Source organism: Passer domesticus, chromosome 18, assembly GCF_036417665.1.
Source record: "Passer domesticus isolate bPasDom1 chromosome 18, bPasDom1.hap1, whole genome shotgun sequence".
NCBI lineage: Eukaryota > Metazoa > Chordata > Aves > Passeriformes > Passeridae > Passer > Passer domesticus.
The window spans coordinates 6,848,295-6,990,092 of record NC_087491.1 but is presented as its reverse complement, the minus strand read 5'-3'; the positions used below and the strand labels follow the sequence as shown (position 1 = coordinate 6,990,092).

The window sequence follows — 141,798 nt, the reverse complement described above, 5'->3', positions numbered from 1 at the left end:
GCATCATCACCATGGATATTCCCTGCAAAGAGAAATCAGGCATCCTGGGGAATGCACTTTATATAACTCTCTGGCTGAGGGAAGAGGTCCCAAGTTTATGTTGCAGCCACTGAACAAATCTCTTGGCTGCACAGAAGCATCCCTGGAGTACAAAGCTGAGGAGGGGAAGGCCAGACCCTGCTCAGGGAGCACAGGGAGCCAAGCTGCAGCCAAAATATGGTTCTGAGCTTCCAAAACATTCTGGTGCTGCCAGGCTGGAATCTCCTGTTTGCTGTCTGGCAGCAGCAGGCAGTTTGCAAGGCCACTGCTAAGTGCCAAGCTGCTGCTTGCAGGATTCAAGCAGGTCAGGCCCGTGGAAGCTCTGGGAGAGGGAGCCTTGCAGGACTGACAATCCCAGGATTTGCTTTCCTGCCATCTTGCCCATCGTGCAGCTGCTGCTGAGGCTCTGGGGTGATGTAGGCCCTGGATGCTTGTGCTGGGGGGCTCTCCCAGCACCTCCATGGCTCTGCCTCAGCCCCTGGCTCAGCAGTGCAGCCCTACACGCTCATCCTTTCCTGCTGCTCATACTTGTGGTGTGAGTAATGTGCCCCAGAGCCTCCCTCGTGGGTCACGGAGCCTCCTGGGCTGACCAGAACAGGGTCATGAATTTCTGCTGCTTTCACAGCTCCAGCTTGATGGCTCCCTGTAGGGTTCAGGCTGGAGTGAGCCAGGGTTTGGCCTGTCATCTCCCTGGAGCACAGCAGTGTTTTGTGGATACTGCTCTAGCGAATGGTTTTGAAATAAAAAAGTGTTGATTAACCCTGTTCAGCAGTGTCTGTGTGACTCAGAGTGTGATGGGTAACAGGACACTCTCAGGCCATGTCCATGCCAGCTGCTGGACTTCCTCTGCAGCAAATGATGCTGTGCTACAAGCTCTAATCTAAATAATAAATCTTTTCATATGCACTAAACTTGCACATGAAAAACCCCCAATGATATTTAGCTGGTAGCTCCTGGTGATTCCCCTCAATTCCCAGTGGTGTCCCTTTGGGGCAGGTGTTAGGGAAATGCTATTTCTGAGAGTTTTGACAAATAAATCCTCTGGACCTCATTGTAAGGCTGGAAAGTCTCTCACCTCTCCATTTCTGGAGGGCAGGAAATGAAGCACAGACAAACATTGCTGATCTGGAGGATGGCCTCTCTTCCAGAGCCCAGCATTGAAACTTCTGAATGGAGAGGGAAGTGCCTCACATCACTCCTGGTGAAACACCTGGACAAGATTTTCTGCCTGATTGGAGGACTCGGGCATGAAGCCAACAAGACTGCAGCCTTTGAATTCAACACCTCCCTCTCCTCCAAAGTCAACAAGAGCTTTGTTCACCTCTGGACAGCTGAATTTCCACTTTATAAATCCAGCCCCCTTCTAACCTGGCATGGGGTGCCATCAAAACTGTTATTGCATTAAATGAGAGTAAAATTATTATCTATTGTTTCCTTTTTCTTGACACCACAGGTCCACCCTGGCACCAGTGTGGTTAATCCCAGATGTGATTCTGCAGGTGTGAAGCCTGTGAGTTCCCAGAACAAAGTGTTTCCTCCAGTGGCCACAGCACTTTTCACCTTTTCCCTCACACCTTTTAGCAGATATTTCTTTGAGGTGATGGATACATGTTAGCAAGGCAATGGAAAATCCAGGCTCCATATTGCAGATTTCTTCTCCAGCAGGACTGGGAGGGAATGGGGGAGGAGTCAAGAGCATTCTTATTGAATTTATTATCGATTTCATTATTACTGAATGCAATGTTATTTAATTCACTACCACTGAATTCACAGGGAGCTCCATGAGAGGTGGGGAGGGCTGAGCTCCCCACACTGCTGACCCTGGCAGAAATTATTCCCCACAAGCCCTGGCACTGCCATTCCATGGGTGGCACCAGTGACGCAGCACACAGCACAGTGCCAGGGAATGAGGGCAGTGTCCAGAGCACAGCATCACTCTGCCTTTCACTCTGCACCTGGCCCCTGTGGGCACCAGCAGTGGGAATGGCAGCTCATCCCTTGTGCTTGCAGCCGTGCCAGTGCTGGGCTGGGGTTTGAGGGGTGCTGTGTGCTGCTGGGGGCTCGGAAGGGGATGAGGGGTGTTCCTGCTGCAGCCACAGCCCGCAGGTACCTGCTGGCCAGACACCTCTTCCTGCCCGGGGGTGCAATTCTGAGCCCGGAGCCCTCAGGAGGAGCTGCGAGCGTTTATCCCATCGTGCCACTCAAGGAGGTGTCCCTCTGTCCGGAATTTGCTGTCCCCAGAGCCCCGTTCCTGCGAGCCCACGCTGCTGCGGGTGCCAGCGCAGATGTTGCACAGCTGGACGGGCTGCGTGGAGCAACACTGACATGCAGCGGTCGGCAGCTGCATCTCTGCCTGCCCCTGCCCACCCGAGCCCAGCCTCACCAGGGATGGCCCCAGGCCAAGCCCCGCCTTGCTTCCCAAAAATTTAGCTACTTCCCTGTGGAAAAACCCCGTCCCGGCTGGTGACCTTCCTCCCACAGAAGCGCTGGTGGCCACAGAGAAATCACCTGCTGGTTAAAGAGGGGAGAATCCCTAGCAGAAGATTTTTTTTTTTCTTTTTTTTCCAGCGTGCTATTTAAATTCCTGTAAAACTGCCCCATAACAGTGCTTGTAAGTGACCGTGCTGCACCCCAGAGGGTGCTGACAGGCAGCTGCTCCCAGATGGAAAAGGAGCTGCAATGCTGACCCAGGGAAGGAAAAGGCTGGGAGGGGAATGATCTCAGATGTCTGAGCTCTCAGGAGCTCTGGGTGTGATGTTGGCAGCTACGTTGCTCAGCAAGGTTTGGCCACTCCAGGTGCCTGTGCAGAAATTCTGTCCCTTTTATCAGTGCTGAAGTGTTTTGAAGCCTGGCCAGGGAAATGGGACGGGGCTGGGGCTACCCTGGCTGCCAGCCCTGCTCCCCAGAGCTGCCACATGGTCATTGTGTCACTCATGTGGCACCTGGGTGTGAGCCAGCTGTGGCCAGCTGGGCCCATCCTCTGCTCTGCAAGGCTCCTCACACTTAAGCCCACTGTGGATGGATGTCTGAAGCACCAAAACCCAGGAGTGGTGATGACAGGGAGCAGGCAAAAAGAGAAAACAGGGAAATTATAACATCTGGTGCAAGGAAAATCTCCCTTTTCCCAGGTTCAGTGTCCAGTGTTTAGCAAACCAGGCATTTACAGTAAAAGTCCAAAAATGCTGTTGAGGCATAAGAAATCGGAGCAGTTCAGGGAGGAACACTTAGGAAGGAAGAAGGAGCTCCAGTTTTAGCAGAGGGGCTTATTTGGCTGGTTTGGTTCTGTTTAAGGGGTCTAGCCAGGGCTGCAGTGGAGCAGCAGCTCAGTGGAAGCTTCCTGGCAATGTATGGTGTTTTAGGCAAAAGACTGAATCAGATTCTTGAATGTGTGAGAGGGGAAACAGTGAGTAGGTGCTGGGAGAGGATTTTACCTTTGTGTGGGGCTGGAGAGACTGATTCAGGAATTTTGCATCCACTTCAGGTGTCTGCATTTAAGAGAGGGTGTTGGAGAGTGTTGAAAAGAGCTACAAAAATGATTGAAAGACTGGAGAAACAGCTTTACAGGGGAGAGAACTTAAAGACCTCCATCTGTTTTCATTATTAAAAAAAGAGGTTGAGAGGTGACTTGATGACAGTGTATAAATACCTTCAGAGGAGAAAAGACTGGGCATTGCAGGATCTGTAATTTAGCAGGGGAAAAACCACGGATGGCTGGAAGCAAGAGCCAGATGAAATCAAACTGGAAATTAATCACCTTCATTGTTTAAAAAAACCCCAACAGGTCCAACATTTTGGAACAAATTCAAAGGAAAAGGTTGGTTTTTTTCAGTCTCAGTGTAGGAAAACGAAGTCTGAGAGCTTTTCTCAAAGACCTGTGTTAGCTAAGGCACAAGTTAGCACAGACGGGCTGGAGCTTAATGTGGAGATTATTGGGTTGAAATGATTGTGTGGATACACTCAGATTGGAGTGGCATCCCAAAAGATGCACTAGCACATATCTTTGGGCTTATCCACCAGGTTCCTGAGCAGGACTCATGAAGAATGTTAACTCAGGAGCAAGGACGAAGTGAAGAAAAGAAAAAAAAATCCATCATGGGGTTGATTTTACTTACTGGCTTTTAAGCAAAAAAATAAATCAGAGGAAAGGAAGAGCAACCCCCTCGACCCAGCTACCTGCAGGTGTGGAGCAGCTGGCCAGGTGCGGTCAGTCAGAAGAACCCTCTGGAAGGAGGAGGATGAGTTGCTGTCCTGAATTAATGGCATGAGTTCCAGAAGAGGTTTTGCTGTGCTGGTGTAGAACCCACTCCTAATGACAGCCTTGAGGCCCTTCTGAGTGCAAGCAGCAGATCTGGCTGTGGGAGGGTGGGATTTTCCCTCCCCTGGGTGCACATCTGGTCCTTTGTTCAGGACAATGGGAATGCCCCTCCTCTGTGCTCCTGCCCCTGCTGCTGCTCCTGGCCCTGTTCCCATGGCTCTGCCTCCTCTCAGGCTGCTCACCCCACCCCGCTCCCAGCAGCTGGGAGCAGTTGGGTTTTGGGATGTGGTGGTGCCAGGTTGTGGGGTCTCATGGCAGCAAGGAAGATCAGGCTCGAGCACTTGGTGGAGAAGCAGAAATAAAAGGTTTTGCTTTGTTGGCTGATGGGTTGTGTGGTGTTAGAGCCCAAATGTCCTCTCAGTGTTCCACCTGCACCCCTGGGAATACCAAGGACCTTGTGTCCTGCATTCTCACTGACACTTTCCTAAATTATTCAGGGGTTACAGGGTTTGGCACTGAAAAGGTCAAACACTGACAGGCGTGTTGTCCCCAACATTGTCCTTGGCTGGGCTCTATTTCCCAGCTCCAGCCGTGTCCTCCAGCCCTGCTGCTCCTGTGGTGCTCCAGCACTGGTCACTGCCAGGAGTCAGGATGAGCCCCAGCCTCGCTGGAGCCTCCTGGGGAATCATTAGAACAAAACTGTGGAAAGAATCAAACACCTGGAGTGTTTTAGGAGGGAGCTTGGGCCCTGAGGGCAGCACCTGGCTCGGTGTGGTCAGTCCCCTGCCCTAGGCAGTGCGGGAATAGCTGACAGCCTGTCTAATTTGGACAGGCCCCTCCATCCCTAATCCCCTTCCTCCTCAGGTTCCAGGTAATAGCATGCTTTCAGTGAAAAAAAACAGTGAAAGTGAGTGAAAGGTGAAGTGTCTGTCTGTGGCAGGAAGTGAGAGATTGAAAGTGTTAACAGAGCTTTAGGGTGGGTAATAGCAGGAGATTTGTGAAAAGGATCTGGAAGAAAAGCCCTTTTTCAAAGGAATTGTATAATCTCTGGTAGCTCAGTGTTTCACGCTCAAGGATTGCCTTCAGGATCTGCCATCAGAGGAGAGGATTTGCTGCTCTCTTCTGTAGATGAGCACTACAGGAACCCTCCCCACACCGCTATTCTAAATCTTCTTTGAAGGGATGCTCCTCTCCTCCTAGCGAGTGGCAGGGCTGTGCCTGCTTTGTGACACACATTTGCAGAAAAAATCAGGAATAAAAAGAGGAGCAGAAAGCACCTGCCATGGAGGGATGCCCCTCGAAATCCCAGTGTCCCCAGAGCCAGGGGCTGGGGAGAGGGATCCAGAATGATGCTGGGAGAGGAAACATGCCCCACTTGTAGATCTGTGGGGTGCTCAGCTGCAGGCACAGCTCTTTTGGCAGCAGGAAGGATAGAAAGGGTTTCAGTGGAAATGATCTTTATTGGCAAGCACAGCTTAGCTGAAATCAACCCATTTTGTGGGAACACGTAGGAAACTATTGATGGGAAGAAAAATCAGAACCATTCATTTTGACCTTCAGAGGATAATTTTTTCTTCCAAAGCATTTAATTTCAACAAATTGTTCAGTTTAGTTTTGACATTACCACTCAAATTGATGTCATTTTAATCTTCCATGCATGTGAGCTGCTGGTTCCTGGCTGTACCTTGGCAGTGCTGGGCACCCACAGCACCTTTCCATGGCACAAAAAAGGGAATTATTTCCCATTGATGCTTCTGAAAACCTTCTCCAGCAAATTTGGGATGAACAAGAGGATTTGGAGATGAAAACACATCTGAAAGCACCACAATTTCCTGTGGAAGAGAAATTGTACTTTCCAAGCACTCTGAGTCAGCAGTGCAGAGAGAGCCTGACCCTCCCTGCTCAGCCTTTCTGATCCAGCCTCTCAGAAACAGCAATAAATATATACATTAGGCAATTTATTCCGTGTTTTGCATTTGTAGGACACTTTTGACGTGAAAAAGAGCTTAGCTTTAAATTTGTGTGACCTTGACATGCCTAAAGTTAAGCTGCTCTTTAAATCTGGGTAGAATTGGGACCTGTTAGTGGTCCACACACCCCCACCGTGTCCTGCTGATGTTCCCCTGGCAGGAGAGGGTGGTCTGGCAGCTGACTGCACTGATCTGAGGTGGCAGCAGACCTGTGCCAATGTAGAGTGGTGGTGGCTGCAGCACACAGCACTTGCAGCCTTGCTCACCAGGGCTGGGACTTCTGCTGCTGTCTGGAAGTTGCAGCAAGGACAACAACTGTTCCCTGTTTCATCCCTGCAGTGCTTTGTGCAGATGAAAAGGTGTGTGAGGCTGCAGAGGCTGCAGAGGCTGCAAAGGCGTGCTCCTTCTCACCCACACCCAGATCCAAGGCTCCTCCTGGGTGGATTTGCAGGGAGCTGGAGGGAGGGATGCTCAGGGCTCACTGCAGTGACAGGGCTCTCCTGGGCTCACCTTTAAAGCAACATCTTTATTTCAGAGACATGTACAAGGGCAAATTCCCCGTGAGCACAGTGTGTGAGCGAGCTGGACCCAGTGAAGGAGGACTTTGTCACCTTTGGGTGATGCTGTGGATGCTCCTCCTGCACACTGAGGTGAGGATCCAGGCCTCTGCTCACCCAGCCCTGCCACCAGCAGCTGTAGGCCTGCAGAGACAACTCCCCAGGCTCCCTTTTTAACTCACTTGCTTTCATTTATATTCAAATCAGAGGATAAATGTAGGCAATGCGTGCACTCAGCTCAGGCAAGGCTGCTGCTCCAAAGCAACCACAGAGAAGGTGTTTTATTTTTAAAACAGATAAAGCAAGAGATGAAGACAGGGAGTTCTGCACTCTAACTATCACCTTCTTGTTGCTAATGTTCGCCTGGTCATGAAAACAGAAAGATTTGTAAAAATTATTTGTTTTCCACCACACTTGGTGTTTACTTGGCTCCAGCAGGGAAAATAAAGCCAAGGCTTCTGCTGTTGCTTTAAGTCAGTTCCTGTGTCTCATGACCAGGTTTGTAGAGGTGCTCCTGGGGATTTCAACTTCCAATCAGTCTTTATTTGATGATTTAAATAAATGATAAATATGCATATGGAACAATGAAAATATTCATGGAAGAAGCGCAGCCTAAAGGATATATTGATCTCCCTTGAATCAGAGCAGTGCCTGACTGGGCTCTGCTAAGGGAGTGGAGGGCACCCTGCTCAGGGGCAAGCCCTGCAAAAACCCACTGAGCCAGGCTCTTAAATGAAAGTGGAAAGTTGCCAGCACTGTGTGTGGCTCAGTCTCACAGGCTGTGTGCTCTGATAAGGCACATGGGAGCTCACTAACAACCCTCTGTGTTTAGAGCAGAATTTTGCCCTAAAAGATGATCCTGACGTTGTTAAAAGTGACGGTGCCCTTTTGCAGGGTGCTTTAAGCACATGTGTGCTGACACCTCCATGTGTTGGCCAGGCTGGACTCAGCCTTGTGCCTCAGTCCCCACGGCAGAGTTGTGCTGCCTTGTCTTTTCTGGGCTGTGCCCACCCCAGAGCACACAGAACTGTCAAAACCTACTTAATACACATTGACTTAATGGGAGTTGTGCAGCACAATGCTGCTGGGTGCTTGGAAGGCAAAGTCTGTGCAGAGAATTCATTACTCCTGGATTGCAATTAATGATAATTAAAAAAAAAAAGAGAGAGAGAGAGAGAGAAGGTTTTGTATTGAGAGTTATGCTGGATGTCAGAATTAACATCTCATTGAATTATCAAAGCTTTCAAGTAGTGGGTGGTGGAGAGTGGCTTGGGGCTTGCAAATAGGTCAGAGAAAGAGCTGGTTGCTAAATATCTGATAGAAACTTTCCACTGGGGAAGAAAATCTTGCTGATTTGATGGAATAGGAACAATTCTTGGGAGATTATCTATTCCCTTAAAACTTATGGAAAAAGCAGGCATGGAGGCTGGGCTGCCTGCATGCGACCTGGGCTCCGTGGATTGCTCCCTGGGGACCCCTCCTGCTCACATATGCATTACTCCCCTTCTCATTGCAAAATGAAAACACAAAAAGAAGGGAAGCGTGAACATTTTGGTGGCGTGGTGCCAGCCCAGGTCTGCTCTGTGCCTTTGGCAGATCCAGCTGAACGCCCTTGAAAGCAGCCGCTGGTTTTTTGGGTGCTTGTGTTTTTGGGTTCAGCCAGGGATGGTTTGGGTCTGGGCTGTGGAGCACTTGCAACTCTGTGTGACATCAACAGGGGGAGCGGCTGGTCCTGTGGAAGTGTCCCTGCTCCGGGCATGGGACGAGCCATCCTCCACCAGCATCCTCCATCCCCTTCACCCGGCATCCTCCATCCCCTTCATCCAGCATCCCCCAACCCTGTCACCTGGCATCCTCTATCCCCTTCATCCAGGATCCTCCATCCCCTTCATCCAGGATCCTCCATCCCCTTTGCCCAGTGTCTTCTGGCAGCCTTCTCCTGGCAGCTTGAGGGGCTGGCAGTGGTTTTCACCTAGGTGGGAATTCATGCCTCAGGTTTTCACCTAGGTGGGAATTCATTTTCCACCCCTGCTGCCACTGGGATGTGGCATTACCTGGAAGGCTCTGTGTTGTGAGTACCCACAACAGAGACAGTACATTTTGTTGCTGTGGTTCTTTGTACTGATTCTCATAATAAGTCAGCACTGAAATCAGCCAGCTGGGCAGGTGGAGTCTCTGTTTTTGCATGTGATCCCACCTCCAAGAGGTGGCCAGTCCTTTTTCATGGGTCCTGCTGGGTTAAAGATGCCCAAGAACCTCTGATGCTGCCAGGATATTCCTGTCTCCCTCCTTTGTTGGAGTGACAGCAGATGATAAAGAGATGAAGGACTGACATGCTTAATCTGCTCCTCCCAAGCAGAGGTGAGAATGTAATATTTTGGGAACCAGATGAGCAGATCTGGCAGCCTGTGCTATGCTGGCCCTTGTGGGGAGCAGCCCTGAGCTGAGAGGTGAGCACAGGATCCATTATTTGGCTCCTGAGGCTGTGCAACCCCTATTTCAAACTAAGGAATCTCTTTGTTCCAGGCAACTCGTCCCTTAATCTTTCCTCTGCTTGGTTTCTTCATCCTGTTCCCATAGACAACAACCTTGTGTGAACTGCTGGAGGAGACAGTGGCTCAGCAAACCCTCCTGCCTCCCTGCCAGCTGTGTTCCCCCGATCACAGGGACCCTCTGCTCCCGTGGGGAGTGACAGGCTGGCAGCGATTATGGAAAGCAGATCTCAGAAGGGTTTGTCTCTGTGGGGGAAACGGCGCAGCAGAGCTGCTGGGGAATAATAATTGTATTATTATGCAGGAATAAAGTCCTGTTTATTTCTGAGAAGGGGATGGGTGTGGGGGAAGAGCAGTGAGCGACTGCAGAACAATTATCCCATAGCAGCTATGCTGGGCAGCGTTTCCCTTGAAGGCAACTCCTAAATATTGTGCTAGAGAAGGACCGGCAGCCTGGACCATGCGGTGGGAGAAGGTGGGGCTGTCCCATCCCAAAGGACACTCCTCAGCATCCATTGGCTCCCGAGGGAACAAGAGATGATGCAAACACTCACCTGGGAGTGCCACACACCTGCGGGCAGGGCCGGGCAGCCGAGAGCCACCAAGCTCCTGGTGCTTGGCACCTTCCCGCAGTGGGATGAGCAGGGCTGAGCAGAGATGTGTGGGGATGTGTGGGGATGTGTGGAGATGTGCAGGGATGTGTAGGGATGTGTGGAGATGTGCAGAGATGTGTGGGGATGTGCAAGGATGTGCAGGGATGTGCAGGGATGTGTGGAGATGTGTAGGGATGTAGAGGGATGTGCTGGGATGTGCAGGGATGCTGCTGCTGCTGCCCTGCGGCTCTGCCCAGCCCGCCCAGCTCCTCCAGCACATCCCAGCCTTGCTTCCACGTGCCTTTGTGTTGATCAGAGCGGCGTTTTCCCCCAGCGCCGGGCTGGCAGCGCATTCCTGCCTCGCTCCACCACGCGTGAGCCGGCGATCACCCACTCGGGCTCCGTGAACAATTAATACCCGTGTCACTGTGCTTCCTCTGCCCCGCTGCCGATCGCTCCTCAGGGACCGGGGCTCCGCCAAGGTCCCAGCCGGGGCGGCCCGGCAGCCTGGGGGCCGCAGGTGTCATTGTCCCTGCGGAGGAGCCGCACAAAGGGAGCGGCCCGGCCGCGGGCCCGGCGCTGGGCGAGGCGGGCCGGGGTGCAGGTGGCTGCGGGGGGATCGTGCCGCGGGGCGGGGACACCCCCGGCCTGCCGAGCCCTGCAAGGAGCGGCGCTCCCTCCTCAGAGCCGCTTTGTGTCCCCATGCCGCTCACCGGCGCCTTCCTCGTTGCTTCCCAAAACTGAGGCCGGGGAGGATGGGGGAAAATTTGATTTTTTTAATGAAAATTTTAAACATAACAAAAAGTGAAAGCCTTTAAAACCCTGTTTTCTCACAAATCGAGCGCACACGCTCCCCTAAGAAAGGCAGGCGAGCGCCCGCCCGCCGCCGCTGCCGGGGGCACGGCAGCTCCGGCCCGGCGCCCCTCACGCCCGCACAATGCCGCCCCCTCCCCGCCGCGCGCCGCCCCTCGGCCCGCCCCCGCGCGGCGCTGATTGGCTGCGCCGCGCCGTCAGGTAGGGCGGGCGCGGCTCTGATTGGGCGCGGCGGCGCGGGGCGGGCGCGGCGCTGTCAGCCGGGGCGCGGCGCGGCGGGAGCCGCCGGAGGGGCGCAGGGCGCGGGCGCGGCATGGCTGGCTGAGGCGGCGGGAGGAGCCGCCGCCGCCCGGCGCCGCTCCCGGCCGCGCTCGGTGCGAGTGCGAGCGCCCGCGTCAATGAGCGAGTGCATGGCGGAGCCCCGCGCCGCACCATGAGGCGCCGGCCGAGCACCGCGCTCGCCCTGCTGTGCCTCGCCGCCCTCCTGGCCGCCGCCACCGCCGCGCTGCCCGCCAGCGCCGCGCCGCCCGCCGAGCCCGGCAGCGGCAGCGGCGGCCCCGCTGAGAGCAGCCTGGGCACGGTGCCGCCCGCACGGCCCCGCGGCACCGCCGCGCCCGCGCGGGGCAGCCCGGCGCCGCCGCCGCCGCCGGAGGAGGAGGAGGAGGAGGCGGTGGCGGAGGAGGAGGAAGAGGAGCAGCAGCAGCAGCAGCAGGAGGAGGAGGAGGCTGCGGACAGCGGCCCCGCAGGTGAGCGGCCCGCGCGGGTCCGCGGCGAGGCGGTGTCAGCGGGGCCACCGGCGGGGAGCGGGACGGGGCTGCGCCCCATCCTCCGCTGGGCGGACAAAGGGGCGGCGGCTGCCCGGGCCCCTCCGGCTGCGGGGACCCCCGTGCGGGGCGGGCGAAGGGAGCTCCGCGCTGCGGGACCCCCCGCGCATCGCCCGGCCCGGCCCGGCCTCCCCGCGGGGCCCGGGATGCGGTCTGGAGGGGCAGCCGTGCCTAGCCCGTGCCTGTTACCGGGGCTTTTGGGGAGCACGGGGCAGGTGCTGGTCCAGGCTTCCCGGAGCGTCCTTCAGGCAGTGGTCCCTGGCGTGCGCTGTGATCCCGGTGGAGGAGATGCAGACAGGTCCTTCCCATCACCTTCCATCCAGGCAGCGTCCAGCAGGGTGGGTGCTGGCCTCGGCATCCCCCGATGGGACTTTGGAGGTCGAGTTGCTCCACAGCCATCAAGCATCCTGGTGTCCTACCTCGACGTGCTGGCAGCAGAGAGAGAGCAGGGTTAGGGATGACTTGGGATCACCAGAGCCTGTGATCTCCCTGGTGTCAGGAGGTGTATTTGCAGCTCAGTGGGTGCTGGGGTGCTCACATAGCATCTGATGGGTGGCAAGGGCAGAAATGAGCCCCAGCTCCATCTGTGCTGGGAATGATGTCTCAGTGCAGCCTGTGCGAGGCCTCATCCTGCCCCCGTGGTGGTCGGGGCTTGCACAGAGCTGAGGAAGATGCTATGGCAACAGGAGTGAGTGGAATTATCAGTGTAGGGTGTGAGGAGCAGAGGGGTGAAGGGTGTGTGGGAGGTGCTCTCGGGTGAAGCTCAATCTGGGTGTAGCACACACTGACAGCACTGGTCACTCACTGGGGGTGAAACACTGATGCTCTTCAAAGCTGAGACTTCACTTTACTTACAGACTAAATAGGCAAAACTGCTGGACTCCAAGGATGGAGCTTTGTCCACTTATTTACTAGAGAACTTGGCTTCACTCTGCAGCTCTGAAGCTATATCTTCAGACACATGCAAATACTATAGCACTGATTCTTTCTGTTTTATATTTATTTTTCCTCTTTGCCTGGAAGATGTTTAGCTTAAGTACGTTGAGCTTCCTCTGATGTGAAAGGGATGCAGTCTGTTCTGGTAGTGTTAGCAGTCTGAACAAGGGGATTAATCAACTTTTTTTTCATTTGGTTAGAAATAAAATCGACTGAAGATCTGGAGTCAATTGTTTTCCAGACTTTAATTTGCTTTTTTCTGTTGAGTTTTCTCTCTTTGCTTTTTCTGGAAGAAACAGAATGGCTTAAGATTGGGAATTGCTGATAAAAGTAGGATGAGTTGAGTGTTCTTAAAGCAAAAGCAATTGTTTCTCTTGTGCCTGATGAGATAGAATGGACTGAGCAACTCAGTGCAGCACAGTGTGACCCTCTGAGTGCCAACCAGGGGATCCACATACACATCCCAAGCTTCCTCCAGCACATTTCCCCCTCTGACCCCTGTGTTGTGTTTGTTTCCATTGGTATCCATTGGCTCTGGGTCTCCTAGCCTGAGCTCCAATGGCTTCACCAAGAGCTCCTGCAGGCAGAGTGACAAGTGCATGAGGTGGCTGGTTTAGCAGTGGCTTTGGGATGCTCCCAGATGGAGGATGCTTACATAACATCCTCTGTCTTCTGCCATTGGAGCTGTCAGGGATGGAAGTCTGGGGAATTTTGTGTCTAATCCCTGTGCTCCCATGGGCTGCCCTCACCCCTGTGCTTCGTTTTTCCCTTGGGAGAAGGGAGCATTGAGGATGAGCACTCCCCATGCCACCCCTGCGTGTGCTGAGTCTGTATTCTGGAGGCCAGCAGCACCCTTTGAAGTTTTAACGTGCTAATTATTAATGGCTACAGCCACTTAATCACAAAATTGCTCTCTGGTGCCTTTCCACTGTGGTGGTGATGGCCAGGGCAGGAGCACACGGGCAGATCATGTCTTCTGCAAGAAGGAGGTTGTCAGTCCTGAGCGTGACAGGTGGAGATTAGTCCTGGCTGAGGGGGGATTGCTGGTGTGCTGGGTGGGTTTAGGGCACTTGAGGGTGGGTCAGACAGCATCAGGAGCAGATGCTGGGCTTGGCAGCACGCCCTGTGTGATGGGGGAGCCCGGGCTGGTGTTGGGGGTGGATGATACAGCTGTGCTCTGTGTGGGAGCTGCTCTCTGTGGGTTTTGTGGGGTTTTCTGTGCTGCCCCATCTGCTGTGAGTTGTGCAGAGGTTTGCTCTCAAAGGCTGTTAAGCACCAAAGCCACAGCAAAGCCAGTGGACATAATGGGCTTAGCTGAAACCCTCCGTTTGCTTTAACTCAAGCATGTTTTCAACATCACTTTTCCAACTCAGTAGGTAATTAATGCATTATGTGCTCTGTTGCATTAATCAAATGGGCCTTTTCTCATGCACATTATTAGAAAGGCTTCTCTTAATGTTCATAGCATTATCACTGATAAGAGGTTGGTGTGAGAGGCCTCAGGGCCAGTGGTGTTCAGAGCTACCAAGATTTCAATTCTGACTTTGGTGCATTTCTCATTCTGATTTAGGAAGCACTTCAGTTTTCCTCGAGCTGCCTGCTTGCTCTGTTCTTGTCCTCCTCCTTTTCCCAGTTTCATGATGTTTATTTTTCTTTCCAAGCCTGTGATCATGTTAAAATCCTGGATTTTGTTTCTAAGGGAAGTAAATTGCTAATCCTTATGTTTGTGGAGACAAGCTTAACGTGTCCCCCGCCTTATCACCAAAGCCTTCAGCACCCACCACAGAGACTCTGCCTCTTCCTTTTATCCCCAGCAGTCTCATTTTAAGCAGGAGCTGGAGCTTTGCTGGGGAATCTGGCTTGGGAATTGCTGCTGCTCGGGTGGATGCTTGTGTTGGAGCAGAGATGCAGCTGCTGTGGCCAGCATGGTCCTGGTTGGACTTTCCCTGCCTACAGAACAAAAATGCTCATTTCCACATGGTTCTTAGGGCAGTGTTGAGTAACATGGGCGTCTTTGAAGGACATTTTGTTCTGACTCTCCTCCAGCCCCATGCAGAGCAGGTGGGTGGGCTGAAAAACCCAATATCCTCTCACAGCCTTGCTGTGCTGGGTCAGCAGGGGAGCTGCACCCAAACCCGGGTCTGGTGTCTTTACTTCTCTCCTCTGCAGTGCTCTGTCATGCCTCAGCTGCCTTCCTGGGTCACCAGCTCCCAGAGGTGACTTTGGGTCTGACTCCTCACCTCTGCACCACGCAGGAAGGGACAAGGAGCAATTTCTGCTGCAGCCACAGGGCCGGAAATGCAGGTGGCTTGGAGCATTAACCACGGAAGGTGTCACACAGAAATGTGTGAAAGCTGAGTCAGTGGCTGATGGGTCCCCAGCCGACAGCGTGGGGCCACCTCGGGCTGGGGTGCTGCTGCTCGAGGGAGGAGATGCAGCCAGAGCCCCTCCATGGGGGTGGCTGCAGCTTTGTGTGGGATTAGCTGATGGGTTTAGCTTGTGAAGAGGAGCCTGGCAAATCCCTGGGGGCGTTGGGATGACCTGGGTGATGGCTGGGCACAGGGGAGGTGACAGGTTGGGGAGGGGACTGGTGAGTGCTGGCTTCATCCAGCTGGAGAGGTGGAGGGTTTTGCTTTTGAGCAGGGCATGTGGAGAAAGGTCTGTACATCCCTTTCTGGCAGAAGATGTGGTGAGGACAGGTTTGGGGGGTCCCCACAGCACTTAGAGTGTTGTAGAGGAAAAACTGGTCCAGGCCATGGAGCCATCAGCAGCCAGACCCTGCCACACTGGGGCTGTGCCCCTCGAGGGGTTGGGAGCTCTCAAATCCTGCTAGGACAGAAACAGCCGAGCTGTTGAAGGTAGTTTCAGGATCTTCTGCCATCATTCCTTTTGTAGCTCTGGGTGACTCCTCCTCTCCTCTCATGCAGCCATTAGATCCTTTGGAAGAAGTCTTCCCAACTGTGTATGGGTCCCCCTGCTCTGCCTCTGACCCTGTGGGGGACAAGCAGGAGCAGCCAGGGAGGGTGAGCTTTCCTCCTGCTCATTACTTGGGAAGGCAGCTTAAGCCTTGCTTGTTTGAGGGCTCAGGATTGTGTTCCATGTGGTTACAGAGATAACTTGTGTTCAAGGTGCTAGCAGGATTTAAATTTATTTAAAGAAATGGAAATGAAGGCATGGATGTGAAAGCTGAGGATAAGGAGGATGGTCTTGTTCCTCAGGATCAGCACGGGAGCAGCCAGAGCAGAGAGTGCCTTTTTTTTTCAATGAAATAATAAGTTTGTATCTTTGAGCTTTAAATAAAGACATGTTACCCAGAGCAGAAAATGTCACTCCCTTGCCTTCCTGCCTGCCTCCACGTTCCCATCTGAATCATTCTTGAATCAGATGCATCCAACTGTCCTGACTCAAGATTGAGATTCTGGGACTTAGCAATGCTCATGAAAATCAGGATATTTCTTGGAGGATCTGTAGAGAATTGAGGGTTTGTTAGCTTCTTTCTGCTGGGATTTTGCTTTTTGTTTTTATTTTAAACAGTAGCTAAGATTCAGACATATCACCACTGAGGTGCCACTTGGAAAATGGCACCACCTCTGTGAGGTGATGTTATTTACCTGGCTGCTGTTGGTCATACCCAAACACCAGCCTGTGGGGAGGCAAAGGTGCTGGGGCACTGAAACAAGTGGTTTGTCTGAGGCTGTGTGGTGGCAGTGTCCCAGTCCCTTTGCTCCAGGCCCTGCGAGGGTGGCTGGGACAGGTGGGACAGTGCTGGAGTGTCACCAGAAAAACTCTTGTGACACAGACTAGCATTTGCCCAGGGTACAAAGGTTGTGCCTGTCCAGACAGCTGGGAAATGTGTGGGTAAGTGTGGGATGGGCTTCCTGGACAGTGGCTGGTTCTGCCCTTGGAGCACCTTCCTGGTGGTGATGCCTGCTACCCCTGGGGCACCCTGACCCTGCCTGGCTCTGCCACAGGGACAGGACTGCTGTGGTCAAGGAGTGATGGTGTCAAGGGCTGCACCGAGGTGTGACCCCATCCCCGAGGGGACTGTGGTCCTTGTGCCACTCCAGTGTGGCCCTGCAGGTGGCTGGGATCCTGGGGTCTGCCCACCTGGGTGGCACTGATGGGCATTGAGCCTATGGCAGTGATGGTGGGCAGTGTGAGGACAGGGACATCCAACACATCCCATGCCCCACAGCTGTGGGCACAGGAGCACAGAACAAGCTGTTCCTGAGGAGCTGAGGTGCTGGATGCAAAGTTCTGCTGAAGTCAGGGGAAAGACTCCAGAGGGTTTTGACGAGAGCCCTATGAATACCCAGGGCTGAGGCTCTGCGAGCTGGTGACATTTGTGGAGCTAATGCCAGCTGACTGTCAGGGAGTGCTGCTGATCTGAGGTGCTGCCTGGTGCTTCCAAGAAGCAGCAGAGCTCTTCATGGTGGTGTGATGCATCTGCCAGCTTTGGGAATAAACCTGTGCCAAGGCCGGGTGCTGAAGGCTGGGATCCTTTTACAGCCGTCTGGCTGGAAGGGAAGGCTCCTTCTGCTTTACCGCTGACGAGCACTTAAAAAAATCAAACAAAAAAATGTTGGGGAGCTGGATTTTTGTACAGCACCTTGACTGCACCTGAGACTTCACTGAGCTCTTGGATGAGGATGGAGCAAGGGCTCGGACTTGCTTTCGAAGTCCTGGAAAGCCACAGGCTGTGTTGCCCTGGCAGGTGCTGCATGTCTGAGCTCAACAGGGCTGCCTTGTGCAGAGAGGCATTGCTGGGTGGGAGTGGGCCCGGAGGGGCAGAGTCTGGCACTTTATAATTGGTTGGGGATATTAATATATTTTATGAGCTAAAGGCTAGATTGCAATCCAGCCATCTGCCCTGCCTTGGGGAGTCGTGTGTCTCCAGCACCCCAGGAGAACAGAACCACTTGCAATTGAGTCTCATTAAACTGGCTACAACCCAGATTTCTGGTTCACAGGAAATTATTTGCTTTTTTAAAAATTTGTTTTGACTTTTGGGTTGTATCGGACTGAAATGGAATGGTTGTTCTTGCTTTGCTTCTGCTCAAGCTTCCAGTGAGCTCAGTGAGTGTCCTGTGCCTTGAGGCTGCCCTGTAAAATTGTTGTGCCTGGGGCTAAATCCATCCCCAGTGAGGGGTTGGGGGCTGCTGGGTCCCTGCCAGGGGGAAATGCTCCCAAAATCACAGCAGGGCTTGTCTGGAAGGGTCTTTTATTGGATTAAAGCTTGTCAGTCTGGAAGCATTTCCAACAAGACATTCTAGACTTGGAATAATTGAACCTCATTTGTCTGGCAGAGCATTTTCCCCCCTGTTCAATAGGAAACTTCCCGGTGGTGCTGGGGCTGGCTCGGTGCAGCTGCCACTCCTGGAGGAGCCGGGCAGGCTGTCCCTGTCCTGCCAGGGTCACTGACTCCCATCCCTGCTGGAGGGATGCAGGGAGCATGGTCCAGCTTCTGCATCCCAGCTGCCTGCTGTCCTGGCAGCAGCTTGGCTGTCTCCTCTTGTTTTCTCTTGATTCCATGAAGGCAGGGAGCAGGGAGGGGGCTGCTGGGTCCGCCTGGTTTCCCGGGATTTTCCCTTGCTGCCTGTGAAGAACAGACCCTCCAAACGCTGCTGAGCTGCCCAAAGCGGCTCTTTTGTTGGAGGCTGAGTTCCTCCTCTGCCTGCTGCTCATCTGGATCCTCCCATGCACAATTCCCCTCGCCCTGTGTCCCCAAGGTGCAGCAGGGTCGGGGTGCCAGCCCCCGGGTTTGGCAGAGCTCTGCTCCAGCCCTTCGGGGCTTTCTCCCCTGCCCCGGCTCTGGAAGTGATTTTGGAGGTCTCTGCTCCTCATTCACACACACGGGTCCTGTTTCAGTGAATGAGGAGCTTCCCCGGAGCTGCATGAACTAATGCAAAGCCTCGGTTTGGTCTTGTGCTGCTTAAAGGAGGATTTTTCTTTTTTTTTTTTAATGTATTTCTGAACACCTGCTGTATGAATTAAAATTTGCCTTGTAAATGTAACCGATTCAGAGTCTGAGCATGAGCGATGGGCGTTTGCTTTTTGCCTGGAAAAAGAAAAAAGCAAAAAGCCTTGAAGGTTTTTTTTTTTTTCTTCTGGCAACTTGGCTTTAAAGCAGAGAAGCCAAGACACTTCTTTTTTAACCATTTTAAATTCAGTTGCCCCCTGTTCTTATAAATAAGCCCCCAGAAACATGACGAGGCAAGCATCCCTGCTATTTATAGCTCTGCTCCACATGCCTGTTTTAAAAATCGGGCAGCTAAATGGCTCTGCAGCCTTTCAGCAAAAGGCCTAATGACACAGGCATTTTCTATGCATGGATGGGTGGGTGTTTAAAGGCTCTTGGTGCTGAGCCCTCACCCTGAGCAGGCAGGATGCTTTTTGCAGCAGGGAGTTTTTCTCCTGGGCAAAGGGAGCCCCTTGGCACTGCCCCAAGCCTGGAGAAGGGGCTCTGGTGGGCTGCACCCCATGGCTCACCCCTGCTCCAGCATCCGGGGATGCTCCCAGCAGGGTCAGCCCTCCCACCTCTCCCCCACACCTTGGCCCTTCTAGGGGTTACCACTAGACATTGATACTCCCCAAGTGGTTTGGGTATTTTTTAAATAATTTGTTGAGGCTGCATTAACCTTTCATTCTTTTTTTTTTTATTTTTTTCTCCTTTGTGGCATCACCTCCCTCTAATGACAAGGCTCCTGGTAACCTTTACCCGTTTAACTGGTCATGCCACTTCTCAGATGAATCTGCTTTATTCCTGGCAAATTACACAGCCACAGTTTTCAGGCAGCTTTACTCTATTTTGACTGACTGGCTGACTATATTAACTGATAGTGCTGCTTGGGCTGCTTTGATCCTGTATTATTTATGGAAATGATGGCACATAACTCTGTGTAGCTGATTAATGCTGCGTGTATTTTTAATATGCTAGTGCTCCTGTTTGATCTGTGCTAAATGATTATTCTCTGATGTGTTCCTGGGTTCATTTTGGCTCTTTATGAAAAGGAGATTGAAATGGACTGTTTGTTTTGTTGCCTTTTTTTTTTCCTCCCAGTGGTCTCATCGTGGGCTGCTTTTTCAGCTTTCACAGGTCGTTTTCCCCAGCAGGGCTCTGCCTGCCACATGGAGCACTTACACTTCATTGCTATTAATTTGAGCACTTTGTTGGTGACATTACTCTAAATTCATCCCTGTGTGCACAGTTGTGGGAAATTTTGAGAAGATACAAGGTGGAAAAGCAACCTTTTAGGTGATGCTCAATCCTTTTGTACAATTGCTGAATGAGACTGTGACTGTCACCGAATGGAACTCGGGTCCAGCAACACCTGAATGAGAAGAACACCAGTCTGAAATGTCAGGGATGTAATGAATATTTTCTGTGCCTTGTCACAGGATGGCTGGGACTGGTTGATATTAAGAAGATGACTTTAATTGCCAGGGATGTGTGTGCTCAACCCACAGCTTCCTCTCCTGCAGTGCGAGATGTGGTCGTGGCTGGGGAGGGATCTGTGGGCAAAGCTGGTGTTCCATCCCAGGAAATACCCACTGCCTCCTGTGGCATGTGCAGTGGTGCTGACGTGCAGGAGGGAGGCTGGTGCCCTTCATGCCTCCTCCAAAATCCACCCCCAGCACTAGATGTGGCTGGCGGGTGGAAACCAGGAGCTTGTTCCAGGAGAACCATCTGTGAGCTGGAGGATCAGCATTTCCCCTTCCCAGGGGCCTAGTGGAAGGGAAGGAAGTTGATGATTTTTTTAATAGATATTTTTTTTCTCCTACCTTTTGTAATAACTGCTCATTTTCATGGCATAGCCAAGGGTTGTCTCCAAAGCCCTGCCCTCACCCTGCACGTGGTCAGACCTGCCTTCTCCCTGGGCACGCTGTGTTCCAGCAATAACAGGTTTGTGAGGATGCTTTCATGAGCAGTGCTGTAAAGGTGCAAAAGCAATGCTCAAAACCTTCAAATGAAAGCTGTCCTTCCCCTCCTCTGAACAGTCCTTTTTGTCAAAATCAGCAAAACATATATCTTTCTGCAAAAGTTTCCTTTTCCTTTAATGGGCTTTCATTGAAAGCAGTTTAAACTTGATGTTCTGTTCCTTCCCTCCAAATTTTTCAAAGCTCCTTGGGCTATGAAAACTTCAATGATTCCATTTACATTCACTCTATTAAAAAAAAAAGTATAGGTATATGTGTATATATATATTTCTGCTAGCTAAAGCTCTTGCCTTTTATCCCAAAGCAAACATTATAGACTGGGTTTTAGGGTGTTCTTTCTCTGCCCCAAAATAGACATGCTCTCTTGAGCAGTCATGTGGGGGAAAAAAAACCAGGATGAATGCACCATGCTGGGCTCTGAGGGCACATGCAGGAATTTGGGATTTTTTCCCTACAAAGCCAGCTGCCTCCCCAAAACCCATCTCGGTGGCAGAGGGGTGACTAATGGGGCAGAGGCACCCACACCTTCACAGTGCCAGAGGCTGGGAGCATTCCTGGCTGGGGAAGGGACAGGGAGCTTGCACAGTGCCCCAGCTGGCAGTGCCTGTGGGGTGGGAGGAGGGATTGCCATGCAGCCCTTCCCACCCCAAACTGCAGCCTGGCCTGTGGGGAGCTGGGCTGGGTGCAACAGGAACCCCAGGAGAGCCCAGGGAGGATGTGCTCCAGTGCTTTGTCCAAGCTGGAAGGTGGTTGGAGTTGAAATGGAGCACGCTGACCTGTTGGCTCCTGCCAGGGCTGGGTGTTTGCTCACTTGCTGCCAGCACAGGTGATGTCTCTGCTGGAGCCTCCCCAGCTTTGTGCTCTGCCCTTCCCTGCCATGGCCAGTGGGTTTTTTCCCCAGTCCCAGTACTTGAGGAAGGATCTGGGGGGGAATTTGCCATGTTTTCCAGCTCCCAGCACTCCCTCCCTCCCTGTGCACATCCATGTCACGTTGAGATCTGCCCTGTGGGGTTTTCCAGCAGTGCCCCCCCGTTCCCAGCAGGGCTGGGGTGCCCCACTTTGGGTCTGGGGGGCTGTTGGGCTGCGTGGCTGGCTCAGCATCCCCTGGGCCACAGGGCCAGCTGGCACAGGGAGCAGATGGGGAGGTGGAGCTGGGTGCTTGGCCAGGTTTCAGGCTATGATAAAGCAAGGTGACGTAGAAAACTAAATACCTGTTATTGGAGAAAGGCAAACAGAGCCTTCACCTGCCCCCAGCCTTGCTGCCTTCAAGGGCAGGCTGCACGCCTGGCATGGAGCTCCCTGGAGAAGATGTTCTCTTATTAATGTGCTTGCTTTGTCTTGTTGAGAAATCCAAGTTTGACTCCAGATAATGAATGGCAAACATTTATCTGGTCTTAACTGTTTTATTCTGAGCGTTTTCTTCCTCCTGGAAGTTTACAGTGAGTTGTTGACAGCGTGCCCTTTGACGTGGATTAGTGCTGACACCTGGCAGTTGGATCTTCCCATCCTTTTCACATCTTGCTTGTTCCTTTTTAAGGGAGGCTTTTGTACATGTCTAATCCATTTAAAATGAAAGATAAACAACAAATGGACCAGTCTCTGAAGGGACAGTTGCAGGGGTGGTACTGACTTCCCTGCGGAAGGCAGCGAGCTGTGTTTGGGATGGATAGAATGACAGGAGAGAGCCTTCCCCCCCAGCAGCTCAGTTTGGTGTCAGGGGATTCCTGGAGCAGTGGCTCTCCCTGATTTTTGGTTTATAGACCCCTTACAAGCTTTCCAGGGGGTGTGTGGATGTGTGAACTTGAGTTCAAGTTCAGGGACTGGGGAATGTATGCTCTCCTCTCTGCTTCACCACCCATGGTTTTGTGGTCCCTCTGAGAGGATCCCCTGTGCCCACTGTCAGGATGTACATGAGCTTTGTACATGAACTTTGCCTCAGAGCTGGCATTTCTCCCGCCTGTATATCTGTAATTCCAGGTGATACATTTATATTTTCATTGGATGCACTATTGGCCCTGTCAGAGTAGAACCTTAGGGCTGTGGCAGCTCCCTGGTTTGATAGGATTTTGGATGCCTCTTTGCAGGTGGGACTCAGATCCTCCTTTCACCTTGTTTCTTTCTGACAGCAGAGATGGTGGAAGAGGAGACACTGCCCCTCCTCCTGCAATACCAAAACAGTCATTATGAAGCCCTCAAAAATGAGGAAATGGTCAAGATAGAAATGTCAACAAACCTCTCCTAGCTGACCCATTGGCTGCAGAGGAAGCTCTGTGGTTTTGAGCATTTCTTTGGCTTGGGATCAGGCTTGGTTTTGCCAGCCCCAGACTGAGTGTGCTGCTGTTGCTGAGGGTAATTCCCCCCTGGTGATGCTGGAGGGCTCAGCCCTGGCTCTGCAAATCACTACTTTGCTTTCAGCATCTTGGCTCAGACTTGGTCTCAGCTCGGTGCCTGAGCTGTGGGTGAGATGGGCAGTGCTGCACAGGGAGCCTGAAACCCTTGTGCCTGGCTGCCTCCATCCTTCCCGTCACACTTTTAAGGGTTTTGCCTATTTACAGAGGGTTTGGGTGTTCTGTGGGATAGGGCTATTGTCTGTTGTACTTCCCTGAGTGACCTGCTATTTGTTGTGGAGGTTTCAGACAATTGGCTTAAGCTTTAAGTTACTGTTTGTGGTTGCTGGACTTGTGCTGTTTAATGGAAACATTTCCTTTGGTAGGAGAGCTATTGCTGGAAATAAATACAGGTAACAAATAGCTCGTGGCCGAGGCAGGAGCTGGGACAGGATGGAGCTGCAGTGTCCATCCACAGTGACTAAGGAGAGGGGAGTGAAAAGCTGATGTTCTGCCCTGACTGCAGGGCTTGGGGCTCCAAGCAGAGCTGAGGGGGAGGCAGGGGCTGGCAGCTGCCCTCAAAGCAGGTGGGCTCTGCCCCTGCTCTTTAAATTCATGCCATGGCTGCAGTTGCTGGAGGAAGTTTTGGAGTACAGCTGAGCTGCACCATGCTGGCTGCTCCCCTCAGCAGATGATACTGGATCTGCTGCAGTCCCTGTTTCCAGTGATAAGTGATGACTTTCTCCATCCAGGTGTCTTTTTCCGTGACGTGTCCTGACCCATATCAGTTCCCTCTTTGAAAGCTTGGCTTCTCTTCCATGGATTTGCCAGCAAATTTTGTCTGGCTACAGTATCTAGGACCCAGTTTGGCAGGTGCTGGGTGAGAACAAAGGTGTGAAACAAGTTCTGAATGTGGGAATTTAAGTCACTCATTGTGAGCTGGAGGTAAGGGCATCACTGTGTCCTGTGCAAAGTATAGCAGGGCAAGTGCAAGGCTGCATTATAAAATAAGAGAATAAAATGTAAGGAGCAGGAAACTTCTCTTCCCAGCTCAGATGCATTTTCCTTGCTCTGTCCCAGCAGCTCTCCCTGCTTGCAGCAGATTGTAAGTTACAACTCCTTGTCTGGCAGGAGTTATGGTAACTCCAAACCAGCCCATAGCACTATGTCATCATAACCTTGAAACAGGACCCAAATGGCAAAACCTGCCCGAAACCAGTTGTGATTACTCATGCTCTGTGCTATCCCTTTCCCCCGCTGGGCTTTCTGCTATGGTAATTCCACTTATTAAGCAAGGAGACAAAACACCTTTATTAAACTTGGAACCAAGCTCGGGAGCAGTGAGAGGAGCGGGACTCACTGGCTGCATGCTGTCAAAGAGTTTTCTTCTCTTGTCTCCCTTCCTCTGCATGGCCTTTAAAGTGAGGGAGAGAGGAACAAAGATACTTTGCTGTTTGTGATGAATAAAAGTCTGCATTTAAATATGTTTGTTTAGAGTAGAGGAGAATTAGGAATGTGTATTGGGAATGAATCCTGGGATTTGTTGGGGCTTTGCTTCATCGCCAAGCTTGAAAATGCAAAGAGCTGAGACAAACTGGGGTCGTAGCTCAGGCTCTGGAAAGCTTCTTTTTATTAACACTTTCAGTTAGTGTTTATTAACACTGTGGATAAAAGGCTCCTTTGTTAAGGGTCTGTCCCTTTGCTGCTCGACTGGAGGAGTTGAATCTTGAAAGGAACTGCCCTGGGCACCTGCTGGAGTTACTGATGAAAGTTTTCATTCCAGATTTTCACCACAGGCTTAGACATAAAATAGCCTGAAACCTTCTAAAGCAAGTCTTCCTTTTCTTTCTCATTAAAAAAAAGGTTAAAAAAATTGTAAAAATGCCTCTTGCTGTCTGTGTGCCAAGCCATGAACGTTGGGCCCCTTCCCTGTGTGGAGAGCATTTCATCTCACAGCACTGTGAGCCCTCCTTGGTCCATCTCCCACCTCTTGTGGGTGCCCAGAGTCTCCTTTTCAGTGCATCTCTCGGCCTGGGCAATGATTAGAGCAGTTCAAAAATCAGTCCTGTATGCTTGGAGAGAAACCTGCGCCTGATGCTTGTGCTGCCCCTCCAGGTGAAGACCATCCCCAGAGGCTGTGTGTGCCCAGGGCAGGCTGGGGGGCTGTGGCAGCCACCCAGGAGCAGCTGCTGCTTCCAGGAGATGCTGAGCAGTCCTCTGCTTCTGCTGGGGGAGGATGCACTTCCAAGTATTTTTATATTGAATTATGGGTTGTGCTGTTGCTGTTGGCATCTCCTTGCTTTTGTTCTGTCTTCCCTCCCGGTGTAAGAGTGCTGTAAATGAGGGAGAAAGGAAGGATGACTTCTTGCCACATTCATCCCAGGTTGGGCTGAGCTTTGGTAGCTCTGCCCAAGGTCAGTGAGGCCAAGCTGCAGCTCCCTCCATACACCAGTGAGGACCTGCTTACACTGTGGCTACACCTGGTGTAAAGAAATTGAGTTATGACTTCACAACAAACAAATTGCTGCATTTTACAGTGCGTGTATGTGACACCTCCCTGGGAAACCTCCCAAGGGACCCCAGCCCTGCAGCTTGTACATGATGTACCTGCCTGGGGGAGGGAGGCTGTCACCGTCCTCACCACTCCCATCCCCTCAGCAGCTGATGGCACTGAACAGACGTGTCACCACCTACTCTGTGTACTCAGCATAAAATGGCTTTCCAGCAGCCTGGACTTGGCCATTCCCTTCTCTTCTCCCAGGCAGTGTGAGCCATGGCTGGGATGACAAACCCTGCTCAGCAGCACCCACGGAGCTCTCGGGTTGGGTATTCCATGGGAGCTCAGCCCCAGGCTGGCTCTGGAAGGAGGGGTTGGAGGTCACATCCATCCCTGTCCCTGAAGCTGACACTGGGAGCATCAGGAGTTGATTGCAGGGACTCGGGAGAGGAGGATCTGTTGTGTCTGCAGGCAAGGTCTGGAGGGGAGAAGGCTCTGGAAGGCTGCATGCCTTGCAGCAATGGATTTTGGTTTGGAGTAGCTTCATTGTAGACAAATGTGCAGCTCCTGTCTCTGGGCACATCCGTTCCTTGCAGGCTGGACAAAGTCCCTGCTCTGCTGCATCCCTGGGAGTGTGGGGTGGCCAGGAACCTGGGCTGTGCTGCTGCACCTGCTCCTGCCTGGGATCTGCCAGCAGCAGCAAAACAGAAAGTTTTGCTTCTCAGCAATGAGCAGGAGCAGCAAACCCAGCAGTGACTCAAACAAAAGGCTTGACCCTGTTGTCCCTGGTCTTGCCCAGAGGAGTCTCTGGGGCCCTGCTGAGAAGGGTAGGAGTGATCAAGAGTTGTCACCCGAGCTCATCCCCCAGCTCATCTCTGTTTTCTTGCTGGTTATTCACGCAGCACAACTTTACAGCCCAAACACAAACAGTTGGAGGGATGGTTCCTGCTCAGGGTTTTCTCTGACGAGCCTTAAATCTCCCATAAATTAACGTGTTCATTCATTAGTTGCAACTCCCCAAAGCACCGAGCAAAGTTTGTGAGTTTAATTACTTTTTGCAGGAATCAGAGCACGCAGAGCCTTCAGCAGATGATTATAGTTCATATTATTCATGCAGCTCTTCATAATCCCTTTCTCTGCTGGGCCATGGTCGATAGAGACTAAAATTGGAATCTGCTCATAAATTCCCAGCCCCATCCTGTGTGAGGTGTCTTGATCTTCCAGTGAAAGCATTTTGCTGACAAAACAATTCAGTTTCCTGAGAGGTGCCACGCAAGTGTATCTGTCAGGAGGGTTTGAGCTGCCAGGGTTCTGTGTGCTGGTGGGGAGGTGTTTGCCAAAGTTAGTTTTCACCCTGTTTATCTCTAAACCCAGAGTTGGGCTGGCTGTGTCACACACTGGGTGGTAAAAAATACAGAGATTTTCAAACAGAAACATGGAATATTTATATGGTTGTAGACGTTTGTGGAAATATTAGTGCTGAAAATTTAGTCAACTCAAGAAGAACGCCAACAAAACTATTTTAAAATTAATTAAAAGGCTTGGATTCTTTTTTTTTTTAAACTGTGGAGGTTTTAATCCTCAAGTATGTATTTGGTCTGTTTGAAGTTACTGTAGTTTCTTGTATCATAAACATTTTAGGGCCACATTCCTCTTTGTGCACAGTCTGCTTCGTAAGAGACCCCGGAGGGTTTGTCTGCCTGTGGAAACTTATTGTTATATAGGAATGAATAATTCCTCAGCTGCAGCTGTGTAATCCCCCCTGCACAGCTTTTCTGCCCTGTTACCTGGATCTTAATGACTCCAGGACCCCTCCTGCTTCTCCTGACATCTCCTTGTCCCATCCATGGGAGCCCCTCAGGTGCTGTGCTCCAGCAGAGCTGTGAGCTGGGGATCTCCCAGTGCAGGAGGATTACTGAGTTAATCAGAATCCATATTTTTCTTTTTTTTTTCCCCCTGATGTTTACAGGCCTTATCCTTTAGTCTCCCAAGACAGCTTTACACCTGTGAGTCTGACTTTTGATGCAGGTTTACTGGGGAACGAGCAGGTTCAAAGCTCTCTGCACAGGTTGCTGACTTGTTTAGCATCAAAAAGGAGGAAAAAAGCAACAAAATTGCTCTGTGTGCAGGAGCTTTCAGGAACTCCTCAGAAACCACACACCTGCAGGTTGCATTGCAGGTGCAGAGAAGGAATAAAAATAAGCAGTCGCAGGGAGGGAGCAGCCTCTGCCTTTGGGGAGGCTCTCAGGGAGCTGGTTTGCTCATGGCTGGGGGGCAGGAGGGCTGTGAGCTCTGGTGGGGAGTGATCTCCATCCCTTTGGGAAGGCAGGGGCTGACACAGTTGAGGCTGAGCTGGAGTTTGGCTGAAGCCCCAAACCTGCCTGCTTCAGGCTGATCAAAAGTGCTTGTGCAGCTGCTGGTGACCCCAAAGTTGGGACCTTGGCTTTGTGCTGATTTCCAAGTGATAAGTGAGAGATTTGATCTGCTACAATATTCCTCAACAGATGGGTTTAATCTTCTAATGACATTACAAGTGATGTATATGAATTGAGAAATTGTTGTCCTTTCCCCCTTGTTGACCTGTAAAAGCCTTTTATGGAACAACACAAGTAACTAACACTCTTAACAGCATTAATGTGAATGAAGTTCTCTTCACCATCAGCACCTGAGTCTGCAGAGCCTGGAGCTTGATGGAGGCTGTGAGTGCCCAGAATGTGGTGCACTCAGTAAAAAAGTGAATGCTAAAAACAGAAGAGACTCCTATGTGTATATAAATTTTTTTGGGGGATAGGCAGAGATACTCTTCCTACCACTTTGGCTTTGCATTGTAGCCTCAAGTGAGAGTAAATTACAGGTCTGAGCACTCCAGTGCACCTTGGTGACGCAAGAGTTGACTCTTACTTTGTGCTGAGTGCTGTCTGGGTGGGGATGAGCCCTGGGACTTGGCAGAACTGCTCTCTTTGGGAAGCTGCAGTGCATCAGCTCCTCTCTGGCCTGCTCTTGCAGGAGCTCTTAGCCCATGGCAGATGTTCCCCAGCTCAGCCAGGCTGTGCCCTCTCACATCTGCTGCAGCTGTGGGGAAAGGTTGGAGGCCAAAGCATCCTTGCACTGGGATAACAACTCCTGCACTCAGAGCATCAGTGGAGTTGCATCCAAGTGAGGAGAGATGGAGCTGAACCCCAATTCCAGTCCAGGGCTAGACTGGAGCACACTGACGTGGTGCATCAGAGATGTGGAAGAGATGGGCTGGAGCTCAGGGAATTGTTTGACAGGAGCTGGGTAGGATGGAACCTTCCCTTTCAACAGCTGGCTCATGCCTACTGCCACTGTGCCATGCTGGAACAGCACTGTCCTGACCCTCATCCCACTGCTGGGGAGGTTTGGCACACCAGTGCATGAAATGTCTTCTCAGGAGGAAGGGAAAGAGCCTGTTGAGAGGCAAGGGCAAAGACAGAGCAGTGGTGCAGCACAGCTGTGCCTTTGGCTGTAATGAGGAGAAATTCCCAGTGCAAAGAGCAGTGCCTGACTCTTTAAGGGGGATTGGTGTGTTTGGGGGAAGAGCTGGAGCTGCTGCCATCTCTGAGCAGTGCAAACGAGGAGAAAATAGAACTGCCAGGCTGACTCAGAGCAAAGCTTCACCCACCCAAGAAAGGCCAGAAGATGCCAAGAGGACACATGATCCTGACTTTTCTGGACAGAGTTCCAGGCCTTTCCCATCAGGATGCTTCCTCCAGATCCCTGTGTTTAACAGCCACCAGTGGACCTGTCCTCTGTGAGCTTTTCCAGTCCTGCTTTGAAGCCCTAGGTATTTCTGGCAGCCAGAACATCCCCTGACAATGAGTTCTACAATTTAATTACAAGGGGAAAGGAAATGACTTTGGATAGATTTTTAAACCTGCTGCCTGATCCCTTTATTCCTGTCTTGTCAGGACTGGTGCCTGCAGAGGGATTGAGAAGGGGAAATGGAAGAGAAAGTAGGGCTTGAATTTGGAAATGAAGTCTGGGGAAGAGGGAAAACTGCTAAATTAATATAAAAACAAAGCCTTTCCAGGGACAGGATGCTGTTGAGTGCAGTGGTTTAAATCCTTTGGGATACCTGGGGAATATTTGGGAGGTGAGGTTCTTACTGGGCTGTGTTGGCTTCAGAGCTGCAGGTGCCAAACTGGGGCTGAACCTCTGGCTCCCAAAAACCCAACAGTACCTCCAGGTTAGAAATATTTTTGGTTTTTTTCCTCTTCATCTAGTCTGGAGAATAGAAAATGTCTATCTCCTTGGGGATGCTTTTGCAGCAGGACAATAAATAGCACCTGTAGGCCTCCACAGCTTGTTCTTCCAGCTGCATGTGCTTATAACCAAAAATGTGCACCTTGGGTTTTTCAGGCTGGCTCCCGGGTGAGTTCATTCAGGACCTGCACTGGTTCAGGATGTCCCCAGCTAATGTGGTTTCACAGAGACCTTCGTGCCTTTCACAGTGTTGGCTTCTTTACCCTTTGTAAATATTTCACCTGTTTTCTAAATTATTCATTCATTAAGTGGTTTGGAAGGGAGGAGGAATCACGCTTATAGAATGTGTGAAAACTTAAAACACTGCAAAGCTGAAAGGATGTGAAAAAAATAATTAGAGGAAGGATTTTTACATCAGAGCAAACCCTGTTTAAGTACTAGGAGGAGATGGGAGATGAAGGGATGTGGGGTCTTGATGGATCTGGCACAGGCTGGGATGTTGCTGGGATTTGCAGAGTTGGGGTTTGCATTAGGATGGGATTTGGAGGCTGAGATCTTTATTAGGGGTGGACAGGGGAGCTGGCACAGAGTTTGAGGTGACCACACTGAGGGGTCACAGGGCACCCTCAGACCTGGAGGTTCTTGGTTGTCTCAGTGCTATCTACAGCCATGGTGTGGATCCAATACAACATAAAACAGCTATTCTCCAGTTTATTGGTAACTTAGGGCTTTTGCACACTAAAAATGAATTGATTTTAGGTTGGGGCTAACTGAAATTGGATGTTAAATCTGTCTCCACACAGCAGCATGCCCCTTGCTTCCCAAATGAGGAACCTTTCCTTCCACTCCACCTTCCTCTAAGTAACAACCAGTGAAGGTGAAATATTGTTCCTGAATGGAAACATGTTTGGTTTTTTTATGGTGCCTCTATTCTTGGACCTCAGAACATCCTTATGCTGTTAATTAATTAAAGCCTGTCAGTCCCTTCACGGGCAAAGGTGGTGGGTTTTATCTGTGATAAACATGGAGCTTTGTGGGGAAGGAAGGGAACCTTGATGGTTTAGCAATGGGGAACAAGCAGAGACGAGCAGGGCTTGGAGGCCCTGGGGGCAGGGGAACACCCTGAGATGGGGAAACTGAGGCAGAGCAAGGATGAGTCAGGACAGCAAACTGAGAAGAGTCAGAGCTTGGAGCAGTGCCTCATCCCTGAGAGTCTTTGCCCTTGGCTCCCTTGCTGATGGTGTTATCCCAGCCTCAACACAACCCTCCAACCATGACTGTGCAGTCTGGAGTGGCACAGCCCTGGGTTCATCCACCCTCTTCATTCCTTTGCCTTCACAAAAGCTCTCAGCGAGGTATTTTTGAAGGTTATCTTCAAAAGCAAAACATCGGCCTGAAAAAACTGAATAAAGGCTCCTAAACCCAGGCTCTGGCCAGAAGCCAGGACAGTGTTCCCTCATTTTCTTCTCTCGGGCTCGTCCTCTCTGCTGTGTTCCAGGGCCAGGGCAGATGTTCGTTATCAGTTCCTGTTCTGGCTGAGGACCGTTCGTGCCTTCTGCCACCCGGCTGCGGTGGGGACAACAAAGTGTCCTTTGTGTTAGCCCTCAGGTTTTCCTGGCCTGGTACATCCTTGGGTAGCCCTTGATCTTGATGGAGTTCAGATTCCAGTGCTGCTGTCTGAGTCTCCTCCACTGCCCAGCCAAACAGCTCCAGGGTGTTTTGGGGCTGCATCCATGTGTGAGCAGGGCTGGATGCGTTTTGGGTGGGCAGGGACCATGTGGGATGCTGTTCCTCTACCTGGGACCACCATCCCTTCCCAAAGGTCTCTGGGGTGGTTGGGGGAGGTTGGGTCTTCAAGGAATCGACCTTTTTGGGACACAACTTCTGGATCTGTTGAGTTGTGCCTTACCACACACTTGGGGTGATTTCACAGCAGACAGGCTCAGCTGCTGTCCCCATCACTAGCAGAACCAGGCTCCACCAGCCTCCCAAGCAAAAAGTGTTTTGCCAGTGTTATTTTGGATTATTGCAGCATTTCTCACTCTCCTGGGGCACTGACATTGCAGTGGTGTCTGCATTGCTGTTGAATTTGTCAGCTAAGGCAGAGCCTGACCTGAACTGGCGCAATTTTGATGCACAGGAGCGTTGGATGGAAAGCAATGGGTGCTACAAGGTCAGATTCAAGTTCAAAGTGCTGCCGTCCTGCTGGAGCACAAGTGATGGGGCAGTGCTGATGGGGACTGCCTGAAGCACTGCCCCACTCCTGCCCTCTCCATCCAGCCATCCATCTGGAGTGTCAGGAGGTGGCTCTGGCTTCAATGCTCCTGGAGCACAGGGGTGGTCTCCACATGGAGCTGCTCGTCCCCCTGTGTGGGACCTGCCCTGTCAGTGCCTCCCATGCCATTAGAATGGACACAATGCTTGTTTTCTTTCCTTGATCAAGTCTGGCAGGTCCAATGGCACCACATGTTGAGTTCTGAAAGGGAAATTTGCTTTGATGCATGTTTGACAAACTCCAGAGGGTTTTTGCTCAACGAGCTTTCGTGGTTTCTGCTCTGGTGGAAGGGAGAAACCCAAGTGCCCAAATCAATATGGTTCTGCTTGGATAATTGAGCTGGGAATTTAGTTCATTATGTGAAGTGGCTGTTGAAGTGGATAATTGCGGATCTTGAGGTGTTTGTCCTATCTGATAGTTTGGATTGAAGAAAATTTGGGTGTTATTTCACAGGTGTATAGGGACAACATGGATTCTGTGGGTATCCTATGGTAGAGTAATAAAACTAAATAACTCACATTTCTTTGTATGTTAGAAGAACACGGATGACAAGGAAAAGAGCTTTAAGTCAAGTTTTCTTGGGATGGGGACCTGGCCTCTCCCCTCTCCCTAAAGTGCCCTGAATACTGGCTCTTCTCAGGCAATAACAAACACCAGCAGTTGTGTAAAGCCCCTGATGCTTTATGCACTATTTCTGCAAATAATCCTTGTTTATAATTCAGTCTTGGCAGAAGAAGACTTTAAATTATTAAGGCACTAAATATTTTGCTGTGAAAGAACAGAGATAAAGCTCTTGGCAGAAACAAATTGCCAGGGAGAAGTTGTTCTCTTCAGTGCTTTTGGGGCTTTAAAGTATTACAAGAAATAATGTGTGGAGAGACTGGGAATTCATCACTTGATCAAAAGATTTGCTTCTCTCCTAAAAAAGCAGCTGTTCAGTGCATGCTTTCCAGCACCCCTGGAAATACAGTGTCCCCAAAGACCATGTTGGGGTCCCCAGAGCCATCCCCTCTCACCACAGCACTGAGGGTGGTCTGTTTTAGGTGGTGGAGGTCTCTGTCCTGCCTCCAGCTCTACCAGAGCTTTTAAAGCACAGTTTTCATGCACTTGGTGCTCCCCTGAGGGCAGATTTTCAGGGGATTCTGTATCCCTTCCTCAGAAGTGGGAGATACTGAGTTTGTCATGTCAGTCTATGTTCTGTGGTACCAGGGCTGTTCCAGTGCTGTGGAGTGGAGGCTCTTAGAATTTATGACTTTGCAACCTGTTACTGATTTTATCCTGATATTACACACTTATTGCTTGTCAGAAGTGGAGTCAGAGGCTGGATAGGTGTGTGTATATACATAAAGACATTGTGCACAGCTACATATTTTAGGTAGTTATACCCATAATCTTGTAGCTCTTCATTGGAGAGATTTCAAGCATGAGCTGTGGTGGTGTTTCAAACCCCAGGCTGCTCCCATTGTGGTTTTTGTCCATCATCTCAACATTTTAAAGCAAAAATCATCCTTAAAGTGATGATGGGGGTATGCAGAGGGAGTGGTGATGCCCTGGCACAGGGTGCCCAGAGGAGCTGTGGTTGCCGCATCCCTGGAAGTGTCCAAGGCCAGGTTGGACGTGTCTTGGAGCAGCCTGGAAGCTGCCCCAGCCCACAGCAGGGGAGCTGGAATGAGATAGGCTTTACAGCCCCTTCCAACCCAAAGCATTCTGCAGTTCTGAGGTTCCATGCCTCTGTTTCTCTTCCCTTGCAGGAGACCTGTGCAACTGCAGCTCGGTGGGCAGCGCCGGATGCAACCGCACGACGGGGCAGTGCCTGTGCCTGGCTGGCTACGCGGGGCCGCGCTGCCACAGCTGTGCCCACGGCTTCTTCCCCCAGCAGGGTGGCCAGCAGTGCCAGCCCTGCAGCTGCAGCCCTGCTGGAGCCACCAGTGAGCAGTGTGACCAGTGAGTAGCGCCGCGTGCCACGCGGGTTCTGCGCGCAAGGCGTCGGGATTCGGTGTGGTTTGGGTTTTGGGTAAGAGTGGGTCTTGTTGTCTGTGCTGGGAAAAAAAATAAGCAGGAGGGAAGCTGGTCTTATAAAAATTAATGAATATTATTCTTCCTCTTTCAAGAGCTGAATTATAAAAATACCCGTGGTTGTGGCAAAAGCCCTGGCAGCCCCCAGGGGAGCTGACTTGTGTCTGGGACTCGCATGGAGGCAGAACCTCTCCTAATGCCTTGTGCATCTCTGAGTCCCTGTTGGGCAGGGCTGCCCTCGCTCCTGAGCTGGGAGGGGAGCAGAGGCTGGGGTGGAGCACGGGGGCTTTGGAGGGGTTTGTTTTCCAAAGGGATGGGTTTTATGCCAGGGGCAGGCAAAGCTTTGTGCTCTGCCCTCGCTGAGCACTGCGGTGGAAGCGGCGGCCCAACAGCAGAGTCAGCTCCTGCCTTGCCTGGTGTTTACAGGCACCAGAGCTGATGCTTGGAGCTCTTGTATAATGAATGTGTTCCTCTTCATTTCACCTCACCCACCCTCACATCTTGCCTTGTGAAAGCTGGCACGCAATGATTTTCCAAGCAGTGATCTGTCAGCCATTAGAGACAGTGGCTGAGCCGAGGGGATCTCTGTTCCTGCAGGATCAGATGAGCAGCAGCCTGACCCCCTGGCTCTCCACCTTGTGCTCATGGGGCCTGCAAGTTTCAAAGTCTCTCCTTGGAGGAGACCCCAGCAACCACCCTGCAGCAACTTCCAGCCTTCCCAGGCTCCTGCTGCCTTATTGTCTTCTAGGGCTGGGTCTGGGCTCAGCGTGTGTGGAACACCTGCAGTTCCCTGCCAGGACAGGAGCTGAGTCAGAGTGAAAATGCTCTGCAGGGACATGCTGCCTGTAATTATTTTATAGATTATCTTCTCCCAAACGCCCAAACCCTCTGTTGATGTCCTTCCTTTTTGTTTCAGTGCTGCATTTTTCTGCTTGCATAAGCTCTGAAATTCGGAACCTAAAAGTAGCTCTCCAGTTGAGGAGAGCGACCTTCTTACTAAAAGAGGTGATTCTTGAGGGTGGAAAGTATGAAGTTTTATCACTTTTTTTTTTTGGTGGCTGTTCTAGGTATAGGAAGATGTGCCTGGAAGCATCAGGGTTTGCCACAGAATTGAAAGTGGGATTTTGGTCAGATTTATTGGAATAATGAATTGGGCAGAAAGAGAGATGGGCACATCTTATCTTTGGGAACTGAGAGAGGAGAGAAAGTGCTGCTAGAGCAACTGGGTTAACTGGAGGGGAACATTGTTGCTCCAGCTCTGAGTTACTGGGCAGTGGGTGAAGCACAGACATGTCTGGTGTCTCCCCATGTCTCACTGCATGGGGCGAGCCGAGGAACGCCCTTGGGAGCTTCGGGTGAGATGCTCTGAGTTGTGAAGGAGAATGAGGTGGAGTTGGGGCCATCTGCGTGGAGCCAGAAACAGCAGGGACCTCCCCAGCCTCTCCTCAGCACCATTTCACAGCCTGCAGGGATGGGGGAGATGCTCATTCTCAGCCATTCACAAGAGACAGCACAGGGCAAGACGTGGAGGGAGATTTGGGGAGGGGGGATGTTGCTAACAGAGATCACTCTGTTTCCCTTCCCGGCTCAGAGGGGTTTGCTGCAGACAGAGATGACCTCTGGGTGTTTAAAAAGAGAAAAATAGGTCAGTTGTCTGTGTTACAGGGCTGGGGGCATCAGAAGGGCTGGGAGATGGGCAGCCTGGCGTGGTGCTGAGTGTGGGAAAATGGAGTGGGACACAAAGGCCAGCAGGGCAGGTGCTCCCCTTGCTCTGTTGTGTCACAGTGGGCACCAGGGCTGGGCACAGCTCCTGCCTGTCTGCAGCTGGCACAGCTGGGGCAGGCACCAGGGCTGTGGGGCATCCCTGCAGTGGGGTCTGGCCTGATGGGTGGGAGGGCCCATTGCAGGGAAGTGGGTGTGAATGCAGCAAGGGATTTCTGGCTCCCATGCTGGGAGCCCTGGGTGGCTGTGAGCAGTCCCTGCAGGAGCAGTAGTGTCCCTCAGGCAATCTGTGCTCAGGGATGAGGCACGCAGGCATTGCCCAATACCAGCAACCAGCTACTGTTTTGTTGACATGGAAAATCCTGTAAGTTGTACAATTTATTTATTTAATAAAGCACCAGCCCAGTTCGACTTGCACAAGCGAATTCCTGTGTGAGGCTTCAGAGGAGAGCCATGGCTGTTCCAGTGGGGCTCTGGGCGAAACAGCAGCAGAGATTTTGGACTCTGACCCTTTTTGAGGGTGGCTGATTGGAGGGGCAGAGTGCCCAAAGGCCGAGCCCTCAGGGCACACTAAGATCCCTCTTAGGTTTCAGTCAGCTCACCCAGGCTTTTGTAAAAGTGCCTTTTAAAGCAGCACCATATGATGATTATTGGTATTATTTCTCAGCATGCTCTTGGGCTGGCCAGATGGCAACCCAAGTCCCCTGTTTGTTAACTAGACCTCAAATGCAGACCATCAAACAAAAATTAAAAAAAACCCCTTTCCTGAGGCACAGAGTTGATTTTGGGAGTGAACATTGACCTGACATGCTGTCGCTATGAATGGGCTCCATGGCTGCTAATCAAAGGTCTGTTTTGGTGGTGGTTTAAATTTGATTATCTAGGAAGATCCACACAGATCCCCCTGTGGGATGGCAGAGAATTTCTGTGCTCTGGTTTGGGTGGTTTTTTTGTTAGATGAAAAGCTGTGTGTGGCTCAGGCTGGAGCTTGCTGAGGTGCTGGATGGAGTCTTGGGCTGCTCAGAGAGGGCTGACACATCTTGGGGAGGGGAGGGAATGGTCCCTGCTGTGGTTAACGCCTAGAAACCTCAGAAAAAAGCACATTTCTTTGGGCTGGATGCGGTGCAGATGCTTGCTAAAGATAGCTGTGGCCTGGAAGTGTTCACAGTCCATGGAGGAAGGGTGGAGAAAGAAGCTGAAGTTTCAAGGGCCATGGTCAAGGTCAGAGTGGTGCAGAACGAGGACGGTGACTCATGTGGGTGCAGGGGCTGGGCTGGAAGGGCTGTGTTCCTGCTCTGGGGACAGTGACACGTGGGGACAGTGCCTGGCAGTGGCCTCAGCCCATGGGGATGTAGCCCCAGCCCAGCACCAGCTGCATCTCTCGCCATCTTTTGGAGCTGTGGAGTTGGAGGCTGTGCTGTGTCCTCTGAGGAAAGCAGAACCTCCCAGCCTGGTGGGGAGTGAGTGATCAGTGCTGCTGGAGAAGGGCAGGCTGGCCAGCCCACACCTCTCCTGTGCAATTCTTTTCCCGTTTTTCCTTCATGTGAGCAGCAGTCCTGTGCCTGAACTCTCACCTCTGGCTCCCTAAGGCTGGGCAGGGAGCCAAGGCAGAGGCAGCAGGAGTGGGCTGGGGTTGGTGGTCTCCAGTCCCAGGGCAGGGACAGTGGGAGCAGAGGGGCTCCTCACGGTGTTTCTGGCCCTCTGGACCTTGTGCAGCTTTGCCCAAAGTGCCACCTGTGTCCCCAGCTGAGCCAGGGCAGTGTGAGCCAGCACACAGCCCTGGGATCAGCAGGCTGAGGGAAGGAGTTCTGTTTGAGGAAGCCTTGAGCTCTGCAGCCCTCGTGCCCTGGTGTGAGGAGCTGTGCAGGCTCAGCTCTTTAAACACACACTGAGAGAATTCTCCATGTAAACCTGGCCTCTGGCTGTGGGGTGTGAAGGACCAGGGCTGCAGCAGCACCAGCCTGGACGAGGCAGCATCCCCCTCCTGGGGACAGGAGATGGCAGATGACTCTGCAGTTTTGGTTTGTTTATTTTTACCTTGCTGGCAGCTCTGCCCGTCCCCACGTGGCACTGCAGACACTGGCCCAGGGCAGCCCAGTGTGACCCAGCTCATCTGCAGGAGGGCTGACCTGGATTTACCTCCTTTGAGGTGTTTATCCCAACTTTTCCTGGCCCAGCACTTGGGTGTGTGTGGCTCTTCCTTTCCTGAAGCTGTGGGGGCAGCATGTTTAGCCCACGAGCAGCTGGCCCTGCTTGGGAGCTGCTGTGGGTTTGGGATGTGAACAGGGACTGGAGCTGTGAAGCAGAGATGCTGCTAGGAGATGCTGCTGTCTGGAGAAGGGTCCAGCCCTCAATTCCCTGTTTCCCTGGGAGGTTTTGTTTTTTAAACTTGTCCTGGTTCTAGGGAAGAAAAGTGATGCAGCAGTACCTGTGCCAGGGAGCAAGAGGAGAGCTGTGGCTGCTGGGGGTTTTAAGGATCACAGAATCACAGAATATTCTGAGCTGGAAGGGACCCATAAGGATCACCCAGTCCAGCTGCTCACCCTGCACAGACATCCCAACAATCCCACCCTGTGCCTGAGAGTGTTGCCCAAACATTCCTGGAGCTCTGGCAGTCTTGGGGCTGGGACCATTCCCTGGGGAGCCTTTTCCCTGGGGAGCTCAACATCCTCTGGGGAGGGACCTTTTCCTGGTATTCAGCCTAAACCCCCTGACACAACTTTCCCACATGGTTTACCTGAACCCAGGTTAACCATCTAAACTGGGTTAGGTTTTTCCAGTTGCCTTAAAAAGCTCTAAACTAATCGTACACATATGCTGCCACTAGAGGAAACAGATGCCTGTTAAAGTGGGGTCTGTGGATCAATCTAAGTTGCTCCCTCTGCCTGTGCCTCAGTTTTCCCACAAGTAGAAGGGCAGTGGGAAGCAGAAGCGCCAGCAGACAGCTTGAAGGTGATGTCTCGTCTCCTTTGGTTGCTGTGGGCTGAAACCCCATGCCCAAGGGTACAGTGTTCTGCTTCTTTGCTGATCCAGCAGCCTTTCCTTCTTGCTGGCTGCAGCCAGCCCTGTGATCCTGATTCCTGCACGGCTTGTGCTGCAGGCTTGGCATAAGTCATGTGAGAGAGAGCTCCTGTCACTCATTTCCAGTGAAAAAAAGAGGGGGGAAAAAAAGATAAATACATATAAATGATCAGGTGTTAACTCAGAGATGCTTTGCCCCCTCACGGGCACCTCAGGCTTTGTGTTCATGTTAAAGGAGTGAAGGCAGAGTGTCCCTGGGAGTGTCTGGACATGGCTGTCCCCTGGAGCAGGGATGCTGCCAGGCCAGGCAGGGAGGGCAGTGGCCATCCCTGTGTGCTGCCTTTGTGGTGGGATTCTGTGTGGAGAGGCTGATCTTGTGACCCCAGCTCGTGGGGATTTGCAAGAGCCTGGCTGCTGAGGGTAAGGTCAGCAGTGCTGGACAAAGTGCTGTGTTGAATGAGGGCTGAGGGTTCTGAGGGACCTCGGGCAGCTGGGCAGGGACAGCCACACACTGGGATTGGGGAGCTGGTGGGATGTGGGGAGGTGCAAAGAGACTGTGGGGGGCAGCCTGGTGTGGACACTCCTTGAACCTCATGTGAGGCAGGGTTTGGTGGGGTTTTTTTGGGTCAGGAAATGCAGGTCCATTGAAATTCAAGGTTTTTGTGGAGCTTCACCAGCCTGCAGGGCTGCTGGCCATCCCAGACCCTGGAGGTTATTTGGGAGAAGTGATTTGGGAGTTCTTGTTTTGCATAGATAAAGTCTTCATTTTCTGTCTGCAGAGTGTCATCACACTTCTGAAATGTCTCTCTTTTGCGTGGGATCCGTCTTTCCATTCTGCTGTATTTTAGCAGTCCAGTAAACACATCAGGCACTGCTCCCCTTTGGAGATGTGACCTCGGGAGCTGAAATCCACAAGGACTTGTGCTTTAAAGCCCCCCCAAAACCAGACAAACCCCCTTTTTCTCTTCAAAAAGACTGCTCTCCCTTTTATAGATCGGATGAGCACAACTGGTGGCTCATTATCTCCCAGTAATGCCTTGTCAGCATCACTGTGCAGAGAACAGATCTTGTTTTGTAGCGGAAATTATTACATGTGGACGTCAGAAAAGCAGAAGAATACCCTGTTAAAGCCTATTTTTCTGCATGGTTTAATTATCTAAATCTCTCCTCTATTCCAGCCTCTCACATCCTTTACATCTGATTAGCTCTCCTCCTCCTCTCTCCCCCACAGGAAGGTAAAGGCACCTGAACCCATTTTTATTCAGTTGCAGGCAGGAATGGGAAATGAATGAGTGACTGGACACAGCAGCAGGGAAAGGTGGATTGTTATCATCTCCCCTCTGGTAATTATGGCTTCTCAGAAATCCTGTTATTTTGTGGATTTTCGAGCAGGCTTTGCCATTCCTGTCTTGTCTGTTGCCAACTTTGCTGCTCTGGCAAACACTGACTGCCCTCAAAAAGAAATATGGGCTGAACTGTTTAAGCTTTTGTGGCTAAATTCTGGTTGGGGGGTGGTGCCCAGCCTGTACTTCAGGCACTGCTTGTACCCTGAGTCTTCCTCTGCTGTCTGAGCAGAGCTCTGGGGGATGGAGGAACCCTTTGGGACAGTGGATGTGTTCAGTGGAGACCAGCCCCATCTCCCTGGCACCCCCACTGATGTGTCCTTCTCTGCACTGAGGGTCCCTGGCCATCCCTGCACATGATCCCCAGAGGTTACTCTGGGAAACCAGCACCCCCCAGCTGAGGCTGAGACTTTGTGTGAGTGAGGAACTCGTGGAACTGTGCAGGAGACCCCAGCCAGCCTCCCTCTCCAGGGTCAGACTTTCCATTGCCTCCTTCCCCTCCTTCAAGGGCACCTCACCTGGAAGGAACAGCCCTGCTTGGAGATTCCTGGCTTTCCACAGCCCTGCCTGGAGATTCCTGGCTGTCCAGAACTCTGCCTGGAGATTCCCAGCTTTCCACAGCCCTGCTGGAGATGCCCAGCTTTCCAGAGCCCAGCTTGGAGATTCCTGGCTTTCCAGAGCCCAGCCTGGAGATTCCTGGCTTTCCCTGGCTCCTGGGGGAGCTGGGGCTGCGGAGGCGGCGGTGGCCAGACAAGGTGGCCCTTTGACATTTACAGAGTGGCCTTTCAGAGCTGTGAAGTGTCCCTGCTGCTGCCCTACAAAACAGCTGCCGTGCCCCAGCACGGAGCAGGAATGTGGCACACAATGGGCCAGTGTTGGCCCCCATAAAGCTCTGCTTCTTGTGCCCTCCACAAAGGGGCTCAGAGCCCGTGCAGGGCTTGGCCCTGACCCCACTGACTCTCCCACCTCTGCCACCAGCAGCTTTGGGCTGAGCTGAGGGAGTGGGGAGGAGAAACCCAGTGTGGGGCTTTTTCCTGCTCTCCTCTCTCATGTGCTGATATTCAATAACTGACTGACAGAAAAGGCAGCACGTGGGCTGGGAGGGTTCTTGGTATCCTCAGGAGGAGAGGATGTAGCCTCAAGCTGCACCAGGTTGGACATCAGGAAGAATTTTGTCATGGAAAGGGTTTTGAAGCATTGGAAGGGGCTGCCCAGGGAGGTGGTGGGGTCCCCATCCCTGAAGGGGTTCAGCAGACTGGACATGGCACTCAGTGCTCTGGTGATCATCAGTCAAAGGTTGGACTCAGTGATTGTGGAGGCCTTTTCCACCTGAGTGATTCTGTGATTCTGAGTGTTAACAGCATTGCTTTCCCACCAAAGTGTCTTGGAGCATTTGGCTTTCAAATGTGAACTTTTCCACGTTGCCCAGGAAGGTGTAGGAGAGATTTCTGCCCTGGCTGCTGTCAGAAACCACAGAAAATCAGCACTAAAGGAGCCCAGCTCCCTGGAGGAACACACCATTTTTGGAGACATCTCTTCTGAATCCTCCTAATCTTGTACAGAATCCTTTTGTCTTATCCCATCAAAGTGTGACAAAGCCTTTTCATGGGGATTGTTTTAAAGATGCTCGTGGTTCAACACGATTTCCCTTGTTCCCATGGAGTGCTGTGAATTGTGGCTGTGAAGTGTGGCTGTTCCAGGGACACCCATGCCCTGCTGGGACAGCTGATGGGCACTGCTGTCACTGGGGCTTCCCAAGGGGACAGGTGACGCTGGAGATGTCCAGGGCAGGACTGGTGTAGCTCTCACTTTGCTCTTTCTTAGGGCAATGTGTGGGTGTGTGCTCTGTGCTTCAAGGGGAAAACAGTAAATGGATTTGGGAAAACTCTTGTTGTAGGTTTTGTATGGCTCATCTGCAGGGCATGCCCTGATTTGAGACCCATGGAAGCTCCCTCCTTCTCTGCCTCAAAATCTTGCCAATCTCATATGTTTTGAAAATAAAGGCACAGGAGCTTGGTGCTGTGCTGTTCTGGCTGGGTTTGACATGGCCAGGGAGTCCCTGGGCTCTGACTGGGGCATCCAAGCTTTTCTGGTGTCTGGGAATATATTCAAAATTAATTTCTCCATTCTTCCTCCTTGGGGGAAAAAAAAAAAAAAAGGAAGAATAGGAATGATTGGAGCTTGCTGAGGGTTTTCTGTTAGACCATTAACTGTGCACAGCTTGTCTCCCAACAGCCCCTAAGGCCATGGTCCTTCATCCTCCCATCCATCTTGTGCCTGTCATGTCCCTGCTAAAATCAAGATGTTTCCGTGGAGGGGGAGTGGAGACCCCTTGCAGATGTGGCTGCACATTGTGGTCTGTCTCAATCACAGATACTTTCATGCTTTTTTCCCCTTGTGATGAGGCCTTGAGTTGCTGTGCAGTCTGTGCAAAGTGAGGGCATTGCCCGAGCTCCCAAGCCCAGTCCCTCACTGTGTCCTCCCCCAGGCACCAGACCTGGCAGGAAATCATCTGCAGGATGCTCTGGGCTTCAGGGGTGCTCCATTCTCTGTGCCCTGCTCCTGAGACACTCCCAGGTGGGGTCAAAACTGGCTGCAGTCCTCCTCTTTGCCAGTATCCAAGGGAGGGCTGGGGTGTCTCTGCTGTGTCCCCTTGACTTCTGTACCCGTAAAGCTGCAGTGCTGTGTAAAATCCCAACCAGAGGGCATTTGGTTGCCACCAGTGGCACAAATCTCTTGGCAAGTGACAGGATCCTGTGGCTCTTCCCCCTTGAGAGGAGTGGAAGGGAGCTGTGGGGACTGGAAATAAAACCGGGCAGGCTTTTTGCAGACATAATTTTGGGTGTAGGCTGTTCCCTACCCCAATATTTTATTTACACTGCTGTGCCCATGGCTGTGGGAATGCTGCTGCCTGGGGTGGCTGTGTCCTGAGGCAGAGCAGGGACCCTGATGGATGAACCAGCTCCTGCCCTGGGGGGTTCCCAAACCTGCTGTGTTGCCCTCATCCCCAGGGGGGTCACACCATTCCATGCTGGATCCAAGCCTTGGATGTGGCTGTGCCCTGACCAGCAATCCCTGCCTGCTCCTTTTGCCAGTGCCTCGTGTGCTGGTGATGGTTTTAATCAGTAGGAAACATCTGTAAGGTTGATGGATGATGTGATGGTGATACACACCACCTACACGGTCTCCAGAGTGAGTGTATTCATAAAAACCTGGTGGAAACCAGTGCTGGCAGGAGATTTTGATTACTGGAAGTCTGGTTCTATCCCAACACATATTTGTATAAATTCTTTGTGAGAGCTGAACGTTGGCTGGCTTCAGAGGGGTTAATCATCATCTGAAGTGGAGTTGAGTAATTGATGTTGCTGCATCAAAACGTTTCCCTCTTCCCATCCCCCTCATTCTCCCCACTTCCCCCAAAAAGAAATTCTTGGCTGATACTCAGAATCCAGTTCAGTTCTCACTGTGTAAGTATTAAACTGTGGGTCTTTTCTTTCAAATTTCTGGATTTTTATGGGCACAATTGGTCTGTTAACAGGATTTTTTTTTTGTGGTTTCAATGCATTTATATCATTGACCTTTGCTTTAAAAAGTGTCTGACAGACTTTGCTGGGCTGGAGCTATAAAAAGGAGTGTTGTAAGGGGGCTTTATTCTGTGGAAGCAATGACCACAGGCAAAGCTTTATATTTGCTGAGTGATTTAATTCTTGCACATGCAGGACTTGGCTCTGTGCCATGTGTAACATGTTGAGAAAAGGTCTGTTCAAGAGCCATTCAAACCAAACTTTCCAAACAGTCCTTTTTTTTTTTCCTTTCTTTTTTAAGCTTTCTTTCCTGTTATTTCTAAACTAACGAGTAAAATCAAGGAACTGTGCCCCAAAATGCTGAATTGAGCTCCAGCAGGGTCACTGGGGAAATAAACCTCCTTGAAAGAAATGAAATGGGAGTCTGTGTGGAAGCAGGGAGGAAGAGGAGGGTGTCATTGAGAAAAAGGCTGGAGCAGGGACACGAGGGAGTCAAGCAGAGCTCTCAGAACTCCAGGGTGAAGATGATGCAGCTCAAATGCTTGATCCTACAAAACCCTGCTCACATGCTGCATGCCCAAAAGATGTGTTTTCAGGCTAAACATCACATTTTCCTCCCCGTAGCACATGCTTTTCCCTGCCTGTCCCTGCCCTCTTACAAGAATAGCAGTAGCAGTCAGGAGCAAATAATAAAAAGCTGCTTTTTGTTTGCGCTTATTTTAAACACTGTGACAACGTTTGGATTAATGTTGGGTCTTGTGAAAAGCTCTTTAAAAGTCAAACATTCTGAGCTGCTTACCAGCCAAACATACTGAGCTGCTTACCAGCATGCCTTTGAATTCTGCATCTGCCCGCTGCACTTCCAGATAATGGCCTGGAGAGCAAGGAAACATCATATTTCTTTCTTCTTCTTGTAATCAGGCAATTAAATATGCTTGAGATTTCAGATTCTGCAGGTATTTAATTGTGTAGCCCCTTGGGCTGAGGGCTGTATTTTGGTGAGTAGTTCCTTTTCCTTTGGTAAGCAAACAAACAGAAATACTGAATTATGCTAATTTCTAACAGAAGCAATGTCTTGTCCAAAACATCACAATCTACTGCGTTTTAGTTAAAAACAACACATCAACAGTGCATCAAACATCTATTAGTTTTAATCAGCAGATTTTTCTGGAGGCTTTTAGGAGCAAATTGTGCCTTGCTCAGTCTTTCCAGGAGGAGAGAGGGAACAATGGATGAGCTTTGTGCAGGCACAGTGAGCCCTGAAATGCTGATTTGAAAAGGCATTTCAAAGGTGTTTAAAAGGTGTTTGAACAGGGTGGAGGTCACACAGGGGAGAGCTCAGAGGGTGATGCAGCATGGAAGGGCTGTCTGTGGCTCTGTCTGTATCACCCCCAGTGCAGGTAAATCCATCACCTGGAGGGCACCAGTGCTGTTTATTTGGGTTGCTGTCCTGGTTCCTGCAGGTCCCCCAGGGCTGTCAGGATGTGCAGAGGCACTGGGTGCTCTCTGTGCCTTGGCTTGGCTGTCCCAGTGTGCAGGTGGGATGAGCCACCTCCAGCAGTGGCTGTGCCCAGGCTGGATGGGAAGGAGCATTTATCCATTCCTGTGATTCCTCTGGGAGTTGAGCTAAATGCTGCCAGTGTATGAAGTCTGTTATGAAAGCAAAGCGTTGGAAGCCTCTGTGTGGAGAGAGTGGCACAGAAAACCAAAGGAATGAGGGTAACCTTTGCTTTTTATAGCTCCTGGTATTTGTTTGCTCATGGCAGCCACCAGCAATGCCCTCTGTGTTCACAGTGCAGAGCTCCACCCTCCCTGCAGTCACACTGTGCCCAAGTAAACAGCTCCTGTCTGGGTCAGCTGGAGTGGAAGCCTCTGCTGGGGACAGGAAAACCCTCTCTTGTCTCCCTGCCTTTGCTGGGTAGAATTCAGCTGGAGAGAGGGGCCTTGCCCAGGTGTCCATGGAGATGGGGAAGGGATAAATGGGATCATGGAGGAGAAGAGGAGGGAGTGCAGGTGGCTGACACCTGCCCTGGCTGGAGCCAAGCAGGACACATGAGCTGCTGCCCCAGCTCCCAGGGGAGCCAGCAGAGCAGGTGGTGAGCAGGGAATTGTCTGCTCACACAAAAATCTGGGAGGTGCTGCTCAGCACTATGTGGAGGGGAGAGGGTGACCCACGTGGGTGCTCTGGGATGGTTCAGGCACAGACCATGGGTGTGCCAGTGTCCTGCAGGACCCAGGGCTGGTGCAGGTGGAGCAGGGACTCCAGAGGGGCTGTGGGAGCATCTGCTGGGGCTGATGCAAGGGAATGGCTCTGGGCCAAGGCTTTCTGGAATGAGCAATGATTTCTGGTGCCCAGCTGAAATTGCTGTCAGGGCAACTGGCTTGGCAGACACTCATCCTTTCTTGAAGTGCCCATCACTTTTTGGGAATGGTCGCCCCTGGGTTTCATGTCCTGCTTCCAGCAGAAAGGACAAAAGGGAGTCCCAAGCCCTGCCTGCAGGTTTGTACCTTGGATGCCTCCCAGCAGAGCCTGATCTCACTGTTTGTTTTTCCCTCTGCAGCTCTGGGCAGTGCCAGTGCAAAGCTGGTGTCACGGGCCTGAAGTGTGACCGGTGCAGCGAGGGCTACTTCAGGTTCAACGAGACCACGTGTGAGCCCTGCCAGTGCAACAACCTCTCCCACACCTGCGACAGCTCCACAGGTGATGATGTCCTCTTGTCACCATGGGGGTGCTCACTTCACCTGCCCCCTCTGTCTCTGGTTTCTCTGTTCTCATTTAACACACTTTGCTCTTATCCCCTTCATCTACATCTTTTTGCCTTGTGTACCCAAAATCTTTGTCTTAAAGCTGAAATGGAAATGCAAGGTTGGCATTGGTCTCCTTTGAAGGAGGGCAATGAAGGCTGTGTGCTTTAGCCCAGGCTGCAGTGCAGAGCCCTAACTCAGCAGCCTGTATCAAAAACTGGGGCTCTATTGTTCTCTGCACTTACACAAACACACAACATGGGCTTTTAAAGACCTTTTGTTTAGCTGCTGTTTACCTGGAAACATACCCTGTGCTGGCACTGACGTAAGGGGACTTGCTGCCACAGATAACAGGATTAGAGCTGCTAAAAACTGCCAGCATCTAATTAATACTGCCCACTTCTTATAAATCGGCCTTGTTAATTTTCCTTGATTATTTCTTTGACTCTCTCTCACATGGATGTTGATGGAATGCAAATGTTGAGGCACCTGTGCTTGAACAGCTTATGGGAGAGCAGGGAGAGCCTAATTGCTTTGCCATCTCACCTGGAAGGAGGGATCCTGGAGGAGCACTGTTCTGGGGCTGCCTGCACAACCCCCACTTCAGCCACAGCACTCACTTCAGATTCCAAATTCTCCTCAAAACTTCAGGCTGAAAGGTAGTTCTGTAATATTCATCCAGGAGCTTTGAAAGGGGTGATAATTAAAAGTAGTGTTGCAGAATTTGTTGGTGGAGAGGCAGAGCTCATGAAATCAGGTATTTCTGGGCAGTTTGTGCCCGTGTGTTCCCTCAAGGGCTGTGTGTTTGCAGCAGAGGAATGCCCTGGTCCGTGGGCACTGGCTCTGCGTTCCTTGGGGGTGAATTCCTGCGTTCCCTTGAGGATGAATTACTGCATTCACTCCCATGCTGGATTCTGTGTGCTTATGTCCTAGCAGCACTGAGGGATACAAGGCTGACACTAAAGCTGTGCACACATCAGCTGTCTGACTGATTTGGAGCTGGGTGTGTGGGTTTTGTGAAGGAGGAGGATAATCTGCTCTTCCTTTTTTCCCTTCAGTGTTCCTCCTGCTCTCAGTTTATCAAAGAAAACCCAGCACAGACCTTGCTCCTGGGATGGGGCTGCTCTTCCTGCTGGGATTGCCCACTGCTGCCCACAGCATTGCAATGAAAACCCCTCATTTTGCTTAATGACCTGTTGTTGATTTGACAGAAACTTTATGCTGCTGTGGCTGAGGGAACCAAACAAAACCAGAACAGAGAAGTTGATTAAGAATTAGATCGGATGCCTGCTCTAGAGACTGCACTCTGTGTGACCTCCCCAGCTTTACATCAATTCTGTGTAGCCTTTGTCCAATTTTCAAAGTTTTTTCCCATTAATGCTATACTTTGGGCTCCCTCTGCTGGCTCTGCAGTCAGCTCCTGCTTGGCATCACTCTGGCCAGGAGGAATACTTAAAATTACTGGGCATAAATAAATAACTTGGGCAGCAGGAGCTCCCCAGCTGACAGCACTTCCTCTGCCACAACCCTTGTACTCCGTGGTGTGTCTGCACTGAGGTGGGCTGGTGCTTCCCAGTTGGGGTCCTGTGAGGTCTGATCCTTCCCGAGGGCATTATCAGGATGAGAAGTGCTATTAATTATTAAGGCTCTCCACAGTGATACCTGGTTGCATGCCTGTGCCTGCTCTGCCTGGCTGAGCAGCCTGCTGACTCAGGGAAACAGCCATTTGCAGGGCTGGTGAGATGGATGTGGGTGATTTCTGCTGATGGGAAAGACATTGGTGCTGAGGTGACCAAGGCCACACAGGTGTGATTCCAGATTTATGCCCCTGTCAGTGCCTGGGGAGCACTGTCCAAGGCAGCCTTGCTGTGACCAGGCAGATGAACTTCCCTGTTCAAGACACCCATCCCTCTGAAACAATTGATCCAGGTTTGCAGCTGGAGAAACCAAGCATAGCAGATAATTTTCCCTTCTAAACCTGACATCTCTCCCACAAAAACCACTGGCTCGTGCCTGACAGGCTGCTGAGGGAAGAGCAAACAGTGTGTGGGAGGTGACGCTGAGCAAGGGGTGCTGGCAGGGCCCTGCTGGGTGGGTGAATCAGCCACTTCCTGGGTTTGCTTCCTGCCCTTGGCAGCAGGGCTGGCTGCAAGGACATGCCAGGCTGCCGGGGGATGCTTGGCTGTGGAGTCATCACTGTGGGAATTGAGGAGCAGCAGCCGTGTCGGGCTTGTGAGGGAGCCAAACTGTTCTGATATTAATAAGAAAATCTGCTGTAGTCTTTATAACAGTCAGCACAAACCTCAGTCAGGATTTTTTCCTGTGGTTGATGTTGATATGAGACTTGCCCATCCCCCAGCAGCACTGCTGGGTCAGCTCAGTGGATCTGTCCCTGCTCTCCCACTGCTCTGGGCCACCCCAGTTTGTAGAAAGGGCTGCTGCCTTTGCAGACTCTGGTACATAGGATTTAATCCAATCTTCCCTCAGCTCCCTGCCACCTCACCAAGGAGCCAGCTGAATTACAGCATGTTCCTGGTGATGGATGGGCTTTATATAGAGGCTGTGCTTTTGTAACTAAGGAGATTTTTCTTCTGGGTCACAGTGGTATCAAAATGCAGTTTGGAGGCCATTAGGGGACGGCGTCTGTGAAGCCACGGCACGTCGAGTTTCTGATTCAGGGGCTTCCCCAGGAAGGGCAGGTGGCTCCCGTGAGCCCCCCCTTCTCTGCTTCTCTGGGAAGGTCACTGACTGCTGCTGCCTTGTCCTGGGGTGCAGGAGCTGGAGCCACACTGGTAAGATGGAGCTGCCTGCCCCCAAAGCAGGGCAGTGGCATGTCCTCACCCCTGAGCACCAGCCCAGGTGGACAGGAAGAGGCTGCACAGAAAAAACTAAAGGTATAAACCTCAGGGACCCCTCATGAGAGTGGGGGACTTTCAGCACCAGTGTTCCATCTCACTGCTGGTATAAATGCAAACTGAAACTGCTTTCCTTGAGGAGAATTTTAACACTGATAACTTGTGTTTACCTGCAGTGACCTTTTAGTGGTGAGCTGTGGGGCCTCTGCTGGGGCCACCTGCTTTTTCCCATTATCTGTGTATGTGTGGAACGAGGGGATGAGCATCAGAAGGTCATAAGAGGCCAGGATCATGTTTTGGCCAGAGGGCATCCAAAACCACCTGTGAGCTCTGATAATTGAGTGTGTTCCACGTGGATTCTTGCTCTAAATGTTCTGCTCCAGTTCCTGCTGCTGAATGTTTGCTTGTTCTCCTCTCTGCTCCTCAGGCACCTGCCTGGACTGCCAGGAGAACACGGAGGGGAAGCACTGTGAGCTCTGCAAGGAGGGTTTCTATCGGAGCACCCAGCCTGCCCACGGCTGCCAGCACTGCCCCTGCTCCACTGTGGCATCCACTGGCACCTGCCACTTACGTGAGGCTCTTCTTTTGGTCTAATTCCTCATAATGAAGGCTGCTCTCCTCAGTTAAATTGCCCCTCAGAGTGCGTCAGCCCAAGGTGTTTTATAGCCTGTGGAGCTCCTGTTTGTGGGCACTGGAAGCAGCACCTGCTGTGATGGGTCCCTGGTGCTTGTGTTGCCTCCTGTGAGAGCAGCTGTGCAGGGGAGGGATCAGAATCAAAAAATGGTTTGGCTTGGAAGGGATCTTAAAGTCTGGTTCCAGCTCTCAGTGTGTTGCTGCAGTCTGCTCTGAACAGCCTGCAGAGTTTTGCAGAGAAGCTGCTGAGCTCGTGGCAGCCAGGAGGGGGGCAGGAGGTGCTCAGCAGTGCCATGTAGCCCTCCATACTTCTGAGCCTGCTTCTGAACATCTCCATGGGACTCCATGCAGAGATTCCCCAACATAACTGAGACAAGTCAGAGCTGTAATAGTCATATCTGAGACTTTTTTTGATATTTCCCTAATCAGTTTTGCAAGCAAGCTGCTTCTGGCTTTGTATAGGCCCAAAAGTTCCTTTGGATTGCAAGCATCCCTGATATAGTTCCAGCTGTTCTCTGAAATTGCCTGTTTGAGATGGAAATGTTCAGGAATAATAATCTATTTCCTTAGCAACGTGCTGAGTTTGCTCTGTGAGGTTGGTACAAGGCATCAGAACTCCTCAAAGCTGTTTTTTCCCCTACTAACAGAGAAGATGTTGAAGTCAGATGTTTTGTTTTCAGCTCAGAATTTGAGATTATCAATACTTGGTGGCCAGTGATTTTTGTCAGGGTGCCTTGTGGTCAGTTCCCACAGAACAAACCCCACAGCACGGGTGTCTCTGCGAGGGGCTGTGGCCCATCCCTGCTTTGCTTTCTGTGTTCTCCAGAGCCTGGCGAGAGCATCCCGAGGTGTGACAAGTGCAAACCAGGGTACACTGGCCTCAACTGCAACCAGTGTGACAAGGGCTACTACAACTCAGACAGCATCTGCACGAGGTGTGAGTGCAACGGGAACGTGGACCCCGCGCTGTCCCCCAGCGTGTGCCGGCCCGACAGCGGCGAGTGCATCGGCTGCCTCTACCACACCACGGGCTTCCACTGTGAGCTGTGTGAGGAGGGCTACAGCAGGGACTCCGAGGGCACCAACTGCACCAGGAAAGGTAAAAAGTGCTGCCCAAGTCAGTGTCAAGGCTCACTGTGCAGCTGGCCGAAGGTTGGAGAGGGAATGGTTTTAATTGTTTTTGTTAGTTTAGATTCATCTGGCCTCTGGTGCAGAGAAGAAAACCAGATCTTTGTAACAGAATCAAAGAATGAACTAGGTTGGAAATGGCCTTAAGGATCATCTAGTCCAACCTATGACCTAACACCTCCTCCTCAATTAAACCATGGCACTGAGTGCCACATCCAGGATTTTTTTAAACACATCCAGGGGGACAGGGACTCCCCCACCTCCAATTCCAGCACACAGTTGTTGGTGCCTGCTGGCCTTGAAGGGTGGTTTAGAGTCAGCTCTGTGACCACCCTGATTCCAGACCCTGGCAGGCACTGCTAGTGACCAAGCTGGAAAAAAACCCAGTCCATTTGTAGTGTATTTAATGTAGAATGAGAGAAAATGGTTCTGGAGTTGCTCCTTCAGTGGTTTTCTGGAGGTTGGTTTTCATGGTGGATGTTCATACCATGCATGGAAACATTACCAGTGTGATGTATGAGATGAAAAAACCCAGAGTTCAGGGAAGTATTTAGGCACAAATTTGTCCTTGTCATGGACAGAGATCCAATTCAGATCTTCCATCAGGAGCTAATGTGGTTTTCACTCGTGTGCTGCTCACTGGGTGTGTAATCACGGAGTCCTTCCCTGCTCAGGGAGATGATCACTACAACAAAGTTGCATGCTCATTAGCTGTAACAGGGCTGGAAATGGCACTTTTGCATCAGTTCATCCATTACCTGCCCCTGTACAGCTCTGGCTTTGTGCAAGGATCCACATGACCTTGCTCCATTAAAATCTGTGTGTATGGCTTTCCTTGGGTACTTGCAGTTTTCACCATTCTCTTTTATTTTAATGGCATTGTTGTAGCCAGTTCCTGATGTGGGAAAAGCCTGTTCCCTTTCAAGGGGGCTGGGACATGCTCCTTGAGCTTTCCTTTCTCCCTCACACTTATGTTTTCCCTTTTTTATTGAGCAATTAAAAAGATGTCCAGCTTCTTTCCAGTTCCTTAAACAAAAATTGTGTAAAAACTGACATGCTGAAGTTACTGAGCATTAACTTGTTTTAGGTTAAGATTTTCATAAATCACCTGTGCATTTGAGTGGCTTCTGGAGTGAAATCATCACCCAGGCTGTGTTTCAGTGGTCACAGGTGAAATGAGCCAGCAGGTTCTGTACAGCCTGGGCAAAGCTCATGTATCCACAGGGGCCATCCAGAGTCTTAAGCCTGACCAGGACTCTGGTGCTTTCAAGGCAGATAGAGAGGATATTGAAAGGTCCAGAGTGAGTGTTTTCAGCCCCAGAGCAGTTGGTGCTCCTGCTGCTGTGGGGTGGCACAGCAGGGACTCACACTGGTGCACTGTGGCTCTGTGCCACCCAGCCAAGCACTGCAGCCTCCCCGGGACCGGGCACTGGCCTCCTGCCAGAGCTCTCCACTGCAGGAGGCAGCAGCAGCTCTGCCGAGCCGGCGCTTCAATCAAGCAGCTGGATCTGAGGCTCCTGTCAAAGCTGCCAAAGCAGCCCATTGAGTGAGCAGCTGCTGCTCTCAAGGAGCTGCTCTGGGACATCTGGAGGGCTGGCAGGGCCCCGGGAGCGGAACAGGCAGCGCCGTGTCACGGCCCGGGGCCAGAGCCGGCACTTCACCGTGACGTTCCTGGCAGCGCCAGGAAATGTCTTCACCCCAGGCCTCCGTGCCAGCCCTGAGCTGATGCTGACTCACACATAAAGCCCAGAAAAGTGCTGTTTCCTTGCTGGTGAATCAGCCATTGTCTCGGTTCTGTTTTTTCCCTACTTACAGCTTTGCCAGGGATTGAGTGTTGGTGAAGGAATTTGGAAAGGATGACTGAATTCCTCATGCCCTTTTCCCAAAGCCAGAGGTTTTCCAGGAACTTCTTGCTCCTGTCATGTTGCTTCCTATTGCAAAATTTTGCCTGTCATGCCATAGAGAAATGCCTTCTGGCATTCAGCATCCTGTGTCCTTATCAGCCTGAGGCAGGAGCTGTAGGGAACAGAGGAGCTGCTGCAGGGAGAGGACTCTGAGCAGAACCTCAGTCAGGTGTGTGGTGCCCCTTCCAGAGGAATTTCTTTCTCTGCCTGAACTGGGAATGTGACAGCCCAAAGTTAACTTGTGGGAGTTCCCCTGAGGGCCCGTGGCAGGACATGTGCTGAATATTTCCAGCTCCTGTTGCCATTGGAGATGCAGCTTAGTGCAAAATTAGTCCTTCGGAAGTGACTCTCCTCCTCAGTCATAATTAGTAGATGTTCAGGAGAGCTGGAAGCTGGATCTGTACAGCATGGCACCATCAGCTGTAATTGCTGCAGCTGTACACGGATTTAAAATGAAGTTGCTTTTCTGTTGGCAGGAAGAGAGTGGGAAAGAGGATGCAGAGAGTCCTGTGGAGCAATAGGTGCAGAGAACATTCTGGCTGATTGAGGCTTCAGCTTGTGGAGTGTTCCTGTTGCCTGAACTTGAGAATCTAAAATAGATCAGGTTATTCATGTGAGGAAATGCTTTATTAGCTACATTTGTGAGCTTAATACTACAGATTTCTGGTGCTGTCTGAGGCCTGTAGCTCAGCAGGTTTGATGCAGGCATAATGAATTCACATCCCACTTCTGAGATCTCAAGGTTAACCTGACTCCTGAACTGAGAAGGAAGTTTGTCCCATGGCTGTTGGAAGCAAGCAAGGTTCTTGGCTATTTAGGAAAAGCCAGAGCACAGTCTGGTAGTTCCCATGTTCTGATCTTTCCTGTGGGCACCTATGCCAGCAGCTGAAGCCAAACCAGGATTCCAGCTGGCCTCTGCTGGGTTCAAAAGCTTCTGAAGGACATCCACAGTCTTTTTGTTGTGATTTGGTGATCTCCTGCTTATGGCTGTGTGGACTGGGGATCTCCATGTGGCTTGTGTGTGACTTCATTCAAAAGCAGAACTGAGGTTATTTTGCCCTTTTACCTAAAGTGGTGTGAACACTGAACCCACTAGTTGATTTTTTCAGTTTTGATCTTCTTGTTTGTACAAGTAGGGCAGAAATAATAATACTGAGAACAAAGTCCTACATCTGGTGCACTGGTTGTGAAGGGTTTAAGCTGCTGGAGTTGCTGTGTGTGAGTGTGCAGCCCACACAGACACCAAGGGACGCGTTGGTTCAGAGTCCAAACTTGCTGAGCTTGGTAAAGCCTCATTTTCCTGGTCTGAACAGGAGCTGGACTGGGACTTGCTGTCATCATTGAATCATGAATCATTGTCATGTATTGAACCCTGAATCGTGACTGCTGCACCTGTCCCTCAGCACCAGACTTGTCAGAGCAGTCCTGTAGTCCATGGACACTTAGCACACAGAATTATATTTAAAAAACCCCCACACAACCCTGGACAGACATTTTTTAAACTGCTTTGAAAAAATACCAGTTTAGCAGTGCAGCCTTAATTATCATAATAACTGTGATATAAATGTCAAATCTCTTATGTTTGTGGTTGATTTTCAGCTCAGCAGATTTTCTTATTGATAATTTTTTAATTTGTTTTGTAGAAGCCACTCTTGGCCCAGAACCAAGGGAGTTTACAACTTCAGCTCCAAATACCACCAAGGCCACATCCTTTTCCACGGCAGTGCTAAACAGTACTTTGTCACCGACAACTCTACAGACAATATTTCCTATAAGCTCCTCTGACAACAGCACCTCTGCTTTCGCAGATGTTTCATGGACTCAGTTTAACATCATTATTTTGACAGTGATCATCATTGTTGTGGTCCTACTAATGGGCTTTGTGGGTGCTGTCTACATGTACCGTGAGTATCAGAACAGAAAACTTAACGCTCCCTTTTGGACCATTGAACTCAAAGAGGACAACATCAGCTTCAGCAGCTACCACGACAGCATTCCCAACGCTGACGTGTCGGGGCTGCTGGAAGATGATGGCAATGAGGTGGCCCCCAATGGACAGCTCACGCTGACGACTCCCATGCATAATTATAAAGCTTAGAAGTCATCCAGCTATTCCAAAGTTTGCTTCTCAAAAAGTGGCAGGGCTTGTGGAAGGGGTGTCAGGATCCGTGCCAAGGCTCCACGCAGAGGAATTTGCTCTTCAGATGCTCTCTGGTGCAAGGCGTGCTGTAGCTTGCAGGTGAACAGAAGATAGTGCAGTACCCCTGAATTTCAGGTAGTGTGGTGAAATGCATTCAGTGTTCTCCATAAAGATCCATAGAATTCACTGTTGTTATAAACTGGATTGTGCTGAATTGAAACTTTTTTTATGAAGAGGTGGTGGGGTGGAGAGAGCAGAACCCGATGAGGAGTCAGAAGCTACTTGGTTTCCAGCCAACCCAACCCTTGTGTCTTCATCCTTTAGTTTGAGAAGTAGCTCATGAATTAACAGTGGAATTTCAGGAAACAGATCTTTGGAAAGGCATCATCTTCATTCCTGACAAAAACTTATTTGAAAAGGAGAACAAAAAAAAAGGGAAGTAATTGTTCACTGTACTACCAAAAGGCAAGTAGGAGGAGTGAGTTGCACACTGAAAAAGTCACCATTATCTGTTCCCATTAAGCAGGGAAATGGGAAAAAAGTCCTAAGAACACTTGAGTTAGGGAAGAGACTAAGCTCTTCCCTTTCTGAATATTTATACAGGGTGATGATGCTATTAAGACGTAGCAATCCATTTTTTTCTAGAAGGAGTTAATGAACTTGTATAGTTTCTGTGCAAGGGAAGACGACAAGACATCTCAGGGTTGCCATGTAAAAATAAAAGCCAGGCTTAATACCCTACCCTGATAGAAATGGTGTGTTCTGTATATAAAATGTAATATATCTTCTTGGAATTGTATTTGTAATTATTTGTAAAAAAGACAAGCAACCAACTGACCAACCAAAAAATCCCCAACAACAAAACCATGAGCCCCTCCCCGACCTCCCCCACTCCCCAGGTCATGTTTTATCCTCTAGGTTTTAATTGTACAGCGGTTAGTGACGTTGTTTAAAAAAGAAAAAAATCATGAGGATTGTTTAAAATACTGTAAATGAGATGGCAATATTGTTGGAGCTGGGCCTCTGGCAAACACCAACTGCTTAAAGCTTTTCTTCCACTGTCATTGAATAACTTCTTTTTTAGAGAAAATGTGAGTGCTCCCTACTTGTATCTGTCAAATTTTGCCATTCCTTCAAATACAGAGTGAATACCAGTGTTGCCATGACTAGGGCTGAGTAGGTGTCCAAAAATTGGATGCACCAATGTATTCCTTGCTGTTCATTCTCTCTACAAAATGCAAATACACTGTCACAATCACTCTGAGAGCCTGGGCTCCTTCGCTGAGGTTCTCCCAAGTGGGTGCTCATTGTGTGGAGAGATCCCTCTGCCATCCTTGCTGAGCTGACATGGCAGGGGGGATGTGCTGGAGGGCTGAGCTCAGCCCCCATGCCTCCTGAGGGCCAAAGGTCTCCTGGATTTGGGTGGAAACAGCTTTGGGATGAAGAGCTCGCAGGACCCGATGTGCGCTTCGAGGCTCAGAAGGTAAAAGGGCACAGATGCTTTCAGAATTTAAAGCAGCACAAGGTGGTGATGGGGAATCAGCTGTTAAAAAAACACTGCAGGGAACAGGTTTTACAGATTCCCCTGGTTTTGGTGAGAGGCTGGTGGGCTGTCAGCAGAGAGAACAACTCACAGGTGGCACAGGGAGGTCCCACCATGGAGGTCCTGGGTTGGTACCTGCAGTGTGTGCCTCAGGGCAGGGGCTGTGCTCCCTGTGCCACCTGTCCCACCCTGGAAATCAAACTACTGCATGGAAATGGGCCAAGAAACAAATATTTCCCCCCCTGTTGCTCATCTTCAGAGCTGCAGCTGCGTTGCTGTCTGTGTGGGGCAATGGTGATACAGAAGCTGGTGGCTGTATCCTCTGAGCCAGGAAAATGTGAATGTTTCTCCAGATGAGAAATGGCAGGGAGAACATGTTGGTTATTTATTTGTTTTTTGGTACTGTGAGGAGGTTTCTCTTATATCTGGAAACTTGGCAGGGGGGAAATAGGTGATTCAAACACATGCTCAAAGATGCCATTTCTGCCTAGAATAACTTGCTGTCTGATTTAAATTTGAGGCATGGCAAATCAGAATGAAAATTGTTGAGGATGACCAAGGGAAATGGTGAGGGCAGAATATGGAATTGCATATAGGCCCAAGGTGATGGAAAAAAGCTGATGGAATAAAACTGATGGAAAAGCTCCTGTTGCCTGCAGTGGGCCAGGGTGAGGTCCCATATTCAGGTAACAAATCTGGCTCATGTCATTCAGAACAGTGTTACTTTTAGCTATAAAACGGGGGAGGACTGGAGGAGAAAAGCTGGATATTGCTAATCCTTGAGTTACTCATCAAACTTTTAAAGAGCAGGGTGGTGCCAAAACAGAAAATTTCCTGGAAGTTGTAATTATTGCTGATCTAGCAATACAGTTGCACTTGGTCACTTCATGGGGTGAGGAAAGGTAATTTAGGAAGTGCTGGCTTCTGAGACTGATGCTAGCAAGCAAATCAAAGGACAGGTTGTTCACTTTAATGTTTCTAAAATACTTTAGCAGATTTTTTAATCTCTGCCACAAAACACCTCTTCCTTAAATTTTGCTGTGACTGTGGGCTGCTTTGTAACAGGAACAGGCTTGGATTTTGTCTCTCTGTAGAAGTAGGGACCATCTGCTCAAGCAGAGCGTGGGCTCAGGTGCTGAGCCCTCCTGGTCCCTGCCTGCCACAGCACAGGAGGTGTTGGCACCTGGGCTGCTTCTGACCTCCAAAGTAATCCAAAGGCTTTGTGTTTGGGAGGAGGAGTCAGGATGCCCTGCAGGGCGGGACAGCTGCTGCCTGTGGATTGCACAGCTGGATGAAGGGATGGAGACAGCCTGGAAACGTGATGGGAAGCTTGGTTGGGCAGGGGGGACCTGGCTGCCCAGATTTGGAAGGCACAGGATGTTCCTGAACAGGGAGCACCGTGAGGATGTGGCACTGGCACCGTGCTTGTCAAATGGCAGAATGACACCTCCTGCCACCCAGGCCTGGGCACACAGGAGCAACAGTAATAAAAGGAGATCAGTGCCTCAGCAGGGAAGGAATAAACAGCTTCTTGTTTGCCTTTGGTGATGTGAGATCAGATTGCTCGTGCTCTTATCAGTTCCCCTGGCACCACAGGAGGGGAGGAAGAGGCTGAGCTGGTTCTGTCTCCAGTCACCTTGGGCTGGGTTGTACCTGGAGGGGTGGCAGAGCTCAAACGCTTGTGCCAGGTACTGGTGCCACCAGCACCATGCTGCGTGTCATCGCTCGTCTGAGGCTCCGCACGTGCTGAGGTTTGTCCTGAGGGTGGGTAAGGGCAGGAGAACCAGAAGTGGACTCTCAGGGCTCTTTTGAGGCCCAGCTGAGCAGCCAGCGAGGCCAGGGGAGGGCATCTTGGTGACCTGTGGGGCTGAGGTGGCCATCCAGGTACACGTGTAGCACCTTGTGCCTGGGAATGCTGCCCAGCTGCGGGGCTGGGCTGTCACAGAGAAGGGCACTCGTGGCAGGGGACAGCAGCTCAGAGCAGAGGGGGTGTGACAGGGCTGGTGGATGTGGGAAAGCAGCTCCAGGCACTGTCCCTGGCAGGGTGAGGGCCCAGCTGGCCTGGCTGGGGTGAGCCCAGCCTGGCAGTAAAGGCAGAGGGACAGAAGGAGCAGATGAAGGGCACAGAGCTGGGGTGGGGCAGGGCTCGGGGCAGCCTGCAGGGCTCCCAGCTTGGGGGAGCACTGGGAGTGCAACAGACATGCAGAAAAGTGGTTGGGCTAATGAGGAGAGATATCTCCAACCTCGTGGACCACTGTAGCTGGAAATAGCTATGAGGAGCACTAGCCCTGGGGAGCTGTCAGGAGATGTCAGCCACTGGAATGATAAAATTCCCTTGGACCAGGCTGAGCAAACTTAGCAGGCATTTAGGAAAGAGGAGGCGATATATCCAGCATCCTTCAGGTATCCTGGGCCAGTTAACCACTGCTGTGCAGCATCATCCTCTTCAGAGTTACAGGCAATGTAAATGTGGCAGAAAGTTTGCACAGTCTCCTTTAAATAAGGGATATAAAAATAGTTTTCTCTTTAGAGTGAAGTTTTAGAGTGAGCTCCCACAGGACTCTGCTCTTTATGTGTCACAGGAATGGATTAAAATAAGAAAAATGTGGGCCTTAAAAGTTGTACTTGCTCCCATCTGAAACCCATCAGTCTCACTCTACATCCAAATACGGCATCTCCCAAGCTTATGCTATGCTTACAAATGCATTTCTAAAAAGAAAAAAAAGTGTATGATTTGAATATATGTCAGAATTTATACAGAAGAATGTTATTTAAAATGAATAAAAATAAATGTATATAATTTGTATCTATGCCACTTGGATTTTTGCATTTGTGTTTTTGTTCATTGAATTTCAGCAGGAGTCTTCCCAGTGACAGAAAGGATTGAATCCAATCTCATCCCAGTAATAACATTTGTTCCAAGAGAATTATTCCTTCATTATGCCCCTGTATTCAAGATGAGAACCAAGGCACAAAAATGTTTTCTATCACAGATATTCATAAGCACAGTTGACATTCTGTGTCGGAAAATCCAGCTAAAAAATGAGCCCTCTGATCTCCTGTGTCTGCTATGAACCATCCCAGCCCTCAGCTGTGTTTGGGAGCTCCACAGGCAATGACTGTTTTCCCACTGTTTTCTGTATCATTCACATGGACACATTTTGTCAGAGGTGTGAATCACTAACAGGGAAACCCTCAGAGCAGAGCTGGAAATGGGATGAGGATATTGTATCAGATTTTTCTTCATGACCACAGATGTCTTTCAAAGGCCATTTTTGTTACAGAAACTCTGAAATGCACATCTGTGGCATCAGTTCTGGGAGTGTTTGCAGAGGGGCCCGTGGAAAACTTGCATTTCCTTCTCACTTGGCAGAGTTAGAAAATTGATTTTGTTTTGCAAACACAACTGCTAAAGGCTCTTTTTTTGGTGAACGCTGTGTGTGACTCTTCAGCCCTTATTAAGCAAAGAACTTGGAGAGGTAAGGCTTCATACACTGAGCGAGCACATGGTTTTAAGTGTTCATTCAGGCATTTGAGCCAGAGCTGTGTAAGGAAGGGCCACACTGCTGAAATTCGAGGGAGTTTATTGAGACCTGATTTGCATTAGCAGAGCAGTTGGATCGTGCATGACTTAACTTGGGAAGAATCTTGCTGTGAGCTGTGTGAGGAGGAGGCAGCGCTGAGTCTGAACCAGGTCCCCAGAGCAGGGAGTGAGGACAGGAGGGTGAGGGGGACCCGTGTTCAGCTGGTGGTGACATCAGCCCTCCTTGTGCCAGCACAGCCAGCAGCTGGCTCCCGTCCTGCTCAGCTCAGCCCCACCACTGCCCTCCTTTCCCAGACTCCCTTTAGGACTCTGCCTGAGGTGGGAAGCATCTCAGGCTGCCTTGAGAAGGAGGAAAGCTCCAACAAGGCTTCCTGGCATGAGGCTTTAGTGTAATCTCCCCAAATGTGCTACTAATGAATTTAAGGTTAAACAACATTAAGCAGATTATCCGAAGGCAAGTTGTTAAGTGTTTCTAAACAACACATTTCCCAGCCCCTTCTGCCCCTTGCAGCTTCCTGGTGCTACTGCAGCTCGTAAAACGGGACAGTGCAGTACATTTCCCAGGGAAATTTTCCATCCTGCCTGTGTGTATACATAGAATCATAGGACCACAGAATGGTTTGGGTTGGAAAGAACCTAAAAGATCATCTCATTTCCCCTCCTGCCATGGGCAGGGACACCAACTAGACCAAGTTGCTCCAAGCCAGCTTGGCCCTGAACACTTCCAGGGAAGACAGACAGGGATGTATCTCTATATATCCTTATATTTGTCCATCAGACAGCCACTTCATGAAGTAATGAACTTCACAAGGAGGGCCCTGCTGATTTCCTTTTGACTACAGTGTGTTGCACATGGGCTGTGACTCTGCAGACTCATATGCTGTGTGTGCAGAGTGATTTACTTGTGGCTGATTTAAAGACCCACATCAAATATGTAAAACCTCACAGAAACCTTAAACAAGATTAAACAAATTGGTATTATCATTTCAAGTGAGTGGACTTAGTCATTTTATGATGATCTGCTCTGTAAAGGAGGAAAACTCACATTTCAGCCTGGCTGATCAGATCCTGGTGCCATATGGCAGACCTGATTTTGTGAACTTAATTTCAGCTTGGCAGAGGCCACTGCAAAAGGGTTTCAGTCATATAAGGTGACCAGTGTCTCTTGAGGTCTCTCATGGGGGAGTTGAAGGGACTAAACATCCTTGGGGTCATCAGACCCCAAATGCAAAGCATGAGGCATGTCCAGTTGGACAGGAGATGGGCTTAAGAGCTTTATTTGTGCTAAGTAGTGTCAGACACTTCTGGCAGTTTGGGACTGCTACAGCTCCATCATGCACTTATACCCATAAAGCTGAAAGAATTAAGCAGGCATGGGAAGCCCACCATGACCATACACATCCAGAGCTGCAGCGGCTGCTCCCACCAGTCTGGGGCATTTGACAGGTGAGTGTCAATCTAAACAGTGCAGGTACATGGAGGAAATGGAGTTCACAGGGCACCAGGCCAACTGGGAATAATAAACTCACGGAATTCATGGCCTATGGTCAGCCCTTCTCCGTGGCCTAATTCCTGCCTGGGTAAGAGTCCCCTTGAGACAGCCTTGAGGAAAGTGAGTGAAACCTGACCTGAGCTGGTACCAAAGAGGAAACCAAATCCAAAAGAGGAAACCAAATCTAATGCACAGGGTCACTCTTGTGCTTCCTTGTGTTACAGAGAATGGTAAGAACAAGTCCCAGCATGAGGCACCACCTGATGCTCGATGCACTCTGGGGGCAGAGTGGCTGGAAGGCAGCCCAGTAGAAAATGAGCTGGGAATGCTGGTTGGCAGTGGCTGAACATGTGCCCAGGTGGGCAAGAAGGCCAATGGCTCCTGGATTGTACCAGCAATAGCGTGGTCACAGGTCAGGGCAGTGATTGTCCCCTGTGCTGAGCACAGGTGAGGCTCCTCGAGTGCTGTGCCCAGTTCTGGGTCCCTTGTGACCAGAAAGACCTTGAGGGACAGGAGCAGGTCCAGGGAAGGGAATGGAGCTGGGGAAGGGTCTGGAGCACAAGCAGAGGGAGCTGGAAAGGAGCTCAGCCTGGAGAAAAGGAGGCTCAGAGGGGATCTTGTGGCTCTGCACAGCTCCTGACAGGAGGGGAGAGCCGGGGGGGTCAGCTCTGCTCCTAAGGAACAATAGGGAACAGCTTCAAGCTGTAGGGGTGAGGTTCAGGTTGGACATCAGGAGAAATTTCTTCACAAAATGGGTGATTAGACATTAGGAAGGAGCTGGCTAGAGAGGTGACAGAGTCACTGTCCTTGGAGGTGTCCAAGGAGTGACGGGACATGGCACTCAGCGCACTGGGCTGGCTGACAAGGTGGGCATTGGTCAAAGGTTGGATTCCATACCTCAGAGGTCTTTTCCAGCCTAAATAATTCTGTGAATCTGTGAGGATGTAAATAAATATTGCAGGGAGGCATTTCAACCCTGCACACGGGTTCTAAATGAACTAAAGGGAGGCAAGGATGCACAGCAAGGAGGGGTCTGGAGCTCCTCCTGTGCCCGGCGTTTTTACCCTGGCCGTGCCCCGTGAAGGAGGGGCCACAACAGCAGCATTTAATCCAGTTCAGCATTTATTAGAAATGTCCAGTGCAGTTGCATTTTCTCCCACAAAAAGTGGGAGAGCCGACACACTTTTGTAAAAAAAAAAAAAAAAAAAAAAAAAAAAACAAAAAAAACCAAAAAAACAAAACAAAACAAAAAAAAAAAAAACAAACAAAAAAAAAAAAAAAAAACCCCTCTCAGATCGTTCAAAATCCGCCTGCGCGGATGATGACAGCAGCTGCCTGCACCCCTGCCCGATGCGATGAGCGGTGACCAGAATGTGGAACTAACGCGTGTTTATTTCTTTCGCCAAGCCCCATGACAGCTTTGCCCTGCGGGGAACATGGTAAACATCAGCTGCAGCGGCTCTGCCAGGCTCGGCAGGAGCCGGAGCCTGGTGCCTGCCTTCCTAAGCCTCTTCCAAACGGGGATACTTTTGGAGCAGGGCCCGGGGATCACCCTGTTCCCCCTTGTGCCACCTCAGGCGCCCCGTCCCCTCGGGCTGTCAGCCCGGGCTCCTTCCCTCACTCGAGATGGCGCCGGCCGGCCCCCGCCCGGCTCTGCCCTCACCCAACATGGCCGCCGCCCGCGCAGCTCGGCGCGCTGCCCTCACCAAACAGGGCGGCCCCCATTCACTCCCCATTGTGCCCGCCCTCCGCTCGCCCCGCGGCGGCTTCGGCGGCTTCAGCGCGCTGCACGCAAAGATGGCGGAAGCGATTGCGGGCGTTTGAATTCCAGGGAAGCCGCCAAATCCGCGCACAAAGGCGGCGGGCGCCGCGGGAGCCGCGCCGCCGATCCATGGATTCGCTGCCGGGGGAGGACCCGACGCTGCCGCTGGCGCTCGAGGGCAGGTTCGGGGGAGCTGCGGGCGGGATGCGCGGGTGCGTGTGGCGGGGCCGGGCCCGCCGGCCGCGGACGGGCTCAGGGGGGCGAGCCCGCGGGCGCTGCGCTCTCAGCGCTCTCCTCCTTCTTCCCCAGCGTCCTCCAGCTGCCGGACATCTCCCGCGGGGACCCCCAGCCCGGCCCGCCCGGCGGACAAGGTGAGGCTGGATGGCGGCCGGAGCCCGCACATCCCTGCCCCGGCTCGGTGCTTCGCGCTGGTCCGCAAACCTGCGGGAAAAAACATCAAACTCACGCAAAACAACCCCAAACCTTTCAAGTGATGCTCTTTTTAACGTAATTTAAGAGTTTTTAAGCGCCAGCAGCTGCTGCCGTCACTGCTGTGTGCTCGCTGCCTGTGGTCATTAGGGCTTTCAGCCTTATATAAGATGATCAGCGGTTTTGTGCGGCGTGTACTTAAAATACTTGGAATATCCAGCGAGGGCACATTCTGCTCAGGGTTAGGGGAGTTGCACGCTGTGCATCATCCAGATCCTGCTCCGAGGATTTATTCTTGACAGCGCACCTCACATAGCCTGATTCCAGTGTACATCATAATTTAAGCGGGTGATGGAATTTGGGAGTTTTAAGTGATAGACGGCTTAGCGTGATCAGAATGGAATGTGGATACTGACATGTAATGTAAACAGGGGCCAAGCAGTGCCTCTCTCACTTCCCTAAAGGTTTTGTTATGTTTAGGTTAGTGTAGACCTTTGCCAAATTGAAACCCTACTTAGAGAGTTTCTGCTGTCTGAACTTGTTACGTCTTTTTAAATGTCTAGTGGTACCAGATGTGGCAGAAGACACAGTCTCGCCAGCTCGAGCTCGGACCATGAAGGACTATGAAAATGTAAGCAGAACTTTTAATGTAAGACTCAGTGACAGATTTATGGCCAAGATATTTCCAGCATGCTGGCTGAAGTGTTGACTCTTAGTTTGTTTCAGTGGATACACATCTTTTGGAGGTGTGACCAGGTGAATGTCCCTGTCCATGCTTTGAACCTCCATTTCTTAAGTGTTGCTTTCAAAATCTGAGGCAGGAATTTGTTGTTCAGAGCAGCCAACTGCTGTGCTGAAGTTGTGAAACAAAATTGGCACCCTCTGCTCAGAAGTTCCTGCAGCTCACCAGAAACATCAGAACTTGGTTTGCACATCTGTTGCTGATTTACTTCAGGGAAGCATCAAGTTTATTTTCATTTAGGTTAGTGTGGGATTTGGCTTTTTAATTCATTGACTACAATATAATGCCTTTTAGTATCAGTGTGCTTGGAATGCTTGTGTTGTAGAAGTTTAGTATCATTGTGACAATTCTGGAGATAAAAGTATTTTGGCACTTAGTAGAATATAAAGGAAAACATTAGATTTTAAAAATATGTTAACTGTATTGGCTTTTTAAATTGAATAAGACAGCTGTTTATGTCTGCTTAATGCTGATTTGATTGGGCTGTGTTGCAGGACAACTTCCCCATTAAGAACTAGAATGTAAAACTTTTGAGGCATTTATTGTTGTGTGAAGAAGCTGTAGAGGGGAAGACAATCTAAAATCTCTGAGATGATTGCTACAGATAAAGGCTGTGGCTGCTGCTTTTGGGCTGTGCCAAGAGTCTGCTGTTTCTGTGCACTGCTGCTGCTACCTTTTGTGGCAATGCTGTGTTTGAAATGAGTGGTTCTTACAAACTCTTTCAGTTTTGTGTGGCCTTATATGACTCCTGAGGAGAAAGCTCTGCTCTTTGCTCAGAATTTAAAGCTTGTTTTGGAAGGCCTTTGGTGAAGGATGTTTTTAACAGTCTGTATCTATTTCCCTTTCTCTTTTGTTTCTGTGTGTTGGCTGGGGTAGACAGACACTGCCTTGGCATGTGCTTAAAATCTCTTACTGTGATGTGTGCCAAAGACCTCAGTCCAGAATATACATTTTGCTAGTGGTTTACTGTCTGCAGGGTTCCTGGGCACAGGGAAAAAATGTTGCAGAAAGAAGGAACAATCTGTTGCTGTTTGTCCTGTGTGATGCAGAGCAGGGGCCTCCCCACAGGTCTGGAATCCTGGTATGCTCAGACCCCTCACGTTAAACTGAGCTGTAAAACTTCCCATGGGATGAGAACTTGCATGGATGCCAGCAGTGTAATGAAGCTCAAAGATCTATTGCCATGAAGGAAGAAGAATATACATGAAACACCAGTAAACTTATTTCTATAACACTGTTATTCATACAGGCTGTAAGAAGGATGTAATGAAAGGAATGGGCTCTGGCCCTGTAGCTCAGAGAGAACAGGATGGATGTAATGACCCTTAAGTGGGCTGAAAGGTGGATCCATGTAGGAAAGGTCCTTTAATGTTTATACCTGGAGAAGGTGCTGAGCTGGGTAATGTTGAAGGTGCAGGTTTTTGAATTATTTATGGAGCCCCACTTTGTTGCAGTATGGAGGTAACCATTCTATTATAGAAAACATGATTGCATGGGCAAAGTGAAAAGCATCTCTGAGGAGACCTTGTTGTGGGTAATGGTGTTCATGAGCAGAAAGGGTGATGGGGTAGCAAATAAGGGAGCTGGGTAGTAATACTTGTGGGATTCTTTCTTGTCTCACCAAACCCTCTTAGAGTTTTTCCGTAAATCTAAAACAGCCTTTATAGTTGGAAACTTGTGCTGTGAAACCACAGCCACTGCTGACAGATCCCTTTTGAACAAAACTGGCTCCATGCAGACTTGGAAAGGAGCTAATCTGAGCTTGGAGTTGCTGCCATGCTGTTCATACTGTGGAGTATTCTGTGCAGTATGTATATAATTGTCTTGGTTTTCATTCCTTTTGTTTAAATACAGAAATCAAAACGCACAAAGGAATTAAGACTGTGTCTTCAAATGCATAAGTTCAGGGGGTTGCTTTTAAAATCTTTTTGCAGTGTGAGCTTTCTCACATTTTACATGTTTTCTTTCATTAAGCAATAACCTATAAATTGTCTGTGTGCTCTAACATTCATCCAAGACACTGAACATCAGAGATGACATTTGTTTCACTCCTTGGTTTATGATTGCACAGTCTGTTTCATTTGCCTTTTGAAAATATTACCCTTAAGCACTTTGGTTTATCTCTGTTGCCACTGTAATACTTGTAACAAGAGTTGTGAAATGCTGAATTCTTCTGAAATTATTTTTTTCTTTTGACTCAAATATATTGACTGTAGGGAGACTAATTAGAAGTTCAGCTGGTACAACTTCAAAGTGTTTTTGTCACTTGGACTTATTCTAAATGAGCAGGGATGCTGGGAATGATTTACTGACAGGTTGCTTCAGGTTGTGGGAGTGAGCCACAAAGTTTATGTAGGATTTTCAATTGCTCAGATGATTTTCACTTTTGTGAATAATGACAAGGCAGCTTTCTGGGCAGGGATTATTAAACTGAACAGTTGTTTGCAGATGCAGGTTCTGAGTGCAGTTACAGAAAGTAATCTTGGGTTTCACAAGCCAAATATTTTGAAAATTGTATTGCTAATAATTTTTACAAATAGCACTGTAGTGTTCTGGAAAAGCCTACATAAATATTTTATTAGTAGCTCTGTAACATATTAGATTTCCATTTGCTGAAAGCATCTAGCAGGGGACATAAGTCTTATTTGAATGAATGTTTTATGCTTCATCTCTTAAAAAAATTTAGAGGGAGACTCCTTTCTTTAATGAAACCATCCACTAAGTTACTGCTTCTACAAGGAAGGTTAAAAGTGATAAGCAATTTTTCCCCAAAGAATTGCACTATGAATTATGGGATGGGATAAAGGTTTTATTGGTGTTTGTTTGGGCTCACTTGTGTGCTTGTGGCTTTTCTTGCTATGAATAAAGTTACCTGGGTCCTGTTAATGAAACTGCCTTCCCAGGCTTTTGCTTAGAAGATATTTCTGTTTCAACATGAAAATTGTATTAATCTTGTATTTTGTTCAAGTTCTATCATTTAGAAGAATTACTTAATGTTGTTAGATTCAAAAATTTCTCCTGAATTCTTATTGTGTCAAGTCAGTCAGTATTTTGATACTTTAGGGAATAGTTCAAAGGGCACAAGGCTATTGTATATTTAATTAACACTTTCATAGTTGGACATACATGTGTGTCATCCACATGTATGTGTGAGTTTAAGTGTGTCAAGGATGTGGGATTCTGGTCTTGCACTGATGAAAGAAAAACTGTTGGAGGTTAGGATTTTTCCTTTTTCCCCTTTTTCTCATTATCTTTCTTCTTTCACAGCAAATCACTGATCTGAAAAAAGAAAACTTCAACCTGAAACTTCGTATTTATTTTCTGGAGGAGCGAATGCAGCAGAAGTTTGATGGTCCCACTGAAGAAATCTACAAAATCGTAGGCATTTAGAAACATTTCCTGCAACTGTGTCTCTTTTTGAAGAGTTTGTTTTATTTTGTTTGTTTTTGTCTGTTTCATTTGACTTTTAAGTCTTTTTCTGTTATCGGAAATTTTGATGTGATTATTTTATTCTGACCTTATCCTTTTCAGTAATAACTTAAATTTAAGTGACCTGAACAGGTGCCTTCCTCAGGTCTCTTTTCCATAATGGGGTGGAAACTTGAGTCTCTCTTGATGCATAATTCAGTAGTTCAGAACATGAATTGTTGTTTGGGTAGATCACAGTTGCAGCTGAATATTGCTGCCTGGTCTTTTCCACTGGTGATTTTTTTGTAATTGCTGATCTGTTGAAATGTTTTTTGTCAGCTTCCTGGCCAAGGAGTTTTGTACAATTGCATCATAAGAGGTTTCCTCAAGCTATAAAAAAAAAAAAAAATCTAAAATTACTAAAAACCTCTGTAGTTGATAAAAGCAGGTTTTGAAAAGAAAATAATATATCCTGTACTTAAAGAAAAAATATGCTTTGAAACCCTAGAAATTCCCATACTGAAGTGCAGTACTCCCTATTAGAGCAGTTAAATGTGTGTGCAGGGGATTTCTATTGCTTGAGTGCAATGGTCCTTAATGCTATTGATATTTCTGCAAGGCTTGAACCTTGCAAAATATGTCTTTTAACAGCTAGATGTCTATTCTTATCCCAATGATCCTTTGTATTTGCTGGTCCAAGCAAAAAGTAATCTACACACTGCCACTAACTTTTGGGATGGGTGATCTTCCAGTTCTTTCCAGACATTTTCATTCTTTTGTCACAGAACATTGAGCTGAAAGTTGAGATAGAAAGTCTGAAGCGTGAACTGCAGGAGAGGGAGAAGCTGCTCATCAAGGCCTAGTAAGCACCAGTTTATTTCTTGATGTCCATTACTTAGGATTTGTTTCTATGTGGTTTTTCCCTAATGCTTTAGGAATTGGAGGATCTAAAGGGCACTTATGTAGAAATGTCTGGTTCAAAACTAATCCAGGCTGGCAGCTGTTGATTGCCCTATGGGCCTCAATTGCAGTGGAATTTTCTTTGTTTTCCCGAGGAGCAGATGGATTTTGTTTGATCTCTCCAGGTTGCTCAAAGGGTGTTGCTGTGCTTTGAAGGGAATCTTGCACGAGGTCATGCTAGAAAGGAAAATTTAGGTGGCAGTCATGAGCAAGTGGTCATCTGGTGTTGAGCAAGGAGACACTACCTGTTCTTTTCTCCCAAGGTGTTAACAAATACTGAAAAGGCAAATGGAGAGATCTCCATGTCTTCAGTGTATTCCAGTGCTGCTTGCTGTGCAAAACTCAGCTCTGCTGAAGGCTTTATAGTGTATTTGGAAGCTTTAGAAATAGAAAGGAAATATTTCACTTTTTCATCATACCTCTAAAATGCTTCCTTATCCACTGTGCCAAGGCTTTTATGTGGAACTAACAGAGAGCACCCAAATTGCTGCATAGTCTGTAGATGTTTGTATTGAACCTTCAAGTGATAAGTAGGTACAGAGAAGGTGGAAGGTGCTTGAGCATGATCCATCAGCCACTGGCACCTGAAATGTGTTCCACGTTGATATCCTCTGGGATTTATGTCTGTGTTATTTCTTTCAGTAAGGCAGTTGAGAGCTTGGCCCAGGGTGGTGATGCTGAAGTGCAGCATGGGAAGGAGGCACAGAAGAAGATGAAGGAGATGGAGGAAATGCTGACTGGCAGAATAAACGTTCTGGAAGAGGTGAGTGACCACAGCTGAGGGAATAATAAGGAATCACTGTTGTCTTTGTACAGTTGTCTGAGAATTGATACTGTGCTCAACCTATATTTTCATAATATCTTTTTTTATTTCTCACGATGTGTGCTTGAGGCAGTTTATCCCTGTATTTATTGCTGAGTTCTGGTTACTTTACAGAGGAATTGTAGTGTAAAGTCAAGGGACTCACAAGGATGACTGAAGTCCATTTAAAGTGAGATCCTTTAGGGAGGAAGAAGGGGGAATTTGCATGACCACTTATTCATTTTAGTGGAGCTGGGATTTCTGAAAGCATTCTTTGTGCTGTTGAATTGGTAGAGAAGTTCTTAAATTGCTTCCTCTGTCCCAGATCAGGCAGTCAGGCTGGTGTTTTCCAGATCTGATAGGCTGAAGAGCAGATTTCCTGATCTCATGGAGATATGGGGTATTCTCTGTAGCCCAAAGATATTGTTGGCCTCTGACATTAATTTTATTCTGCTTATGAATTCAAACACTGCAGTGTGGTTTTAGTCACAGGTTTACACAGCACCATGTAATTATATAGATCTAGGGAGTGCTAACAAAGATTAATTTCCTTCAGAGTTCTTGATTGACAGGTGAATGTTGGCAAAACAGCTTTTCAGGAGAGGGGTTGAGTGGGGAAGTTCACTGGTGAAGGAGCTTTTCCTCTCCCTCCCCCAAAGAGATGCTTTTTAGTTTAGATGTGCAGGCAAGGAGGGGATTGGCTTGTTGGGCTACAAGGAGGCTTTTATTTCATAGGAAACTACATTGGGTGAGCACAGCAGGGAAGCTTGCAGTGTGAAAATGAAGATCTGAATCAAATTTGATGTAGTATCTGCCAAGTTGTTTTGTGTGTCTTGTTTTTGGTGTTCTCCATATCTGTGAGTTGTGTCACCCAGAGGAAGTTGACTGAAATCTCTGGCTGTTATCTCCATTTCTTTTGCTGTTCAAGAGAAAAATGTCTGGTTCATACTTTATCAATTCCTGCACAATATTATAAATGATGTTGGAGAGAGTTCCAATTAGCTACAGTGAGCTTGGGAATATTAATTTTATTGAACAAAAAAGCCCTTCTTTAACCTCTTTCATTTAAGTGTAGCTATTTATTATGATAGTGGGAGGACAGTGTGACAAAACCATTTTATAATTGCTAAATCTAAAACCATGGCATAGGGACACTTTTGTTTCTTGTTCTGCTATCAGTTAGGGTATTTTTTATTTCTTTGAAACACATTTTCCTTTCTATACCACAGAAAGTGGATTAATCTTGAAAATGCAGACACAGAGTTCAGAAGCATTTACAAAGAACTTGAAATACTTGGTAAAAGTTCCTAAATTAAACATCCTGACATATGTTGGGTAGAAGAAACTTCAGTATGTGAAAAAATTCATGAGCATTTAGTTCTTAGAGGCATCAGGATTGTGTGTTTTAATTTCAGAATCTTAAAGCTGCCCAAGAAGAGGTGGGAAAAGCCCTTGCTATGACAGAGAAGGAGAAAGCTCTGAGAATTGCTGCTGAGCAGAAACTTGCTTCAATTATCAATGCCCCTGCCAAGGATGTGGACAAGGTTACAGAAGCTGAGAAGGACAGGTCAGAAGTGTTGCCAGTTATGTTTCTGACTGCTGGAATTCTTTACTGCTAAAGTGTGAAGAGTCAGCACAGCTTTGGGTTTGATTAGTTTGGTCCTGCCCTTGGGACAGGAGAGTTACTGGCCACCCATGGAGTGAATGGCAACACAGCAACCAGTTTAGTGCTTTGTGGAGCAAAGTCATCTTTAAAAGTTCCCTGAAAGCCTGAAAGGGCCAGGATGTGTGAAACATAAGCTCATAGGTCAGGTTGGTAAATTTAATGGGAAGAGAAATCCTATTAGGAATACAATCCAGGATGCCAAATATGAGGAATCAGTGATGGCATCTTATGCTGTAAAGTTTTCATGTGTAACACTCAGGTCTGCCAGAAGACATCATTATTGTTCTTGGAATACTGGGAGGGTGAAGATGTGTATTGACAGAAGACAACAGCACTGACCTGACTTGTTTTTACTATGGGTTTTTTTTTTGTTGTTTTTGTGAAATGAGAACCACTTAAATACAAATTTAGATGAAACTGACTACTCAAGAGACGCTTGCTGAAGGCACATAAAGGATGTGGTGTGTGGGCTAAGAAAGGAAATAGATTATTAATGTTTTTGTGTGTGCTGTAAAGGACAATGTAAGTAAAATATTGAAACTGAACTGTTGGTATTTGAAGTGGTATTGGAGGAAAATAAGAATGAGCACTTTGCAGATAGCTCAACCCTGTTTGCTTATGTTAAAGTTACAGCCCATTTTCAGGTTTTCCAGGGTTATGAAAGTCCTTAAGTTCTGCAGGTATTGTCTTGAGTCTTCACTTAGAGTTGTATGCAAGATTCACTGCAATGACTGGAGAATTGGTGGTAGATGGTGCAAGATTAATACTTAAAATCTTGTAATTTTAGACTTATAGAGCAACTGAATCTGTCACTGAAAAATAAAGAAGCTCTAATTCAACATCTTGAGAAGGAAAAGTCTCAGAGTGGATCTTCTGATGGGAACTTGCCAGCAGAAAAAATCAGAGAACTTACCATTGCCTTGAGGCTTGAAAAGGATAGTGAGATAGAGGTGAGGAAACTGCCTGATGAATTATATGTTATAAATCTCATGGGGGGGTAGGATTTTAAAGGTTTTATGCATGACACTATATGAGTGACATCGGCCAACTTTTAAAAATATTTCCTCCTCCATTCTCCAGTTCCTTACCATTCATGGATTATGCTGTGGCTTGGTGGGAAATATTCATCCTTATTTATGCATTCCCTCAGTGAGGGGTTGTGTTTCCCACTGACTTGATGCCTGTGGAGTAGATATATATTTTTACAGAGATATATATTAGAGAAATCCTAGATGTTAATAGATCCCTCACTGGATGACATAACTGCTATAAAAGTTAAGAATATGACTTGAGAATTTGTTCTTGGGAAGTGTCTCTGCTGTTATGGGCTGAAAAAAAAGCTGTGGTAAGGGAGGTAGGCATAAAAACCTCTCATGAAATAAAGTGCAGGTTTAAAGGTTTACCCTTTAACTTACAAAAGGTACAAGAATCAGTCTTTTATTTCACTTGGCTCCTAAATAGGAAGACAAAGCTCCTGAAAGCTGGAATGTAGAAACAGGTCCTGGGGCTTGGTGTCTTAATTTTTTTTTCCTATTGGTTATTCAAAGACAAAATTAAAGCTGGCAGAATTAAGAAAGTTAATTATGGAGGCTGTCAGGCATCTGAGAAATTTTCTTCCCTTTTGTTTTGGAACTTAGTGTTGCTCAGCTCAGTACATACACACTTTGTTGTCGATGTCAAAAATCTTTTATGATTGGGTTGATTAGAGGTAGTAAAAGTTTTCACTTCTGGGTAGTCTTGCAATTAAATCAGTCTGTGCCAGGAAAAAAAACAACCCTGGTTTCACAAGAGTATTTGTGTGTCAAGGTGAAAACAGCATCATCTTTAATCATTTCACTGCAGGTGAACAGAATGCATGTGATCATTTGGGGGCAGTATTGGAGAAAAAAAATCTGATGACTACCTTTGCAGAACTCTGGTTTTATATATGATTACTTTTTTAAAACAAATAATTCTGTAACCTCCCCAGGGAAAAGTGCTAATTAAAATCTCTCTTGATAAAAGCTTCTTGCTGACAAAGATAAATGTCACATAAAAGTGCACCTCTATTAACTCAGCAAGTGCAGTTGTTCTGTCTCATGCATGGAAGAACATGTTTTGAGGGTTTTTGTTCTATTTTCTTTTTTTTTCTTCTTAGTTTTGACTGGCTTATTTTATGCCCAGGGTTTTTAAGCTCATTTTGCTTCACTTTAATGCTTAATAAGGGTATTTGTGTTAAGAATGAATGAAAGTAGCCATAAGAACTGTTTTGTTCTTATAGGCTCTTAGAATGGAGCTTAAAAATGAGAGAAGTTCCTTTGAAAAAAAGATTCAGGTAAGTTCCAGTTTTGCTTCTGTTTCCTTGACCCCTTACAGTGTGTGTGGGGCTCCCTCTGTTATCTTTTCATAGGCACAGAGGCCTTGACTCCAGGGGAAGCAGAGCAGGTCCTCTGTTAAAATCTCTTTTATCTGAAGAAGACCCCTCCTGTTTTTTGAAGCAATTTTCAGTAAAGCTGATAGACACACTCATCAAATATTGAAGCTGATGCTTGTAGCCTGCTCCCTTCTTATACAATATTCCAGGCATTTCTTTAAGATGCTGCCTCTCATTTTGGGGACTGTATTTTATGTTGGTAATCTGAGTAATAAGCTCCAAGAACTCTGAGGGAGTGTACTTATTAATGTGCAGTTACAGTATCTCTTAGTGGGAAGTTAATGCAACTTTCACATAATCTAATTTAGTCACTGCAAGAAGAGCTACAAGAGAGAGAAAATGAGCTTGCTGTTGAAAAGAAGAATGGTTTGAAAAGGGATAAAACTATCCAAGGACTAACTGTTGCCTTAAAAGCAAAGGAAAAAGAGGTGAGGGTCATTGTGATCTTGCTGGTTTGTTGAGGTACCACGGAGTGGGGTGTGTGTGTGGCAGAGTCTGATCTCCCTGTAACCATGAGGAGGCTTTGAGTGGGTCCCTGTCACTGCTGTCACCTCTCCAAGCAGTTCTGCTTGTCTGCAATTTGGGCTCTTGGACTGGTGGAGAGAGGAGAAAGTATCAGTTAAGTATCTTCCTCCCTTAAGAGCTTGAAAGAAAAATGTTTTCAGCTGCATACTGATTTTTATCAGCTCTGAGCACCACTTAGGAGATACAAGGGGTATTTTATGTTGTTGAGTAAGTGGAGCTGCCAAAGGCAGCTAAAATGAGAGAGGTCAACATCAGCTGAAATTCAGATTGTGTAGAAGAGTGGGAAATACTTCACTTGAGTGATAGGCAGTCTAGTGAGTATGTAAGAGCAAAAATTTCTTTATATAAGATTTACTGTGATGTATTTGGTGTTCTTGTAAGTGTTTTGTGTAGCTGGATGAATGTTTAATGAGATGGGGTAGAAGTTACTGCATTGCCATCCTTTGGAAATAACTCTTCCTACATAGTATTCATTTCACTTTATTTAAAGAATGAGGAGCTGGCTTCTGAAATTGAGGAGTTAAATGCTTCACTGGCTAAGGCAAGAGAGGCAACTCACAAGGCACATGTCCAAAAATTCAAGGTAAGAACAAGCAATTTGTTGTGATTTCCCCCATTCCTGCTTCTCCCTTCTCTGTAATTCCACACAGCAGGCACTGCTTACTATCTTCGAAAGCAGAGGAATGGAAATCAATTTAAAATGTTGTTTTAAAATTCTTAATTTTTATTACTTTGAAAAAAAAATCCTAAATAAAATTTTTTGAGCAATAGAATGTTAAAATAACTTACCTTGTTTCTCCTTCTTGTTTTTTGGGTTTTTTTAACATCTAAACCAACTGTGAATCTTTAAGGGAGAAACGTGTAATATCAGAATAAGTTGAAAATAAAGACACAAATATCTGGGGAGCTGAGGTTATATTGAGGTTTTTTCCCCCAAAAGTATGGTGCCAGCAGAGGCTTCCTATTAGCAGAGTTGAACTGGGTTTGAGACACCTGCTTGGATTTATTTATACAATAAATGTGAAACCACTATTTATAAAATACTGGAGTGTTATTTGTGCAAATGTGATTTAGTAATGCTTTTTTTCTGTGTGAGAAGGAGGAAAGGGACTTTTTAAAAAAGTTCTGAGTTTAAAGTGTGCAACTGATCCCTGCTGTCCACAGAGCCCACGCTGCAGAGTGAGTCCTGCTCCTCAGCACTCTGCTCCTTAGCTCCAGCCCTGGGCTGAGGGCAGCTCTCTGTGAGTAAAAGGTGCTGCAGAGCCCTCTGCTCTGACTCCAGGGCCAGTTGCAGCAGTGTGGTGGAATACAAAATAAATCTGTGCCAAGGGGAAGGGTTCAGTCACCATCCCAAAATGTGCAGCTGTGGCATTGAGGATGTGGGTTGGTGGTGAACACTGTGCTGGTGCTGGGTTGGCAGCTGGACTCCATCTTAAAGGTCTTTTCCAACCTTAATTCTGTGATTCCATGAAAGACTCAGTAACTTCCTGGGCTAGTCCAGATTGAAATTGGACTCTACTCCAGAAATAGTTTGATGTAATTGAAGCTCTGTGAATCAATAATACTGCCATGACCTTGTCTGCACTGTGGACTCCTTTGCATGTCAACCTTTGTCTCATTCTTTGTCATCTCAGACTTCCTCAGCCTGCACTGGAAAGTTTTGTTACATCACTAGAGGAAGTTTTCAGTGTTACACTTTCCTTGTTGGGTCATTTCACTGTTTCACTGTTCCCAATTCTGATACACTTGGAAGAGGGTCAGGCTTATGGGATGCAATGGGGGTAAAGACTCCCACAAACCCCCTTGTGGAGCCTGAATGCTGTTGTGTGTTGCAGGGTGCTGCAGATTATCAGGCTCTGCTGATGGAGAAGGAGACCCTGCTGGCAGAGCTGCGCTCTGAGAACCTCACAAAGGACGCTGAGAACCGCAGGCTGCAGAGGATAATTAAAGTCACTGGGCAGGAGCTGAGTGATCTCAATTTGGAAAGAGAGAAAATGGAGAAGGAGCTGGATGAAGCACAGCTGCAGAAGAGCAGAAGTGACAAAACCATTAATGTTATTATCATATTTTTGCTTTATTTCCTAAAGTCTAGAAATCATTCAGTGCTTTAGCAGGTCCTTTTCTAACAAAATTAGGTTTTTAATTTAAATAACTTTTGGGAAGGAAATGCCTGACACTGCCTAATGCTGTGTGTGAAGATTGAGGAAAATTCTGGCACATAATCTGCACAGAATAATATTATAAATATAATTTTGATAGGTCCTAGAAAAAAACCGTTAACCTTTAAAAGTGGTGAATGGTTACTGTTGATCCAGTTTTTCTGATGGGACAATCTGAACATCAGGATGATTTTTTTTACATTTCTGCCATGTTTTTCTTGTTGCATGTCTATAGATTATCTTAAATTTCACTACTTAAACTTTCTTCTAATTGTGACCTGGAGCCAAACCTCAGCCTGCTCTCTGCTCTCCTAGCAGGGTCACTGTAAAGCCTGTATATTAAATAACTTCTGCTTGTAAAAGACCCAAAGCACAGGATTAATTGATCACAGTTTAACATAAAAATGAGGTGCTGTTCATTAATTCTGCTGCTTCATATTCTCTTGAGGGTTTTTACCTTGCTGTGGACATTCAGATGAGCTCTCCTACTCCCAGCACTCACAGCTGATGCTACAAAGTGAATAACCAAGTTTCTCCTTTTCTTAATTTGAAAAAAGGATGCACCTTCTGCTGAGGCTTTGACACAAAACACTTCTCACCTGAATGCTTTGTCATGTGGATTTTGTTAAAGTCTTCTCACCATTGCTTCCAGGAGGGCTGCATTTGCATAATGAGCAGAGTCCTGCTTACATCCAGAGTCTGATCCTTCTCAGTTAGGGATTAGTCTCCTGCTATATTAAATTACATAAAAGATTTAATGAGCCTGTCTTTATTCACTAGATGTTTTGGTTCCATTATTAAATAAGGACCTTAATAAAGCAGGGAGATGTGAAAATTGCTGCTCCTGCACTATTCCATAACACCAGCAGAGGGGTCTCTTAACCTACAAAAAATTAAGTTCCTCTCCCCCTCCTACTCCCAATTTAACGCATTTTTGTTTGATTGTCAACTGTGGTTTGGCTGCCATCACAAAATCTCTATCTTTGGTGTGCTTTGAGATTTCTTTGGGGCGTTGAGGTTCAGGAGAGCAAGAACAGATCGCTGCTGTCAGTAAAACAGCCACAAAGAACATTTATTGATTTGAAGTATTTTATATTTAACTGTCTTCTCTATTCAGATTTTTTTTTCATCTTTCAGCTCAGCTAGAATATAACTGTACAGGAAAAATAGGAGTGAGGAGGGAGTTGCCAGGGGATTTGAAGTTAGCTGGATTACAGAAGCCCTGTTTGACTCCATTATGTCCAAGTTTTTCATGTAAATGATGAGCTCCTTGGGGAAAAGCATTCCTGCCAAAAGATGAGCAGTCTTATAAAAATTATATCCCTAACCTATTTCCTACTCCTTGCAGAACAGCTGCTTCAATTTCAGAGCTGCAAGTACATTGGATAGAACCACATTGCCTGTGAAGTGTTGCCCATTAAGTAGTAGATATGTGGGAGTTAAACAATATGCTGTGAGATTTTGCTCTTTGACAAATAGGAGACTGCTTTGGTGATCTGCTGCAAACTTTTTATGAGACAGCCTTAAAAACTCAGTTCTATTTATGCTCCAAGATGCCTATTCATCAGTGTTTCTATTTTGTTGAAATAAAGTTAGCAAAAAAATTGTATAAACTGTAGAAAGTGCCCTCAATCTCTGTAATGAACTGCTGCCCTAGCTCTTCACTCATTCACAGGGAAATTTGCAGTGACTTTCCATGTACTGTAATTGGGGTAAGGCTAATTTTTGCATATATTATTAAAAACACCCCAACAAACAACCCCCCTAAAATGTATTTCTGAGCCTGCTGTAAACCCAGGGTGTCTGGACATGAATTGGGCATTACTGTCCTGGAAGGGAAGAAGGTGAAACTGAATCAAATACGAATGTTACACATGAGCTGATCATCCAGATTACAGACTTGGTCCAATTTTAGGAGTTTCCTGGATTAATGGGTTCAGATGTTCTTGAACCATGTTCCTGCCTTAGGGTGGGCAGCTTTAAAAGGCGTCTGAAAGAGCTTTCAAAGCTCTTTCTGTTCTGTGCTTTCCAAAAGCTGTTTTTAAGCATCATTTTCAAGCTGCTGTTAAACATCACTTAAAGCTCTTTGGAACAAGAAACTTTGGACTTATTTTTGCACACTGTTGGTGAGGAATAAACATCTCGTCCCTTAGATGTTGCTCATGGCTGTTATGGTACTGTGCCTGTAGCAGGGATGGAATGCTTCTTCCTTGAGAGTTTTGTTCAAATTTACATGACTAAACACTTCACATATCCATTCTCTCTCCAGGCCTAAATGTAGACAGTTAAAGTGTATTTACTAGATATTCATATTTGATCAGTTGGTTGGGGAAATGCATAATAACTCATTAGGCAGAATTTATTATTTAGTCTTCCTAGCTGTAGTTTAGCCTGAGAGGAAGGTTTTGGAGCTTCACAACTTAATTATTCACCAAACTGGTTTTCATCTGACAAGGAGGGGGAGGCATCTGCTCCAGTCTTCTATATTAGAGTGTTTCACATTCATTTTTCTTAGTTCAGCTATCATTAATCATAGGAAAGTCTCTTGGGGAAAAGGTTGGCAGAGAGAATTGCAAAGTTTATGCTCTGAGAGCTGTAGGTACTATATTACCCTTGCAAGTCAATGTATAGAAACCAATAGATTTTCTCCCAGACAATTTGAGTGGTCAATGAGTTCAAGCAACTGCTACAGTGATGGATAGTTTGGTGTGTTATAGAATTCCAGCTCATGCAAAGAAGGTAATTTTCAGTTTCACCTTTAGCTTGCCTTGGGAAGGATTTAGGGAGTTCTGGGGGCAGAAATAGTAGAGGCAAAGTTATGTGCAAATTGCAAATCTCACCCAGGCTGTTCTGCTTTTTCCACAATTGCATCCCTTGTCAGTCCAGCTCTTCCCATGAACCTGGCCATTACAGAGTTCTGCTGTTTTAAGGTAGAAACCTGATTGCTGCACCTGACAGGTGCTGTGCACCAGGACTGAGATAACAGGTACTGAGATGAGTACAGTTGTTGCAGCAGCATCTTTCTAACTCTGCATGTTTGTCATCTTCAACCTGCTTATGGTTTTTACTAAGAGCCACAGAGTTGGTCACTTGAACTTGCAGGCCAGAGGAAAAGTCCCTGAAGTTTAATTCCAGGTGATGTGTCAGTTAAAGCCTCTCAGTAACGTGATAGTATAAAAATAACATTTCAAAAAGCCAAGGAGTGACCTTTGCAGCACAGGAAATGTGATAACACTGCTCTTGATCCTTTGCTTCCAATTCCAGTGCTGTGTGGGAATAGGTTTAACGTGACCCACTCAAAGAGCTCCACAACTTGGAGCCAAAAGCCTTTGCAATGATCAGAGCTTGCACTGCTTCCCACTGCAGTTTGTATTTATAGGCAGCAGTGAGGGAAAAACAGGAACATATTGGGGAGTTTGGGTATCTAGACAAAACTTGGACCTGATTCTGCTGTTCTTCAGTTTTCTTAGTCAAGCAAGTGGTTCTTTTGCTCCTGAAAAAAAATCAGTTTGTAGAACTGAGGGTCAGGGTGTAATCGTTCTTTGAATAACATTTGAGGGAGTTTTGAGAGCTGTTAGGTGTTTCTTAGCTGAATCCTGGAGATGAAGCTAAAATGAAGAAAGTAAACCAAAAGACTTTGTAAATGACATTTTGCATTTAATGTGCAAAATAAACAGAAATAAAACACTGAAGTAATAAAGTGATGTTAAGGATTTGATGTGAACCTGCATGAAGCAAGGTAATTAAGTCAAGAAAAGGACATAAAACAGTTTGTAAAGAGACTACAATTAAAATGTCACTAGTGCTATTTCTTTGGACTTAGAATAAGAAACAACTATTAAATTTTAAATCCCGGTGGAGATAAAAATAAAGTTTATAAGTGACTACCATATGTGCAAACTATTTAAAGGGCTCATGGTACTTCACAAATGGGCCCTTTTGGGGAATAAATAGCAAACATTTATTTGAAGATGTAGGCTGTGTTACCTGGTTCTTTGGGTCTGAACAGAAGTTTAGATACTATAAAGTCTCTTGCAAGTTTTAATTGTTTAATTTTAGGTAACAGCTCCTTTGTTACAAGTTTCTACCTCTCTTCCTTCCACACAATCTGTGCAGTAGAGGCAGAGGAAAAGTTTATAAAATGAGGCTGGTGTCTGTGCAAGCATTTCCTCCTTCAGCTGACAGTGTTTAAACTTCCCAATCAACCAGCAAAAATGTTGGAAGTGACTCAAAACATTGGTGGTGGGAGAGAAGGTGGAAGGACAGAGAAGCCACATTGGAAATTTTCCTACTGCCCTGTGCTCTTAGATATTTTCCCCTCTAAATATGAGCTGACTAAAAATTCCATGCTAATAATCTCATACATTCACATAGATGTAGTGATTGTCCTGGTGCCTAGCAGAATGTAAGGAATAGGATTTGCTTGATGTTACTTCTTGGGACCCAAGGCTTTGTCAGGTGGCCAGCCTTTGAAACCCCATGGATTGCTGTGCTTTCAGGAGTGGATTTTCAGCTGGAGTGGGACAGATCTGTGGGGCTGCAGAGGAGGGCTGGGATTGTGGTTGGTGCAGCCCAGGAGCTGCTGCTCTTCCATTGCAGCATTTCCTGTTGGTCCTAACAGATCTTGGGGTCCTTGGGACCTGCTGCTGTGTAGAAGCTGTTGAAAGAGATTGTTCTTGTGGTTTAGGAGCAGAATGTCCACAGTTCTCTGCTGGGAATCTAAGATGTGAAAGTAATGCAGCTAATCTTGGAGCTGCAGGAAGTAATTAACTGAGCCAGAGTCAAGATCAAGTTCTGTTCATCCCTTCTGATCTTGAGCTTGACCTGGTTGGTCATTTGAAGTTTCTGTTCTTGTCAAAAGAAAAAAGTTTTAACATTTCTGACCTTTTGTTTGATGCCAAAGTAACCAGTGTGCAACAATTTTCATGGTGTGATGAGAAAAAAGGCAAATGACAAACTGAATCACCTGTAAGCAATTTTCTCCTATTTCTAGCCAGGGAGTAAATTGACTCAGAAGTGAATGTTCATTCTGACAACATCTATGTGCATAATATTCCCAACAGCCTTGGAGACCAGCCATTCTGTATGAAAAGCATTTAAACAACAACTTAGATTTATGGAAGAAAATACTGACATCTTATCTGAAAGTTGTTCTTTCTTTAATTATATTCATTGATGCCAAGAGAAAGTGGCTTCAGTACGTTCTTCAGTGATAGTGTGGGTTGTTAGTCTTAAACTTTCTTTAAAGTTGATTTGCTGCATATTCAGTTTCATTTTTTTTGTAGGACCTAAGAAATCAACTAGAGAAATTACATGGTGAAATGTCTGAGAAAGAAAAAGCAGTTGAACACCATTACAATATTCTTTTGAGTGAAAGCAATCAGAAGCTGCAGAGCCAAGAACTTGTTATAAGGCAGCTGACAGACAGTGTCAATCACAAGGATCTGCTGCTTGAGGTAGGTAGACTTACTCTGAAATGAAAAAGGGAAAGTTGTCATTTGATTTTGTATGGGGAATTATTACAAAATCACGTTTGTAGTTGGAGTTATTGTTGATTTTGAAGATAATCCTTCACTTCTCATAATACTGTATTTGCAGAACAGACCTGTAATTACAGAGTGTGTGGCATTCAACAGGATTTCTTGTTAGGGTTTTGTGAAGCATATGGACAGAGGGGGAAGAAAGCTTTACTAATACTTATGTAGGATTGTCACTGTTGTAAAAGCTCTGAAGTGCTCATGATTTTCAGTTTATTGTGCACAAAGTGGAAATTGAGGAATAGATACTGGAATATTTTATCTTCTTTTCTGGGAGCCCCAAATGTCCTGTATGAGAAGGTTCCTGCCTGAATGGTAACAGGCCCCTGCTCAGTGTTCACAGAGTAAAAAAAGTAGTGGTGGTATTCAGCCAGCAATGCAGAGAGGAGTTGAGGTTGCTCTGTACCTGAAGACAAAGCCTTGACTTCATTTCTTAATACTGAAAAGGTTGCATTGCTGGGGAAAGCTTCTGTGTATCTTTTGGTTTTGCTTCTGGTGTCTTAAATTGAGCTGTTTTTTCAAGGTGTGTAAATAACATGTTCCAGGTCAGCCTTGGATATTCTTCTGAATTTTGTTAGGTTTTGTGTTTTCCAGTTTCAAATTAGATTAAATTTTGTAAAACTGCCTGGTTTTTTTGTTAGAGACTTGATGGAACAGTTAAAGAAAAGGATGCAGAGCTGCAGGAGCTCCAGAATAAGTGCAAGAACCTTTTAAGAGCTAATGAAGAACTTGAACTGAAAAATGAGGGTTTAGTAGAGGAGAAATGTGCTGCACAGACTCAACAGTCAATTATCAAGATAGTCAGAGAGCTGGAGGTGAGTTTTGCATAGCTGATCATTTGCAGGTAAGTACCTGAACTTCAAATTGAAGAGAATTTTGACTTTGGCTTCTGAGCTGTGGACTGATATATGTTGTAATTCACCATGCTTTGTGCTCTGATGAATTTATATGGCATCACTCAATTCCCTGCTTTCAGATGTTTTGCCTGCCATAAAGAGATAGGGGTTTTTTGGTGGTTAGGGCAGACATAATTCACTGAGTGGGAGGATATCTGCCTTTCTGGAGAGAGGTGCAGAGAGGAGTTTGTGTACTTTGGATGGATAAGGGGAAAGATTGCACAGAGCTGGTGACCACAGGATATAAATAGAATGTGAGGATAAATACAGGTAGGAGTGAAAACATGTCCAGGGCAAGAAGAAAACTGCTTTAAGGCAAAGAAGAACTTATAGAGAAATATGTATATTAAAAGAGGATGAGCAATATATGCCCATTACTTTATTTGATGCCATGAATTGAAAAGACTTGTACCTGAAGTGAGAGGTCAAAATTTTAATTTTAGAAGTACTTCCTTCTCTCTTTACCCTCCATTCTGTTCCAGCAAAAAGAAGTCAGGTACTGTTAAATTTTTGAATCACTGCCTGACTCCATCAGTGCATCATGGTGTACAGATCATTGAACAAATGAGCTGCTTTTGAAGGTACATTTCTTGTCTCTTTTTGTGTTGTTTGCAGCCTGATGTGTCAAGGTTTCTAAAAGCATCAGGCAAGGTTAAAATAATTAGACTGGTACACAGAAATGGTGGAGAAAGCTTTTTCATTTCTTTGATAATATGTCAGTCATTAACGAGACTTTCTCAAGAGTTCAAAATAAAGGGAGCCAATGGCAAAGGAAACAGAAGTGCAGTTTTGGGTCACATTCTGAGCAGTCTGGTGGTGAGATGATGAATGTAATGGGCACTGTAATTAACCATGGGAGAAACAAGAACGTGTGGAGTCCTGGTTGTGTGACCAGCTCAGAGAAAAGCAGCTGCAGCCCCGTTTGCCTGGGCAGCAGTGAGGCTTTATCCCAGTACACGTGAATGTGCAGACACAGAAAATGGTCTGGGAAAGGCTGGGGGGAAATTCCACTTCTGCACAACAAACTGCAGTGCATGCACCTAACTTCTGTCACAAAGGGACCTAGGATGGAAAATCACAGGGAATTAATGGAAATCAAACACTGCCTTGCCTGTGTTGCCCTCACTCGGTTCAGGTGGATAACCAGGGCAGGAGCAGTGGCAGGCAGTGCAGGCAATCACCCACACCCACCTGCTAATCACAGCTCATTCTCTGCTGCCGTGCACTCAGTGACTGAACAATAGCTAATCACAGCCCATTGTCCTCTCGGCTCAACCTCTGTGTCACCTATCTCCTGTAAGGACCCACTTGGGCATATTAATCAGCAGTTTTTGGACACAGATTATCCAGAGCTCTGCTCTCATTGGCTGCCTGGCGCTCTTGGATGGCTTTGCTGTGCTGCACTGACTCTCAACAAACCCACAGCTGGATCCTCCCCACCAGAGGGGACAGAAACCAGGCTCTTCAGCCTCACTGATCTTTTAAAGTTGATGAAATTGATTGGAGAGATACTGAACTTTTCTCTCTTTCAGCATATCTTTGTACTTTATTTTAATATAATGATAAATTTTAAAGTAACCAACACCCAAAGCTCTGCTGTGTGCCTTAGCGAGGCCAGGAAAGATAAATTATAGGTTCTACTTTTGGAGTTTGGATTTTTGAGCCATTGTCATGGTCTAGAGAGTGTGAATGAGGGCATTGATAATTAGGGGAATCTAGCAACTTCTGACTTGAGGAAGTCTCAGAGTTAAATGTGTTTTACAGACAAGGAATTTAGAAATTGGAAGAAATGACCAAATTCTAGTGATGGATGAATGAATGGAGCAGTGAGGAGGTATAGCTAATATCCTTCTCTGAGTAATTTATCCTTTAACCTTCAGAGATTTTGAAATGATCCTGAGGGTTGTTGGAAGCAGGAGAACATTCAGTGAGGCAACCAGATATTCTTGTGACGTTGCCAATAAGTTATTTATTGTGGGGGTATAAACCTCTTACTTTCATTGCTTACAATCTAAGGAACCTTTAATGAAAATAAGTTATGTTTTCCACCACTGCTGCTTAGGAATAGTATTTCAGACTTAAATATAGACTTTAACATATTAGATTGCCTCCTTTCACGGGAATATAAATCCTTCACTGCAATATGGTCCTGGATGTCTTGCAGCTATCTCCTCTAACACATTTTCCCTCACACCATGTGTCAAGAGGTTTAATGTTTCATTAACTCCCACAGCATTTCAGTCTATTTAAGTTACAGAGCTGCCTTATGTTTTGTGTACCGTCGGGGAGTTGATTGAAATAATTCACTCCTACGCGTTATTTAGAAATGACAGTAATAATGTACAAAAAAAAGGGATGTTCATGCTCATCTCCTCATCCTTATTATTCATGAAAGATTCTGAAAAAATCAGGAACACTTCCTCGTGATTTTGCTAACCTTTACCTAGGTAGTTGAATTTAGAATTTAATAATTTGTGTATAGCCTGTGACATTTGGAATTAAGAAACAGCTCGTGTCTCCTGTTAGGCAGAAAGAGTTGGGAGGATTTCATGAGGTTACTGAGATTTTGGTACAAATGGAGAACCAAACATGTGAATGCTAAAAGGAACAGGGAAGTGGAACAGGGTTTGTGTGTGGCACTGCTTTATTCATGCAGCAGCCATTCCTTTCCTCATTTGTGCTCCCTAACTCTGTGCAATGACAGTGCTCTGCCAGGGCTTCAGGAAGAGCTTTAATTAGGATACAGTTCTGTAGTGTCTTCAGTAATAATTGCAAGGTTTGGATCAGACATATGGAGGAGCTCACTAGAACTTTTAACAGACTGTGAAATAACTAAATTAAGTGAAAAGAATAATTTTTTCCTGTTGCTTTCTATATCATTGGTCAGTGTTTGTGATCAAACTTTTCCAACTTAAATTACAACCCATGTATTTCTTGCTTAATGTCTGTTCTTGAAAGGCTTAGATTCCAGCACATGGATAAGACTCCTTAATTTAGGCTGCAAGATGTACTTTTAAACTTTTTTTTCATGAGATTATTTTATTACTGGCCTCTGGATCACCCACCTCCATCTGTTTTTGTGTTTCTCCATGCTCAGTCAGCAGCTTTGCTGGGAGCTCTTCCTCTGCTCATCCAGATCATAAATTCGATGTGAAGCTCAGGATTTTGCACTTTGATACAGAATAGCATTTAATGTCTAAATTGCACTAGAACCTGGGAATGTCTCTTAGATGCAGCCTTTAGGTACTGTTAAATTTTTGAATCACCCTCTGCCTCCCTCAGTGCATCATGGTGGACAGATCATTGAACAAATGAGCTGCTTTTGGAGGTACATTTCTTGTCTCTTTTTGTGTTGTCTGCAGCCTGGTGTGCCAAGGTTTCTAAAAGCATCAGGCAAAGTTAAAATAATTAGACTGGTACACAGAAATGGTGGAGAAAGCTTTTTCATTTCTTTAATAATGAGACTTTCTCAAGGGAGATGATGGCAGCTGAACATGGAGCGCCTGTCCAAAGGCAGGGTCACCTCCTCAAAGACTCTGGAGCATCAGTGGTAGAAGCTGCAGCAGGACCTGCCAGGCAGGTTGCCTTAACTGGAGTCACCTGATCACAGCTTGATTACACTTGCAAAATATTATTTAACATATTTGCTGGCATATTGTGAAGTAAGAGTGTAAATAATTAAAAGTAAACACCGGTTGTCCTTGCTTTTGTGCTGTTTACTTTGCAGAGCACTGAATTGTTCAAATTAGCAGTCTTTGCATCTTTAGTGTGAATTAACGAGATTCTATTGTAGCTGAATTTTTTTTGGTTGCAATTTCCTCCTTAGGAATTGCAGTTGGAATAATAACAGCTGCTTAAAACTCCTGGGTGTAGGTTTCTTCCTTGTTAATGATCTGTTCACTAATGATTTAGCATCTCTTAAGAGTTCCCTTAGCTGAAATTCCCCCTTAACTGTGGCACCTTTCCTTCTTCCTCCTTTCAGTTTTCCATCAAAATAGAAAACTGAAAGAACCAAAAATTCTTTAAAAAAGGCAGAATTTGTGGCTGATATCAATACATCTAAATTTGGTATAATATCCTAGTTATTTTCTCTTTGGAAATGACTGATATTTTAGATACTTCTACATAGTAAATGCAAGAAAATACTCCATTAAATAGCTGCATTTTTTACTTCCTGCTGAAAAAGTGACTGTCTGGTTGTTTTGGAGTGAAAAAAGTCTGGGGAAATTAGTGGATCCTTACTGAGAATGTACCATAAGAGTTTATGTTTATTCTTATAATAATAATAATAATACCATCCTTTCTGTGAGCAAGACTGCAGGTAAACCATTTTCTTTTCTTCACACGAGTGAAGCAGCAGCTTGTAGTGTGCAGAAAACTGACTTATGGAGTGTTTGATATCTTCATCCTTTATTTGGGGCTCAATAGAATCTCCTTCTTATTCAGAGCTGGAACAGAATTTGCTGGATTTCCTCACCCCAAAAAAGCCAATTTTATCCAGAACACAAAGAGGACTTGTTCTAAAATGTGTGCTTGGAGCTTTGGCTTGTTTGCTCTCCCTTCCCCTCCTGTGTGAAAGCTGCCTGCCAGGTTGTTCCTGTTGTGGGAACTTTGGGAGTGAGGATGCTTTTGTTGGGGATGGGGGAAACTTCTGAGGCTGTCAGAAAAATGCTGGAGCACTGTTGAGGTGTGATTCACTCATGGTAGAAACACAGTGAAACAGTCTTTGCCTCCTTCAATAACAGCTGGATTTAAGGGCAGTGAATGGTTCTCAGATCCATGCTGGGCATTGGTGATCCTGTGCAGAAAACTGGGATTTCAGCTTCTTTACAAATGCTTCAGGACACAAGCACACACATGGGCACAGACATGAAAATCACGTTGTAAGCACAGTATGTTCTTCTTTTCATTTAGGAAAATAAAGAAGCTGAATATGAGAAGCTGATCCTTGCTTTAAGGAAAGAACAGAATATTTATTCTACTCTAGTGAAGACCTTCAAGGAGTCAGATAGGTAAGTGCTTCTGCTTTGGAGGATAATCTGAACTCAAAGGGCAAAAGTCAGAAGTTGTGAAAAAAATGTGCAGCTTTACTGGAGATTAGTTTGTTCTGGCCAGTTGTTTATAAGCTCTCTGTAGTAGTCTCTAAAGAGAAATATTTATGTAAGTGAGTTGCTATTATCTAAATTACTTAAAATGTTTCTGAAAATGTTTCTTTTCAGATTGGAATCTCAAATGAGCCCTGTTTCCATTTAGGTACCAAAGTAAGCAGCTGGATTTTCCATACTTAGGTCTTGTGTTTTGGCATCTGTTGCAAAACCAAATTGCAGTGAACTTTTGGGTACTGGACAATTTGCCATTTTTTACTCCTAAAATACAGATAATGCTTATCTTTAAAGTGACACTATGAGAATTTTGATGAGAATATAAATATGCAAGATTTGGGAGGAGGTTAAACAAAACTGAGTAATTGAAGTTTGTATAGTACACTTTCAGTGTAAAGCATTGAAAAGGGTGGCAGGAGCAAGTGGTTTTTAAACTTTTAAAATCAAAGAACCCAACAATTCAGAAAGAAATCTGAAGCCTACTCTGTATCCTGTTATTGCTTGGCAGTTGAGGAGGAGACATTATGATAAAGAAAATGTTTAGTCTGTAGACAAATGAAATTTAAATGTTTTATAAAAAAATTGCTGTTATAATTGCAAATTTTTTAATGATGTATTTAAAACATTTGAGAGCCAGCTCCTGAAAGCAGTGGCTTATACCTGCCAACTTTGGGGGAACATTTATTTGTATTTTGCTGTTGTTTTATAGACCACTATAGTTTGGAAACCATAAAGAGAAGTAGCACTAACCTAGATGAGATTTGTGTGTGAGTTAAGCACTTAGCAGCAATGCCAGCTTGTGCTTGGCCACAGCTCAGGACCAAAAAATACTAATGAAAAATAATGCCAGCAGTCAGCTGATGGAGATGATTTCTGATTTCATGTGAAGAGTGGGACCTGGCAGTGGCTCCTGCTCTGTGGGCAAGGGGGGGCTCCACGTTCTGTACAGCAATGACAGCACAGCAGTGTGCTCTGAAACTGGCTGTTCCTAGAATGCCTCTCAAATAAGGAAACCCAGAGCTGCAGGTGTAATCACTGGGCTTTTGCAATGAGCTTCTGTAGGATCAGGATCATTAGTCCTGATCCCTGATGTGGGATTTTGGGATGCATGGAGCAGTCAGTGCAGAGGATGCACAGTGAGCTAGGGCTTGGAGCTGCTTTTATTCCTCCATCTCCCAGTTTTGGGGGCTGAATTGTGCTGGAAACTACATCAAGACTTAAATCCCAAACTTCTGGGGAATGGGTAAACAAGCCCTGCAGATACACAGAGGAGGAAGCTGGGTTTAATTGCCATCAGCAGTGACATGGGTTTTGGGCACACATCTGTTTTCTTGCTGACATCTTCTTTTAGGCATTATTTATTTTAAGCAACCTGGGTGGTTATTTTTCAAAATGAGCTACTGGATGTCAGGACCAAGACATTCCTTCTCTCTCCAAGAGGGGAATCAGTGCTTGTTCTCATAAAACCTTTAACTCATGAAAAGGAGAAAATGTGCTTACCTGGCTTCTAGTCAGGTGTTGGTTTGGTCTTACTCTTAATCTGTTTTTGCTGAGCATTTAAGAGAGCTCTCACTTAAAGAAGCTCTTGTATGAGGAAGAATTGGTTAAAGCAGTAGTTTCTTATGCAGGAATCCCTGACAACAGCACACTTGTCAGGAGACAGACTGAGAGGCTTTTCATACATGTAGCTTTTAATTAATGTGCATCTACAATACTCTGTTATTCTCATGCAAGTACAATGTGCTCTGTGTTCCTGTACAGTCTCCCATCAGGTGGATTGAAATTTTTTTAAGGATCCCTGAATTCTCTGTCATTTAGTGCAGTGGCTTGGAAATTCTGCAGCAGCTTAATTTATCTTAAAATGCTAAGTGAAGTAAAAGCAAAAATAAATAATACAAAGAGTTCAGTAACAGCCTCTTTTTTAATTTAATCAATATTATTTCATTTTATTACAGTTTCAGGTTACTTTATTTTCAGCACTTAAATCTTTTTACAGATTGATCAGAACTGCCCTGCTGGTGTAGTTGAAGGGTGTGGGAAGATGTAGCAAGGGGCAGCAGATTCTGGGGCCTGAGGGGCTGCTGATGCTGAAGAGCTTCAGTAGCAAAGTTGCTTAAAAAATTAATTCACCTTGACAAAATTATAAATTCTACATTTGGATATTTATGCTCCATTGTGGTAACTGAGACATTTGAGACAATTTAGAACTCAAGGGGTCTTTATACAGGCTGTGGATAAATGAAGAAATAAAACAGTTAGTTGTGTCTGGGTCCTATTTTCAATGGAACAGGATCTTTTGATATTTTTCCTAAGTGCAGGATTAGATTATCTGGTATAGCTCTGTGGCAAGGGAACAAAGTTTCCATGGTCACCACATAATGGAATACACAAAGCCATCAGCATTATGTGATAATGATATTTTTCTGGCTCAGTTTTTAGAAGATAGTAATTTAGATTTTCCTTAAAAAGAACTGCTCAGAAAGAGGCTCTGTCATGGGGAAGCTGATTTAGGCAGCAGAGCCCAAAAGAGCAGGAAAATGCTGTGTGTGTAAACATTTAATCTCCTCTTTCTATGTAGGGATTTGTTTGTGCTTATGCATCAGAATGATGGAAGTGTGGGATGAAACCCAGCCGTGGGGAATGGGAAGTGGGTGCAAGCCTGAGTGGAGAAAACACCAGTGCACACCAAAATGTTTTGAATTGAATCTCAGAGATTTATTTGTCCCTTTTTTTTTCCAGTATAAATAGCTTGCAAGTGGAACTGAACAACATTTTCATGTTGAGAAAACAACTGGAAGAAGATGTTTTAGGTAACAGGAATCTCCAGAAGATTTTACAAGATCAGATTAAGGACATGAAAAACCACAAAGGTTTGTATCCATGCGCAGCCCAGCCTTCCTCTTGCACAAAAGAAAAGTGGTTTTATTACAGTCAGTTTGCTGGCATGGAGAAAAAATATTTGAGAGTAAAAAAGGTGTAAAAATATTTCTTTTTGAAAGGTGCAAAAAGATTTCTTTTTGACTTTTTATAGAGATGATTTGGTGGATTTGTAACAGAATGCCTTGGAGCAATCAGGGCACATACAGAGGGACTGATTCTCTCTTTCCATGCAGCAAATGTTAGAAATTCCATGGCAGTTCTACTGCAGGGATCATTTCATGCTGCCTGCAGCTTAGTACCCACAGAATTTACTGTTTTCCACAAAAGTCAGAGATTCCTGCCTTGGAATCACTCGGTGGCCATGAGATCACTTTCTGACCATGGGGTGTAATTATTTCCCAAAGAGCTTGTGGCTCAAGCCCTGGTAACCTCCTCCTAACAGAAGGATTTCCAGAGAAAGAAAAAAATACCCAGAAGTTTTGTTACTTAGTAATTCAGAAAAAGTAGAGCTCTTAAATATAGCTTAGCTTCTGGCTTTTTTGCTGTATGTCTTGGGAGGTGTTTTTAGTATATTCTTAGATATAGAAAAGAATAATATAAGTGGGTATCATTAAATAGTTTACTGCATATGTACAAGATGTTTCTGTTTTATCCCATAGGGGATATATAAATAACAGGAAAGCCTGTTCACTTCCCCTTTCAACTTAGATTTTCAATTTTAGCATCACTTGACAGCTCTGATAAGTGACAAAAGGTAAACTTCAGCTGTTTCAGAGTTTCCAACCTCAAAAGCCCAGAGATAATCAACAACCAGGGTGGGCCAAAGGGTCTTGTGGATACTCCAGGGTTCTCAGGAGCTGTTGTGCTGAGGGTGAGGCTGGTGGGAATAAAGGCTGAAAAATTAGTAATGATTTGTGACTTTTGGGTCCTTGCAGCAGCCACGGGATCAGTGTCAGAAGTGGGAGTAGGATTTGCATGTCTCTTCTTTGTCCTAATTTAGTTATGCTTTCTCCCTATCTAATGAGATTTATTAATAGAATTGACTGTCATTTATATTGTAAATAAACAGGTGTTTATTGAAACATAAATAATTCCTTCAGTTATAGATGCAGTGAATAAGTAAACTATTTTCAATCCAATTACTGCATTCTTTTGACCCAAAAGCAAAATAAGTTCATTAACTTTGTCTAACCTGGCATTTTTCTTTGAGACCTTGAGTTCATGCTCATAAAACTATTGTTAAAATAAAATAACTATTCATGCCTAACTTATCCTTCCTAAAAAATATTTATAATTGTAATGCTAAATATGTAAATTATAATTCAGAATTACATTCACAACTCATGCTGATAACCACAGAAAGTACAGCCACAGAAAATGCAGCAAGTGTGTGTGACAGAAGCACAAAGAAATATGAGGACAAATTTTTTTCAATTAAACAGAAAGCTTATTTTGGGAATGAAACATTCTAACTGGCCTCCCACAGACTTACTGGAAGGTTCTTATTGGAAATGTCCTGTGCATTCTGTGCTGTGTTTTCCTGCAAATGGAGTTTCTGAAATAACGTCTGGCCTTGGCTATTTTGGCAGATGAAACTCTATCTTTCTGTGGAGATCAAACATCTTATATGAGTATCTGTTTGGGAGAACAAGACCATTTAAGCCTTCAGATAGACCATCTGTCTCTGGAAGAACTTAAAAAAAAGGTATTGATCTTTTTCATTATTTACTGTTCCTAGTGGCTTAATTCTGCTTTGTTTCTAGTTTCTGTGTCTCTCACAGAAACATTTATTTAGGTACAGTTGGGTAGTTCTGAAAGGATTTGAAGCTCCCATCTGTGTGGTCTGTGACCCACCTTTCATGAGCTCTTTAGACTTTGTTACATCCCTGGGCTTCAGAATCAGCTGAAAGCTGACTGATTTGCAGCCAGGGTTTTGTGGTCTTGGACACCTGGACTCAAGGTTTTGACTCAGTGCCATGTTTCAGGCACCATCTACATCAACTCCAAAGAAAGGTTTTGCCTTGAGCATCCCACAATGTGTGTTTTATTCACCTTCATTAATCATGGAGGTGTGGTGTCTATACTCTGTATTCTGTATAGCACACTCCATCCCAGAACTTGCAAATCTTTTGGTAAATTTGGCATGTTATAAAATAACCCTGAGGTGAGTTCTCTACTGTCTGTAAGGAGAACTGAAATTCACAGGGATGAAATATGCAGACCAAACAATGAATCAGTATTGGAGTTCAGAAACTTCTCTTTCTCCTGATCCTGCACAGTGATGTCTGATCCCTGCACAAGTTCATGACAAAGAATAATTCTGAGTATGGTTGGTTGGGCCTGAGCAAAAGTGAAGTTTTTCTGTTTCTCAGGGACAGCTGAATTGTAGGCAGGTGCTCATGCTCTGGAGGTGGGGAGTCTGAAGGAAGGAAGTTTGTCTTGCTTGGAACAGGTGTCCCTAAAAAAACCCAGATTGTGTCCCAGTGCCATTCTGGGGTTTCACTGCTTTTATCTCTGAGCATGTTCCCTTCAGAAGGCTAAGGGACAAAATATATTAGCAAAAGATATTTATAAGTAAGTTCTTACTGGAAAAAGGGTGTGACTGAAAGCTGACCTAGTTTTCCAAGTATATTTATTGATCTGATAAAAAGATTTCACTTTTTTCTCCAAACATTGCCTTCTTGATACGCTTCATGGCTTTGTGGCCATGGGAGTTTTGAACTCCAGTCAGATTGTGTGTCTGTGAAACTGCTCAGAATGAGAGTGGCTTTTAAAGGGGGTTGGAGAGAGAAGAACAGCTTGTTCCTGAATGCTGCTGCTTTCCAGTAATGCTGTTTTTTCTTGCATTAAATGTTTCTTCTCAAATCAGCTGTTTGTGTGAATGCCCTGAGGTTTGTTCTTGTTACTGAGTTGTGAAACTTGTTACCTAAACTTAATAACTGACTGTGAACTACAGTGTTCCAAATGAAGGTACCTAGAGCACTAATTCACAAATACAGAAGCATGTTTCCATACCTAGGGAGATTAACACAGGAGCAGATAAACAAACCCAGGCTTCCAACTGTGCAGTTTGTATTTAGCTGGAGATTTATCTGCCATCATTTGTTTTCCCACTGGTTTGGATGTTACTAGTTCTGCTTGTTCTTCCTTTGGTTATTTAGGTTGCTGACCTGCTGCTGATGGTCAAAGAGCTGCAGTCAATTAATCAAGAACTTAAGGCAAGACAGTCTGGGTGTTGTACAAAGGATTCTCAAGGAAAGGAAGCACTGGAAATACTAAACCACAGAGAGGTAGGTTTTCTGTTTTAAAGTAGTGAGTCTGACTCTCACATCTGATCTGCCTTGTGGAGTCGTTTCCATCAGTGCAGGAGTGTAAAGCCCTTGGGGCTGAGGTTGCTAATTCCTTATAATAACTTTTTAAATTAATGATGTAAACAACTTTAACATGTTAGCACGACAGAGAAGCAGCTCAATGCAAGTGTTCAGTGATGTGTCAAGTTGATTTTAGGGAAGCAACATATTAATTTAAATATTAATTGGGTCTGTGATCTATTTGTTTTGTCAATTGAAAGGGAGGGAAATAGTTAACATTACAAGAAAGCAATATCTTAAAAAACATTTTAGTTGTTCCTGAAAGTCTGTTTGTTATTGCATAGTAATTCTCAGGCTGTGTCTAATTATCTAAGAGTTTCTTTCAGATCTCTTCAGAATAGGAGGGTTCAGTGTAGCCAAAACCCAAGGAATAGAACTTCAGGTCACCTGAACAAGTGGCTGTTTCTTCCTAGAGAATAGAGAAGTACCTGAAAAAGGGTCCAGCACTGTAGTGGCTTGCTGAGAGGTGCAAGGAAATAAATAATCCCTGCTGGGTGTTTAATTCATTTCCCCAAAGGTGGGACTGTTCTCAGCTGTGGGGAAGGAGAGCCCTTGGCAAAATCCTTGCACTGGGAGCATTTTGGGTGCTGGGTCCCCATGCATGTGTGAGTGGTGAAGATTGTCCAGGACGTTCTGGGTGACCCTTCCAGCTTGGAAATATTACTTGAAATGTGGCTGGTAGTGTTTGTCTTTACGTTCCTTTGTGGCTTTTGCTTTCAGTTCCATCCTTGTGCAAAATGTATTAAAGAGGAAGGAAAAAATACAAAAGGAATGATGATGGTGCTGGTTCTTTGTGTCTTGAATTCCTGAATTAAACTCAAAAGAACAAGATTAGAAATAGTTTGCATCAGTTCTATGCAGGACTGGCTGATTCAAGAACTGGGACTGTGGAATTAATGTTTTTTTTCTGCAGAACTCAGGAAAAAAGCTCCTGTCTTTTCCTGGATGTGCTGCAGGTGTACTGGGACAGTCACAAAATATTTTTGCTTCTTCAGTTTTAAGACACAGTCATGCTGTCTTTAATCGAAGCATATTTTAAATTAGAAACAGACCTTTAGGTGTGCCGTGGTTTTATTGAAATGGTGAATTTATGTGTCACTGAGAGGTTTGGGAGAAGAGCTGCTGGGTGATCCCTCTCCGGGTGCCTGCACTCTCTGTAATTAACATTTTCAGCAATTTGTCTCGTCATCCTGCAGAGGGCTCTGCATCCCCGTGGATGCCACGGTGAATTCCAAAGGAATTCCTGTCCTGTGCCAGGATTGTCGTGACAGGATGCTGTGTGCCCCTCTCGACATGACAGCTACATACAGGGCTGCTCACTGAAGGAGCTGCAGAATCAGATGTAAAATGACACAGAGTGAGGCTTGTAAAGTATAAATAAACCTAAGCGTTCTGGGAAAGGAAATAGGAAAGTTAAATGTGGATTTTAATCAATGCCAGAATGACTGTTGTACTATGGAGCTCAAAAATGAAAGGATCTTTAGTTAAAAGTTTTTAGCTCAAAAGCTATCTTTTTATCAGGTGTGGCAATAAATGGATATTGGGTTATGGGTATGACAACAGTGTGTTTTGCATATTAACAACCACTCTCAAAAACCCCTTAAGATTTTTTTTTTGTGTTTTTTGAGCTAGAATTTGTTGGCAGGTAGTGCTGGGGTGACACTGACATCTGTGTTGTAAGAGGAATTTGGATATGGGATCTTCCTCAGGTTCTTAAAATGCTCCCATCCTGCTTTTCCTTCCCAAAGCAGAGCACAAATCAGAGGAATGTGCACGTTGGTGCCTCTGCAGGCTCTGACAGCCCCTTGTCCTCTGCTCCTTGCCTTCCTGTTCGTGCTGGGGGGGAGAAGGAGGAGAGGAAAAGGTTGTTTTTGTGCTGTCCTCTGAACATCTGCCTTCTCAGAGAGGAGCAGCCTCAGTGATTTCAGCCTTCAGGGCTCTGGGGAGCTTTGCAAACCAAGCACATCAGTGCTTCATTTAGGAAAAACATTATCCTGGTTTTCAGTCTCCACGGAAATACTTGAAAACAGGCAGCTTATTTTTTGGTAGACTTATCTTTCTGGCCTAAAGACACTTATTTTCTTTTAATATTTTGTTGCACATGAGGTCATATTCCTTGGAGTCCAGGACGTGTCAGCCTCTCAGACAGGACCATAGCATCAGGCTCAGCCTGCAGTGATTTATTGTCACAGTGTATTTACAACCTGTTGGTTTTATGCAGTAATTTCATTAATGAATCCTCACTTATTAAACCAAATACTAGCCTGGGAAAAGCAGATACTAAATAATGTTGACCCATAAAAGGTAGTTGCATTGCATGGGTAAGTTGCATGTGCAAATAAGTTTATTTTTTATACACAAATGTAGGGTTTGTGTTTAACCTCCACAGGGAAGATTCAACCTAAACAGTTTTTTTTAAAATAATAGTTAACACTATTGGACTTTTGGCATCCCATGATTACAGCAAAAATATTTTTTTAATGCATGATCTTGTTATCTACCCTAACCCCCTCTGTGTCTATCACCAGCTTTCAAATTGTCTTTACTCTGTGTTGTCCTACAAAACCAAGTCTGAGTGAAAATACCAAGGTAATTCAAACATGACTTGGAAGTCAGTTTTCCATATAGAATTCTGGCTGTAAAAGGCAAATATATTAATGCTCTGCACCATCCAGTTTCTGCCTTTTAAAATTCATACCTAAAACCATTGGACTTGCTTATACTGCAAAGGCTTGGGAGATAAAAGGGCTTTTCTCATTAATTTTGTACATATATATGTATATTTTTTATCTATATATATATTTATATATGCATACATTCAATGCATACTCAATTAAAAAATCAAAATCAAACCACACACATCCACTCAATTCCCAGTGTTCTGGGGAAGCAGAACCAGCTCTGTCCCAGGGTTGGGATCTCTGTGTCAGGGCTGTGTCCTACCCATGGCTTGGCATAATTAGAGTTTCCAGAGGAGCCACAGAGGTGCTCCAAGGGCTGGAGCCAGGCTGGGACACCTGGGGGTGTTCACCTGGAGAGGAGAAGCTCCAGGGAGAGCTCAGAGCCCTAAAGGGGCTCCAGGAGAGCTGCAGAGGGACTGGGGACAAGGCCTGGAGGGACAGGACACAGGGAATGGCCTTAAGATGAAGGAGTGCAGGTTTAGGTGGGACATTAGGAAGAAATTCTTCCCTGGGAGGGTGGGCAGGCCCTGGCACAGAGTGCCCAGAGCAGCCTCTGGATCCCTGGAAGTGCTCAACAGCATCCAGCAAACCAAAGGGGTTCTGCTCCTGCTCTCAGGGATGCTGATGTCAGGGACATGGGTGCTGCTCCTAAAAAAGCTAAGTCCTCCTCCTCCTTTTTGCTCAGGCAGTGAGGTGGGTTGGGTTCTGTGGGAAACAGGGAGTAAAAGATGATTTGGCACCATTTGCTGCAAATGGGCAAATGTAGGCATAGACACAGCAGATTGTAACCTTCAGTGGCACAGTAAATCTTTCTAGTGTACAGCAAGCCACATGTGCTTAGTTTTAAAAGCATCTATTTCTTGAATGCTGGAGCAGAGCCTAAATTGTGTAGCAAATAAAAATAAATTCTGGAAATTGGAAAATAAAATAGGCAGAATGGGGACATGACTGAGGATACAGAGCTCCTTTTCCATGAGAGGTTAAATGGTTTTTATATGTTCTATAAATTCTGAGGAGGAAGGGTTAAATAAAAATGAAGGAATGTATAAGATAAAGTTTCTCTTTATTTGATATGAGTAATTCCTGGGGTTTATATTAATTTTCTTTGATCTTGTTGAAGGAATCTAATTTAGTGTTTGTTACTTTGTATTACAGGCTTTTTTATTTTTCTTTTAAGACATATCACTGACTTATTTATGCACGTTTCATATCACAGTATTTTTTTTTGTGCTACATTTTCACATCATTCCATACTTTGTGTAGTGTCTTGAAACAACAGAGAAGCCTGTGATGCAGCCTGAAGATGGTGACAATGACAAGAAGGTGCAGAACAGTCAGTGTTGTGAGAGGGTCAGTCAGGTAGGAGCATTATGAGACAGTGCTCTCTTCTCTGCATGCCTTTAAAATGCCTTCATTTTCTTAGAGCATAAAGTCTTTTGCAAACAAAACATACTTTTCTTGGTTTCTGATTTTTCTTTCAGCTAATTGTTATCCTGAAGATCTTCTGGAAGCTTTTTCCTGTGTTTCTGGGCTGGTTTTGCATTCAAGATTTCTGTTTGAGTACTCATAGTCACCCTGAGTGGGGGTGACAGAGCCCCTTGAAATTGTGTTTCTTTCCATCCACACAGGTTGATCTCCTGCCTCCATTGCAGTCAGGCCTGGAGTACAAACTGTGTGTGATTCACTTGGTGTGATTGAAGCAAAAATCCTGTAGATCCTTCTTTAGGGTTGAAATGCTTGATAGCTTGGTAAATGATAAATGGTAAACTGCATTTTCATACAAACAGGAGCCTGCTGGTCTCTATCTAATCAATGTAAGATAAAGCATCATGGAATCATAAAATAACTCAGGTTGCAAACTGGTTTGTAATGTTGAAGAAGGATGATATTTTGCTTTATAAAATCTGTAATTTCTGTGCTTCTCTGTTTACCAGGTATGCCTTCAAGTATCTTTGGATTTTCCTTGTGAGGTGGATAAACAGGTAAGTGATGTATTGTAAAAGCTCTTTTGGCTCTTGTTGCTGATGGGAATTGTACCCAGATGGGCTCAGATAGACCTCTCATGTCATTGCTGCAGATTTTGATTGTTTAATTGGGGTTTGAATGAGTGTGGAGATCCCGGGTAGGAATTTCATGGGAAACATCCATGGTATTTTATACAGAAAGTTGGCAGCTTATAAATGCTTCCAAGTTTTGTTCTGTCCCAGCCATCTGGGCTTGAATCTGGAGATCCCAGGACAGAATCTGTACTGTAAATATAAATGATTCAAAGCTGAGCTAATAAAATTGTTAGCTGCAGTCTGCAGGCAACATTCCAGAAGTTTCATACCTCTTGTTAGATAAAGACCTTCAGGGAAATCTTCCTACTCCTTACTAAACAACTGATCCCTATGAATTAATCATATGAAATAGATGTTAATTAGTTTTTCTATTAATAAATAGTCAGCAAAATGTCTGTGGGTGCTTCTTAATGTAGATAAAGAGCATCAGGAATTACAGAACCTGATTACAGAAAGATTAGAGCCCTGAATTTAATAGAACATTACATACCTGTGTAATAAGACAATGTTTGCAATTTTTAAACAGATAACTCCATCAGGCTATTCAGAGAGTTTCTGCAAAGACAGACATTATAGGAGTCCAATTAAGCCTCAATTTGAGCATGATACAACTGACAAACACTTGAGAACAGGAATGAGTGAACATGAAACAGAAGAGAACTTGCTCACATCCCTTCTAAGAGAAAATAGAACATCTGTGCTGGAATCGACGTGAGTATGAGGGATATGCACTGCTTTTGACAGTATTTCTATTTGAGAAGAGAATAAGGTAATTTTGCTAAAGTGAATTTAGATAATGGCACTGTCTAATTTACCTGAGAGATTGGCAAGGCACCTTCAGAACCATTTTAGTCTATCATGCAATTAAGTAATTAGGAAACATACTATCAGTAGAAATCCTTAAAAAAACCCATTGCAGGAAAGAAACTCTGCAAAGTTACTGATCCAGGGAGCTTTACTGCAGGGACTGATTGTTTCCAGGGTGGGGTCTAACAGAGTCAAAGGGCTTAGTTGACAGTAGCTGCTATTTTTCTTGAAAACCAAAATATCTGAGAGCACAGGTCAGTGAAAAGTGGTGTGGTGGAAGGGACAGCACTTTACTACTGTAAAAACAGCATGTGAAAGGATCTAAGGATGGAAGAACTGGAGTTAGGGTGACTTTTGACAGGGATAATTTTGGATGGATGCTGCTGCACACCTGGGCTGCCTGGACAGGGCTTTGCTGCTCTCAGTTCAGGGAGCTGGGGCCCTGTCCTGCACTAATGGGTTATTCCAGTGCCACCATGTGTAGGACTGGCTGAGCTGTGTTCTCAGTTCTTGGGTCACTTTTCATGTAGGAGGAAACACTTGTGGACCTAAATCTATACAAGCCCTACTGCCACCAGTGGAATTCAAGTGTGTGTGTGTGTGTTACATTGGGATTTGATCAATTCCCAGCTGAAATGCTCATTCCATAGGAACTGGATGATGCCAAGCAAGGAAAATCACACACCCTGACTGATTTACCCCAGTTTCATGCTCACACCACTTCATCTCCTGGTTGAGCACTGAGTTACAGTTTTGCTGTAGCTCATTCTCATGTTCCTTTCCTTCTTCTGTAGCTCCTGCTCGTACTCTAGTTGCTTTTCTGGTCTCTGGACTGACTCTGTGCAGAATTCTGTGACTTTTGCAGTGCCTGTCAGTGCTGGGAGCAGAGTCTCCAGTGGAGTTACACAAGTCAAACCCTGGTTTCTGTGTTCACCATGCTGCACTTGGCTTCACTCAGGCAATTCTGTATTTTCACATTACTATTTAAAACTCTCCCAACAGGCATAAATTGTCTTAGCTGTCACAGGAGTAGTTAGTGGTGAATGAGGAGATAGTACTCCCTTAGAAATGAAGAGAAAACATTGTTTATTTGTTATCTTTACTTAAAAGTTGGCTAATGAGTAATTCTAGCACCGTCATCTTTACCACTCTAGTGTGTAATTTTTCCTGTGTTCAAGTATAAATGACCAGGCTGATGGGTGATGAGCCTGTGCTTTGCATAGCTGAATTCTCACTAATGCCATTAGATGCCAGAGGAAGCCATAAAAAGCCTAGTTAGCTTCTACCATTTCAAATGCTAAACGATACAAATGCAGTTGTTTAAAACTCTGGTTTATATGTTTAATGGCACAAACAGCTCTCTATTGGACACATGAAATTGTCTCTAGAATTTCAGAGCTTGCTTGTGCTTTAAATGTCTCTTATTTGGCTTCAGTTTCTCTTAAAACATTGCTGTCCATGAGCTGCTAGTTATCCACGGGGCAGTTTGGTGTCTGTAATGAGCTGGTTTTGTAGGCTTTTTGGCTGATTACTCACTTTTCATCTTCCCTGTTCCATTAGAAATTCATGGAGGAGTAGATTTGTACAAAAAATCAACATCAGGGCCAGAAGTTGCACTTTGATGGTCCTTGTGGGTTCTTTCCAGCTTGGGCTAAACTATGATTATATGATCTAGAGTCTGGTGTGGTGTTGGTATAAATTAACTTTTAAGGTAGAGAGTAAACTTTTTTGAGAATCCATTCATATTTCTTCTATTTCTGTGTGAAATAGAAGAAAAGCCGTGATGAGGCAATTTATGATATAATTCATCTTGTGAAAAGGATCCAAAAACTCTGTTAAGTGAGTAATTCATTAGTGAGTAAAAACAGAACCTCCTGGGAATTTCAGATATGTCACAACACAGCAGAAGGGTTTCTTGGAAGGTATTTTTGTTTGCTTAAATAAAAATCTAAATTCATGTCTTTTCTCTCCTCTTTCCTGAGTGTAGCAGACAAGAACAAATGAAAATTGTAAATGAACTGTTAGATCATCTGAACACGACAGAGGAAGAATGTTCAAGTGAAGATATAGAGAAAAAGGATGAAAAAGATCTTAGGCAAATGATTATTCAACTAAGAGCTCAACTCAAACATTTCAAGCAGGTCACTAAATTCTTAAAGCAGCGAGTAGAATTGAAATCAACTTTTGATGGGGAAGAGAAGCTTTATCCAGATGCAGTGCCACAGATTAATAAGGCGAGTCAGTTGTTGAAAGTGGAATTGAAAGATGCAGCTATGCAAACAATGACTTTAGAGAGTAATGTCATGAGATTCAAACATGAAGGCAAAAAAGGAGCCTCAGAAGAAAAGTCAAAATATTCAAGATTAAATGCAGAAGCAGAACATCAGCAAGAAAATGTGTATAAGAAGGGTGAACAGCATGAAAGGCTTTCTTTTACTAGAACAAATGAAGTAAGTTTATTCTCTTTTTTGTACTCAGGGAATAGATGTATAAAAGGGGAAAATATATTTCATTTCTAATATTAAATCTTGCTTTTGTATGATTTTTAATATTAGGAAAAGAGATGTAAGCCAAATATATTTTAGATAATTGTTCTTAATGTTCAGAGCTTTTCATCTCCTACTTCAGCGTGCTTTAGAACATTAATTAATTGAATTTCAATCCTCCCTGGGACCACACTCGTAAATATTACAGCTTTTGGCAAAAGAGAGTCTGTGTTTCTTGTTCATAATGTACACAACTAGAGCATTTGGAACTGATGAAGTCTAAAATGGCAAAAGTGTTCTAGAAGTTCCAGATTTGCATCACATCTGGGAGCAGGCTGTGGGGGTCGGTGGGATGTCACCATTAGGTCAGACGTGGGTCCAAGGAGAAAAAGGGTTTTATTCTGTGTGTTCTCCAGCTTATATACCCTTAACAAAGCGTGATCTTAAGTCATTAACTACATCACAGTAGCTTATTATATTCGTTGGTGCAAAGCAATTAACATCAATATAATTGGCAAAAGTTTTACAGAAATTTAATAAGGCACGTATACACATCTACTTATGCACATAGCCCAGCTTACAGAAATGTTCATGTATCTTTTCTAATCTGTTTCCATGCTGATGGCTTTGTCCTCTTCCTTGCTATGGATACACTCCAAAATCATCAATTGTTATTTCTTCCATTAACTCAGCTTTGCTTGCAGGCCAGCTGTCAAGCCCCTCCAGAGTGGGACACTTACAGAAACTCAAATCTTATCTTTAGGCTTTTTTTAGCATCCTATCATTGTGCCTTGCTTCCTGAGCAGTGTGGCCAGGAGTGCCCTGTGGCTTGGGGGCAGTTTGTTGTGTTTGTCTGGCACCTGAGTGCACAGAGTCTGTTCTGGGGGTGCAGGCAGGGTGTGCTGGGGCCAGGTGAGTTTTGAAGCTTCTGTCTGCAGGCAGACTGTGATCCCAAACAAAGAGTGGGGAAACAGTGTCTGCTAAAGAGTTCTGTGTATTGTTCCAGCAGCAGTGATAGAAGTGAAGTTGAAAACTCTTTGAAGATCTTTGCTCCTGCGGAGCAGACAAAGGGGAGCGTTGCTTTTGATTTTGTGCACTGCTAACAGGGAATGTTGTAGCACCTTCTGCAAAGAGTGGTTTCCATAACTTTAGTGATCAAGAGATTTCTGAGAGGTAGCAATTAGGAGTGGTTCATTTTTATTCTGGCTTGCTCCTGTTGGGTTCATTTTTCTGAAGGAAGGGGCTTGTAAATGAAGGGATGTTGATAAGGCTTTGTCCTGGGCCTGAAGTGACAGGACAAGGGGGAATGGCCTGAAGATGAAGGAGGGCAAGATATTGAGATATTGAAGATGGGATATTAGGAAAAAATTCTTCCCTGTGAAGGTGGTGAGGCCCTGGCACAGGTACCCAGAGCAGCTGTGGTTTCCCCTGGATCCCTGGAAGTGTCCAAGGCCAGGCTGGACACTGGGGTTGGGAGCATCCTGGGATAGTGGGAGGTGTCCCTGCCATGGCAGGGGGTGGAATGGGGTGGGCTTTAAGGTCCCTTCCAACCCAAACCATTCCATGATTTTCTAATTCTTTCTGCAATTTTCTTTTCAAGTTCCTGTTTTCCCTGAGTTTCAGTTTGCTGTTCTTATTCACCATTTCCAGATTCCTCTCTGGTTTAATCAGTGGCACCCTCAATGCAGCCCTTGAATGAGTTGCTTTAAAAGCTTTCTTGTTTGGACTAATGCACTGTATCTTTAGCTTTGGAATGGCTTTTATAAATAATTTGATGTAGCCAGCTGAAGTGGCCTTTGGGTAATCTGGGTGACAAATGTGTCTGTGCCACAGCCCTGAGACAGCTGGAAATGGTTTGGTGTTATTAAAGCAGTTTAGTTAGCTAGAAGTTCTGGATTTATTTTGCAGCCTGTGAAGGATACTGTTCTCATATATGTACAAAAGGAATTGAGGATGGCATTTGGAAAATGGAACTTGCTTTTTATGATTTTAAATTGTGTAAAGACTGTAATTGCTGAGAAGTGAATGTGGAAAGGTATTTCAGAATACATTGGGTGGTGAAAGAAATTAGGGGACTTAACAGCACTGGTGAAGCAAATGAACAGCAAAATTATAAACTAAATCTATCTGAACATGCCATTATTGGTTTTTATTATTATTACACACAATTCCATAACTCTCATCAACACATGGCATGCTTTTATCTTTTTGGAGACAGCACTGGTTTATGCTGTGTGGTTTAAACAAGGAACATTTATTTTATGCAGAGTCTTCCAAAGGTGAGAGGCAAAAATGTAGTGACTTAAGAAATGCAGCTTCCTCCAACTCCAGTGAGGGAATGTCTGTTACAGCAGGAAATGGGAATCCTTCAGAAGCAATTTATGGAGTGGATGGGTGAAGAAACTGGTTTTGTTCATAAAGGATTTCTCTGTGGCTGATGCAAAGTTATGCTGATTTTCTCAAAGATGTGGAAGTAGGACATGTTGGGTGGGACTAAAGGAAGAAAGGAAAATAAGCTTAGGATTTGTTGAAAAATGAGGAGGCTCCTCAAATTAAAAAAAAAAAAGGTTTTAAGGGAAAAAATTGCTGGGCTGGCACACATTTATGATATAAATGATATAAAGTAGCAGTTAGAGAGGTCAGTTTGGGTGAGAAACTATTTTCCTAAGGCAGCCACAAATCCAGAGCTAATTGATACACCTGCTGGTTAAAAGCCTTTGGTAGGCACTGCTGGATTTGCTGTCCTGCTTCAGGAGCTGGAAAGTTATAGATGCATGAACAGCTGGGACTTACAGGAAATTGTACCAGTGAAATGGGTATTTTGCCTCTGTGGATGTTTACTTCTCATGTAGCCAAGGGTATTGCAATTTTATTTTCAAAACTAATGTGACAGCTGCCTGATTTTACAGGAGAATTTTTATTTTTCCTGGACTGTTTGTCTGTACTTCCTACACTTGACTGTTAACATGTGAGTCACTAACTGCCCATTTTCTTCCGTGCCTTTTTCAGGCTGGCTCTGCTTCCTTGCCCAAGAAGTCACGGCTGCCTGTGCTTGTGAGACCCTGCAGAGCATTAGGAAATGTCCCTTTGCTGCAGAAATCAGCTCCAGAAACACAGCATCCTTCCAGGGCACCTCCTGAAGGGCTGAGAGCCTGTGAAATACAAACCAAGCCATTTCAGGCACAGCCTAATGGAGAGTTACTGCATGAGTCTGGAGCTGAAAACCTTCCAGAGGAGCCTGCACAGGGAAACACATCAGGGAGAGGTAAATAAAGAACAAACCTGGTGACTCGTGGTCCTGCCTGCAACAGTGGCAGCTTCTCTTGCAGCAGAAAGTAAATGCAGATCATCTTTATGTGCTACAATACTGCTTCATCTTGCAAGTTTCTTGAGCAGACAAATATGTGTAGACCTTGAAAAAGGCAAACCTTGCCTTGAAAAAAGGCAAACCTTTTTTTCTGTTTGCCACAAAGATGTACACCAGCTTTTTGTGGGACAAAAAGTGCTGTGTACACGTGTAAGGTCCTTAATAAATGGCAGGTCACAGGGTGCTTACATGTGCACACATATATCACTGTTTGGGCAGATAAAAAATTCCTTTAATAAGATGCCAAACTTAATGAAAACTGCCTGTAATGGAGACAAGAGAGTATAAAAATCCTGATTTTGTTTATGCTGGATAATTAAACTTTTCCAATATTCCACTGATCAGTCAAGTCAGCTGTGTCTGTTCCCACTGTGGCTGGGTTAATTTAAACTCAGTTGTTGACTGGGATCAGCAAAGTATGACAAATTGTAAGACAGAGCAATGGGTATTAGATAAAGATTTGGGGTGGTAGAAAAATAAAAATGCACTTAGCAGTTAGATTAAAAACTGAGTAGGGGTGTGAAGGACAGGTAAGGGAGAGTAAATATAAAAATAAGACTCAGACAAGTGGTGGGTGAGCATTGTCAGACCCAGAGGCTGCAGAGAGGGTTGTTAAGAATAACATTGTTTGTCTAGGCACAGGTATGGTACAATTTATTATAAATACTTTGGCTGATTGGACTGGAGCAATTAATTCTGGTAGGTGCAAAACCCATGGAGAATCCTGAAGGGCAGGGCTTTGAATTAGATCCTGAAAGGGATCAGAAGCTGCAGTCCTGTGCTTTCCTTTCCACTCTGGCTTTTCCCTGGGTAACAGTGGTGCTGCACACTTGCTGGTTCTGAGGCTTGCTGCAGTGATTGCAGCAGATTGGTTTGTGATCAATGCTCACTTTGGAGAAACTTCTGAGCCTTTTCTCTAAGCTGAACATAAAACATTTAAAAATGCACTAGAGATTGATTTACTGTTCCATTACAAAGGGGACCTACAAATGTTTATCTTCATTTGTTGTAGGAGCCTTTGCAATGAATTCTGAGTGGTTACCCTTATAATTAGTCCAGTATTTAAAGATACTCATATTATCAGTAAAGATTTTCCTGTTCCAAACTGTCAGAGAACCAGGTTTGTGTTTGGGATTTTTTTTTTAATTTTATTTATTGATTTGGTTGGTTTTTATTTTTTTTTAACTACCCTTACTTAAATTTTTTTCAGTCTCTTCCTGATTTGTCTTTTATCTTTCTTCACTGTTCTCCAGTTGTCTCGTTGCTCAAAGTGGATAATACTGAGACCCAGATGGAGTTCCAAGATGTTGATCCAGGTACAGAGGACAAGAATGAAAATGTGAAGGACAAAAATCAGCAGAACTGTCAAGGTAGAGCATTTATATGGTACAGAATTTTTTTTTTTAGAAAGAAATTAAAAAACTTCAGTTTCTTCTGAGTTCTACAAAATTGTAAATTGCTTCAGGTAATCATCTCCCTTGCTGTTATTTGTGGATTTTAAATCTGGTTTTCTTAGCTGCTATGGATTAATTGCTCCAAGAATCCAAGTTGGTCTTTCAGGGTTGTGCTTTCAGAAGGGCCACAGGGATTTATGAGTCTGGTTTCCAGTAAAAATAATGAGTTGTATGCCTGACTCTGATCTCTGTTGCTAATGACCTCACTTCTGAACTCCTCTCTGAATTAAATGTTTGTTACTGCTTCTCCATCTAGTTCTGAACTATTGGAATGAAGCAACTGCATGATAGAATTTTGCTTATCTGAATTATTTGAAGGCATTCAAGTAGGCTGAAACCTAATGGAATCATTTAATGAAAATGTAAATAGGCTTAGTGCTGTGTGTCTCATGTCTGTGCATCATCCATTAGTCTTTTTTGGGAGGGCTGGAGTAACCTGGATAACACTGGAGAGTGCAGAGGATATGGCCAATTCTGCAATCCTGTGGTGTGCAGGGGCCTGCTCAGTGCACCCTGTGGGGTGTGGACACGTGCACAGGGAGCTCATTACTTCTCCTTTTAATTAAAGGGCACTCTTGCATTAAAACCCATAGCCCGTGCTCTGATCTGGAATATCTTTGTTAGGATCTGGTTTTCTTTTCTCTGTTTGTTATCTGGAATGAGGCATGGGATCAGGGTTTCAGAGTGTACTTCACATGGTGTTGGGGATTTTTGCCATCTGTGTTACTGCAGTTAATGAATGCAATGCTGCACTCCCTTCTTGTGTCCTCCAGAATTCATACCCAGGCACTTTCCTGGAACCACTTCCTTCCTTTGGAGTGCCACACAAAATGAGTGCAGTGAACATCCTCTGATGTCAAATCAGAAAATGGTTTGGGTTGGAGGGACCTTAAAGCTCATCCCATCCCACCCCTGCCATGGGCAGGGCCACCTCCACTACCCCAGGCTGCTCCAAGCCCAGCCTGGCCTTGAACATTCCAGGGATGAGGCAGCCACAGCTTCTCTGGTCAGTGTTGATATCCCAGAGTCACAGCTTCATTTTATTCCAGATCTTAGGTAATATTTACTTTTATTCTCCTGGTCGTGGGCTTCCACACAGAGCTGCTCCCCCTGAGTTTTTGTAGTGATTTACAGCTTGAACCTGGACATTCAAATTCTCCATGGAAACCAATCTGAAAGTATTGCAACCTGTCTGAAAGATCAATGAATTGGCTCCCAAAAGGGAAGTTCTAATTCAAAGTGATCTTTTTCAGAACTAATAGAAGGGGAAAATTTAATTTACTGGTAACTAGAAAATAATCATTTTGCTGGCTACTTACACCTACAGCCCTCAACATGCACAGTACTCTAAACATGGATCATCTGTAGGAGTATTTGGCTTTTATTGGGCTGAATCTGAGGTGATTGCATTACTTAGGGAAGGCAAAGTCACCTGAGGGATGTGATGTTCATATCAAATGTAAAACCTTTAATACCAAAGACTTCAGTGGGGTTTGTTTAGAACACCTTTTAAAAAGAAGTTATTATAGCCTCCTTTTCAAATCTGACTTTTGTTGATAGTCTTTTTAAAATTCCACTGACTTTATGCTCCAATTGATTTTGTATAGATTTTTGAAGTGGGGAGAAGAAGAATATTTAATTAGAAGCTTTAGGAGGAACCATGTGAAGTCAGAGTCTCCTTTGCCTCATGTTTGAGGTTATAATTTTTGTGGCTGGAAAGGTCTGGGCTTGATCAGTGCCTGATTCAGGAGAGCATATAGCAAAAGGAATTTTCAAGCATTTGGGAAGAGAAAGTTGGTTGTACTATGAGTGTTGTTTATTTGAAAGGTAATAAAGGATTTGAAATACTTGACATGCAAATTGAATTAATGGCAAATCACAGAGAGAGGTCAAAAGTCCCAAACTAATAATGTATAGCTTGTAATTACCTGCATTTTGATTCTGCTCTTATAGAATTGAAATAATTCATTCCAGTGCTGTTAAGAACAGAATGTCAGGTAAAGAAATACTGATATTCACACACAAGCCTCCTGTTTTCCAGAAATGCAAAATCATCATAGCATTAGCAATGGGAATATCCAGAGTTCATTCAAAGAGGTGGATGAAGAGTTTTATCCCATGGGACACGAGGACATTGACTCAGCCCCTGCACGTTCAGACTCCAAGTGCCTGCATGCTCCCCAAGGGAGTGGAGCAAGAACTGATGCACGCCAGGGCTCTGGAGCCACAGAGGATATAGAAGAATTGAAACAAAGAGTTAAGAATATGCAGTCTGAGCTTGAAAAGTACAGAATGTTCCTGCTGCAGCTGCAGGGCTCTGAGCAGCTCTTGTTCAGTGGTGTTTCCAATGGAGTGGTGAGGGATGCAGGCCTGCCTGTGGAAGGGTTTGGCACACAAGTGCAAGGTACAGCCATGGAAGGAGTCCAGACATCCTCTGGTGTCCCTCAGCTGGATTATGAGATCCACACCAAAACCTGGGATTCTGAGTCTCTGCAAGCACCTAATGCATGGGCAGCACAAAACCTTAAGGAGCTGCTGTTGGCCAGTGAGGCAGAAGTTGACAAAGAGCAAGTTGTGAATGTGCATCTTGATGGAATGTATCCTCTTCAGAGCAGTCTGAGAGCAACATCACCATCCAAGTGAGTAAAACTGCTGCTCTTTGAGGTTCCCTTTGGTAAACAGCAATACCAAATAGCACAGCAAGGTGAGATGAGGATAATTTTATTCACAGGTGTTGTTACAGTAAAGGCTAAATTTCACTAACATTAGCATAAAAGAACTGAAATGTTTTGTTAGAAGACCCCCTAAGTACAGAACTGATAAATTTGTGCTGTTATCTCTGCCAAGCACTTCTGTCTCTCCCACACCTCAGGCCCACAACTCTCTCTGCTGTGAGAGATCCTCTCTGGAGCCAGTTCAGATCTCAGGTTACCTGTGGGACAGGCTCACCTCTGTCATCAAAGCACCAGTCTGCATCACTCAGGATATCTTCAGGTGCCAAGTGTAGGGAAATGGAGCACCCCGTTTAAGACAGAAATGTTTTTGTGGGCAATGGGCTGGCAGATTGGTGCTGGCCCTTCTGTTTAAGTGCCCAGACTTGATGTGTAAACATAAGATGTTCACGCTCTAGTTCCAATTTATTTTGCAGTTGAGGGCTGTAATGCCTTCCTGTGAAGGATGTGAGAGGAGATAAATATAGAATTAATGAATGAAATTTTATAGCATAAGCTCATAAGCTGGAAAATCATTTATGGGAGACTGAAAATACCAGTCTTGGCATTTTGTATGAGACTTGGGGCAGCATATTGGCTGCATATGTACAAATTGCAAACATACAATGGGGGATCGTAAGAGTGAGCCTTTTTTAACATCCACCCTCCTTTTCTCCCTTTTAAATATTGTTATTGTCCTGTGGAATACCAGAAATTGTAACAAGGAAAGGCATTCAGCCTTGTGCCTGCCTTCCAAATGCTTGAGTGGAAATATTTGGAGACAGTGAGAAAGCACCAGCATGGACTATTGTGTGTGTCTGAGGCTCACTCTTGTAAAATACAGTGGTGTTACTGAGTCCATAGAAATTTACACCCCTTGAAAATATACCTCATCCATTTTACAAAGAAAGATCTAGCTGTAAATTAAGGGATGAGACCCTGTGGATCACTGTAAGGTTTTTATGGCCACTGTCTAGGACAATGTCATGAGTGACAAATGACAGACCCCAAAATGAGTTATGCATCTCTTCCTATACAAATGACAGTAAAAATGCTGTAACAACCCACATCACCATAGATTTTGTTTGATTCCCTGCATCTTTTAACATCTTCTCTCCTTTTTTCCCTGCTAATGGATGATTGTGGAGAAAGAATTCTACCTCTGGTACAGACAGTGGCAGTACAAAGGGGATGCCTACATTTGCAAGTGTAAATTCAATGAATAAATTCAGTTGATCTGAGTTGAAATTTATATCCTGGCTTGTGCAGTACAGTAGTTTGGGCACCACAGTGATTGTCATTGTTTCTTGCAATGCAGAGATGTGGAGGATTTTCAGACTGGGTGAAACCAGCAGTTCAGAAAGTCCAATAACTGTTTTGGCAGGAAATAAAGTTTCAGAAAAGGGACAGTTGTCTGCTTCCATAGGGAGTTAAGAAAACCACAGAAGACCAAACAAAAAAAAAAAATCCCCAACTAGTCAGGAAAAATATGTGTATTCTTGGAAACAATTTACATGTATCACTCTTATTTAGTTTAATTTGGCACCTCTCCTGCTATCTATGTTCTTTCCAAGCCGGCCATCAATTCATCCCATTAGTTTTGGCCCATTTTATAAATGATGCAGTTAAGTGAAGGAGAATAATCTCTAAATACCAAAGTCAACAGGCAGAGACAATACATCTCTCATTGTGGCTGTTAAAAGCATTTTAAAACCAAATTGAGCCACATAAAATTATAGTTTAGGAATATAAGCTTAATTCCCTTTTTATTTATACTTAAATGTCATTTATGGCCAGCAAGCTTTACAGCTAATTTCATTTTCTCAGATATGATTCCTTGGTTCATTCCCAAGTCCGGGAGCTGTCCTTCCAATGCCAGCAAATCAAGGAGATCCGCTGTGCCTGTGCCACCTACCACGAGCACCTCACCAGCCTGGTGAAGGCCTTTGAGCAGCTGCTCCAGGCCAGTGATGTTGATTACGATGTTGCTGAAGGCTTCCGTGAGCAGCTGAACCAAAGTGTGCTGCTGTTTGAGAAACTGGAAATGAAATTCCTCTACGGTGAGCAGCAATATTTTGTGCTTCTTGTCAGACAGATGAACGCCCTCAAAATGGGAAGGATTTTATTTGCTTGTTGGTGGAAGGAAGCCTTCCTTGCTGTTGGTTGCTTTAGGATGGTTTATGGGGAGGACTGTGATGGAAGGTAAGATTTTTATGATCCAAATCACAGAATTGGAAGGGAGTTCTGGAGATCATCCAGGGTCACCTGCAGTGATGCCACAGGAACATGTCCAGGTGGGTGTGGAATATCTGCAGAGAAGGAGACTCCACACCATCCCTGGGCACCTGTTCCACTCTCAATGTGAAGATCTTCCTCATGTTGAGGTGAAACTTCTTGTGTTTTACTTTGTGGCCATTGCTACTTGACTGGGTTTTGTAGCTGTACTCTTTATTGATACCTGCTATTTGGTATTAACACAAGCATATTTTAACTGTCCAAAAAAATAGGGGTTATATAAAAGTTTTGTTACACATAGCTTCAGGGTTTCCTGTTTCAGGGAACAGCCCAGCTGGGGACATGAGTTAGTGTTGGGCCTGGCAGTGCTGGGGTAAGAGTTGAACTCAGTGATCTGAACTCAGTGATCTAAGATGTCCTTTCCAACCTAAATTATTCCATGATTATCCTAAGGGACCTGCATCTTGCTGCCTGCTAGTCTGGCTGGTGGAGAAATGTACACTGCCTTTCATAAGAGAGCTAAAATACAACCATGTTTTGGAAAATGAGCATCACAATTGACATTTGGCACTAGAAGGAAGGGTATAACCTGCATACTCCCTTCAGTCTGTAGTTTGGAGAAAGTTAGCAGGAACGTGATGGAAAAGGGATGCTGTTGGGAGGAACAGCAAGCAAGACCTTTTCCTGGTGTCACAAGGGCTGCTCTTGCTGACCCAAACAGCCAGCAATTCTTCACAGATGTCAGCTGCAGGAGAAAAACCCTTGAGGTGCCTGAGCTTGGGACCTGACCCTGCCATCCTCCTGGAACTGGCTCTGGAGCTGCCTTTGCTCAGCCCCGTTTGGGGCCCAGCCACAACATGATCTGTGTTCTGCCTTTCACTGCAGCTCGTGGCAGGATGTTGCAGTTTTGATTGCTCATATAAAGCAGCTGTATATGAGAAAAAGGTATTACAGCCTTGTGTCACAGCAGGGTAATAAAAGATTGAGTGTATTCAACGATTTCGGTGGCTACAGAGATTCCTTGCATTGCAAATGAGAAGACTGTAGTGAATAAACATTAAATGCCTTTAAACCAACAGATGGTATCCTATATACTATGAAAAGTCACTGACAACTGAGACAATTCAATATATCTAACACAATGGTGCTGCATTGAATCACACATTAAAGCAAAATGATGTTTGTAGGGTTGTAAAGAACATCCAGTGTATTAAGAATTGACTGTAAAGAAGAAGCATGAGCAGCTGTCTGTCTCTGCATTTCCATCCTGACCTTCAGTTCATTCCCCTGAAATTTCAGCTGTGCAACTCTTCCCTGCTACTTTTGCTTAATTGCACAAAAATTTTAAAATAGGGGGAGTCAAGGTGACACCACCAAGCTTTTATTTCTTTATTCATAGTAGTGTCTGGGTCCAGATCTCTTGCACTGAATTGTGCTTGTGCTCACACACAATTCCACAGAGAATGTTGCAGGCAAAATCCTGTGTGTGCTCCTTCATTAAGGATGACTGGTTAGCCTGACTCCAAAACAAGCACAAAAAATCCAAGTGCAACAGAATTGGTTTTATATAAATGTTATTGAAGAATGTAAAAACGTGCCTGTAATCCTTTTGCCATGTAGCACAATTATTTCAAATAGGTATGCTAATTAAAACACCAAGGCTGTAAAATCTGGCATCTGTGGTCCCTGATAATTTTTTTGTGAGTTCCAGTGCAAAGCTATTGCTTTGTTGCTGGGCTATAAATGATTTTGCTCATGTACAGCATTTGACACTAATACATAGTGTGCTAGTATCTGTTGACTCCTCTAATTTCTCTTTAATTTACTACTCTGTATTTAAACAGAGTAAGATGGAGGGGGAAAAAATGTAGTTCTGAGTGGAGGGGAAAAAAATTGTAATTCTCAGTATGTGTTTTTAATCAGCTGTTTCTGCTTTGCAGGAGAATCAATAGGTACAGAAGTCACTATACTTTATGAATTAGCTCAAAGGTAAGAGTGCAACTGAATATTTAGCAAAAATATGATTGTTTCATAGGTTGATAAGGATACTCCATGTTTTGTAGCATGTTTAGCTGTTTGGCAGTGCTTTGCTTATTAATATCTATTTTGTTAATAGAACACCCATTGAAAACAGATTAAGGCTTTTTTCCCCATTTCTCACCAAGCAGGTGAGGTACTGAAAGAGAAACACTGTGCCACCAGGATTGTTCTTTTCATGAACAAAAATAACCATGTCCACAGTCCACTGTGGTGCATGCTGAGGCATTATCCAGCTGCAGGTGCCAGGGGGGACAGTCCTCCCTGTGTCCCCACGCCCTTGGGGCTGGCTCAGGGTCACTCCAGTGCTGAAGTTCATTGTCACAGCACCTTGATGCTGAAGGTGAAGAGAGCAGGTGTTGTTGTGCTGTGTTTGTTGGTTTTCTGCCAGCCTGGCACTCTTCTGTGCTACAGAAATCCTCAGCTCCCTGTTCAAGGCAGCTTGAGGTCCCCTGAACACAAAGGTGACTGCCTGGTGCTGCAAAATACAAAGTAGGCTGGAGGGCCACTGATTGTTCCTGCTGACTTCAGTCAGTTCTGAATTTCAGTCTTGATACAACCTCTGATGTGCAGTGGTTTTTCATGCCCTGTCACATAAATTTACCCGTAAATCGGTCTAAACTTGGCGTCTTCTGTTCACTTTCTAAAGTCATAGAATAACTTTTATATTTTAAACCATTTTATTTGCCACAAAAGGAATAATGAGAAGAATGCCACCATGTACCAGCATCTGCAGGATGAGTCTCCTGTGCCATCTGCTCTTCACAGCTCATCTGATTTTGATTTGTCAGAGAAGTCTCCTCTTGGCTCACCTGAGCACAGGCATGACCTGGAAGGCCAGCACAGCACACTGCCACTTCTGCCAAGCAAGTTTCCTCCAGGTAACGTTTTTCCCATGGAAGATTTGCTGGATATTGGGAAAAGCTGATAAATAACACACAAGGGAACTAATTAAGAAATAATGAAGAATGTTTGTCTGCCTCAGCTTTCCAGTTCCTTGCATAATCATTGCAGTTTCAGTGATAAGGCACACAGAGATGGCAGCCATCTGAATTACCCTGTTTGAGGCAGCATAAAGTGTGTTAGTTTGTGTCCTTGTTGTTTTAAGCTAGCAGCTTTTACATTGCTCCAGACACTCTTTAAACAGACAAGTTATAAGGTGAAAATAGACAATTGTCAAGAGATTATTATGTGAAAAAGGAGAGATTTTCCAATTTTATAGAAGCCAGTGTTGTGTTTCCTTGAGAATTGTTAAGTGCTGCATAATTAATAAGTGGTGTCATGTTTGACCTGGATAGTTCCACTAAACACAAGTGATGCTTGCAGTACTTTATCGGCAGCAATGAAAATTTAATAGCTGAGCTGGCACATCCTGTTCAGGGAGAAATATTGCAGAGTAAACCAGGAGTGTGTGACATGGATAAACTGACACATCACATGCTGACAGGTAGAACAGATCGGCTCCTGAGGAAGGATGAAACTTGCAGCCAGTGGAAGAAAAATTGTAGAGTAGCAAAGCAAGAAGGAAAAGGTACAGTAATGAAACTTGATACAGCAGATTTCTTTACTGTGGAGTGCATTGTGTTAGTCAAAGTCAAATTTCTCTCTTGAGTTGCTCTGGGAGCTTCCTATTGTTGTAAGGAAAAATGTGTGCTGGTGGTGTGTTGAGCCAGAATGTGGAGCTGCATTGCAGACCTTTGGATTCTTTCCTCAGTACAGGGAATGTTTAACTAGATAAAACTGTTATCTATTCCATTTTTGTAGGAAGAAGAAATCTGAAGAGCGTTAAAGTTAAAAAAAGAAAAAAAGTTAAAGTTAAAAAGTTCAAGCCTTAAAGTCTTTAAGTTAGAATGTAGAGTAGGAGTTGTCACTGAATGCATGGTTTGAGCACTGTATAGGAAAAGAGTGTTGTGGAGTCAGATATTCAATATCTGCCATTTTTAACAGCTCTGTGTCATCTTCTAGAATTAACACCCATTAGATTTGACAAGAGTACATAGTGTAAAAGAATACAATCATCTGCTCTAAATAACAAGTGGTTTCTTTCTTTATTTAGAGTTATTAATGGAACATCTACAAGAAATTAGAATCCTGAGACAGCGTTTAGAATACTCCATAAAAACTAATGAGAGACTGAGGAAGCAGCTTGAGAGACAAGTAACAGACAAGGAACTAGATCAAGGTAAGAATTCATTTAATGAGAAACTGAATCCATCTTTCCTGCTGAGAGCCTGAGGGATCAAATGCCACTGGAAAGGTTTAGAGCCATTGTTCTCTGTTCTGGTGTTCAGCATCTCTGAAAGCCAAGCTGTGAGGTGGATTTAAAACTTTTCACAAGTAGCCAGCCTTTACTAAAGATGCTTTTGGAATACCTTTTGAAGCACCCCATCCCTGTGTTTTTCTACACTTTGCGTCACTCTCCTTCCCACCTTTTACCCCATAGGAAAATTGATTAATATGCAATATTACTCTGACTGGAAGCAGGTAATAAATACAGACATACTTTCCTTTTCCTCAGTTCCACTGGTATTGACATAAGATTCATTATGTTTTACATCATCCCCATGATCCATTTCTGTTGTTGTTTAAATGGAGGCAACCAGCACATGGCATTTTGCTTTCAGGGATAATTTACAGTGATGGAAAGGTGGATAAAAAGCATCCATTTCATTTGTGAAGTATTTACACTGCTGGAAAGGCATTCTGTGCTCGTGAAATAACCACACTGAAACACTTCCAACTCTTTTACAGCTTCATAAAGATTCTGGCAAGGGCATCCATTAATGCAGTGAAAGTATATTTTCTTTATAAACTGTCTTAAGCTTTCCATCTGTCTTCTTGTTGCCTTAGCACATCTACCAATGTGTGCAGGAGAAATTTGGAAAAGTAAAGGAAAAAAGCAGCTACATGTTAGAACAGCTCCTTTTTGTCACTGTGTTCTTTCAGTTCTTGTTTCTCTCAGTATCAAAGATCTCTTTCATGCTATCAGATATGCACATGCTCTCTTGCTAGTGAGGATCCTTTTTCCTGGTAGATGAGCTTTCTTTTGACTTTTGGTGTAAAAAGAAATCCTGAAGTGAAGCTGAGAGGATTGCCAAGGCCATGTGGGAATGGCCTTAAGCTGAAGGAGGGCAGGTTTAGATGGGATATCAGGAAGGAATTGTTCCCTGGGAGGGTGGGCAGGCCCTGGCACAGGGTGCCCAGAGCAGCTGTGGCTGCCCCTGGATCCCTGGCAGTGCCCAAGGCCAGGCTGGACAGGGCTTGGAGCAGCCTGGGACAGCTGAAGTTGTCCCTGCCATGGCAGGGGGTTGGAACTAATTGAACCTTAAGGTGCCTTCCAACCCAAACCATTCTGTGACTTGCATTCAACATTTTTGCTTTTAAGTGAATGTCCTTAGTTTGTTTTCCTTTAAAACACAAGGCCAAGTTGTTGCATACTTAATTGTTTATGGCAACCTGCTAAATTCATGATATTGAATTGTTTGTTCAACAGAAGTTATTGCATAGATTTATTCTTGTCTGATAAATATTGTATGAATGTATATACACACATCTGCCCACTGTTCTTGCCATGTTATTTTTAATATTTAGATTCTTTAAGTATTTAAATGCCTCTGGGCTTCCAGTATCCTATAAATGGCTCAAATGCTGGTAATGACTACATCATTCCTGTAGAGCTGAGGCTTGCAGTGCAAGTGGAACTAAAATAATTGCTTCAATAGTTTCAAATATTAGGCTTCAAAATAAAAGCAAAGGTTTAATTTTGAGTGTCCTAGGTTTCAAATGTTCTTAACAGCAGTTAACATGAAAAGGGGGTTTGTTTGCTTTTTTTAACCCACAAGTAGCTGATGTTTCTACTCAGACTTTTTTCAGCTTTTCAATGCCTTTATTTTGCTTTCCCTGGAAGTGAATATCTCCTTCCCCATTGCTGTGATTTTCAATAGTGCCTTTCAGTCAGTGTTTCCTTTGAAACCTTCAAGGTATGCTTCCTTAGCACTCACTTTTTCAGCACAAAACAGAATGAAAACTCAAGTGTATTGCAATTGTGGGCCCTGATGCTCCACTTTCCTCTGGTTAGATGGACCTTTGCCTCTGTGGAGAGAGTAATTGATGTCAGCAGGGCTCTGCACAGAAGTAGCAGTCTCAATAGTGGGTCAAATTGTGGGATTGTGGCCCTATTACCACTGGCTCTACATTATCCCTTATTATGTAAGATAACCAATAGTTATATTCTAAAGCCTTTCAGTAGAACTGCAATAGCATAACTTTTCAAATAGGATAAAGCTGGGTGATGGGCAATAAATTAAATTAGAATCAAGATGAGACCATCAAGCTTTGCCACTTCAACTTGGATTGCTTTGTTACAGTCTGAAAGGAGAAAGCCTTTTGAGTTCACATAGCTGCCTTAACTCTTTAACATATAGATAGTAAAATGCCATTAGTGCCAGGCTTCCAGAGCCTTTGAGTCTTTCAGCAGTGACAAGAGGTTCATATCATGGCACACTACATCCCAGTTAGGTAGTGGGTAAAAGCTTCAATTGGGATTACAATAAAATGAGATTACTCAGAGGAAGTGCAGCACATCAAATTGAATTGAACTGCCAGAGCTGAAAGGCATCCTCCTCATACATTCAGCTAATTTTTTTTGCCAGCTGGTTATTTCTCTATTAACCAAATAGTTGACACTCATGTACTTATCTCAGGCTTTAAAGTGTGGGAGAGCTGGGATAACCAATCAGCTGAAAAATGCTTTTAATTCTGGTGGGTCCTGAAGTGTTTTAGTGACCATGAGAAGGTTACAAAGGGCAATTACAATGACTTGACTTGCATTTCAGAGGCAGCACCTTGAGGGTGGGATGTGGCACTTTGCAGGCTGTGCTGCACCAGTGCACATCACTGGGAATGACCAGAGCAGTGCATTGAGGATTGCCTGGGCTGGGGTTTAACTGGCTGGGTACAGGATTTAACACTTCGAGTCACTTGGTAGTGCAGTGAGATCCTCAGAGCAGGGTTCATCACCCTTATGTTTGTCAAAGTCAGGCATTTAATTCCTGCCAGTTACCCAGAGCTTCTCGTGGAGGCACTGCAGGGAAATCAGCCCTTGGAGGACAGGGGATCTCATCTTCAGAGATGTGAGGAGAGGAGACATGGGGTGAGCTGAGCTCTGGAGGGGCCTGTTCCTCCCCAGGGCTGCTGATGGGTGATCAAGACTGGCTTATTTATGTAAACGTTAGAAACACGGATTTAAGAGGGATAAATCTTCATCCCTGTGATCATAAGTGGGCTCTGAGTTTGTAATCTGAGGCCAGGACAGTGACTCCAGCCTTATGCTCCTGCCTGTGTGGTAAGAGATCTCTCAGCAGACTGTTTACAAAAGCCTCCCTGCATTAACCCCTGTGGATTAGCTGGTAGAATCCCATTGTTCTCTCACTAAATACAATGGAGTATGAGCAGAGCAAGACTAAAGTACATGGTAAACCCTCCTACAGTTTTCTTTTCAAATCATAGCAATGTCACAAAATACTCCTGCATTTTGTCCTGTTGGGATTTTAGCTGATAGGTAAAGACTGCCAGGGATAATTCTGCAATTTTAGTAATGGCTGCCCAGCAATGAGAGGCACTTGTGCTGCACAGGGCTTTGGATTATTTGGCATTAACCTGAGCTGCCTTTTAGCCTGTAGTGATAACCTTCAAAATATATAGGGGAGAAATAGCTTTTATAGCATGTTTTTCTGCAATTTTTTAAATTGTTCTTGTCTGGAAAGTTTAATCTTTAATGACCTAGCGATGACTCATAAATCATCTTTTATGTATATATTTATAGGTTCTGCAAACATTTTTATCCATGGCTCAGAGCAGCATAATTCCCTGACTTCTGAAATACATTTCCTGAGGAAGCAAAATCAAGTTCTGAATGCAATGCTAGCAAAAGGATCTAGAGGTAAAAATGTAAACTGTTCTTTACAGAAGTAGCCTGCAACTCATCCCAGATCAGAAAACAATAAAATATTCACAGTCCACTCATTAAATTGACTTTACCATTCTTTGCACCCCTGAAATTCCATGCTCAACCATAAGCATTCAAGCTGGGATTAGCAATAATGGAGTAGCAGCTGGATAGTCTCTGAAAAAGCTGATTTGGTTAAAAATCATAGCCTTAGTTCACTGTGGGCATTGCAGACACCTTGTGTTTCTTCTTGTTTCAGATAAACAGAAGGAAAATGAAAAGTTAAGAGAATCTCTTTCTAAGAAGAATGCAATCATTGAGCATCTTCACGAGGACCATGAATGCATGAAGAAAGAAAACGAAAAGTTGCAAAAACAAATTTGCCAAAAGGAAGATGAAATCAGATACCTGACGTGTCAAATTTACAGCAGTCGCAATGAACTGAACAGGTATTGATTCTGTCCACACTTAAGCATTCATTTAGAGAAGAAGTTGTCAGGGTGACAGGCATCTGTTCAGCCATAGCCATTAATATTAATGAGGGGCAGGGATATATTCAAAAGGCAAGGGAAGAATTGTGAAGGGAAAGAGGAATAGATTTTAGATTTTGAAAAAAAATGAATCAGAATTTAACTTGGCTGTTTATTTGGACTTTACAGGTTGCAAACAGACATTAATGTAAAGCAGCATCAGATCTCTGAGAATGAGAAGCTGCTGCAGTCGCTGCGGACTGAGATCAAGGTGTATGAGAAGCTGGAAGAAGCAAGAAGGAAGGGGACAGGTACAAATGCACAGCTGGCTCTGTGCCCTTTACCCTTGCACCTCTTCCCTCTGAACATGCTCTTGTCACAGGCCAGGAGGCCTGGGGCACTGTTCTTTGCCCCTGCTTGTGTCTGCTCTGCAGAGAGCTGACAGCCTGCTGCTCAGATGCTTTCTCCTTGGGGTGACTGCAAGCCTGAGGTGTGTTAGATGTTGACCAGACACCCCCAAGTTTCCTTTAGCTTTTTAGCTAAGCTAAAAACCAGAATTGAAGATTTAGTAGCTCAGGCTGGATGAGTTTCCTGGGGATCTTAGATATTTACTTGTCTTCTAAAATCCTGCTGCTGCATCCTTGCAGGTCCTGCTTAGCCAGGTAGCTTCTGCTTTCTCTTGGCTGAGGGTGGGGGGAGAGGCTTCTCCCTGGGGCTGGCAGAAGTGTTGGCACTGCTTTCTGAATTAGGTGTTAATTAATAATTTCATGTCCACTTTGCTGTCACTGAAAGTGAGAGGAGGACTGTAGCTCACTGTGGAGTTCTTCCTCCCCCTTGGAAGGAAGTTGTGCCACCACGTAGCTGTTGGTGTGCTGAGGTAAAGAGTGGGATGCTTTCATTACTGAAAAGCCATTACACATCCAGCAAATTTCCCACTGGAAGTTCTTAAAAGTTGATTTTTTTCTCTCTGCTGCTCAGTGTTATGCCCTGCTGCCACTGGTTTTGCTGCCTGGCTGCAGCAGAAGAGCCCTGTAGGCTCCAGGCTTTGAGGCAGAGCTGGCTCAGGGGTGGAAGGGATTCTCCTTGCAGAGCTCCTGATGTCATTAGAGAGTGGCAGCACCCTCCTCTTGCAGCTGAGCCCCTTCCCACTGTCTGGAGAACACCCTGAACAGCTGGATTTCAGTAACAAAGAATGCATGAGTTGTTTGTGTACTGATCTCTTTCTGTGAGAAGGCAAACACAGCCCTTGCTTTTCTCAGGTTCAGTTTTGTTCCTCTGGTTGCCAGGTGATCACTGTTTTCTTTTTCCTTTGGTGTATAAAATTAAGCTCCCAGTTCTACTCCATCCCTCCTCCACACTCTGATATTCCCCATTCCTTTTCCTTTCCCCAGGCTGCATTACTGCACTTCACATTTTGTAAATCCTCTTCATTCTACTTTTATCTAATTTTTTAGCTTTTGGCATGAGACATAGCAGCTTTTATGGACAAAGTAAAAAAAAAAATTCAGCCCTTTAAATCTTTCAAGGGTAGAAGCAATTAAGACATGCTTTTTTTGTCAAACCATTATCTTAATGCTGTTTGTAGTTAAGTCTTAACATTCAGGATAGCACTGGCTATAACTTACTTGCTGAGTGTTCTGGTGGATAATATTATTGTAATTGTTAGAGATGTTTGTATTTCTTTTGAAATTGTCTCAGATCCCAGATGTGATGCCTCAGAAGAATTCCAGAAAGATCAGAAAAATCCACTTGATTTACACGAACTGCTGGCTGAAATCCAGAGCCTGCGAGTGCAGCTGGAGAGGAGCATGGACACCAACAAGTCTTTGCATGAAAAATTAGAAGAACAGCTTTCCAAAGGGAAGAGAGAGGAAGGGGGCCCAGTGTCAGCTGTTAATATCAACTGTGTGTTGAAGCCAGGTTCTGAGCCCTGTGCAGGACTGGATGGTACTGTGCTCTGGGTGCTTTTGGGTGCTGCAGAACCTCTGCCTCTTACAGCCTTAAACATCAGCAGCTCTCCTCAGATCCCTCTGCTGCTAGAGCTGGGTGTGAAGGGCACACTGCACTGTCCTAGAGCAGCCTGTACTTCCTTTGCATCCAAGCAAAGCAGAGTCTCTGGGATGGGAGGATGCCTGCAGTAAATTGCCATAAATTCTGCTTACCTGGGGGGCTCTTTTTCCACTGCTGAGTTCTGTAGTGTTTGCTAAGGGTGAGTGTGTATTACTCAGGAGTGATCAATAAGTGCACTAAATGGGCTCTGGATAAATCAGTTGTCCCCTCTTTGCCCTTGAGGTATATTTTACCTTTATTTCAATCACTGTTAAGTGATGCTGTTTTAGCAAATAAAGGGAAGTGTAATGTTTACACCCAGGGTTAGGTTATTTTTCCAGTATTGATGTACATGGGATGCAGAGGGCACAAGAATCTTCCTCCTTAAAGTGCTCTGCACAGTAACAGCTTTCCATGCATCCAGAGAAAACCACATGGACCAGAAAGAGTCCTTGCAATGTCAGCAGCTGAGTTTTTAGGTGTGCTTTTCTCAGAGGTGTGCTTTTCTCATAGGTGTGTAGGGAATGTGGAAGTTCTGAAGGAGGAATATAGAGACAACCTTTAGTCTGGTACAGCTGACAAGTGTCCTATTTCTTGTGGAGTTAATAGGAAGCTTATATTTGTTAATAATATGTGTTCATCAGAATGTATTTTAGATTTTTTAACTGTGCTTTGATTTTGGGAGATACCTAGAATTTGGATAGATGCTCAGGTATAAAAGTAGGTAAATACTGGAAGATCCATGGCATGATCCTAGAAAAATCAGCTGGTTTTCCCTGCTTCCAGAGTCCAAGTGTAGCATCAGGAATAAAAGAATAGAAAAGATGGGAGGGTTTTTTAAATCTAGTAATACAGCTTTCCTTCTCCCTTTTTACATGTAGAAAATCTCTGCAACTGCCCTGCTGCCAGGAGGAACACTGGTGAGCTGCAGAAGCAGCAGAACAGACCCTGCATTTCAGCAGAGAACCCAGGTACACCCCGCCCTGTTTAACAGCAGTCAAGTACCAATTAATTAATTTTTTTTTGTATGAGGATAAAAAAACAACCTGATTTTTCTGTCCCAGGTGCTCAGGCAGCCCCTAAGGGTGAGGGGGACAGTGCCTCCCTGTGCAGCAGCACCTCCAGCAGGACGTGCACCCCGCGCCTGGTGCCCGGCCATCGCATGTGGGCGGACAGGAACGGCCGGCACGTCCTGGGCCTCATCGAGGACTACGATGCCCTGAGGAAACACATCTCAGAGGGGCAGCAGGTGCTGGCAGACATGGAGATGGCTCTCAGAGGGGTCACTGGCACCCAGCTGCAGGAGCCTGGAGTAAAGGTGAGTTTGTCTGGGTCTGGATTGAAGGCACTTGAGATGGTAGTTCATATTCGGACTCAAGTGTTTATTATTTCTGATCAGTAAAACAGCCTCACTACTGTGAGTTTGGCAGCGAGGCACAAAATGGCTAAGAGTCTCTTGTTACAAGGTCTTTTAAGACTAAACTATCCAATTAAGAACTGACACCAAGATTATTTTCCCTTTTAACCCCATAACTGATCCCAAAGAGCTCTCAATGCAGACTTTGCTGCCCAATCACAAGATGCCACCCAAACCCATGAAGAAGAAGGAAGAAGAAGCATGAAGAAGAAACTCAGGACAACACCCTGTGCCCTCCATCTTGCTTCCATCCACACCACACTAAAGATCCCAAAACCTAAATTTCTCACCCAGTGACACACCTACACTACTCTCTATAATCTATTTCACACTTTTCTGGATTCCAGTCTATCTTGAAGTCTAGGAAACATTCATTCTCCATGAATGACGGTCAGAGTCAGTGCTCCCCTGGGGGTCAGGGCACCCCAGAGCAGACAGAGAAATATTCCTGGTGCTCTGGGTTCCCACAGGTGAGCCCTGAAATCCTATAAAGGAGGGTGGATTTTACCCAGAGGTGGAAAGTGGTGTGTAGGGAAGAACTGACTGAACAACTGAGGACGCCTCAAGCTTGGCACAGTCATCGTCTAGATGGACTCAGTGTGATTCAGAGGTAGTTAATTCTAGGCCTTTAAGCAATCTCACTTTCAGTTTTGGCTTTAAATGAGGTAAAGCTGCTTGGTTTTGCTAGGGAAATCAGTGTTTGTTGTGCTGGAAGTGATAAAAACCAAACAAAAGCAGCAGCAGAAAACCCCAGGTAAAAATCTAAAATGCTGTAGAGAGGGTTTAAACTAGAGGTGTGTAAAAGTAACCTAGGAGTAAAAATAATTAGGATTTTCATATAATGAAGGCTTGAGATAAACCCAGGAAATATGAGACAATTAAAAGAAATGTGATACGGAGCTGATGAAGTTCTCCCCTTAGATAAATTCAGTCTTTTAGTAACACCAGGTTATAACTGTACATTAAAGATTGATGTATGCTGATGAGTCTTGTTTCATATTATATTCATATTTCAGGGAAGATTTTTTAATATTTTTCCAGTTTCTGGTTATCAGTTGAACATTTAACAATATCATAAGCTAGTCCAAAAACTTGAATATTTTATTGATGACCAAATACTGTTTTCTAGGGCTCAGAGTGTCATCCTTTCTTCATTCTCTGACAGTGTTAGCACTCATGGTGTTCTTGCTGCAGTCTTAAGGATGCTTAACCAATAAAATGTTTATTTTTTCTGGAATAACCTCATTCCTTTTTGTCTAGAATAGGAGAACTAGTTAGTGTTTACTTCTGCTAATTTTCTCTTATGTAATATTAATTTTTGGACACAGTTAATGATGGCATATTTGGGATGGTTTGAAAAGACACATTTGCCTATGAGCTTCAATTAAAGGGAAGGAACAATCAGTGCACATCTGTGGCATCTAATAAGGAACTAAGAAACTTAAACCCCAGCAGGAAGGGCCTGGATCAGGCTTGGAAAACAGCAGCCAGTGGTAAAAATAATGAACCACTGGCATGGAGGGTGCTCAGAGACACTGACTGGAGGCAATTTTGAGGATGGATTATGCCAATGTTTAAAAAAATCCCATGTAATGCTTTCCTGCCTTGGAGAGGGAAAGGAAACTAAGTGTCTAATGAAGGTCCTTTTCACCCCTATGATTTTATGATAATATAAGTGCTGTAAAAAGCATGCTTACTGCTCTTCAGAAAACAGAAGGTCTTAACTGCAGGGATAAATTTGTGCTACTTATTTTTGCAGTTATAATTAGTGAAGCTGTTGAAGGTGCAGTCTGCAACAATTCTGAAAGTCTTTTTGTGATATCACATGTGTGCTCACGCAGTCAAATGATGCCTGAATGACACTTAAGACTCTCAGAAGTATCATATATTTCCCAATGACCTAGTTAACATACTGATAATGACTGAAAAAGTGATCTCTCTAAGTTTTTAACTTGTTTTGTTGGTGTAAAGATAAAAGCAGTAACTTTCACAATTTGCAGTTTCCTATCAAGCCTTACATCACTGAAGTTTCAGACTACTTAGCAAATGGGATATTTTATGTGACAGGAGGATTCTGGTTTGATAACAATGCTAAATAAATATTCAGATTATATCCTGCATGGGGCAGGAACTGCAAATGCCTTTTTTTCATTACCCTTCCCCCTTCTGTAGCACCATTGCTTTGGTAATTCATTTGCTCCCCTCACATTCTTTCCCTCCTTTATTTCACATTTATGCAATTTCTTCCATTTGGTTTCTCATCTGTCAGCAGAGGAAAACATTTTATGTGTACCCTGATAGTTATTTTAGCATTAAATGGAACAGTTTAAAGGGTCTGCTAAGGAAGAAACATCTATATTGCTTAAATTGATGTCTGTAATCATTGACTTTCAAATAACATGACACAAAATGCAAATGAAGAAAGAAGAGAGTTGCCAAGTGTTACCATGTGGCATAGCAAATCTAGTAAATATAATCTATTGTTAATCATGGTTATTGATTAGGATAAATCCCCTCCCTCACTAAATTCTCAGATAATACATAATTCAGCAGCCTTTGTTAACTAACAGATTAGTTTTTATGGCACACAATGGCTGTGTACATTATCTTAAATATGAAATCACACCAGCTGGATTAAACCCATTAATTAAAGATTACATTTTCATAATGGTCTAAGTATAAAATATAAAATATCTCTAATCCTGTGATACAGGTACCAGAACAGGCATCCCTGCATGGCTTTTCCACGAGCACTCACACAGTACAGCAGATTTTGGAAGAGGCTGCACGTTCCCTGAAGCTTCTCTGGAGAGTTTCTCTTCCCCTGAAAGCTGCTCATGGTACTGCTCAGGGCATTCAGGTACTGCTGGGCTTCAGCTGGGCTGGGCTGGGGGTTTGGGGTGGCTGTTTGGACTCTGGGAATGTCCAAAATTTACAGCAGTTACAGATGTGTCATTTTGGAGAATCATGCCCCAGTCTCCAGCCACGTGGATTTAGTGTAAGGTTGAGTATGTCCAGGTCATGTTGTATGGTACTTTGTAATAAAAATGGAATATCTAATCCTGTTATGTGAAATCCAGCAAGTCCAGCGAGGTGGCAGATGCTCCACCTTAACAGGAAAAGGTTTGGGCTCCCTGTTACTTGAACCAAATTCAATTTGATTCTGTGTGTATTGGTAAGAAGAGAAACATCAGCAACTTTGATGTAATCTCAGCTACATTTTCTTTTATGTTCTTGATGCCAAAGTGGTAAAAGAAGATTTTGTAAAAGTGTGACAAAACCCCAAGACATGTTTTATAACACTTTAACTAAAAAGGATTGCACTATGCAAATGCATAAAAGTAAACTAAATGAGGAATGAAATATCTCTGCTGTCAGAATACCACCACTCAGCATTGAAACTGTTTCAAACTCTGGCTTTAAAATAAATCTAAAGTGATTTAACTGAGGTTTTTGTATGTGTTTATTAAGGGAAGCAGGATATTTCTGACAAAACCCTCAAACTTTGGGAAAACAAACATTTTCTATACAATTTCATAACATTTTTGGTGATTTTTTTAGCATCCTTAAATATATAAAATCACAAAAGCAGTGGGAGTGAAGTTTGCTGTCTGATACATTCACTGATGTTTCAGCTGCAGATTTGGGATGCCTTGGCAAGAGTGTGTACTTCCATTTTTATTCTTATGTGTGTAATCCATGCAGACAGCTCCCTGCTGGCCTGGATTGCAGGGATTGAACATCTCTCACCCACACAGGGCTTTCAGGATGTGGGGGATGCTTTCCTGCTTCCCTGTCACTGGTCTGAACCTTGATTTGGATCAGTCACTTCTGCAAGGCTGATCTTAATGTGTGTGGGGGTCTGAATTCCCAGGATGCTCCTAATTAGAGCCTAATAGAACTTTTTCTGGAGTTTCTTATCCAACACCCCCTGATCTTAAGGATGTTAGATTGCGCCTGATGTCTTAAATGCAGAATATGCAAGAATCTCTCTCTCTCTCTCTCTTGAAGTTTGGGTTCTAAAATACTCTGAGTATTCAGTGCCTTCTCTGCAGCCCCACAGGAGTTGGGAGTAATCAGTTCTTCTGCAGAGATAAATAGTGGGGGCAAATTCCAGAAGTTTCATTACTTAAAAAGTGGCACAACAAGAAAAAAAAAGTCCAAGCTTAAATCTGCACAAGGACCCAAATCAGTGACACTGGCAGATGTGCCAGGGCTTCTCACAGTCCTGTTTTACAAGTCACTGACCACAACTTTGTTGGGATTGGTGGTGAAAACTGAACCTTAATAATGACACTGTCACATAATTTTGCAGGTAAACTGTCCCAGTGCCTTTTAACCCTGTGATAAAACAGCATCAGCCATTGACAGAACACAAGGAGGAGGCTGGAATTCTGAACCTGGCACACAGGACACTGATCCCGTGGCACTGGCCTTCCTTATCTTTTCTAGTTTAGAGCAAAAACAGGCAGCAGTCTAATAGACTTTCCTCAGTCTAATAGAAAAATTACTTGCACTAAATTCCAGCTAAGAATTGGAGTTGTATCACAGAATCTCATGTTGTGGGGGTTGTGAAGGAGGAAGGACAGGACTCAGTGGTGGTCCTTCTCTCCTTTGAGTTACTGGTACTCCAAGGAAGCTTGAGGGTACTTGCACAAAAGTACTGAGCAATTCTCAATGTAGAAAGTACTTTTAGCCAGTAGTTTAATATCTTACTTTCTTCTCTCAATTTAGGATGAAGGAATGAAAGCAGAAATCTTTAGGTTACGTAAGAAACTGTCTGAGCAAGAGAAGAAGTTGCACAGCACAGTGAAACGCCTGCACTCCACAAACCAGCTGAAGGAAAACATGGAGAAAGTCATCATTGACCAGTGTGAGTGTGTGCTTTAATAATGATTCTGATTCTGTTTCTGTAGGCTGTGGTTACCTTTAAAATTGGTGTTCCCTCGTGTGCTCCAGCTGTGACAGACAGGCTCAGGCTGTGCTGAGCCTCATTCCAGTGGGTGGAAGTTGCCCAAAGTACAAAAGGCTGTAGAGAATTTCATGGGAAGCTGTTCATGGCTTTACACAAACCACTGATAGTGTGTCAATCCATGCAGCTGCCACTAATTCCTACTTGGGTTATTCCATTTTGGATACTCCTGTTTCTAGTTTACAACAGCTCTGGACAAAGGCAAAGTTTCTGTTTGCTGTGAATATTTTCAGCCAAAGGTCTTGACATTGTCAAAATTGTGATTTTGCCTCAGTCTTAATAAATGTGGAGTTGGGCTTTTACAATTTCTGAGGTACTGCCCTGCAAGGAGCTCTGTCAGTGCTCTGCACCAGACTGAGAAGTGCAGGAGAAGAAGCTCAGAATAAGGGAAACAAAAACTTGCTATGAGTAATTTTTTAAAGAAAAATTAGGGCATGCTGTGGAATTATATTTACCCTTAGTGGCCCATGACTAGAAAATGATCTGGAAACACGAAAACCAGTGGGACATAGGGAGTGTTTTAGCTATGTTAAGTCAGGTGTCTGTTTGAAGAGATCCATCTCTGCTGCTTTAGACTTTATTCACCCACCAGAAGAGATCTGAATGGGACTCTCCTCTACCTTCCTGCTACAGCAATATGTGTATTGTGGGAGGAGGAGTTCATTTTCTTCTATAAAGAAAAAGAAAAATTAAAAATATCCACTCTTGCCTCCTCTGAAGTGATGGGACTGAATGGCTCATTAGTCCTTGCTGGAGTGGCACTTGTGTTATCACTAATTAATCCAGACTGGAAAATTTTCCTCGCCATACAAAGTTATAGAAATATCTGTAATATTATATGTTACTCAAGTCAGTTAAATGGAATGTAGAGTGATAAATGTTATTTTGCTCCATAGCCTGTAATTTTTATATCTAAGGCCCATATATCTTCTGCCTGCAGATTTTTGTTGTTTCAAGCATTTATGGGCTGGTGTTTGGTCACTTCCTCCAAAATTGCTATATTATATGTGTACAAATTACTTGTATTAAATCATAAATAATATTTTGTTCAGGTTGTAGAGCCAAATAGCTCAGTTTGGGGTTGTCATGTTAAAATCCAAGCTATTCTATTATGTCTTTCCAAATAATATCCCTGGGGTAGATTGACTGGTCTGGTTTGTCCAGTTCCAGTGTTATCTCAGACACACTGGGTTATTTCAGAGCTAGGCTGGGTATAAATCAGATTTATAGATTTTACCCAAAATGTTATCCCTGAACCATGTCACCCACCCACACTTCCCTAAAGCAAACAGTGCCTGTTGCCCTAAATTTTCTCACTTTTTTTTCAGGGCATTCAACCTTCTCTAAGTGAGGTGCTGAGAAACTGAAACCTGCATTTTCTGAAATCTCTGTAATGCAAATCTCTGCTTGGAGAGCAGCAGCTGTGCCAGCAGTGGCACAGCTTCCAAATTCTCATATTTGGCTGAATTTAAGAGTTTTGATTTAGAAAAATCTAGTTTGCCAGGTGAAATGAGTTTACTAGCAGAGCTCTTCTGAGCAGTGAGCACTCTGCCACACAAAGAGACCTGGATGTGATTTTCTCCAAGTTCCATTGATTATGGGAATTATGGATGTCGAGTTGCCTTTGTCTTAAAAGAGCAATTTCAGAAATGTTTCTAATTTGCATCTGTACACAAATTCCTGGTCAAGCCTACAGCAAAACTGAGGGACCTCCTGAAGCTACTGGATTTTATCAGGCTGCTTCCCTCAGTTTTGAGATTTCTTCCCTTCTCCTTTTGCTAGCAAGAAAGGAAAAGCACTGCAGTGGGTGACCTTGCCTGCCTTCATTCTGCACACATCCTGTTACCTGCCTGCTCCAGTGAGGATATTCAGGTTCCCTCTGTTATGTAGCTGAACATTCCTAAATATATTTAGAGGCAGAGACTGGAACATTCTTGTGGCTCAGAGTCTTCTGTGCTCTCTCTGGTGAGAGAGCTCATTGCTTATAAACCTCATCTGAACCTCTGAGCATGGAACAATGCAGTGCCAAATTGCAGTAATCTGCCAGGGGTGTAATTATCTCATGACAGCTCTACCCTTGGAGTTGTTGGCTTCTTATTGTTGTAATGAAAAATCTTTATTATGGTTAAATTGTTTATTTTTGAGACCGGAATATCAAATTGGAGATTGTGAGTGGTGCATTTCAGCACTTACAGAACTGACACAGATTAGAGACTCACATATTTAACTTGACATTTCTAAATACCACTTGTGTTTGGAAACACCCCCTCCTCCATTCACAGGTCTCCTGCTGGCCCCACAGAGACAGACTGGGCTGGATGAATGGAGAAAACCTGGAACCCTTCAGGGCAGGCCACTGCTTTTTGATTTCCCCATGGCTCAGAGAGGTTGCTTTGTCCTTGAACTGACCCCTTTTGCTACCTGTCCTCTTCTCCCCCTCTTAACTGCCCTCCCCAGCCCAAACAGGATACTTAAAGGATCAAACTGGAGTTAGACCATGCACTATCTCTCCTTAAAAGGAACAGAAAATCTTCCTGTATGGCTTGGAGGGAGGGCTGAGTGTGGCAGGGGCTGTGCAGGTCTGGGGGTACACGCAGTGCTGAGCTTTGCCTGTTCCACGTGGCAGAAAAACTTCAAAAACCACTTCCAGGATGCTTAGGTTTGAAAAGCAGATTGTGGAGCACAGGCCAGCAGCAGGGAATGACATTCCAGGGGTGGGCACTGCTCTGGAGCTGCAGTCCTGAGGGAATCCTCTGCTCAGACATTATTTCATGTTTGGTCGTAAGACAAATACAGGGAATTCAGAAAGACTTGCAGTATTCTTTTTAATCTCCTCTTTCTTTCCAGTGGTTTTAACACATGATGTCTTGAAGAAGGCTAGAGGAAACCTGGAAGTAAGTAAAATTTTTGCTTGTATTGAATTCCTTGGTCTCTGCTAGTCAGAAACACACAGTGCTGTGTCAGGAGTATTTTGCAGAATTAGTCTGATTTGCTTTAGGTTTGCTACCTAATCAAGCCTGGGTGACAGCAGTTTAGTGTGATAAATAGCCTGCTGTGTTTGATGGCTGAATTAAGGGTTTTATGACTGACCACATAAACACCTAAACCCTCTCCTTCCTGATGCTTTCTCTAGATTAATATTCATGTCTGTCATCATCTCCCAGCAGTTCATTTCCAGGAGCTCACAGCCTGATCACCTGCCTGCTGCAGAGACACCCTTGTTAAAAGCTGGAGCCTGTGTTAGGCACTGGTGGTGCTTTTATTTTTTATTTTTTATTTTTTATTTTTTATTTTTTATTTTTTATTTTTTATTTTTTAACCACACACCCAACAGGGGCAGCTTTTGGCAGCAGCTCTCTGCTGGTGCAGGGAGTTCAATCCCTGGGAGTGTTTCAGGAATCCCTGCTCAGATTTGATTTCTCTTTTTCAGACTTTTCTGAAGGATGCAATGCATTCTGAAATCCCAGCCTTCCCCTCTCACCCCTCCACTCTGAATAACTGTACAATTCCAGCCCCTCCTTACATTTTCCTCTCACCTTTTCCATGCATCCCTTCTCCCTCCTCCCCACCAGCATCTCCCTCTGCAGCTGCTGTGCTGTTCTCAGCCCTACCTGAGCTACAAAGTGATGACATAAAACAATCTTTCTGCTCACAGAAATCCTACCACTTTAATTTGAAGATCTGATGAACACAGCAGCTCCTCTTTGCACATCCTTGTGCAGGAGGATGGGGTTGGGATAAATTGTGGGCATTGAAGTACTGTACAATAATTATAATTATTGCTTTTCTAACCAGGTTCCACCAGCTGAGAATCAAAAATCACCTTCCTACACCAGCAAAAAAAGGATTCTCTGAAGGAGAAAGTTCTGCTAACAGAGACTGGTTTTGTGAGTGGTGTTTGCTTTGTGCTGCCTTAATATTTATTGATGTAAAAAATGTTTGTTCAGCTATTTTAATGGAATCAGCCTTTGACCAAAAAAAAAAAAAGGACAAAAAATGACACCTTTTGGTAAATAACTTATTTAACATTTTCTGTAATGTAAAGATGGTTTTTAATATTTATTAAGAAGCAAGGTACTGCAGGTATTGAGGAAAAATCCAGATTTTTTTAAAAGTTGGCACATTTGAAATTTTATATTTATACTTGCCATGTTGTAAAACTATTTGTAGTTGTAGTCAAACAGGTCCTGAAAGAATCAAGAATGTGTTCCACCTTCCACCGTTTCTCTCCTGCTAAAAGAATGTAGGGTAAAAAAAAAACCTCTGCCAGTTTTCATTGTTTTGTAGCAATGTGAAAAATGTTAAATATTTTAAAGCATTTTAACCATCTCTGGAAGGTTCTTCTGGAAGCTGTCTGATGCTGGGCTTTGTGTTAGGTACTTAGATTGATGGTGTGTCTGAAAATGTTACTTAAAATCAGACAATTAAAATGAAAAATAATCACAAATGTGTTTGTGTTATTTTGTTTAAAACCTCAGGCTTCAGGCATTACTGACCAAAGCAGCCACATCACATCATTTATTTCCTGAGTGGCACAAAGTGAACTGGGAAAATAGTTCAGTTTAGCATTAACAAGACCATAATTTGAAGTGATTTTTGGTTACAAAAGCAGAGTTTGTGGTGCTAGCATGACTTTATTGAACTGATTTTGCACAACACACGATGCTTTTCCCCCTCAAGCTGATGACATCCCCATTGCACAAGGAAATTTGCCCTTGGCATCCAAGCACTGGCACTGGCAGATCCCAATACAGGACTGGGGTTGTATTGGCCCTTGGATTTTGCCCTTTTATAATGGCAAAATTCTGAATTTGTGCTCTGAGGGTGGGGAGAGCTGGAACTTCACCCACCCCAGAGCTGGGGCTGTTTCCTGCACAGCACATGGGGGGAAAGGACCTGAAATCCCATCCCACCCCACCCTGCCATGGCAGGAAGCCCTTCCACAGCTTCCAGGGCCTCCCCACCCTCACAGGGAAGAAAAGTTTCCTCATATCCAGTGTAAACCTCCCATCTCTCAGTCAAAGCCATCCCCCCTTGTCCTGTCACTGAGGCCCTTGTAAAGAGTCTCTGTCCCATCTTTTCTCTTTGCTCCTCTCTGGTTCTGGAAAGGCCACGATGGGATCACCCCAGAACATTCCCTTGTCCAGGCTGAGCAGCTCCCAGCCCTTCCTCACAGATTGTCTGCACTGGGGGTGGTCTCTCCCATCCCCTCCTTCCCCACAGCCCCTGTGCACTGGGGTTTTTTTTGGAGAAAGCCACCCTAAACCCTTGCACTTCCAGGGGGCCTCTTCCCATGGTCCCTGCTGGCTCCTGTTGTTTAATTTCCCAGCCCAGGCCTTCCCTGAAACACACAAATGGATTTACTGGGGGTCCCACAGCCTTTGGAGGTGTCATGTTGTGGGAGGTGCTCTGTGCCCTGCAGAGCCCCTGTCCCTGAATTTTCCTGGAATTAATTCCTGGTGTCTGGGTGTGCTCTGTGCCTGGCAGAGCCCCTGTCCCTGAATTTTTGGGAATGAATAATTCCTGGTGTCTGGGGGATGCTCTGTGCCCTGCAGTGCCCAGCCTGCAGACCCTGTGTCCCTGCATTTTTCTAGAATGAATTCCTTGTTTTTGGGAGGTTCTCTGTGCCCTGCGGAGCCCCTGTCCCTGACTTTTTGGGAATGAATAATTCCCGGTGTCACATCCCGGCCGAGGCTCAGCCCGGAGCCAGCAGGGGGAGCCAGCCCCATTCCTCTGGATTCGGGGAAAACGGGAAAAGTTAAAAATAAACTCTGCGAATTGGGGAAAAACGGGGGGAGGTAAGGGAAGAGCGTGCAGTCAAACTTGTTCTTCAGTCTCTTCACACATTATTGTCCTCACAGTTCACTAAAAACGTCAAGTTAATTTTACTAAGTAGCTAAATTATAGACACTCAGATGTAATCAGAATCCGCTATACATTTCAACTTTCAAAATTAATCATCGTGCGTTTCTGAGTTATCACACCTGAAGGAAACAGCTGTACAGCTATATATAGCATTCCCCTGACTCCTGGTCTTCTTGCAGCCTTTTATTCCCCCCACACCATCTGCACTTCAAAATAAATAAATAACCAGGTTAAATGTTTCCCTTTCCTGAGATGATTTGCCACTTACTTCTTAATGGTCCCTGTTGTGCCTTCTCAGAGATCTTCTCCTGACCCCTTTTTTCTTCTGATAGACTCTAATTGCTGCACCCAGTTCACACCTGGGCAGGTCTCACCACGGAGATTGGGTTAAAAAAAAACGATGCAGGATATCATTACATCTTTAAAAACAGATGATCCTACAAGATCAAAGTATTTCATCTTAATGAGAAGTGCCTCTTAACCACACACAATTTACTGGGCTGGTTTAAAAATAATTAGAAAAAAAAAATCCAGGAAAAAAAAGCTCACCAGATGGTGGCTGTGGAAGACAAAGCTTACCAAGTGTTAAACTTTGTTCCCATTAAACAAAATTAAATTTTCCTTTAAAAATAATTATGCAGGAGAAAAATAAGCAGCATAAGCAAATGGAATTATAGGAGGGGCTCATTTGCTTAGTGAGTTGCTGCCTGTGCTTTCGTTCTGTGGGCAAGGTGAATGGAAACATTGCTGAGAGAGTGGTTCAGGGAGGAGCACTGGGAGGCTGCTCTGCTGCCTGTGACCTTGAACCTCCTGCTCATTCCCCAGCTCACAGGCAGGGAGCAGCCTGAGGTCTTTCTCAGAGAGGATGCTGAGGGCCAGTTGAGATTAAGGAAAAAAAGAAAGCAGGGAAAAAAGTTAAAAAGACAAAGGCAGGGGTTACCCCAGCTCTCTAGGCCCCCTGCAATACTGCAGTAGCCCTGGGAAGAGGCAATATTTACTGCCTGGGGGCAGAGCAGGGCCTGTGCCCACCACTGAACACCCACCTCTGCCAAAGGGACCCAACACAAACAATGCCCAAAGCTCACAGGTCGCCCTGTATTAAAAATAAATCAATGCAAATGCATTCAGGTGTTTTAAAAAACAAAACCACAGCAGATCTTGTGGTATTTTAGTCTCCACCGAAGCTGCCCGTTCACTGGGAGGTTTGCAGGGTGCTGTGTGAGGGGTGGGCTTCCTGGGGCTGCTGTGGGATCAGGGAGATCTGGGGAGAGGGCAGAGCCCTCCCCACCCTACACACGGATCCACGGAGCAATTTGGGTGAACTTCTCCCATCCAGCCTGGCCCAAAGAGCCAAAGGTGCCCTCTGGACATTTTGCGCTTATTTTAAACACTCCTGAACTAACAAAAAGCAAATCCTGTCATCACTCCCAAGTTAAATGACAATGTGGGAAGAGAAATATAAAAAAGGAAGTGGCAACACTCTGCAGCTCAATTGGTACCAAATTCCCAAGGTGCAAAGAGCTTAAACCTGACCCTGGTCCCTTGTGGTCCCTCCTTGGAGCCCAGAGGGCCCCAGCACGGGCAGGGCAGGGACTGGGGCAGAGCAGGAACCTGCAGGGAGGCCAGTCTGTGCTGTGGGTGACATCCAGCCACTCCAGTGCTGGTGAGCCCAAGCTGCTCCTGGTGTTGAACCCCAAGAGCCACTCTCAGTGGCCATGCAGGGGGATTTGCACCTCCAGCCCTGCTTCTGCTGCTGGCAGAGGGTTTTTGGCCTCTGGATGCTGGGAAGAGCCAAGCACAGCCATGTCACACTGAGGATGCCACATAGCAGGGCATCTCACGGCTGTAACAACTCAGAAAAACCCTGCTGGAATAGCACAAACCCCCTCCATGCACTGCTCCTTACTCCCCTTCCTTCCTGAGCTGGCCCTTGGCTCCTCAGAGCGGGGCTCAGCCTTGCCGGGGTGGTTGTGCCACTAGATGGCAAGAGCAGGATGTGCTAGCTCAGGCAGGATGTGCTGGCCCGAGCAGGATTTGCTAGCCAAACCAGGATGTGCTTGCCCTGAGTAGGTTGTGCTGGTCCAAGCAGGATTTACTAGCCCAAGCAGAGTGTACTAGCCCAAGCAGGGTGTGCTGGCTGAAGAAGGATGTGCTAGCCCGAGCAGGATTTGCTAGCCAGGTCAGGTTGTGCTGGCCAGGGCAGGATTTGCTAGCCCAAGCAGGATTTGCTGGCCCAAGCAGGATTTGCTGGCCCAAGCCAAGCAGGATGTGCTAGCCAGGGCAGGCTGTGCTGGCCAGGGCAGGTTGTGCTAGCCAGGGCAGGCTGTGCTGGCCCGGCTGTGCCCACAGCTCCGGGGGTGCTGCAGCACCCGGCAGAGCCGAGCCCAGCTGGGCTTGAGCTCCTGCCCAGCTCCTGCCTGCAGGGAGCTGAAATGAACCCAAACATCCCTGCCGGGTCGGGCTGGGCTCATTAGTGTGAGCGACATGAATAAGATGAGATTTGGAGCCTAAGTTATTACTGAAATTAGGGAAAAAATCCCCAGCTAAGCCCGGTCTCAAGTTGTGCCCTGCATGGATCACAGTGATCCAGGAGCCCTGGGCATTATTGTCAGGGGGAAATGATGAGCCAGTTCAGTGCTTGCTGAAAAGTTTTGGGGCTGCCTCTTTACATCCCTGGAGGCAAATTCCTTCCTCTGACCCTTTTCATCAAGTTTGGCCTCCAGCCTGGACAGGTTTGGCTTGCAGAGGAGCAGACACCAGGGTGCCCCATCCAGCAAACCCCTCTGTGCTGCCTGCACAGCCCGTGGGGATGGACCACGCACCCTCCCGGGGGAAGGAAAAGCAAACCAACCCCTGTCTGCTCCTAAAATGCCATTTTCCTCCACCTCAGAGTTAGTCCCTGGACCCACAGCTCAGCTCCAGGGCTCACCACAGTGCTGGCTGCTGAGGGATGGGGCAGTGGGTGCTCCCTGTCCTGCAGGGGATGATCCAGCCTTAGCAGGGCCACAGGGAACGAATGTGCTCCCTTTGGCACCTTCTGCAGAAAACTCCTCTTGGAAAAATCCAAGGATGAGCAGGGGCCTCATCCTTGTCTTGCAAAGCAGCAGGGGGGGAAGCCAAGGCTGCTCTCAGGCTGGTGACACCTGAGAAACAAAAAATGTTTTGGTGACCCGTTCCCATCTTTCTATCCCCCTCCTCACCATCCTCCACACCCAAAATGACATCCCATACACAAAATCTGCACTTTTATGGCTTCTGTTTCCAGAGAAGTGGCACAAAGTCCAGTGTCACACAGCAGCACAGAGCACAACACATCCCTGCAAACCCAGCACACTGAAAGCGATAAATAAACCAAATAATCCCTTTTCCTGCCTCTCTCCAGGGGAAGTCACTCCTCTAATAAGTTCCCAACACCAAATCAGGCCCTCAGAGACATCCACAGGTAGCTTTGGGCTACCCCCTGTTCTCCAGGAGCTCCAGGACCTGCAGCTGCCCCTGCCCCATCCCCAACCTGCTGCTCCACACTCTCCAGCCCCATCATCTTTATCTTTAATTTCTGAATTGACCCCCTGGAGAAAAATCTCTGCATGCCTATTTTTTATGTGTTTATCTTGTCATTTCTTTAGAAAGATACTTGTTACAAATATATTTTTCCCCTCCTTCCCCCCAGCCCTGTCGGAGGAATCTACTTGGGTAATTTGTTGAGCGGGTTGCTGGGCCATGCATTATGCATGAGATGCAATCTTGATTTTTGCACTCCACTGTGTGCATTCAGAAACAGGAACGGCATCGTGCCCACACGCAAAATGAACATTAACAGCTAAAAAAAAATCCTCCAAAAAAACAAAACAAACCAAAAAAACCAAACCCAAAAACTAGAAAATGCCCATTTATTTCAAGGAAAATTAAAAAAAACAGCCTCCACTTTTTCAAGCTGTTCTCGCTGGGATTGCTCAGAGCAGTCAAGTTGTTCCCATGTAAGCTCTGCTGGGGAGTTGCTGGGCTCAGAGCTGCTGGCTGGGACAGCAGTGATGGTGATGCAGCACCCAGGGATGGGGCTTGGAGCAACCTGGGCTGGTGGAAGGTGTCCCTGCCATGGCAGGGGGTAGAACGAGATGGGCTTTAGGATCCCTCCCACCCCAAATCATTCTGGGATTGTGTGTGAGCCCTAAGGCAGCAGTGGAGCTCAGGTGGAACATCTCTGCTCAGAGGAAGAGGATCACCCTGTCCCTCCCTCCTGCTGTCCCCACAGACACACACACACTACCCACACGAACACGGCCACTCCTGCTCCCAGGCACAAAGAAATCCTGCCTCAGCCACTCCTGGTCCTGTTATTTTGTCTTTGGAACACTGTGGGGCCAAACATTTTGAGTCAAACTCCAAAGGCCACCATTCTCTGAAGCTTTCTGCCAGGTGTGCCCTTGTTAATCCACCACACCTGCACTCCTCGGCTGGAAGCAGATGATCTGGGGACACGGTGGGAGGTGGCACTGGCAGGTGACAGAGTGAGGGCACAGGCTGCTAAGGGTGGTGTCAAACCCTTCAGGTTGAAGACACAAAGCAGAACCACAGACACAAGAAACCAGGTGCAGAAGATTCCCAGCCCACCCACCCCCAGCGCTCTGCCCTGCAGCATTCCATGCTTGGAGGCTGTTGAGGATTTCAGAGCAATCTCACCTGTGGCTCCTTTTAAAGTCCATTTAAAATCCAGCTGTGACAGTGATGTCCTTACCAACCTCTGCTGGGCCACCTGTGTCACCTGCCTGGGCAGGGGCTCCTGCAGCCCCCAGGGTGGGACAGAGCGAGCACAGACCACGCTGCTCCCCTGGACAGAGCTTGGAACATCTGCAGGAGAAAACACGACAAGAAACCATGTCTGATCATGAGCAGTGGAAAAGAACCAGAAAAGTGGCCCCTGAGCAGGAATTGAGAATGGAAAAAAATGTCAGAGAATGAGTAAGAGGGAGAGAGAGGACAGGTGGAAAGGAAAAAGGAACAGGATAAAACGGGGACCAAGATATAAAGCCAATTATTTTTGATTCTTTGGCTTAGGGGCTAATTTATTACAGCAGTAAATCATGCTTAGGACAGGTAATACAGCAGCCAGAGCATGGACATTATTTAGACAGTGTGATCACGGTATTAGCGCTCAGAAAAGTGGAAAAATTTAAATTTTAACTGCCTCCAGGCCACATCTCACCCTTTACATCTTCTCTTGGCTCAGCAAGAAGAAATATGGTATTTTCCCGGAGCCACGGACTCCACATGGAACCAGAAGGGTTTTGTGAGGAAGCACAGGGTGGGGTTCCATCCCATCCCATCCCATCCCATCCCATCCCATCCCATCCCATCCCATCCCATCCCATCCCATCCCATCCCATCCCATCCCATCCCAGGGCTGGGCTCGGGCTGCAGCCCCTCATCCTCCTCCTCTGCAGCCCGTGCTGGTGCCAGGGATGTGCCCACCCGCCCACGGACCTGGCAGCCACCAGGGCAGAGCCAAAGGGGTGAAAGAAGCCTGAGAGCTCTCAGCGAGCTGGAGTGTGTCCCTCGGGCAGGGATGTGAGAGCTTCAGCAATTCCAGGGGGAATTTGGGCTGTGGGAAGGAGCAAGGTGAGGCTGAGCCTCTCATCACACCTCCCAGCATGGCCTGGATGGCTGGGAAACATCTTTATGGCATGTAAAGGTGGTGTCTTTATAAAGAAACTTTCTGTGGGTTCGAGGAGACGAGGTGGTTCTTCACAGAGCCCAGGAATCACGGGAGCAGCCCCATCCCTGCGTCCTGGAGCTTTGGGAAGGCTTTGCTCCCACACCTGGAGGTGGCAGGACTCACAGACCTCACCCAGAGCCTGTGCCTGGCTCTCTGCACCACTTTTTGTGGTGTTCACCCCATGCCCTCCTGGCCCTGGTGTGAGCATCCCTGGCTGAGGCACAGGCAGGGACATGAGGGGCAGTGAGGGATGTTGGCAGCCATGAAAAATGATGTCAAAGATGTGAAAAACCCCAACCTGCCTCCTCCTCCAGAAACCACAGCAAACCACACATTCTCCAGCAAAATTAAATAACTCCATTATTGTATTTGCCAGGAATGTCCCAACAAAGGTGGGAATGATGAATCTGACTCCATGTTCTCAGAAGGCTAATTCATTATTTTATGATACTGTATTATATTAAAGAATGCTATACTAACTATACTAAAGAATACAGAAAGGATACTTACTCAATGCTAAAAAGATAATAATGAAAACTGGTGACTCTCTCCAGAGTCCCAACACAACCTGGCCCTGATTGGCCAAAGAGTGAAAACAACTCACAGCAGAACCCAATGAAACAATCACCTGTGGGTAAACAATCTCCAAACACATTCCACATGTGAGCACAACACAGGAGAAGCAAATGAGATAAGAATTGTTTTCCTTTTCTCTGAGGCCTCTCAGCTTTCCAGGAGAAAAATCCTGGGCGAAGGGATTTTTCCAGAGAATGTGAATGCCACACTCCATCGTGCACAGACCTGGTGGTGAATGGGAGGGAAAGCTCTCTGCTTCCCCCGGTGCAGTCTGAGCCTGTTTGCTCTGATTTCACCTGCTGGGAATGCACAGCACGGTCCCAAGGCACTGCTTGGCAAACTGACACCAGCACAGGCAGCTGCTCCCTGCTCTCCCTGCTTTCCCCAGGCATGGAGCACACAGAGACAGAGACCCACCATCCTCCCATCCAGCCTGGGGTTCTGACAGTCCCCACCAATGTTCTGCCTGCCTAAAGCCACGGCAGGATATTTTTCTTTTTGTAGATGGGAATATATTTAAGAAATGTGTTTACTTCTATCTTGTAAAAGCACAATAAACTTATCTCCTGCCATTGCATCAAAGAAACGTCGTGATTTTAAAAGCTACTTTGTTCAAAAACTCCTCCAGGCAGGAAAGATTAAAAAAAACTAGCAAGGTAGTGGTGGCTAAGGAAAACCAGAACCATGCTGTTGTAATTTCACTGTCCCTAACAGAGCAACACACGCAGGGCACATGTGGGATGATGAGTTAAAATAACTTGGAGAAAGCTATTAATTTCTAACAATGGCAAACACGGACAGCAGAGGTGTTTTAAAGCACTGTTCAAGTTATTGAGCCCAGCAGATGCCACACAGGCACTTTGAAGCCTCAGGTGGCTGGAAATGCAGCACAGATTGTCCGGTGCTTGATCTTCCACTCCCATCTCACTCCATCACCATCAGTAGATTT

At 45.7% G+C, this 141,798-nt stretch overlaps 2 protein-coding genes across 5 annotated transcripts; both read left to right on the top strand.

Moving 5' to 3' along the window:
* Positions 1-10,974: 10,974 nt before the first annotated feature.
* On the top strand, positions 10,975-59,125 carry MEGF9 (multiple EGF like domains 9). Its single transcript, XM_064393266.1, has 6 exons — positions 10,975-11,465; positions 33,492-33,684; positions 45,928-46,067; positions 49,394-49,537; positions 50,426-50,698; positions 54,275-59,125. Exons 1-6 carry the CDS (start codon positions 11,153-11,155, stop codon positions 54,727-54,729), a joined length of 1,518 nt encoding a protein of 505 aa, XP_064249336.1. The 5' UTR covers positions 10,975-11,152; the 3' UTR covers positions 54,730-59,125.
* A 3,621-nt stretch (positions 59,126-62,746) lies between these two features.
* On the top strand, positions 62,747-133,142 carry CDK5RAP2 (CDK5 regulatory subunit associated protein 2). Of its 4 annotated transcripts, XM_064393276.1 has the most exons (40): positions 62,747-63,294; positions 63,422-63,483; positions 64,105-64,172; positions 67,551-67,661; positions 68,477-68,553; positions 69,294-69,414; positions 70,869-71,020; positions 71,907-72,069; positions 73,380-73,433; positions 73,841-73,960; positions 74,548-74,640; positions 75,893-76,111; positions 81,502-81,672; positions 82,395-82,568; positions 87,564-87,661; positions 90,491-90,621; positions 92,221-92,336; positions 93,793-93,921; positions 97,947-98,042; positions 98,618-98,665; positions 99,270-99,454; positions 101,538-102,000; positions 105,046-105,301; positions 106,657-106,773; positions 108,899-109,496; positions 111,396-111,628; positions 113,744-113,792; positions 114,537-114,721; positions 115,288-115,371; positions 115,897-116,022; positions 119,665-119,781; positions 120,047-120,236; positions 120,447-120,568; positions 121,956-122,204; positions 123,188-123,277; positions 123,371-123,624; positions 126,437-126,583; positions 128,458-128,596; positions 131,543-131,589; positions 132,491-133,142. In XM_064393276.1, the coding sequence occupies exons 1-40, from the start codon at positions 62,762-62,764 to the stop codon at positions 132,548-132,550; spliced, it is 6,447 nt and encodes a 2,148-aa protein (XP_064249346.1). In that variant the 5' UTR covers positions 62,747-62,761; the 3' UTR covers positions 132,551-133,142. The 4 variants fall into 4 exon arrangements, with proteins under 4 accessions (XP_064249346.1, XP_064249347.1, XP_064249348.1 ...); XM_064393277.1 differs by lacking the exon at positions 115,288-115,371; XM_064393278.1 differs by lacking the exon at positions 63,422-63,483 and having other exon boundaries at positions 62,772-63,294.
* Positions 133,143-141,798: the final 8,656 nt, after the last annotated feature.

Coding starts and splice junctions, on each gene's coding strand:
- MEGF9 (XM_064393266.1), top strand. CDS start 11,153: ATGAGGCGCCGGCCGAGCACCGCGCTCGCCCTGCTGTGCCTCGCCGCC. Junction 33,685..45,927: donor ACCAGTGAGCAGTGTGACCA/GTGAGTAGCGCC, acceptor TTCCCTCTGCAG/CTCTGGGCAGTGCCAGTGCA. Junction 46,068..49,393: donor CACCTGCGACAGCTCCACAG/GTGATGATGTCC, acceptor TCTGCTCCTCAG/GCACCTGCCTGGACTGCCAG.
- CDK5RAP2 (XM_064393276.1), top strand. CDS start 62,762: ATGACAGCTTTGCCCTGCGGGGAACATGGTAAACATCAGCTGCAGCGG. Junction 63,295..63,421: donor CCGCTGGCGCTCGAGGGCAG/GTTCGGGGGAGC, acceptor CTTCTTCCCCAG/CGTCCTCCAGCTGCCGGACA. Junction 63,484..64,104: donor CGGCCCGCCCGGCGGACAAG/GTGAGGCTGGAT, acceptor TTAAATGTCTAG/TGGTACCAGATGTGGCAGAA.